The sequence below is a fragment of the Diceros bicornis genome, chromosome 19 (genome assembly GCF_020826845.1).
Source record: "Diceros bicornis minor isolate mBicDic1 chromosome 19, mDicBic1.mat.cur, whole genome shotgun sequence".
Taxonomy (NCBI): domain Eukaryota; kingdom Metazoa; phylum Chordata; class Mammalia; order Perissodactyla; family Rhinocerotidae; genus Diceros; species Diceros bicornis.
Window position 1 is genome coordinate 37,720,128 of NC_080758.1, and position 144,179 is coordinate 37,864,306.

The window sequence follows — 144,179 nt, forward strand, 5'->3', positions numbered from 1 at the left end:
TTTTTTAAGAACATGAATTTAACAGCTGTTTAATACTGCCTCCAAAGGTGTATGTCAGTTTTATTATTTTGAGACATTCAGGGTTTTCCCATTTTTTTCCTGTAGTAAATAATGCTCTAATAGTCCTGCAGGTTCCAAAGCACTATGATTTCTTTTTTTTTTCCTTTTTCTTTCTATATTAGATATGACAGTAAAATCAGAATTTTGGCACTGAAAGAGGCCTTGGAGAAAATAGCCTTCACTCTGTTTTAAGGAACTGTACTTTGAGATGTTTTTTAAAAGTATAGAAAATTAGAGGGAATGATGAAACAAACATTAATTATATCTCCTTCAGAACTTTTAATTAAAATAACTAGAACATTATAAATAAGCTAAAGTCTCATTTGTTCTATTTCCCTATCTCATCTTTTCCCCTCTCAAACTGATGAACTCATAAATTTAGTGCATATCCCCCAGTCCAGATTTTTATATTTTCGCCACATACATATGGGAAATACATAGAGTTGCTTTTTTATATGGATAACTGTTATCAGACTGAATGTAAAATTTTTCCATTTCTTTTTCCATTCAACATTTTTTAAAAACTATCTGTGTTGACTCATATGGCTCTTAGTTCATTCATTGTAACTGCTACACAGCATTCCATCATGTGAATATACACTCTCTTTACCCGTTCCGTTTTTTACAGCTCCTTAGGTTATTTCTGAATTTTCTCTAGTACAAACAGTGCTGCAGTTTATATATGACTTTGTTCATAACTTTAGTGGCCATGTGCCACGCCAGCATTCTTTTAGTATTTGCCTGATATATTAAATACTTTTTCCGTCTCTTTGTTTTCCACCTTTCTGAGTTTTGTTACTTTAAGTGCATCCCTGGAAAGTAGCAAATTGATGGATTTTTTTTTAACCAATTTGATTGTCTCTACCTTTTATACAATCTATTTGTATTCTTATAATTACTGATATATTTGGACTTATACCTGCCATCTTATTTTGTGCATTCCATTTGGGAGGTTTTTCTTTGCTGCTTCTCCCTGTCCCTGAATTTTGTTAGGTCCATTTCCTTCCGGCCTACTCCTTTGGTTTAGATGTCACATTTTATTTCTCCTATTTTAGTAGTTACCCTTCAATGTTTAACGTGTATACTTAAAAACTTTCAAGTTAATTTGCATCTCTCTCCTTCCAAGTACAAGACTTCAGAATGCACTAACTCTGATCTTCTTTCACTCGTGTTATTATTTTCCAGTATGTTTGTTCTGGCATTTCTAGGTGTTTGAAATGGAAGGAGAGATTTCCTAGGTCAGGTCGACCTTCAATTGGAAGTCCCAAAATAGAATTTCCAACGATTGAATGTTTGAAAAATTCTGGATACATACATACTGAAATATTGATAATAATTATCTCAGAGTGGTATGATTGGAAGTGCTTTTTTATTCTTTTCAATGTTTTAGTTTTTCTACATTTTCTCTTTTTTTTCAAAATGAAAAAGTGGGAAAAAAAGGAAGAAAGAGAGAGAGAAAAAGGAAAAGAAGGAAGAATAAAAGGCAAGTAACATTTACTGAGTAACTTATTTACTGTTTTGTTCTCATATTGCACTATAGTTTTCATTTTAACTAACAGCAGGATATAATTTTAAACTTGACAATTAAAGGTAGCTCAGTCTCTACCATGGATTAGTTATTGATTAGCACAACAATGCCATGTAACAAATGAGCTCAAAACCCCTGTGCTGCACAACAATGAACATTTATTTGTCACACATCTGTATCTGCTGATCTTGGTCTGGCTTGCTCATATATCTGGTATGGTAGGGAGACTAATGGTACCCAAAAGATGTCCATGTCCCAATCCCCAGAACCAGTGAATATATTACCTTACATGGCAGAAAGACCTTTGCAGGTGTGATGAGGTTATGGATCTTGAGATGAAGCGATTATTTGAGTGGGCCTGATACAATCACAAGTGTCCTTATAAGAGGTTGGCAGCAGGTCACACAGGAAAGAAGATGCTATGCTGCTGGCTTTGAAGATGGAGGAAGGGTCTATCAGTCAAGGAATATAGGCGGCCTCTAAAAGCTGGAAAAGGTAAGGAAATAGATTCTCACCTATAGCCTCCAGAAGGATTGTAGCTCTCTGTACCCATTTTAGACTTCTGACCTCCAGATCTGTAACAATAAATTTGTGTTGTTTTAAGCCACTAAAATTGTGATAATTTGTTACAGTGACAATAGAAAAGTAATACATTTGAAGATGTCTGGCTGTCAGTTATCTAAGATGACTTCGGCTGGGATGACTAGGGTGACTCAGCTGAGCTCCACTCTTAAGCCTGAGCATGTTTTCATGATGATGGCAGACATGATAGTACAAGCAAATGGAAACGCACAACAGCTTCTGAGACCCAGGCTTAGAACCGGGACACATCCCGTCGTCTTCATTGTATTCACTAAAGCAAGTCACGTGGCCAACCCCAGATCTGGGAGTGTAGAAATAGACTCTGCCCTAGACTCTACCTTGTTAGAAAGAGAAGTTACGAGGTCACATGATGAAGGACGTGGATACAGGATAGGCAAAGAATTAGGTCAAATGATGCAATCTACCACAATGAGTTTATCACAGTCTCTTTCAGAGTAACCCAGTTTCATTTGGGTAAATGATTAATCACTTCTAATTCCAGGTGCTCCATCAAGATTGTATCTCTTCTTTCTCAATGAGTCTCACAACCTGATCTTCTCTTCTAATATGGGCTTTGGATATAGGTTAGAAGTTTACATTTTTACCAAGATGTGGTTCTCTGCTGATTCCCAATGACTTCAAATTCAGATATATCTCACCTTACCTGGTAAAACTCTGATCTTGCTGCATCCAATGCTGGTGGGTCTTGTGTAATTCATGGTCTGCCCTTGATGAATTGTCCTTCTCTTTGGGTCTTGACACAGATACTCCTCTCTGGGACATGGCAATGATTCCCATCCAACCTTTACCTTGAGTGGCCCACCTGCTACCCTCTACTTCAAAATCACCACACCTTTTTCTGTGAGGAGTCCCCTGATGGGGTCAAAAGGCAGCTCCCTCAACTGTCTTACATGCCTCTCTGTTCCCCACCCCCTGGGGCATGCAGGAAATTCTGAGCGCCTTATAAAGCATTCTCAGGCTAAAGCAGGTGGCATAAGCTTTCTTGCTGATTAATCACGTCATGCCATGTGTCCATTTCTATTCTGCCTTCACCTCACCCTGTTGGCATAGGACTCTTCTAAATATCTTGAAATTTTCCTAGGATCTGCTCATAAAAATTAGAAATAATTCCCCCCACTCAGGCATTCCTCCAAAACAGTCTGGTTATTGCTCCCATTGTATTATCTCAGATGCTTTTGGCTCTAAATAATGGAAAGCCTAACTCAAACTAGATTGAACAAGAAGGAAAATTATTATATCACAAATGGGAATTCTAGCATTAGGGTTGTTTGATTCAAGACCTCAGCAATATCAGCTAGGATGTGGGTTCTTTCTGTCACTTCACACTGAGAGCCACACTGTTGGCCTCCTTCCAAAGCTGGTTTCTTGCTTGGTCAGAATTTGGCTATAAGTAGTACTGGGAGCCTGCCTCCTCCAATCACTAATGGGACAGAGAAAGATAAAACTTCCCTGTAACCTTGTATTAAAAGGGTTTTTCTTCAGTCAGATTGGACCAACTCAAAACAAATAAGAGGGGACAAAAAGTGCCATTTGCTGATTTGCTAAAGCCTGGGTTTCCAAACCAATTGCCATTAAGGGGGTTGAAATTAACATTATTTGCTTAGACTAAGCCTCACCCCTGTAACTGGAGGTGAGTTAAGTTTCCCTAGTTACACGGACTGTGTGAAGTAAAAATGGACAAATAACAAAATCTTCATTCTACCAATAAGGATGCAGGCAATTATGGATTCTTGCTGTTCAACAATAATATCCCCTAAAACCATATTTCAAAAAGATTTTTTATATCTACTAGAAAGAACCAGTACCTTCATAGCTGACCGCTTGTCCTTCAGTTTCTCTCTCTCCTTCTCTCTTTTAGTGGTGGGAAACTTTCTACTCCTTTTTGTCTCATTGAAACTTCTCTTTGAATGTAGACTAAAATTCCCTCTACATCTGGTTTATTGTGAAACCCTGTATTCAGACTCCAATTGCTCTTAATATGTAAAGGAAAGGTTTAAAATTTTAAAATTTATTTTTTCTTTGTCAACGAAAGCTAGCTTTCTAAACTTTTGTTTCACTAGACCTAAAAAAGCCCTCTGTGGGGCCGGCGCCCTGGCTTAGCGGTTAAGTGCACACGCTCCGCTACTGGCAGCCCGGGTTCGGATCCCGGGCGCGCACCGACACACTGCTTCTCTGGCCATGCTGAGGCCATGTCCCACATACAGCAACTAGAAGGATGTGCAACTATGACATACAACTATCTACTGGGGCTTTGGGGGGAAAAAAAAAGGGAGGAGGATTGGCAATAGATGTTAGCTCAGAGCCAGTCTTCCTCGGCAAAAAGAGGAGGATTAGCACGGATGTTAGCTCAGGGCTGATCTTCCTCACACACACACACACACACACACACACGCACACAAAAAAAAAGCCCTCTGTATAATTCAATGACACTCAACATTTGTCTAGGGGGCATCTGCCAACCCCATGAAGATATAAATACCAGTGATCCGATGAGTAGAGAGTAGCAAGGCAGCAAGACAAACAGATTTACAGGAAACTCAGAATACATTGTAAAGATATGGCAAAAAAAATGTTTATCCTCATCATACTTCTGCCTGCCTGATTTTTCCTCTAGGCATAGAGGATTGGAGCCTTCAAATCTTAAATGATGTCAACTCTGTCCATATCACTTAACATCTAGTCCAAATAGCTTTCCCCAGTTATCCTCTAGTTCACGTAAAAATTATTATAATTTGTAATTATTAATTTATTTGTATTTATGCCTATTTATTTTTTGCTAACTTATTGCCTATTTCCTGCACTAGAATGTAAAATCTATGAGGGTAGAGACCTCAACTATATTGCTCACTACTTTACCTTCAGCATCTAGCAGAGGACCTGACACAAAATAGGCTTCCAATAGTTACTGGTTGGATGAACACATGAATGAATTTTCTCTTTCTAAATTGAATAACCCTTACATAGTTTAGCACTTTCAGATCTATTATCTTAGCTGATTCTCAGAATGATGTTACTCTCTCTACTGGATAATAATGTTGTGGTACAGAGATGTTCAGATATTTGCTCAAAGACACACAGTAAATGTTAAATATGAATCTCAAACTCAGGTCTTTTGTCTCAAGGTCTGTGCTCTCTCCATAATGACCCATGCTTTCAAGTTCTCAAAGTTTAAGAATCACTTCAACAGGTAGAGATGATAGAAAGCGCTCTCTAGTCAAAGAAAACAGAGTGAGCAGTGTTAGGGAGGTGGGAGGCAACAGGGAGCATTGGGAGAGAAATCTGGTAGTGCATTCTGAGAGCACTTACATGTACCCAGCCCCATAAAATGCCTAGGGAGATGTGAGACTTCCCACAGGAAATGGGAGCCTTTCCCTGCCTGTGTTTTGCTGCAAAAACAACCACTACTGCTTCTAGTAATGCCCAGAACCAAGTTCCTTGCATAATAAAAGAGTCTGAATGGAGGACACAGTATAGAAAGCACAAGGTAAGCAAGATTAAATTTAGCCTCTGTCTTCCTGGAATGTTCCCGGAGCTAGAGCTACATGGGAGCAAGGCCAACAACCAAAGCTCAGGGCTTCTCCTCCAGCAAAGGGAACATCCCAGGCCCTGCAGGCTTGCAGGGATTGGTGGGAGCAGGTGTCTGTCAGGAGCCTGCGGAGCTGACCGCAAACCAGGAGGGAGGCTGACAGGATGACAAGTGATGCTGGCCTTTTCCCCCCTTGGAAACCCCAAGGCCTCTAAAATCAGAGATCTGAGGCAGCTCTGATGCTACAACAGCTGTACAACCTTATCCTTGCTTGAAGAGCTTCCTCCCAATATGGAATAGAATCGGCATTATTTCAGAATAACCATTTGCAGGGCTAGAGCCCACCCATCAGCAGTCACTGTTCTCATTGATCCTCCATAAAAGCTTTGCCAGAGGAGTTGGGCTCTATATTAGTTTGCTAAGGCTGCTGTAACGAAGTACTACAGACTGAGTGGCTTAAAACAACAGAAATGTATTGTCTCACAGTTCTGGAGACTAGAAGTCCAAAATCAAGGTGTTGGCAGGACCATGTGCCCTCTGAGACCCTGGGTAGAAGTATTCCTTGCCTTTTCCCAGCTCCTAGTGGTGGCTGTCAATCCTTGGCATTCGTGGGCTTAAAGCTCTGTCATACCAATATCTGCCTGCATCATTACATGGCGTTCTCCCTGTGCGTCTCTGTCTTCATATGGTGTCTCCTCCTATTGTAAGGATACCAGTCATATAGGATTAGGGCCCACCCTACTGAATTCATCTTAACTTGATTACATCTGGAAAGACCCTATTTCCAAATAAGGTCCCATTCACAGGTACTGGAGATTAGAATTTCAACATATCTTCTGGGGAGACACAATTCAATCTATAACAGGCTTGTATTACTATCTGCATTTTGAGGAGGAGGAAACTGAGGCTCAGAGAAATAAAGGGATTTGTGTGATGTCACTAAGGTGGATCAGTTGTACTAGTGGCCCCAATTTTTTCATACCTTTCTGTATCTCCATCTTTTGGTAGTGCCTTTCCACTCTGACTCTGGGCTTGGCCACGTGACTTGCTTCAGCCAATGGGATAAAGCAAACGTGATGTAAGCAGAGGCTTGAAAAGTGCTTTCACATTAGGACATGCCACTCTTACATACTCCTGGAGTTCTGTGACTATCATGTGAGTAAGCTCTGGCTAGCCTGCTGGATGATGAGTGATCATGTGGAGAGAGACCCTAGTCATCCTAGTGTCACTGTAATAAATCAGCTATCAGGAGCTAACCCTCCAGCTGACCACAAATGCATGATCAGGCATGATCCCACCAAGATCAGACAAGCTCAACCCAAATCAGCAGTACCCATAGCTGACCCACAGATTCATGAATAATCCTGAATAAATGGTGGTTGTTTTAAGCCAGAAAAATTGGGGGTGGTTTGTTACACAGAGAAAACTAACTGATCTAGTCATATAGATGGTAAATGGCAGAGCTGGTTGTGGTGTGGTGGTGGGGCAGGCAGGGAAGGAAGGGTGCAACTGAATCAAAGAGATATTGCTATGCAACAAACCACCTCAAAACTTAGTGGCAAGAACAACGACCATTTGTTATTTCTCATCAGCCTAATGGTTCTACTGGGAAGTTCTACAACTCTGGATCAGTCTTGACCAATCTTGGCAACGCTTACTCAGGCATCCACTATTGGCTGCCAGGTTGGCTGTCAGGGCTGGTGTAGGCTGGCCTCAGCTGGATGACTTGGCTCTGCTCCACGTATCTCTCACATCCCTCCAGCAGGCTGGCTCAGGCATGTTCCCTTGAAGGTGCAAAGATCCAAGAGAAAAAGCAAAAATGCACATGCACTTTTTTGAGCCTCTTCTTTGAAAAATATGGCGGCTGTATCATTAATCAAACATATCTCATGGCAGGGCCCAGAGTCAGTGTGGAAGGTCATGAACCAAAGCTGTGGATAAAGGGAGACATGGGAATCTGTGTCCATTAATGCAACTGATCTCTAATAACAAACCAATAACCATGAAGCTGGACAGAGAATGGGTGGTTAGGAGCGAGAGTAGCAAAATGCCTGACAGTAGAGGAATTGGGGTATTTCAGGAAGCTCAGAAAACAGCATGATAACAAAATAAAAGCGAGTTCATGCATAAGTACTTAGAATAAGTATTTGGGCAGAAGTCTGTGGAGATCCAGTCTACAAGTGACCCTAGCCTGGCCACGAATTCCTCCTACTGTTGCTGGGTAGCAACAACTCCCCCGTATTGACTAAGCGAAGAGAAGCTCCTAGAAGACACAGGGCAGATAAGAGTGTGGTCTTGGCTTGTGAATGCGTTCGGAGAGTGGCACAGCTGAAGATTTCTTGGTTTCTGTTACCTTCCACCAATCACTACTACTTCTTAAACATGGACATATTGTTATTTCCATTTCTTAAATTATAGAATAAGAAATACCCATTCTAAGGAAGAAACATCAAATAATTCAAAAGTATATAAGGTGAAAAAATTATAATGTGGCTTCTCCCCCACTCTCCAGGGATAACCATTGCTCTCAATTTGAGCACTTCCTTCCAGTCATTTTCCTACACGTGCACTTTTTGCATGGGTCTTTTGTACATTATTAATCAGGGGTGGGGTAATGAGGCCAACATTCTAGGCAGCACTTTCTGAGAGCAGAAAGCCAGCCTTTCACTCTTCCTGTGCCATCCTTTCCTAACCGGAAAAATACTTCCCCTGGTAATGAGTCCTGCTCTGCATCTCTGTGAAGAATATTGGAAAATCTGACGTATAAATGTTGAGCCAAAGAAGATAGGTGAGAGTAAAACAAAAGGGAAGAAAAAAATCAAGAAATAAATGTAGAAAACAATGGTAAAATGAAAACAATCTGGAGACTGCTGTGGAGATCCTCTGGTCCAATATTTAATCCAAGGACCTAATGGAAGTATCTTACATTCTGAATAAATATGAGTGATGGGCCTAGAGATTAGGTGCATCTTAAGACCAAGTGGGGCCTCACACCTCCCATTTAATTTTTAGTCTTATTCATTGGGCCATTTCAGTTGCAGAGGTCTCTCTTCCCTGGTGTCTTCTACTTGTAAAGTGTACGTATTTCAGTTAGGATTTGATTTGGGTGCAGATGTGTGTGACAGAAAATGCAAAATAATAGTGACTCAAGGAAGATAAAAGGTTATATCCCCCTCACATAAGGAGAATCTAGATTTAGATAGTCCAGCGTGGCACTCCATGATACCAAGGACCCAAGCTCCTTTTATCTTGTTGCTCCATTATCCTCATCACATGGCCTCTACCTCATAGTCCAATATGGCTACTGAAATTCCAGCCATTGATTCTGCATTCCAGCTTTCAAAGTGGAGGAAGGAAGTGAAGAAGGTAGAGACCCTTTTTTTAAGGAAACTTTCTATCAATCAGCCTCACACATTTCCTCTTACATTGCATAGGCCAAAATGCAGTCACATGACGACAGCTAGCTGCAAGGAAAGCTGAGAAATGTAGTCTTTGTTCTCAGGGAAGGGACGTGTTCCCAGCTAAAAATAAGGTGTTCTACCACTAAGGAAGAAAGGAAAAGGGAAATTGAGGGGCAACTAGTAATCTCAGACCTATAGAATCATCAAAATTCATTTTTCCCCCCTTAACCTAGGGACGTAAACCCAGATAATGAGTGGGCACCTCAGACTTGGTTTAAATATGCAATTTATCTTTTCCAAAGGAGGATAGAAGGAATGCTGTCCAAGTTAAAGGATGCAGAAGATTTTAAATGATTGCAGTCCGATTGGTCTCCACATCCACAGAAGCCACCCCAACCCAGACTCTTTCCCATAGAAGAGTGGGGAAAGGTCTCAGTTCTCTGGAGAGGCTTTGGCTCTGAGGTAAGGCAGTGCTCTCCTTACTTTCAAGGAGTAGTACTATCTCCAAGTTCCCTTCAAGGGGCGAGGCAGGAAGTTTGTTCTATCCTTTGGGCATAGGGCCTCACCTGCAACCAGGCTTCCCCAGGCTCTGCAAGGAGTGGGAAGCAGAAAGCCTGCCCTGTGTTGCCTACACATGAGCAGAAGAGGCTGAGTGTGCTCTCAGATGTTCGAGGTAGTGCATAGAAAGACACAGGGAGGACAGGATAGAAAGCTAACGGTGGTGCCCCTTTGCTTACTCTTTTCTCATTTGGAAACCACTGGAGAGAGAAAAAGACACCAGGTGCTTACAGCAAGTTCTCTCTCTCTCAGCTGTCAGTTTCCCAATGTATAAAATGGGGACAATGAAATTAGCTTCCTAGGCTTATTGGAACAGTTGTTTGGAAAATACTTGCCAAAGAACGGGGCATACAGCTCCACTTAGTATGTATAAGTTCCTTTCTCTTCCTCCTTTTGGAACAACACAATCTAACTGTAAGGATACATTTCCACAAGAAGAAATGATGAGAAAAGTTTGGCAAGATGTCTAGAGCTGCAACATGGTAGCCACTAGCCGCTTGTGGCTATTAAGTACTTAAAATGTATCTACCGTAATGAGGAACGGAATTTCTAATTTTATTTCATTTTAATTTATTTAAACTTACATTTAAAATCTGATACTTTATATTCAAGTAATGGAAAATGTTTAAGCAGATGTGGAACAAGTTGGGTATGTGACTCTCCTTTTTCAACTATAAATTTTATAAAATCAAAATACAGATGAAGGATTTCCTGTGAAAATCTAACATTCGAATTAAGATGTGCTGTAAGTATCAAATACTTACCAGATTTCAAAGACTTACTACAAAAAAAGAGAATGTAAACTATCCCATTAATAATTTTTACATTAGTAACTTTTCTATTGATTACACATTGAAATATGTTGGATATATTGGGTAAAATAGGACACATTATAAGATTAACTTCATCTGTTCCTTTTTGCTTCTTTAATGTGGCGACTAGAAAATTTAAAATTACATAAATGGCTTGTACTGTGTTTCTATTGGATAGTGCTTGGCAGAGGATAGTAAATGATCGATTGGATCGAGTTTTCTCACCAGACTAACTGGCGATTTTGGCCTTGCCCAGACATTTCATTAATTAATTCAGCACCTTTTCTGAGCTAGGGATAAAGTAACAATTGAATCATAAATAAGCACATAAACAATCCTTGTAAATAAGAGAGAATTACAAATAATTGTCATGAGTACAAAGAAGGAAATAAGTAGAATAATGGATAAGGGAATAATTGGCCGGAGATGGGGGCAGTTTCCTTAGATGAGGGAGCAGGCAGAGAAGGCCTCTGAGAGGAGGAGCATTGATGATTCTATAGGTCTAGTAATCTCAGACCTATAGAATCATCAAAATTCTTTTTTCACCCCTGAACCTAAGGACGTAAACCCAGATAATGAGTGGGCACCTCAGACTTGTTTTAAATATGCAATTTGTCTTTTCCAAAGGAGGAGTTAAGACTTGAAGGATAAAGATGAGCTGGAAGTGCAACAATCTAGATGAGAGGAACATTTTACAGAAATATTAAGTGACTGTGTTCAAGGTCAGAGCAGGATTATATGCTCAGATTGGTCTGTGATCTGAGCCTGTCTGTGATCTTAACCTTTTGTGAAAGATGCTGCTTTTCCCTCTGATAATAATATCGCCTTAGTCTTCTAAAGGGACAAAACTGTTGACACTGACTAACTGCCCTCCCCCTGCCCTGTCATATAGAACCTACTTCAATATGTTATCAGTGGGGCAGTTCCCACTTAGATTGCTAAGGGCAGGAATCCAGAACAACAGTTGATACATGTAGGTATGTGGCAAATGTTGGAGGAAAGCATCCTTTTCTATACCTTTTAGCATTTTGATTTTCTATGACAAGGACCAATTACAAAAGTTGTAGAAATGATGAAAATGATTTCTGAGGAAAGGAGTTAAACAGGTGTATCTTTCCAAAGGTATGACTTAATGGGGTCAGGCTAACAAGCTGGAGGAAATGGAATGGGAAAATAATGGTAACTCTGGGAGTAAGACAGTGTGGATTGGAGCAAGGGGCCAACCAGCACTACAGTCCCATGCGGAGTTATTAGATCTGGAAGGAGCAGCCATCTCTTGGGGCTTTTATAGACTGAAAAATGGATGTAATCTGCCACACTTGGTTACAGAATTTTACAGGCAAAACTGATGAAGGGCACCACCGTTTTCTCAGACTTCGGGTTTCCAGTATTTCTCTTGAACTTCTAGGGGCTGTTGTGAAATGACAAATGTATGTTGTGGAGCCATTTAAGCGACAGATCTTGATTTATTTTTAACTGATGCTGCAGCTAAGAGCCCAGAAATTTCATTAGCTTTTGCTCTACTTCGCAAGAGAGGAGAGTAGAAGAAAATCTTCACATGTACAAAAACAGAGATGGAGGAAAGATGACCCCAATGTTGCGCAAAGAAGCCTGGTGCTGAAGTGACTGGGAAGCCCAAGGGGACATTGAAATGCACAGGTTTGGAGAAAGGCCAATACAGCGGTGTCAAAAGAATAATTCAAGATTAAAAAACTCATTTTTGTGTAATAAGTGAAATTCTACATCTAGCCCAGATCTCTCCCCTAAGCTCCAGGCTTGTAGATGCAATTGCCCACTTGGCATCCAACCACCAATAGAACATGGCTAAAACAGAACGATTGGTTTCTAGGCCTAGTGTTTCCCATCTAGGGAAATTAGCACTATTCAATTGCTCAAGCCATACCTTCCCACATCCATTCTATCTTCAAGTCAGTTAATTCTACCTCCAAAATGTATTTAAAACTTCTTTACTTCTTTCCATCTCCAGAATCATCCCCCCAGTCCAAGCTGCCATCATTCGGTGTGGCAGCAACAGCCTCTGAACAGGTGTTCTGGCTTCTAATCTTGCTTCTCTACCCCCAGGCTGTTCTTCAGGCGGCAGTCTAAGGAGGGTGATATGGACCTCCAAGCCCTCAACGAAAGGAGTGTCAAAGAATTTGTGATTTTTTTTTAACTGCCACACTCACTCTTACAGTAATTGGTACCCATTGTAAATCACTTCCTTTGGCATTTCCACTGACTTTGGTCTCAGGCCTTGCCCAATGCAGAAAAAAAAAAAAAAAAATCCACACCAACTGCATCTTCTACAAAGGCAATTTTTGCATGGTGTGCCTACAAAAACATAGCAAGCTTCTCTGTTTAGACTTTGAGTTGATTGACTCAGACCAGCCTTACACTTCTTTGTTGTTAGCTCTTCACATGGCCTTCAGCAAATTATTTAATCTCTCTGGGCCTCAGTTTTCTCATCTCAGTTAGGGTCCTTGTATCTCATCATCTCTAAGTGCCTTGAGATTCAGCCAACTCTGTGAGAGTTCAGTCTCTGACCATGCTTACAGGCCATGGACATACAGTTAATAATAATTTTTTAGTTGCATTAGTTATAGGAGAACTGCCTCTATTTCAAATTTTCATAGAACATGATACAAGTCTGAGGATGTGAGCTGTCTTACCATCCCTCCTCCCCAGCATCCCTAAGTCATTTGAAACGACTTAGATGCTATGATTATTTCTTTTTGTGTGTGTGTGAGGAAGACCAGCCCTGAGCTAACATCTGATGCCAATCCTCCTCTATTTTTTTTTTTTTTTTTTTGCTGAGGAAGACTGGCCCTGGGCTAACATCTGTGCCCATCTTCCTCTACTTTATATGGGATGCCGCCAGAGCATGGCTTAACAAGCGGTGCGTCAGCGTGCACCCGGGATCTGAACCGGCGAACCCGGGCCGCCACGGTGGAGCGTGCGCACTTAACTGCTTATGCCACTGGGCCGGCCCCAGATGCTATGATTATTTCTATGGCCAATTTTCTAACAGCTATTTTCTCTTTTTTGACCCAGCCAATTTGTCTCCATTCCAGTTTTCCAAGCAAGCCCCTATCTGATTTGGCCTTTTTTTCAGTCCTGCAAGGTCTTCTTTTCTTGCTAACTGTTCCAATTTTTTTCTTCAATTGTCTTATTCAAAAGAGGCTTCTTACCTTTTGTTAGCATTTATAACGAGAAGCAATTTCTCCTCTGTTTGAATTTTCCTTTGCTCTCGCGTTAAAAGTACAATGCATGCTGAAGCAGAGAACTAAATTCCTTTTATGTGTTAGAGTTCATTTAAGCTGGAGGAGAAGACAAAGGTAATATATTTTTTTCAAAACTATTAAGATAAAAGTGAAAAATTCATCATGATTAAATTGCTTACAATGAGAAAGAATTTATTTTGTTTATTCTCAAGCCTCTTTTTCTAAATTTTGGTCCTGAAATATACATGAATATATCACATGTATGTAAATTCATGTAACAATAGTAAGTTCTTATGAAAAGACATTTAGTATTTTTAATCAAACTAATCACTTTCAGGTATCAGTAACATAGAGGGTTGACGTGGGTTTTTTAAAACTTTTTATTGCAATATAACATACACATGGAAGATTGCACAAATAATATATGTATGATTTGATGAATTTTTCACAAACTGAAATCATCCATGTAACTAGCCAAAGGTTGCCTTTTATCTTGCTGAAGGATTCTCTGTGATGGGCTCTTGAGAAACACCTGTATAATTGACTTACATTGTTATTAACTTGATGTAAGCATGAGGCTGTCCCTCCAACAAAATTATACATTCCACGTGGTTTCTACAGTAAGACTGTAGTTTATTTCTCATTTTTTCTACCACAGGGCTAACTAAGTGCCCGAAACTGAGGACACCCTCAATAAATGAATACGAACTATCTTCAGACTCAGTTTATTAAACATTAATATGTGCTCTACATACTTCTATCTCCTATTTTACCTTCTAAGTCTTTTACCCCAACCTCATTGGCCAAATGCTGAAGTTTCTTAAGACTCTTCTCTTCTTCATCAACATTTTCTCTCTACTTGAGCTCAGCTGTCCTCATGGCTTTCACTAATATCTATATGCTGAAGACTCTCAAATTATAACCTGTACAACAGTCAACTAATTGCATTGACAGCCCTAATTAATGGCCTCTCTGTATCCGTACCCCTTTGCAATGTGACTTTGCAACCACTCCCACCGTGAGGTAGAGTCTCTTTCTCCACCACTGAATCTGGGCTACCTTATAACTTTCTTTGGTCAATAGAATGCTGGGGAAGTGATGATGTACCAATTGCGAGCTTAAGGCTCTGCTTACTCTTAGAACCCTCACTCTATCATGTGAGCAAGCCCAAGGCAGCCCACTAATGAATGAAAAACCACATAGATCGTTACACCATCTGACAATCAACCAAATCCCAGAAGCAAAGCCACCTAGCCAAGTCATAGCTGACTATTGATGCTTTAGGGAACCCAGGCGAGACCAAATAAGACCCCCAGATTAACCCAGGGTAATTAACCAACCTGAAGAAATATAAGGTAGCAAAATAGTTCTTGTTTAAGCTGCTGATTTTTGGTGTGGTTTGTTACACAGTAATAGCTAACTGATACACCAGCTTAGACTTACATATAAATGTATATTCAACTACCAATTTGACATCTCTATGTAAATGACTCATAGCCATCTTAAAAAAAATCTACATCAGACTATTGATTTTCACTCCAAGTTCAAAACCTCCTTTCTCCACTCTTTTCCTCTCAGAAGCAGCCCCACCATCCATCCTGTTCTTCAAGCCAAAAATCTGGAAGATACCATTTAATTCTTCCTTTCCCTTACCTCCCACACACAATCCATCAGCAAATCCTATTACTCGACTTTATAAATTTGTCTTGAATCTATTCACTTCTTTCCAATGCTTCTACCATTACTTCTCCCAGTCTAAGTCTCTGCCATCGCTTCCATAAAGCACTACAGTAATCTCCTACCTGATCTCCCCACTCTACGTTCGAACATCTCCAAACCTGTTTCACACAGCAGCCAGAGTTTTAATTTTAAAATCCTACATCATGTCACTCCCCTGCTTACAACCCTTCAAAGACTTCCCATAGCAATTATAGTTAAATCCAAATTCCTTATTATGGCCCATAAACTCCTACATGACCTAGTCCCTGCCATTCTCTCCAATCTCACCTCCTGCCGCTCTCCCTTTAATCACTACATTCCAACCACGTTGACCTTCTCGCTTCTCCTAGAATAACCAAGCTCTTGTTTTTGCTGTTCATCTGCTACAAAATCTCTTCTCTTGCTCCCTGTTCTTTACCTGGTAGGCTCCATTACATCCTTCTCAGATTAAATCTCACCACCTCTTGGAGGTCTTCTCTGGACACTCTATCTAAAGTGGTATTTCTGCCCCACTCATTTTCCTTCATCATTCCATCCCATTCAACTCATTGAAATGATTACAATTTCTGATTCTTGGTATATTTACTTAACAATTTACTTTTTGTGCCTGTCTTCTTTACCAGATCAGAAGTTCCAGGAGGGCAGGAGGTCATGTTCACTTTGTTCGTTCAGTACCATCAGTGCTTACCAGAATTTCTGGTCTACAATAGGCACTCAGTAAATATTAGTTGAACAAATGAATTTAATACAGTCCCTCTAGTAACAATATCAGGTGGATTTTTATCATCTCAATTTTACAAATAAGAAACTTGAGGGCAACTATCATCTGTATCGCCCTTTTTCAGAGCAGATAGAAGGGAAGGAAACGTAATGACTAGGCTAATTTTTCAGAGAAGGAGTTGGGGACTGGAACCCAACAAACCAACTGTAAACCTGTAAAGGACCTAACCCTTAATCCCTCAATTCCAGTAAATTGAGAAACAAACAACTGTGCACTTGTGGCAAGGGAGTGTTGCAAAGGGATAAGAAAAACAAAATGCCCCAACTCACAGTAATTGTTTCCCACCCTTGAACTTCTGCTGCAGCTCCCAGCATCACATCCTCACACAACTAAATCCAGATGTAGGAAGGAAGGGGCAGACAACAATGGCCTTTGCTCAGTGCCTCCCTTATAGGAAAGAGGAAAATATTTCCCAGAAGCTTCCAGCAGATTTTTAGTTACATTTCATTGGCCAGAATTTGCTTCCACTACTATTTCTAGACAAATCATTTGCAAGGGAGACCAAGATTGCCACATCTGGTTTACATTCATCATCTGGGCTAGGCTGGTTGCCACACAAATGCATCAAGATTTGGCATCTGTGACAGACAGGAAGAATGGGTATTGATCTTGCAAGCAACAGCATCTGCCACTGCAATTCAATTACCCTGTGTTCTTTTGTTCCACTTTGCCCTAGAAGGTATAAATGCCATGGATTTAGTCCACAGACTAAGAAACTTAGAGTTCAGTCTGATGACCTTGAAGGTCAGCAAGGTTACAGCCTACTTTTCTCAGAAATTGATGAACCCATATATTGAACCCAAGAAATTTCAACCTCTCACCTCCCGGCAATGGATAAACTTAAATACCAGGCATGGTGTAGCAAAACCTAAGGCACTATCCTGATGATAAACCTAAAATTGTCCTCACAAATAAATCAAGCCACGTTTTAAATTCGGTACTTTAAAAACAATCTCAATATGCTAATATTAAAATATTCAGCTTGCCTTGCTTTTATTTTCCACAAAATTCAACCTGTGTGTTTCTGCTTCACTGGCAGTCATATAAGAGTCCTGAAAAGTATGTCTAGACTGGTGGAGACAGGTTTGGTCTGGTGGACCCAGCCTCCGACTGAGATTGGAAGACTAGATTCTGGTCCTGGTACTTTAAAAACCTGGCTGTGTGAACTTAGGCGAGTTACTTCATTTCTTCTTCTGTGAAATGAAGAGATTAAATAGACTGAGAACTTTCTAAATTCTAAAATTCTGTGATTATATCTGATATCCAAGTTGAAGCCAATTGGACAACATATTACTAAGGGTAATTAATGCTAGCAGTTATAACAAACAGCCCCCAAATTATAGTGGCTTAACACAAGAAAAGTTTACTTCTCACATAACAATCCAATTGGATTCGTGAGGCTTTCCTGATGTCTCCTCCACGCGGTATTTCAAGGACCCCGCTCCATTCACCTTACAGTGTTACCATCCTCCACATTTGGCTTTCGCGATTCCTGTAAGAGAAGAAAGAACATGAAGAAGAAAACAGGAGGTTTTATAGGAGGTATCTGGCCAAATACATTGGCCAGAACCTTGTCACATGGCCTCAGACTAAATACAAGTGAGGCTAGGTAATGTAGCCTATGACACCAGAAAGAAGCAACAGGATTGGTGAGTATTAAGCTGGTCTCTGCCATAAACATTTTTGGAAACATTTCTTTCTCTGAATTCCTAGTAACTGGGGAGATTGTTAATCTCACTTTGAATATTCCCATTGTGTCACTCCTTATCCTGTGTCCCCAGGCACCTCGTACTACTACTATATTTTATTATGAATTAACTGCTTATATGTCTCTCTCTCACTGTTGGCCGGGAGCTCCCTGAAAGAGGGACCCTGTGTAATTCATCTCTGTACCCTCAGCGTTTAGCACAGTGGATGGCACATATTAAGGACTGGAGATCCTGGACAATTCAGAAAAGAGGACGTATTCCCAACTGCTTTGTCCTGGTGATGGTGGTGGTCAGTGCCCACTCCCAAATATCTATATCAAGGAGAGGTTATCTATAGGGCGAGCATTTGACTTGTGTGTGTATTTGGGGGAGGGGTAACACTATGTTTGTTTAATGCTTTAGAAAAGTTTGAGGAAACAGCAATTGTCATTTCACAGAATGATGTAGAAGGTTTACTGAAATGGGGGTAGTGGAGGTAAAACTATCAACTTTGATCCTCACCAGTGATGGGGGATGATGATGGTGGGAGTAAGTTATGGGATGATTGTAGGTTTGTGAACCTCAGATCTTTTTCAGCATGAGCTTGCAAGGCCTTCTCCTTGACCACTTCAGGCCAACTCCCGGAGCCCCTGGGCCTTACCAGGAGAGGGTATCAGGGCCACTACACTGACTGACATAATAGTTCTGCTCTAGGACAGTCACTGACTTTCCTTCACCCCACTGAATAGTCCAACAGTGCCACCCAGCATGACTTAACCCAGAGTTCACTCCCAAAGAAATGATTCTGCAGGGTGCTAGAATTCCAAGATACCCATACCCCAGAATTAGAAAACATCCCCATGGCAGTGTCAGACTTTCAGCAGACAGACCAGGGATGCACACGTGAGCTTCCTTTATTTCAAGTTAAGAAATACATTTTAGTTTTCAAAAATTCAACAATAATAAACATTTATTGAAAGCCCAACTTCTAGAACTGTGCTGTTCAATACATAACCACTAGCCTCATGGTGGCTATTTATATTTAAATTTAAACTAATTAGAGTTAAAGAAAAATTAAAATGTAGTTCCTCAGGTGCACTAACCACATGTCAAGTGCTAAGTAGCCACGTGGCTAGTGGCTACCTTATTGGATAAGCCAGCTATAGAACATCTTCTGGCATCACAGAAGGTTCTGTGGACAGAACTGCTCTAGAAACTGCTTCCATATTAGTGTGTCCAGCTTTCTAGACCAAGTTATCAAAACTCTATTTCGTAGAAAATATAGGAAAGATAGGAAATCAAAAGAGGACCTGTATTTTGTTAAAATTTAGACATATGGATACAGTTTCTTAAAATATATTTTACAGGGCCGGCCCCATGGCTTAGTGGTTAAGTGCGCGCGCTCCGCTACTGGCGGCCCGGGTTTGGGTCCCCGGCGCGCACCGACAGACCGCTTGTCTGGCCATGCTGAGGCCGCGTCCCACATACAGCAACTAGAAGGATGTGCAACTATGACATACAACTATCTACTGGGGCTTTGGGGAGAAAAAGGAGGGGGTCAGCAATAGATGTTAGCTCAGAGCCGGTCCTTCTCAGCAAAAAGAGGAGGATTGGCGTGGATGTTAGCTCAGGGCTGATCTTCCTCACAAAAAAATTAATTAATTAATTAATTAATTAATTAATTTTACGTATTTGAAGGGTGAGTCCACCTTGGAAAGCTAAGTTTCACATCTCTAACATGAACAAGGTTTTAACTGCCTGGAGCTCAGTGATCCTTATAGATTAAAGGTTAAAAAAAATAAACCTAATATCTCCTGACATCTTCCAGAGAGAGAGAGAGAGAGAGACAGTGTACAAGCAATGTGAGCCCCTTTCCAAGTAACAATAGAAGCAAGAAAGAACTGAAAGAGAACCTTGACTATGTTTAAGGGCAGTATCTGCAGGTACATATCATTTTAAAGAGTCAAATTCTATGTTACCTTATTCGAAGCACTCAAACATGTCTATTCCTTATACATGTTAACCTCTAAGCTGTATAATAAGATATGGCATCAATTTTTTCCCAAGGGAAGAAGCTAGTCTGCCTAAGACGAAAGTGAATTGGTCAGGATCCTATTTCATCATTGTCCAGGAGAGGCAAGGACCCTACCTGACCATCAGGGAGGTTGTCTGGGCTAGCTATTAGAGCTGTTCATAAAACCTCTGGCTCTAGTTCTCCAGGAATATGGGGGAACTGCACTTCCCCACCCCTCAGAGTAAGAGAGGCCAGATAACTTGGTTTGCACAGTTAAATATGAGCAGGAGTGATATGTCTCTTCCTGTGGATGCATTTAAATTCCCGTGCTTGGCTGATTTCCCCTTTCTCCTCATGTTGACAGTCATGGAAGCCTGTATTGGATTCTTCATCAGCGGAAATCCATTAGTGATTATGATAAGAAAGGCCCTGCTGATCTGCATTAGATAAGTAGAGAGTAGAAGAATAAACTTCTGTCGTGTTAAGCCATTAGGAACAGGAGGGTGTTTATTACTGCAGTATAATCTAGCCTGTTCTGAAAAATGCATCATCCAAATCCAGGTCATATGGCTCAAAATGGAAACAATGGGTTCTGAGTTTTTTGTTTCTATGAATAAAAATAGAAAAGCTATATATGTGCAGATCAAGAATTAGATGGAGGTCAGGGATCAAATTTGACAAAGTCAATCCTAGGCCTGATTTCCTACAGGCATTAAACATAGGAAGAAAAAAATAGCTTGTTTGTGTGAGCATAAATGGTATGTAGATGTTTATTTAAAATTGGGTTTCTTTTCCTGCCTGGCTGAAGAAAAAAATACTATATAGGCTGTGTTTTTCTATGATGCGTTTCCTACAAGAGCCTTAAAATTTTCATTCCCTTCTTTCTAGATATGCTGTTAAGAGAATTTTTTTTCCTTTAAGAATAAATAAACCATTGAGATTAACGTCCAGCTTGCTGAGTCACTTGCCTTCTGCTTGAATTTTAACTACATGGATCTGAACACAGCAGGGAGAGAAGGAGATACACACTCACGCACACACACACACAGACATACACACACACAGACATAGAGACACAGATTTAGAGAGAAAAGGAGAAAAAGACTGATTCCAGAAATAAAGAAGAAAAATTTATAGATAGAAAAAGCAAAAATAATATTTGAAAGAGTTGGCTAAGATACCTATTTTCTTACTCTGTAATGGGAGCCCTGAATACAATATTTTAATAAAAACTATAATGTGATTAAGGTTTGTACTGGGTTTTTCACAGTGAAAAGAGCAAAGTCATTAGAGTGAAAAGACCTAAGTTTTTTTTATCCCAGGGCCTCCACTACTAGCTATCTGACTTTGACAAAGTCAGTTCGCTTTTCTGAGTCATGGTTTCATCATTTATAAAGAGGGAATAATAAAACTTATCATATAAGTTGCTAAAAAGCATAGAATGCTATAAAATATATTAAAGGACATAGGAAAGAGCCTGACACCAGGCAGAGATGACTAAATGTTTCTCTTTTCTGTCTCTCTCACACCATCTCTCTTAATTGTACCAGAACAATTCTTTCTCCATAAGGCTTCTTGAAGACTAGCCGTAGAAGAAAAAACTGTAGTTCTAATTCCGCCATTTATTAGAATAGCGTGTTAAGTTTTTCACCTCCCTTAATATTCACAGTAATTCTATATAAGTGTATCCTCATTTTAAAGAGGAAACAGAGTCTTAGAGAGAATTAAAAATTTGTCCAAGTTCATTCAGATGGTCTTTTAGTGATCTATTGCCACAATAATGCGGTATTGCAAACCTCCCCAAACTCATGGGCTCATGACAATAGCCATTTGGTGTGACTTGTCAACCTGTGGGTCAAGTGGGCAGTTCTACTGATTTGAGTTGGCCTCAGCAGGGCCCACTCATGCAACCGCAGTCGTCTGGGGTTTAGCAAATCTTTCTAGTCTATGGCTAAAGAATAATAAGTGAGCAGCAGGAAGCGGAGTAATCTTTGGCTCCTTTATTGAATAAAATACCGACCATGGACCAGCTAACTAACCTTCCCTGACACTTAAGTCAGGGATCTTCCTCAGTCCAATGCCTTAAAACTGTACAGGGCTGGTTCTGATTTTTCTCATGCTGATTTATCTTTGAAATAACTCTCCTCTCCCACTCCCAGTCCATGTGTTTTGGATGGGACCTAGCATGGTTCTGGGAATAGATATGTGACCCAGGGTAGCCAATTAGAGTACAACTCCCTTCCACCCACAGGGATTGGTTCTGGAAGGAGCACATGACCCAGGCTTGGCCAATGAAATGAAAAGTCAGGGATTTTGCTGGAACTCTTGGGAAACGGGCATGTTCTTTTCTGCTGTTGACCACAGCCGGTGGTGTCTATCTGAGTATGAAGTCAACACATAGATGACAAGAGATAAATTTTTGATGACATTGTTTGAGCACCTGAATTCAGTCTTGCTTGAAGCCAGACCTGACCCCAGACTTTTTAATTATGTGAGTCAATATATTCTCTTTTTTGCCTAAGTTATGATTATTTGGACTTCTATAACTTGCAAGCAAAACAGCCCTGATATAAAAAACCACCTCGTGTTCCAAGCTTGCTGACCCCACACAAGTCCTCAGCTCAGCTGCCAGTCTCTCTTCTATTCCCCATCACCTGTGATGTGGTCATTTTCCAATTTCCAAATTCTGAAGTATTTGTAATTGTACTAGCTGCCATGGTCACAAGCCAAATGGGGTTTCATGAGATAATATTGGGCATGTCCCTAGAGATTTGGGAGGAACATAATTCTTCCCAAGAGTAGCATGGACCAGCAGTGCTGAGTTCTATCTAGAGCATCACTACTCAAAGTGCGGACCAGCAGCATCAGCGTCACCTAATAGCTCATTAGAGATGCAGAATCTCAGATACCACCTCAGACCTGCTGACTCAGAATTCACATCCCAGGTAATTCATATACATAAGTTGAGAAGTGATGCTCTAAAACACGTATCATACAGTGGAAAAAAGTTACTGCCTGGGAGCTAGGAGACTGGTCCTCTAGTTATTCCTCTGTCTCAGTTTCCTCATCTACGAAATGAATAGACCAGACTATTTCAGAGATTTACTCTAGGCTGGACTTCCTAAGACACTCATGTTTTTGGGTCTCTGATTCAAACAGATTGTGACAGCCTAGTGACAGCAGATTAACAGGAAAGGCAGGGGCAAAAAAATAAAAAGTTGCCTCTATCAGTCAGAAAGTGATTGATTAGACCCTGTGTGTGGCATGACATCCACCTCCAACTAGAAGCAATTTTTTTTTTATTTTAACGATGAGAAAACAAGCCCAGAGAGATTAAGAGGTTTTCAAAAAGCCACAGAGTACAGACACAGCAGAGCAGGAATGAGAAGATACAGTAGAGCTGAGAAGGTACAAAAGAATAGAGGGTAGTTATTGGGCACTTGTGTTCTGGAGCTGGGCTGCCTGGGTCCTGGCACTTAATTCTGGCTGTCCGGACAAGATAATTAATTGCTCTGGGTCTCAATTTACTCTTCCATCCAATGGGCAATATGATAGTACAACCTTCATAAAGTTGTAGGGAGTTAAATCTGTAAAGTGTTTTAGAATTATGCCAGCAACATATAACATTTCACATACATTGTTAAATAAATAAAAATAAAGCCTGACTTCCTGCCTAGAGTGATTTCCATGGTACACTATGGCTCTCCTGTGCCAGAAATGTCCCCTCTTTTTCCACAAGATTTCTTTCACCATCAAGTAATGTGTTTGAAATCCCACCTTACTCAGATCTTTTTAAAACTACTTTGATTTTTTTAGCATGGTGAATAGGAATTAATTTAATATGAATTAATTACCTGATAATCTATTCTTAGTGGAAGCTACGTGAGGTAGCAGGTTAGCTCTACTAGGTCTTCTCAAAAAGAGAAGAGAATTGGATAAAAAGGATTGAGTGGATAGAAAGGACCAAAAAGAAAAAACAAGGTAACTCCTGTTCATCAGTTTATCTATGGCTTCCCACAGTGGTAGTTTGAAACACTGGATACACTTGGAAAGCTTTAAAAACATTATCAATGTCCAGGGCGCACTTCAAACCAATTAAATCAGAATTTCTGGAACTGGTACCCAAGCATTAGCATTTTTTAAAAGCTTCCTGTAGTAGGCTGAATAATGTCCCCCAATGATATCAGGTTCTAATCCCTGGAACCTGTAAACATTACTTTCTTTGGAAGAAAGTTCTTGCAGATGTGATTAAATTAAAGACCTTCAGATGAGGAGATTATCCTAGATTATCTAGGGTGAGGCCTAAACGAAATCAGGTTCCATGTATCTTTATAAAAGGGAGGCAGAGAGAGATTTGGACATATGTGCATGGAGCAGAAAGTGATATGTGTTTAAGAATGTGTATTCTGCTGTTGTTGGGTGGAATGTTCTACAGAAGTCTGTTAGGTCTAGTGTGTTTTAGTTGTTCAAGTCTTCAATCCTTACTGATCTTCTATTTAGGTCTTTCCATATTGAAAGTGGAGTAGTGAAGTTTCCAACTATTATTGCTGAATTGTGTATTTCTCCCTTCAATCTGTCAATTTGGGGCTCTGCTGTTAGGTGTATGTGTGTCTATAATTATCATGTCTTCTTGATCAATTGACTGATTTTTTTGATTATAAAATGTCCTTCTTTGTCTCTAGTAACAATTTTTGTCTGAAAATCTATTGTGTCTGTTATTAGTATAGTCACTGCAGTTCTCTTATGGTTGTTTGCATAGTTTAATGTTTTCCATCTTTTTTACTTTCAATCTATTTGTGTCTGACTATAAACTGGGTCTCTTGTAGGCAGCATATAGTTGGATCATGTTTTTTTTTTTTAAATCCATTTTACCCTTCTTTGCCTTTTGATTGGAGTGTTTCATCCATTTACAGTTAATATAACTGATAAGGTAGGATTTATGTCTGCCTTTTTGCTATTGTTTTCTATATGTTTTATGTCTTTTTCCTCTATTCCTCCATTACTGCCTTCTTTTGTGTTAAACAGATATTTTCTAGTGTACCATTTTAATTTCCTTGTCATTGTTTTCTTTTTACTGTAATTTTCTAGTTATTATCTTAGTGGTTGCCCTGGGAATTATAATTAACATATTACAAAATCTAGTTTTCATTAATATTAATTAATAATGGCAATTAATATTAATATTGAAACTTGATTTCAATAGTACACAAAAATTTTTCTCTGATATACCTCCATTCCTTCTCTCCACCTTTGTGCTATTATTGTTATACAAATTACATCTTTATACATTATAAACCCGTCAACACAGTTTCAGAATTATTGATTCATGCAGTTGCCTGCTCAATCAATAGAAGAAAAGAGCTACAAACAAAAAAGTACTATAATACTGACTTTTATATTTAGCTATGTATCTACTATTACTGATGCTCTATATTTCTCCATATGGATTTGATTCAATGTCTTGTGTCCCTCCATTTCAGCTGAGGCACTTCCTTTAGTATTTCTTGTAAGGCAGTTCTGCTAGCAACAAATTCTCTTAGTTGTTTTTGTTTTAATTTAGGAATGTCTTACTTTCTGCTTCTTTTTTGAAGGATAGTTTTGCTGAATATAGAATTCCTGGTTGAAAGTCTTTTTCTTTCATCACCTTAAATATGTCATCTCACTGCCTCCAGGGTTTCTGATAAGGAATCAGCTCTTAACCTTATTGAGGACCTCCTGTACATGATGAGTCACTTCTCTCTTACTGCTTTCATGATTCTTTCTTTGTCTGTGGCTTTGGCAGTTTGATTCTGATGCATGTAGGTGTGGATCTCCTCAGAGCTTTCCTACTTGGAGTTCGTTAGTTTAGATCAAGATTATTCCTCAAATTTGGGAAGTTTTATTCATTATTTTTTCAAATAGTCTTTCTATTTCTTTCTCTCCTCTTCTTCTTGGACTCCCTTTATGCATATTTGATATGCTTGATGGTGTCCCACAGGTCTCTGAGGCTCTGTTAATTTTTCTTCATTCTTTTTTCTTTCTGTTTCACAGGATGAAAATCTTAATTGACCTCTGTTTAAATTTGCTGGTTCTTTCTTCTGCCAGCTCAAATCTACTATTGTGCTTCTCTAGTGAATTTTTCATTTCAGTTATTATACTTTTAAACTCTAGAATTTCTATTTGGTTCTTTTTTTGTAGTATCTATCCCTTTATTGATATTCTCTATTTGATGAGTCATCTTTCTAATACTTTCCTTTAGTTCTTCAGACATGAGTTCTTTTAGTTCTTGAACGTACTTATAATCACTGATTTAAAATTTTTGTCCAGTTAGTCCAATGCTTAGGTGTCCTTAGGGGCAGTTTCTTATTGATGGTTTTTCTCCTGCGTATGGGCCATATGTCTTTGCATGCTTTAGTATTTAGCTACAAGCTGGACATTTTAAATAGTATAATGTGGCTATTCTGGAAATCAGATTCTGCCACACACACCTGCAGCATTTGTTGCTGCCATTGTTTGTTTGTTTGTTTAGTGACTTTCCTAAACTACTTCTGTAAAGTCTGTATTCTTTGTTGTGTGTGGCCTGAAGTCTCTGCTCAGTTAACTTAGTGATCAGCTAATGAATGGACAGACTTTCTTAAATGCCTTATACCAATAAGTCTCACGGTCTTTGCAGAGAAGCTCTGTCTGTGTGTTAGGGTAGTGTTTAGACACTCCAGCAGGCAGCTTACAACACTGCCTTAGCCTTTTCTTCCTGCTCATGCAGAGTCTAAAGGTCGTGCAGAGAATAGGGTCTTTTCAGATCTTTCCTGGGCATGCACACAGCCCTATGATATGCATGATCTTCTAGATCCCCAGGAATATATTGGAGCTTTTTGAAGCCACTATGGACATCTCATTTCTCAGCATTTCCTTTTAAGTTTTTTTGTCAGTGCCTTATTTGCCCCAACTGTTATCAGTGCCTCAGGTAGCTGCTATGGTAAACATTTGCTGCTGATTGTTTTTGACAAACGCCCTGGGGAAAACACTGTTCACTGATTGAGTTGTGAGTCATGTCAAATAAAGACAAGCCCTGAGAGTCGTAGTTTCCTGGGAACTTTCAGCAAGGTCAAGTAGTGACAATTTTCTCTGGATAGGGCTTTTGGGGAGCTCCAAACCAGTTATGCCTGCCGCCATTGGCTTCTAGGTCCCTGGTTTGCAAGGCTACTACAGAGAAGGGATGGGAATAGGAAAATTTCAATGCAACAAAGTTTGCTACTCTTACCTTGATTCAGCCATTTTTCTTGAATAAATGCTCCTCAGGTTGTTATAAACTTTTGGTTAATTTCTAGAGTTCTAAAAAAACTTGATTTTGACAATTTTTGCCAGTGCTCTCATTGCTTTTATGGAGGAGCAGATTTTTGAGGTCCTTACTGCACTATTCCAAAAGTGGCTCTCCCATAATCACAATTTTATTATTAAAATATTGGCTCCAACAGGCCTCCTGCCCAGATATCAGCTCTCACATCTCACTTTTCAATTTTAATCCAGACTCTCTTTTTAGCATTACCCAGAAAAGCAAAAGGGTTAAAACTGCATTTTAGGAAATCTTTTTTCTTCTCTACTTTTAAAAGTGGATGCCATTTTGATAGACTGAACAGGAAAGTTTTAAGAATTGCCAAGGCATATGAGATAGACATTGCCGGTAGAACATTGCAGTCCACCCAAACGAGGAGTGCCTGCTTAAAAACATTTTGAAATAATTTTGATATCTCCATTCTTTCTAAGAAGAGTAATACAGTAACAACAAAAAAAGAAAAATAAAAAAAAATAAAGTCATGCATTTTAGTTTTTATCCTTCCCCAATGTAACCATCTTTAAATATTTCAGTTTTAAGTTCTTCTAGATGCTTACAACTTTAATTGTAAGTGATATATTTCTATTTCTTGATTTATCAACTTTGAATAATATGTATTAACTCTCTCTTATTAAAGATTAGAACATGATTTAATTGGCTCTTTCTCCTTTATTCCATCAGCCAAATTTCATTACTTCTATTAATTTTTGGTTTTCTGTTGGTTTATTTTATAATTTTTATATAACTTTGTATATAATCATATAATATTATTAAACTTTATTTTTTCTTCTATCAACTTTACAGAAATTCTTTATCATATAAAATGAGTAAATTGGGGCTGTACATTAGATAACACCTCTCCACCTGTCCTCCTCAGCGCCCTCTTTTAACTACCACCTTCTGACAGTCCCACCACCACTTTTATTTGTTAGGTCTCAGAACATTTATATCCTGTTAGGTAAACATAATTAAGTCTCTTTTGCTTGATCTACAAGTTGACTATAAACTTTGAAAATCTATAAACAGCATTTACAGCATTATGATTATATAAATACTATTCACTGCAGAACAAGGTAGGGTAGTGAGTTTTTAAATATTCCTATAGAAATAAATCTTCACACAAAATAATCAAAGATTTTTCATTAAGCTCCATCAAAAATTGCTCAAAATTGTGTCATATTTGGACCAAAAATGTATGTTTTTCCTGGCATTTATAGGGGATTTTTATTTTTATTGCTATTAGAAGAGATCTATGCCATTGTCAGACTAATAATAGGATCATCTACCTTTTAAATTGTACTATTTGTTAAATCATCTAATTTTTTTTTAAATCATCTAATTTGCACTGATTTATTTCTATTCTTGCTTTCTAGCTTTAGTCCTAGGAATGAAATTCTACATTAGTTCTAATATTTTACTAAATCCCTGGTCTTCCTGTATTTTGTGGATCCCTTTGTAAGTTGTTGTTTTGCTGGGGTACAATCTTCAGAAAAATGTTTTTATTTGTGGACAGAGTGCATAGGAAGTAAACTTCTTGAATCTGTGTAGGTCTGGAAATGTCTTTATTTTTCCCTTCATTCTTTATTAACATTTTGGCTTGGTATAGACTGAAATTTATTTTTCTTCCAACATTTGAAAACTCATTCCATTGATTCCTACCATCTGGATTTGCTGACGAGAAGTCTGATGTTGATGTGATTCATGTTTCTTTGTAAGCAACCATCCTTTTCTCTTCTATAGAAGCTTTTAAAATCTTCCCCAAGGAAAGTGGAAAATTATTCAAAGGAGAAAGATTATTCATTGTGTGGTACTAACTTAGTGAATGACACTTACCTAGTCATATTAATGGCTGAGTGATTATTTAACAAAAACACATGGTACTGAGAGGATGGGAGAGTAAAAAGGGTGATATAAGAGAGCTTGATCATCATCAACTATAACAGGAAGTCAAATGACAATCTATTTTATAAATTAAGAATTAGCAATGTCTGCATGTTATTTAGAAACAAAAAAGAATTTACCCAAAGGAGAAGCTAATGTTATTGAAAATTGTTGCCTCTTGGAAATAGGATATAGGTAAAGATATAAACAAATATATAATATTAAGAGGAGAAAAGTGCCACGAAGAAAAATAATTCAGGTAAGAGAATAAAGAATGGTCGTGAATTGAAGGTTAGCAGGTTTAGCTAGTTTGGATTGTCAGAGAAACCTCCGTTGAAAAAGTAGCATTTGGGGAAGTGAGTCATGAGAGGATCTGGGGAAGAGTGTTTCAGGTAAAGAAAATAGCAAACGCAGAGGTCTTAAGATGGGAGTGAGCTTGATTGTACAATGAACAAGAAGGCGGCCAATGTGATTGTAATGGAAATAGGTAGAGGGACAGTGTTGGGAAATGAGTTTGGAGAGGTGCCAGAGCCTGATCTTGTAGGTTAAGACAAGGACTTGTAAGTGTGATAGGAGCCATTAAACATTTTTGAGAAAGATTTGTCTTGTAAAAGTATCATTGCGGCAGCTATGTGGAGAAACAGGGGCTAGGAGACAAATTAGGAGGCTACTGTACTAGCCCAAGTGAGAGATAATGATGGCTTAAACTAAGGTAAGATCTGCAAAAGGTTGAGAAGTGGTTGGATCTAGAAAATGTACTGAAAGTAGAGCAACATTTGCTCATGGGTTAAATGTGCATGTGAAAGAGATCAGTGAAATAAGACAAGATTTTCATCCTGAGGAACCAGGTGAATATAGTTGCCATTTACTAATATAGGGAACCCTAGGGAGGGGAGCCATTTCGGAGTTAAAAATCGCAAATTGCACTTCATACATGCTGGGTTATATATCTATATTTGCTTTATATTTAAGTGCAGGTATTGATTAGGAAGTTGGATACACAAGCTGGAGTTCAGGAGATAAATCAGGGCTGAATATATAAATATGAGGGCATGAATACATAAATATTACTCAAGATTCTAGAATTGGATAAAATGAAGAAATTGAGCGTATAGAGAGGAAAAAAAGTTCCATGATCTGAGTCCATAGAGTTGAGAAGATGAAGAAAAGCCAGAAAAGGAGAATGAAATTAAGGTGCTTCTGAGTGCTAGCTTAGTAAATGGGACACCTGGTGAGAATGTTAATTAAGAAAAGAAGAAGAGAAGAAGAGCAGAGGAAATCAACTGATGTGTATATACGTTCAGTTTGAGATGGCTTTGATCTTTCAGATGAGAGTAGTAAGAAGCTAGAGGAACAACAAAAGACCCTAAATAGCCAAAGGAATCCTGAGAAAAAAGAACAAAGCTGGAGGTATCACACTCCCTGATTTCAAAATATACTACAAAGCTATAGTAACCAAAACAGCATGGTACTGGCACAAAAACAGACACACAGATCAATGGAACAGAATCAAGAGTCCAGAAATAAACCCACATGTCTATGGACAGCTAATTTTTGACAAAGGAGCCAAGAACATACAATAGAGAAAGGAAAGTCTCTTCAACAAATGGTGTTGGGAAAACGGGACAGCCACATGCAAAAAAATGAAAGTAGACCATTATCTTATACCATACACAAAAATTAACTCAAAATGGATTAAAGACTTGAATGTAAGACCTGAAACTATGAAACTTCTAGAAGAAAACATAGGAAGTACACTCTTTGACATTGGAGTCAGCAACATATTTTCAAGGACCATGTCAGACCAGGCGAGAGAAACAATAGAAAAAATAAACAAATGGGACTACATCAAACTGAAAAGCTTTTGCACAGTGAGGGAGACCATCAACAAAATGAAAAGAAAACCTAACAATTGGGAGAAGATATTTGCAAACCATATATCTGATAAGGGCTTAATCTCCAAAATATATAAAGAACTCATGCATCTCAACAACAAAAAAACTAACAACCCAATTAAAAAATGGGCAAAAGACCTGAACAGACATTTCTCCAAAGAAGATATACAGATGGCCAACAGACACATGAAAAGATTTTCAACATCGTTAACTATCAGGGAAATGCAAATCAAAACTACAATGAGATATCACCTCACTCCCATCAGAATGGCTATAATTAACAAGACAGGAAACAACATGTGTTGGAGAGGATGTGGAGAGAAGGGAACTCACATACACTGCTGGTGGGAGTGCAAACTGGCACAGCCACTATGGAAAACAGTATGGAGATTCCTCAAAAAATTAAGAATAGAACTCCCATGTGATCCAACTGTTCCACTGCTGGGTATTTATCCAAAGAACATGAAAACACCAATGCATAAAGATACATGCACCCCTGTGTTCATTGCAGCGTTATTCACAATAGCCAAGACTTGGAAGCAACCTAAGTGCCCATCAAGGGACAATGCATGAAGAAGATGTGGTATATATACACAATGGACTACTACTCAGCCATAAGAAATGATGAAATCCAGCCATTTGTGACAACATGGATGGACATTGAGGGTATTATGCTAAGCGAAATAAGTCAGAGGGAGAAGGTCAAATATCGTATGATCTCACTCACAAGTAGAAGATAAAAACAACAACAAACCGACACATAGAGACAGAAATTGGATTGGTGGTTACCAGAGGGGAGGAGGGCAGGGAGGAGGGTAAAAGGGATGATTAGGCACATATGGTTGGTGATGGATTGTAATTAGTATTTGGGAGGTGAACATGATGTAATCAATGCAGAAATGGAAGTATAATGATGTATGTCTGAAATTTATACAATGTTACAAACCAATGTTACTGCAATAAAAAAGTAAATTAAAAAAAAGAAGCTAGAAATATGACTCTGAAGCTCATGAGAGAAGATGGAACTGGGAATATAAAATTAAAAGTCATACATATATAAATGATAGTTGAATTCAAGGGCATGGATAAGACTTTTTTAAGACAACATGTAAAGGAAGAAATAGGACATTGGGTTCTCTTGATGTACCATGGTTAGTACAGGAGTCTGGAAAACCAATCAGAATTCTCATGTGTTAACTGGGAATTAAAATACTAGTTACTTTTATACATACCTCAGAGGACAGCGAGAATATATTGAGATCGTGTGTGTGACAGTGCTTTATAATTTGTAGAGGACTATACAAAGGTGAGCTGTTCAATATTCTTCTCTTTGGCTTAGAGTACAGAAGTTTTCAGGATGGAGAGTCAGGACACACTCCATAGACATATGGAGCTCCCAGAGGGCTTGTGTGGGGCTCAGGGAAATGTCCAGCTTAACCTGCTGGGCACCACAATTTTGCTGATTCAAGCCATCTGCTATAGAAAATGAGCCAACAAAGAAGGGAGAGAAGCAGAGGTGAGTGCACCTGATAGAGCACTTTAGGAAATGGGATGAGTGGTACAGTGTCAGGTGAAGCCAGAGGTTAAGAAAGATGGGAAGTCCATTGGATATGACGAAGAGATCACTGATGCTATCTGCTGAGATATTAGAGTGTGCCTTGCCCAGCCTGGTGCCTGTTAGCCAGCAGAAATTCACTGCCCTTCATGGCCAACACTAATAGAATGGTCCCATATGTCCTTGCTGCATTCCTAGCCATATCCCGAATTATTCACCTCAACTCATCTCAACCTGATTTTCACTGCCAGAGTTACTGGCCCTTGGAATCAATTCCTTCTTAAGACTTCATATCATCCCCTCAAAACAAGTGGTCAATATTGCTGTTCTGATCTGACCACTGGCTAACTCTCTCAAGTATGTTGTGAGTAGATATTCTGACCCAATTCTTATTTATGCTCCTAATTAGGTATCGATCTCTGAATTCCCTCCTTGATTGTACTTGGTGCTCTTTTCCTTTCAATATGTTGCCTCTGTTTACTCCAGGTAAGCATCTTGCCAGCCTACTTGGCTCTCTTGGAATTCACCCCAGCCAAACCTTGTGATCCATAGATTCATCCCATTAGCAAATGCAACTCTGAAGCTGCTAAAGAAAAAAGTCATACACAAACCCCAAATGTTGCGGCAGAGAGGTTAACAGTAAAGGGAGGGTGTGATAGTTAATTTTGTGTGTTAATTTTATGATGCCCAGATATTTGGTCAAACATTACTCTGGGTGTTCCTGTGAGGGTGTCTTTGGATGAGATTAACATTCAAATCAGTAGACTGAGTAAAGCAGATTGCCCTCCCTAATGTGGTGGGCCTCATCCAATCAGCTAAAGGTCTGAATACAACAAGAAGGCTGCTTCTCCCCCACGTAAGAAAAAATTCCTCTGACTACCTTTAGACTGGGACACTGGCTTTTGCCTGCCTTTGGATTCAAACTGAAATAACAGCTCTTCCTGGGTCTCCAGTCCAGTGGCCTTTGGACTGGAACTACTTCCTTGGCTCTCCTGGGTCTCCAGCTTGCCAACTCACCCTGCAGATCTTCTGACTTGTCAGCCTCCATAATCATGGGAGCCAGTTCCTTATAATAAAACTCTTTGCATAAATATATAGAGGGGGTAGGGAAGAGAGAATGTGTATACACACACACACATTCATACTTGTATATTCTATTGGTTTTATTTCTCTGGAGAACCTGACTAATACAGAGGGAGGGAGTCCAATGGGGCTGGAAAAGTCTGTACTAAAGCATAGTGATTATGAGCTTGTGCCCTGGGGCTCAAATTCCAGCTGTACCATTGATTAGCTATGCCCTTGGTCAGGTTATTTAACCTCTCTAATCCTCAATTCCCTTCACTGTTTTACCTAAATCCCAATATATTCCAGGGCCAAGCATATGGCAAGTATTAGACACTGAGTAAATGAATGAATTAATACAGATGAAGAAACCAAGGTCCAGAGCCATTAAATGATACATAGCTAGTTAGTAGCTAATGAAAAAAAAATCAACCATCCATATTAAAGCAGAGTTATGTGTTATTCCATAGAGAAAGTTTAAAGTCTCATCAAACTGATAGATTTATTTTATTTAACCAAAACTTCACAGTGCCAGACATGATGATTCCAAGTGCTTCACAATTTCCTTGTGAGTTGGTTATAGTTATTGTTCCCATTTTACTGATGAGATAATTGAGGCACGGAGAGGTTACAGAGCTATGAGATTCTTAAAAGACTTACTGAAGGAATACTGTGATCCCATTCAAATAGCCCTTTTGAGGTTTGCTAATTTTGACCATTTTCTCCTCCCCTCTGTCCCTGATTGTCACAAGGTTCTTGATCCCTGCTTAACCACAGGCATGTCTCAGCATTGACAAAGGACCTAGGATGCATTCAGGTACAAAAGGGAGCCTATAATTGGGTGTGTTAGGGAGCGTAGAAGTGCCCAGCCTCCGGCTGCTGAGCATTCTCCTCCTTCCTTCCTCGAATGCCGTTCTTAGTAAAGAACAAAGTGTTATTTAAAATTCCGGGTGTGCAGTCTTATTTTTTCTCAACACGGCAAGCCCGAAACAGGAACCAGTATTTCTGGTTCTCTTTCTACCTCTCACAAGATATGTCTCTACTCAGAGACTTCAGGGAACAAGGACAGCCCGGGGAGTTTAGATCTAGAGCATTTAAGCTTTCGCTAGGTAGTCCTGGGTCACTATCTGTAAACAGGGTAAGGGCTGGGGTAAGGGCTGGGGTAAGGGCTAGAAGAACGTATAAAGAGAAAATATCCAACAAGCCATGTGGAAAGCAAACCAAGGAATCAAAACAGTTGATCTGTCAAATTGTACGTTCGTGTGCCCAAGCCTTGTGCCCTCACAGTGTTTTGAAATACTGTCACAGAGTGCCAGGCATGTCCCAAAGGAGGATCTTGGAGAAGGGGTTTCTGAGCTGGGCTAGTTATAAACTACTTGCAAATTGACTTTGGAAAGATAATGAGATATTTTATAAAAACTTCTATTACTATTCTTTATGAAGTTGTAATTATTGAGTCAACCATGCATCTTGTACCTTATGGGAGATACAACCTAAATACGTTGAATCTGGATTTTCTCATTACTCATCAAATGATTTCTTAAGCATTAGTTACTCTGCATGATGGTTCTTTGTAGAAATAACTCACAGGCAGCTGAATCATTTCAGAGCAAATTTTCCATCACCTTCCGTTTCTCTGTGGTTTAGGCCTTTAGTAACCCTCAATAACATGAATCTGCTGGTTCCCTACTGGCAAGGACAACTATGGATTTTTTCTTTTTAATCAAGCAATGAGAAAACCCTAGAGGAAAAATCTCATTATCATATTAAAGTACATGTAGGGCTACCCGGTCATCCTTAGTAGACATATTTATTCAGTGTTTATGTTTCTCAAATTAGACTCGGCTACCTTTCTCTGAGCAAGATGAAGAAGCTCTCAAACAGCATCATTTTCAACACAGGTAAAGGAGAAAGAAAATGCTACTGCTACCACAAGATAATCCTATAGGGGCTTGTGGTACTTTCTGTGATGCCTTGAATCAGTCTGACTCTCTCCTCTTATGTGTAATTTTTAAAGATGTCAGTGTGGGGCATCAGCAGTTGAAAACTCAGAATACCACACCAGTCCTCCCCTGTGACTGCCACATAGCTTTTGCCTGCAGGATGAGCCTACATTACTGACGTAGTTACCTTGTTTTTTTTATTAAATCTGGAAAATCCCCCACCTCCTCCATTCCTTCACAAAACTTTCTGCCTGAATGACTTTCAATCTGAGGACTATATACCTATGTCTTTTCTCCCCACTGCAGGCTTCCCCCCCACCAAACTTCCGTATGCTGAAAAAGTGTTACATTTTGGAAAAAATCCTGACTGTAAAGGATTTTGTAGTGACGTAGCATTTGTTGCCACTTCTCCCAGCCCATTCCAGCTTGCTTTATGATGAAAGTGACAACCATAACTGGGAGTTTACTGGCAATTATCTATGGACCATGCAGATTTTCTTCTTTATTGTATAAGAACTTTAAATATTTAGTGAAAATTTAAGTAAACAAATTTCAGCAACATGCCTTGTTTTAGGAATCCACTTTTAATACAAATCCAAACGCTGTTTGTTAATTATTATTGAAAACATTAATATTTCAAAATACCCTTTGGGTCAGGGAATCTGTAAGAAACAATGACTTCTCTTTATTTCAATTAAAGGCATCCTTTATTAAATTCTTACAGCTCTGCTTGCTCTCAACGCTGCCCCCTTTACAACTCTGCTTTCCTTCTTTCCTTTCCTGGGATTCCACCCCCCACCCCCGCCCTTCTCTCTCTCCCTCTCTTCCTTTCTCTCTCTCCAATAACACGCAATTAAAAACCCCAGCTTTCAGGCCAGCGAGCCTCTGTGTGTGCGTGAGTGCGCGCGTGTGTGTGTGTTGGGAGGTGGGGGTGGCGGTTGTGCATTGTTTCTCCCGACCCGAGACAAGGATTTTCCATTGCCTAAAAGAGGCCATCAAGTTTACCATTGCGAGGCACGACTTCTAATCGCATCCTTCCCGGAAAAGTACAAACAGTTCCTCGGTCGAGGTCCCCCACCTCCCACGCGCTCCCCAGCTCGCCCTCCCCGCAGAGAGCCCCGCGACAGCCTCCCTAACACCTGTGAATCATCCGAGAGGCTGCCACCGCGGAACCATTTGCATACCCCCTCCCCCGCCCTCCCTGGGCACCTAATGCACAACAAAGGAGGACAGTTAGGATTATTGCTTTTTGATTATTATTTTTAATCTCTCACATGACCATCAAAAGTAGCCTTTTTCGCCCACTCCCTGTTTGGAGCATCAGAGGGCCCCCAAGCCAGCCTTGACTGGTATCCAGGGTTTGTGCACTGAATGTACTACCAGAGTTTTGTAGCGTCCTGGCGATCCTTGAACCCACAGCCGTCCACATTCCCCCCGGAAGTCTGGACGGTTTTATAAGGCGTGTATGCGCCTCTGTGGACTATTCCTAAGAAATGCAACATAAAACCGCAGGCTCCGATTGCAAATTCAACTGAAGACAGCGTCCTCTACTTTGCCCTCCGCAAACAACTCTCAAACTCCAAGCCTTAACTCCCGCAAACCCACGCTAGTTGGGTTAACCACCCTTCCCCCCCCTCCCTCCAACTCTGATATTTCTCAGCGATAATTGCTCTGACGTAGTTTAAAATAACGTGTACCAGTCTCTCTCTCCAACTGACCACGTTAATGCGAACTGCAAGCTCTCGATGCTCCTTTGATAAAATGAAGAAATCACTCATAAAAATAGCAACCCACGTAGCCTGGCCATATATGGAGTTGGTGAGGGCTGACAGGGATGCCCCTTCGGACCCTCTTCTTTAGAAAAAATAAATTGCAGCTGAAATCCACCCCCCGCCCGGGCCTTCCCCTCCCCTTCCATGACTCAACCAAAGACTCAACTTAGCAGGGGAAAAAATTTTACATATGTAATCGCATATATATCACACATACACATATAGACACACAGACATACACATACGCACACATATACAAACAAAACAAAGAATATCAGAAAATCAGTCGCGAGATAAATGTGTTTGCCCGAGACTGGGTGTTAAAACGGAGTCATAAGAATCGTCCCGTTTGGGTGTTTGTAAAAGACTAAAATACAAAGGTTTGCAGTAAAGTGCACAGGGAGCTGACTCAAGCGCTCCGCATCTCGCGGCTCTTCCCCTCCCACCCCAAGCCTCCAGCCTCCATCCTCCCTCCGCCCTCCCCCAACACACTTCCTCTCCGCCCCTCCAGGAGATGGCTATTAAAAGCTGCTGACGTCAAAAGGGACGGCCATCTTTGATGAGGGCAGAGCTCACGTTGCATTGAAGACGAAACCTCGGGGAGGTCAGGCGCTGTCTTTCCTTCCTTCCCTGCTCGGCGGCTCCTCCACACTTGCAACCTGCAGGGGCCGGGCGAACACCACCCTCGAGAGAAGCCAAGGTAAGGAGCCCCCTCCCCAGGTCGTGTTTCTGGCTCTGGCTCTGGATGGCTGCATACCCAGAGGGGACCACAGCTGGAGAGGCCAAGTGAGCTTGGGTAAATCCAAGTATTTGTGCACCCAGGGTGCGGTATTCCATGTGTGCGCGTCTAGCTAGACTCCCGCCTGGGGCTTTATAAAGTATTTTCGAGGTGAGCTGCTTGGGGAAGGGATGAATGGGGACACTGCAGATGGAGCGATGGCGAGGAAGCGCGAGGATACGTACCGAATAACTTACTCTTTTGAAACAGTAGTGGGACTCTCTCTCTCTTCCATTTTGCGATGCAGTTTTCAGAGATGTTTAGGCTGCTGGTTTTTTTTTTTTTTCCCTCTAGACCAAAACAAACAAACCCTGTCGTTCTGACCCTATTATTATGACTGTTGTCGTTAGGGCGCTATTATCCAGGGAAGAATTAGGGAGAAGGCAGGGTACGGGCGCTGGGGAGGCGAAAGAAGGGGGAGTTCCCGGCCCGGGCAAGGTGAGCTGCAGCAGCGACAGCAGCCTCCAAGCCCCACAGACTTGATTTATGCCGCCTGCTCCACGTCAACTGCAGGCTGGCGGGAGGCGGGCGGGTCGTGCTGGGTGGGAGGGCTCTGCGGAGGGCTGGCGGGGGTTGGCTCTCCTCGGGGACTGCGGAGGCCCACACTCAGCACCCTGGACAGCAATACCGAGGGACCGCGCTGCAGCCTGCGACCTTTCAGGACCTCGGACAGCGGTCTGGCCGCGCACCGCATCTACCTACGGCAGAGATGCCTGGCCAGGGCTAGATGTTCCAGGCTTGGAGGCCAAATTGCCTGAGACCCCGGTCTTACAGAGACCCCTAATAGACCAGGCATAGTAGGTTTAAAAAAAAGAAAGAAAAAATAAATCCTGCCCACAGGGACTCCTTTGCAAGCAATTACCTGCTCCCATCCTCAGCTCCTGCATAGCTTCAAAAAATAATAGTCTACTTGTGGAAATTTGTATTGCCCTATTCCCTCTTTCAGGTAGGAAGTAAACACACTAAAAAGAAAATATGCATTCATCCTCCGGTTGGATATCAAGGGTTTTGTTTGTTTTTGTTTTTAACACAAAGTAGATCTATCTACGGATCTTGAGTGGACGTGAATGAGGTATATATGAAGATGCCAGCATGACCTGTTTATAGGAGTGATATATCTCCATATATATATTTCTATTTGATAAATATATGGGGATAGTTGAACTAAGCAGAATCAACTTTAAGAATGAACCCCTCTTCTTCTTCGTTCTCCCCCATCCTTGTAGTTAGGCATGAACACAAGCATATCCACAAAAATACATCTCTGAGAAATGTGACAGGTCATATAGGGTATAGATTTAACCTATTTGGCCATGGTTTCAGAGTGAGTGGGAGTATTTCCTATGGACATTGGTTATCCCAGGCCGATAGTTTCTGATTTTGACAACATTAAGACTGGTTTTCCTCAGGAGAATCCAACTGTGTCCTTCAAGATAACGCAGGTGAAAGGACCATGGTGTTAGACTGAAACTGGACTCTGACCTAGAGATCTACTGCAATTTCTATTACGGCACTGCAGGATTTTGCTGAGGTGGTAATAAGTACTTTAACTATTTTCTACTCTGAGGCTTGGAGCCTCTGAGAGAAAAAAAAATTGTCACAGGGATATTTCCAGCTGTTTGATATAGATAAAATTGGCATAAAATGACCAGGAGTAAAATTGTACTGTTTGAGTAGTTGTTAAATAAGGGGAACAGTGTCATATGTAAGAATATACACAATGCTTTAAAGAAAGGCTATCATGATCCCCTGAAAAGCCTCAAAATAAAATCTTGGATTGTATTTAGTTAGTCATAACTCCAGTCATTTATATACTAGAGGTACTGAAATGCCTTGTCCACAGAGAGAAGTTACTCTCATTCCCAGCTATTTATTTCCTAGTGTTTTTCATTTTTATGGATAACCATACGTTTCCATATAAGAATATATTGATGTTATTGTATATGGGTGTAAAATTATTATTCAAGAGTATGTAACTGCATGGAAGAATTTTATAACTCTGCAATCCGCAGAAGAAATAAACAACTGTGTTGTAGTGATGGTAGGAGGGGCGAAAAGATGGGTAGGAGTCTTTAAAAATGCTTTGACTTCATGCTGCATGTCCAGACATGTCTCTGCGTAGTTGCGTCAAATGAAAAAGCCTAACGCTGCCGGAATTACGTGCTTGGACATTAGTAATTACCGCTGGGCTTGTTTGCTAGTGGAACACTGGGATGGGGGTGCGGAGGTAGAGGGCTGCAGTGAAGCAAAGGGCACATATCTGGGAGGAAGTGGCAACGTGCAGAATTATGGGGCCAATTCTAGAATAGGTTGCTGAGAAATTAAAACAAAACACAATTGAAGCATGAAGCTAACATTTAAATTGTTGACAAGCTTCAGGAAAAAATCAAGAGATTTCCTATTTTAAGTTTTAAATTTTAAAAATCCAGGGCAATACGGCGAGAAGAAGCAGGAACAGATGGACATAAGGATGTGCTAGGAAACATTCATGCAGACCCTCTAATGCTACCTGCTCGTTTGGTCTTTGGCATTTTATGCATTATCACCTTGGCAGTCAGAATACAAAATAATTTATAATCTTCATAACCTTTCCATGGTAAAATCTCCCAAGAATTCACAATTTTATTTTTATTTTGTTAAACATGCAAATCACACATGCACAAATATAATACAAACTACTCCTGAATTAGCTTGTCTATAGACATTTTTAAGCTCTAAATGTTAATCCCAGAGTGATGGTTATTAACCAGAAGATTGATGTTTCTGCCGGTGGCACCTCGTCCCATAGCAGTTGGCCTTCAGCAGAACGTGTAGGTTTTGATGATTAGTAGAAACGAGAGATAATTTGAGAAAAAAGTTGGGAGAGGAGACTTGAAGGATAAAAATAGATAAATCTGCTTCTTATATGATGCACTATGAATAAACCATTTTCCTCACACTATGGAACTGCTTTACAATTCTATAAAGGTAAGGAAATTGGTGTTTTCAGCCTCAGCACTAGATACATTTCTGCAATGTCATCTCTTGTCAGCAGGGACCAACTTGTTAGGGAGATATTGATCAATCATTGAGCACCAGATACATAAATGAACCCCATGGAGGGTATAAAGTCTCATGCTTATGTAGTCTTTGACCTCAATAAGTTTAGCATCTAGTAATCTTTTTTTTTTTTTTTGAGGAAGAGTGGCTCTAAGCTAACATCTGTTGCCAATCTTCCTCTTTTTGCTGAGGAAGATTAGCCCTGAGCTAACATCCGTGCTCATCATCCTCTATTTTGTATATGGGACACCGCCACAGCATGGTTTAATGAGCAGTGTGTAGGTCTGCGCCTGGGATCCGAACCAGCGAACCACGGGCCGCCAAAGCAGAGTGCAGGAACATAACCACTGCGCCACTGGGCCGGCCCCCTAACATCTAGTAATCTTAATGAAAACAATAAAAATTACCAAATAATACCAGAAGGAAAATGTAATGATAGTTAAAGAAAAATCATGAGGGAGTATATAATTATTTGCCAAGCGAAAGTGACCAAAAATAAGGAATGTAAATTCTGAGGAGGACAATACTGCAGCAGACTAGAATGATCTCAGAGAGGAGACAGGACTTGAGCTGGCTTTTGGAGGTTGGAGAGAGGTGAGGGAGGTCTGCTAAGTAAAAGTTACAGCATAGGCAAAACTACGAGTTAGGCAAGCCCAGTGATGGTCAGCAAACCCTAAAAATGCCCATCCATTTGGGTGGAGTGGGAAGCTTGTATAGAGGAATTTGCTGGAAAAGAGTGTTGAAGCCTTCTAGGAAAGGCCTTGAATGCCATGCTGAGGATTTGGTGCTTTATCTTCTAAAGTTCATTTCTGAGCAGAAGCTGATATAACAAAGTAACCAGGTCCTTTTTAACATCTGAGAATTTCTCTTGGCAGAGTGGATTAAATTTGCATTCTTCCAGAAATAGAGGGAAGCAAATTGGTATCATAAAGGATGATTAATTTAAAAAAAATCAGTCCTCATTTAGGCATCTTTTAAGATCACTCTTCAGGAGACATATGGACTTATAAGTTCTGCCGAACAGTTAATTGTAAATTTCAAATTTTCACTATTGACTAGAACAAATTATTCAATTTGTTGAGCACCTAACGGAGAGACTGAAAAGTGGGTCAGGAATCTGGGGATGAGAGGTGCCCAGAAAGTACACTTGAATAATAAACACACAGAACACTGTCTTGCACCCTCTGAGTACTCTGCTTTGTCAAATACACTGACTGGATGGAAGAAAAAAGCGGCCGGTTTTTCTGTGCATGTTTCAGGCAGCATGACACACAGAACCAGCCCTAAGTGGCTAAAACTGGAAAAAAATAAAAATAAAAAGATTCTATGGTAAATTTTTGGAGGACCAAGGTGAGGTGGGCATCATATCATATTTTTTTCCCTAGCTGACTTTTGCTGATTAACCTCACTCCAGTGCTAGCTCAAGGTCTGAATTATACCCATTTCACTTTTAATGCTGTGGTTACTACTCTCACAGCAGACCTTCAAAATTCCAAATGCTGATAGAACTGCTGCACCGAAATAGTCAATGGCTTCCTGTGGAGGAATAAATGGCCGTTACAGACATAGATCTTATTGCTATTTCGATTCTCACTCTAAAGTGTCAAGGGACCATCCTCACCTGTTCTTCACCAAAACACTGGCAGGAGAGACATCCTTAGGATAACGTGTTGATTTCCAAGCTGACTCCCTGGGGGAGGTTTGGAGGTAGTGACATTTGATGCTTTAGGAAAAGGTCAGGCTGGTGGTTATTAAACTGAGTGCAGAGGGCCTTCCGAGTATCAAGTAAGAGGAAGGGAGGAGACATGACATAGCATTGAGGAAGCAGGACATGGTAAGGGGAGAGAATTTTTTAAAAATTGGTCTTACAAGAGGAAAGAGACTTCAGAGAAATTTCCAGAGAACCCTAGCTGCACTATGAATGCTTCAGAATTGTTATCATTGCTATAACCATAATAGCTACTCATTTCTACATGATTTTCTTCACAAGGATCTCAAAGCACTTCACCCAATATAAAAGTCCAAGCAGTTTCTGATTTCTAAAGGGATGATGCAAACCATAGTTGTGTGAGTTCATATATAATATTAGATAACATTTAGTAAGCCATAAATCTGATTTAGAAGGACAGAGATACCCATAACAGTGATTAATCGGAATAGGCCTATGGGGGAGAAGAGTGAGCCACTAATTCTAAAAGCTTTTACCTGTACTAGCTCACTGAATCCTCATAACAACCCTGTAATCAGGGTACTATTATTATTTCCATTTTACAGATGAGGAAACTGAGGCAGAGAAAGGCTAAGTAACTTGCCTCACATCAGAGTGCAGAGCCAGGATTTAAATGCAATCAGTCTGACTGCAGAGACTAAGCTCTTAACTATATACTGTGCTACCTCTTGCATCACCCACATTTTTCATGCTGGCCAAATGAGGCACAGAGTATTTACATGATTGTTTTGGCAATATCTTTCCGCACTCGGTTGTACAGCAAGGCATGATGGCAAGGATGCTGAGCAGGAGCCAGGGGACCTGGTTCTAGCCCTGAAGCAACTGCTTGTAATTTCCTGTTTTGGAATCACACTATCTTTAAATAAGTCATTCAACCACTAGTGAACTCAGTTTCTTCATCTGTGAAATGATAGAACTGGACTAATGTTTTCCAATATCCCTGCAATTCAGAAGTTAATGAAATCAGTGCTGAAAACTCTGAGTGATGGGTCTGGGTCCAGCGACCTGATGGTCTCAGCTGGCATTGCCTTAATACTGTTTCAGTAGCTGGCCTGACTCCCGCCTCTGTTGTAAGATTAATTACATCCACACCCTCCCTCCTCCTCCATTGCTTTTTTTCCTCAATAATTTCTTTGACATCATCTTTCTGAAGCCTTTCCGGTCAGACTTCAGAAACCCTGTCCTTTTCCCTTAAAGTCTTCATCTGAGTCATCACTGCTTTGGGGATCTCCTGTCCTTCTCAATCAGATTTATCGCTGTCTGGCACAGTCTGTTTCCTACAATTGACCTTAAATTTTATAATTCGTTTTTCAATCTAATAGCTGTTATTTTATTCCTTTCTGGATCGTCTTTTGATCATCTCCTATATCTGACTTAAAGCAATTTATTAGCTGCTATTCCTTGCTCTTTCTTCTTCTACCACTTAGAAAAGGGAAAACAGAAGCTTTTATAGAATCTGTGAGCTCTTAGGTATTTAACAAGTAACATTTCTGTATGACCTGAATCATATGATATTAGTAGCCAGCTCAAAAACTAATCAAATTTGGAGGATGCAGGTGGGGGTGGTAAAATAACATTTCAAAAAAGCTTTAAGGACAAGGGATAAAGAGAGGAGGAAGCTTTAAAACCTATGAGAATAAAAGTTCAGAGGCTACCAGCTGGCGGTATCATATTTATTAATTAAATTCATAGTCACATATGCATTAAATTCACATGTTCCAGACAAGCCATATTCTCCTTGTTGCTGTAACCCCATTTCCACTGCAGATTTCAGCATCTTTCCACCAAAGCATGATATCACAAGAGGAGATCCTAACTGATTTTCTTACTGCTGACTCACAGACGTTGGCCTCAGTACTGATTAACTGGTGATAAGAACAAATCTGTATCCCCAAAAAGAGATAGGGAAAATCCTGTTTAAGGATTAGTGTTTCCTTTTAAATGCTTAACAACCATTCCAGAGAAACACGAAGCAAATTACAATGCCTGCACCAGATTGGTGCTGAATGACGGATGCACTGGTTTATGGATTGCTTTCCGTGGTCATGGAAAAATATATTTGATCCTCTTAGCTAGTAAATAAAACCAAGTTCTGATCCCTGTGAAGGGAAAACTAAAATAACTCACTTATCTTTTCTTCTGCTTTTGGGTTTTTTTGTTGTTGTTGATCTGATTTGGTTCTTATTACTCAAAGACGGCTAATTCTCGTGTCTTAAATTGACAGTGTTTGCACTTTCTGCTGATTCACCTCATCTTCCAAGGTGGTCCACTTTATACTTGAAGAGCAAGGTTATTTTCCTCTTAAAATGGTAGGTTCTACAAAACGACCATCTGGCCCCAGCTTCCCCATCACTTCCTATATCCAAATGACTCTAGTCACAGATTTTGAACTTGGGAGAGGACTTTTCATGCCTGCAGGCTTCAGTGAGTGGTTTTGGTCCTTTACTGATGACAGCACGTAAGAGAATGAAAGCCTCTTAGGTGCCCCCCGGAGGCCAGAGTTGCCCTGCACTCCTGCCTCATTCCTGTTTTAGAGAAGTCTCTCAGCTGAGCTCTGAGAATCCTGCAAGTTGGACAGAATTCTCTTTCCGTGGAGAATCTCGGACCAGATTGCTGATCTCCTTTATTCATATTCATCTTTTGTACAGTTTCAAAGAATAATGACTGGCAAATTGCAAAACAGTTTATTTCCTAAATTTCCCTGCAGTTTGTCTGAGGGTGGTCTGAGAGCCAGCTATAGGTAAATCACACCGTGACTTCGCCGTTGATAAACAGAAAGGAGAGGGAAATAAATGCCAGTAAGCCTGCTAGGAAGAACACTTGCAAACGATTTCAATATGCAGTAGTCCCATTGAGTGAATTTTTTATTTTAATGGAAAGTCCGTTATAACTTTACTATAACACTAGAAATCAAGACAGTGTTTCTGATTTATGCCTGAGAAATTGCTGAGTGTCTCCACTTTTTCCAATTCCAAGATGACTATCCCTATATTCCTCAAACATAAATCAGCTGTCATTATGGCACTCTTCAGTAATTAATTAATTCAATAAATATTTATGAAGCATCTGTCATGTACCAGGAAAACACTGTACTGGTTACTGAAGATAGAGCAGTAAATAAAACATGCATGTTTCTGCCCTCAATGCATTTTTCTGGGTATCCCCTTTTGAGGTATTATTATTTTAGAAGACATATTTCACATAGAATCTCTTTTAGAATCTAAGACATTAACCCAACTTAGAAAAGAACTTGCCTTTCTATCCAAAATATGCAAGTGAGTGAAAGTTTCTACTGAGTGGCTGGTATCTACAGAGAGATCACTACCTCATAAACAGAGTACATGTTAGGAACCAGCCTCAGCCATCAAGGAACTCAGTAAATACCTCAAAAAATGCCCTTGTATAAATTTGTCTCTCTTCACACGGCAATCAACTAGTATGTCACTAAAATTTCCTTTAAGTATGTGTTTATATGCCAGTCTATTGGGACCTCTTCCTATATAGATTAGGTCAAGAATTGAGAAACATGGTACCCCCTAGGCCAGAAAACCTAGCCCCAAACACTTCAGAGATATTGCAGGTTTGATTCCAGACCACCCCAATAAAGCTAAAATTGCAATAAAGGGAGTCACACGAATTTTTTGGTTTCCCAGTGCATATAAAAGTTTCCCAGTGCATATATCATGTTTACACTATACTGTACTCTATTAAATGTGGAATAGCATTATGTCTAAAAAAATGTATATACCTTAATTAAAAGAATACTTTATTGCTAAAAAATGCTAACCATCATCTGAGCCTTCAGCAAGTTGGAATCTTTTTATTGGTGGAAGGTCTTGCCTTGATGTTGATGGCCGGTGACTGATCAGGGTGGTGGTTGCTAAAGGTTGGGGTGGCTGTGGCAATTTTTAAAAATAAGACAACAATGAAGTTTATCATGTCAATTGGCTCTTCTTTTCGTGAACGATTTCTCTGTAGCAGGCGATGCTGTTTGACAGCATTTTACCCACAGTAGAACTTCTTTCAAAATTGGAGTCAGTCCTCTCAAACCCTGCTGCTGCTTTATCAACTAAGTTTATGTGATATTCTAAATCCTTTGTTGTCATTTCAACAATCTTCACAGCATCTTCACCAGGAGTAGATTCCATCTCAAGAAACCACTTTCTTTGCTCATCCGTAAGAAGCAACTCCTCATCCGTTAAAGTTTTATCATTAGATTGTAGCAATTCAGTCAAATCTTCAGAATCCACTTCTAATACTAGTTCTCTTGCTATTTTCACCACATCTGCAGTTACTTCCTCCACTGAAGTCTTGAACCCCTCAAAGTCATCCATGAGGGTTGGAATCAACTTCTTCCAAACTGCTGTTATGTGGATATTTTGATCTCGTCCCATGAATCACAAATATTCTTAATGGTATCTGGAATGGCGAATCCTTTCCAGAAGGTTTTCAATTTGCTTTGCCCAGACGCATCAGAGGAATCACTATCTATGACAGCTAAAGCCTTATAAAATGTATTTAAATAATAAAACCTGAAAGTTGAAATTACTCCTTGATCCATGGGCTGCAGAATGGATGTTCTATTAGCAGGCATGAAAACAACATTAATCTCATTGTACATCTCCATCAAGAGCTCTCGGGTGACCAGGTGCATTGTCAATGAGAAATAATATTTTGAAAGGAATCTTTTTATCTGAGCAGCAGGTCTCAACAGGGGGCTTAAAATATTCAGTAAACCAGGTTGTAACAGATGTGCTGTCATCCAGGCTTTATTGTTCTATTTATAGAGCACAAGCAGAATAGATTAAGCATAATTTTTAAGGGCCCTAGAGTTTTCAGAATGGTAAATGAGCATTTGCTTCAACTTAAAGTCACCAGCTGCATTAGCCCCTAACAGGAGAGTCAGCCTGTCCTTTGAAGCTTTGGAGCCAGGCATTGACTTCTCCTCTCTAGCTATGAAAGTCCTAGATGGCATTTTCTTCCAACATAAGGCTGTTTTGTCTGCATTGAAAATCTGTTGTTTAGTGTAGCCACCTTCATTAATTATCTTAGCTAGATCTTCTGGATAACTTGCTGGAGCTTCTACACCAGCACTTGCTGCTTCACCCTGCACTTTTATGTTATGGAGATGGCTTCTTCCCTTAAACCACATGAACAACCTCTGTTAGCTTCAAACTTTTCTTTTGCAGCTTCCTCTCCTCTCTCAGCCTTCATAGAACTGAAGAGAGTTAGGGCCTTGCTCTGGATTAGGCTTTGGTTTAAGGGAATGTTGTGGCTGGTTTGATCTTCTATACAGACCACTAAAACTTCCTCCATATCAGCAATAAGGCTGTTTTGCTTTCTTATCATTTGTGTGTTCACTGGAGTGGCACTTTTAATTTCCTTCAAGAACTTTTCCTTTGCATTCACAACTTGACTAACTATTTGGCGCAAGAGGCCTAACTTTGGCTCTCAACATGCCTTCCTCTCTAGGCTTAAGCATTTCTAGCTTTTGATTTAAAGTGAGAGATGTGCAACCATTCCTTTTGCTTGAATACTTAGAGGCCATTGTAGGGTTCTTAATTGGCCTGATTTCAATACTATTGTGTCTCAGGGAATAGGGAGGCCTGAGGAGAGGGAGAGAGATGGGGAATGGCCGCTGGAACAGTCAGAACACACACAACATTCATCGATTAAGTTTGCCATCTCATATGGGCATAGTTGGTGGCTCCCCAAAACAATTACAATAGTAACATTCAAGATCACTGATCACAGATCACCATGACAAATATAATAATAATAAAAAAGTTTGGAATATTAAGAAAATTACCGAAATATGACACAGAGACACAAAGTGAGCAAATGCTGTTGGAAAAATGGCGCCAATAGACTTACTTGACGGGAGGTTGCTACAAACCTTCAATTTGTAAAAAACACAGTATCTTCGAAGTGCAATAAAGTGAAACACAATAAGATAAGGTATGCCTGTATAAAATTCACGGAGCAGTGCTGGAATAGGGTCACCAAGAGAGAAACAGCAGCACCTTTGGATGACAGTACCTCCCAAGCCAATCCAATTTCCTCTGAAAATTCCCCATCATTAAACAAGATTCGAAGATTCAGGATCAGGGAGAAGTATGTGTTAGTCCCTCAGCTCTTCCTTTTAGAAATTTACCTCTTCTTATCAATGAGCAGTGCTCCCATCTCCTTTGTAAGATTTATCACATTGCTTTGTGATTATGTACTTATGCATTCCTCTTGCTTAACAGACTATAAAAGTCTTTGAGAGCAAGGGCAGTATCTTAACCATCTTTGAATCCCCAGTACCTATAACAGTGCCTGTCAGATACCCAGGCATACAGGAAGTGAATGAGTGAACAGAGATACCAACTACCCCTTTGCAGAGAAAAGAATTCTACCACTGTAAGTAATTTCTCCTTTGATTGATCAAATGTTATGATAAGAACAACTCGGGAATGTAGATTTGCCCTAAATGTTGGAATAAAATTATGTTCCAAGGAAGCACTTTTGTTCACCCCAATTAGCTGCCAAACTTTGGCAAATAATTTATTTTTCTGACCTGCTGTTTTGTCACCTATGAGTCGGGGGTTAAAATGCTAGTGAAGAATCAGAAGATTCTCAAGAAAAGCATTGCTAAAAGCAGGTTTATATTCAGAGATGAAAAACCACGGCCTGTGAGTGATTTAAGTCAATTTGACATATAAAGCCAAGCTGTTTAACATATATAAAATACACGGTTAGAATTCTTTACTTTTCACTAAGATGGAAAGGATGTTTTTGATGCCGCTATCCACACATCCATTAAAACATATATTATAGTCACCAGGAGGATAGATTGGTGGCTTCAGCCAACTCTTGTCTTCAGGGTCACTTATTTGCTGCTTCTCTGTTAGAGCCGGTGGCATGGTGTATACAAGCTCTCCGTGTTGATTTGACTTCGAAGAAAACGTCTTCCAAACACATCAGTTTCTAACTTTTCCTTTCAGACATCCGGTGGCCCCTTGCTTAGGAAAGAAAAATAAACTGAGGCGTGATCTGATAAATCAGTCCCATTTATCTTTAAGTAAAAGCCATTACCAACTGAGCATTGAATTTTGCATTTCTTTTTTCCCCAGTCCTTCTCATGAAACAAGTCTAAAACCATTGGTCAGTTACTCTGCACCCTACTTTCTCCAGCTAAGGATGAAGATACTGCTTGATGACCATAAGAAAAAAGTAACTAACTTATTGAATGCCTATGGTATGCCTCCCTAGACGCTTGGCATACAGTATCTCACTTAATTTCCATGGCAATGGAAATTAAGAGTTCAGAATTCTTATCTCTCTGACTGCGAAGTCCATGTTTTTGCCCACCACCCCATGAGTTTTCCCATGAGTTGCGCACAATCCATTGAGATCCTCTAATAGAAGGCATGCCTGTCAGCAGAATTCAGAGAACTCAATCCTCTGGGATAACAAGTCAGGCGCGATATGGTGGCATGAGTGACCAGGAGAAACTAAGTATCCAGATAAGCTCATTGAGTACTGGCTTGAGAGTCAGATGGTTGCATTCTTAACCCGTCTCTGCACTTCAGTTGTATGACCCTGACCAACTTAGCTAACCTGAACTGAGCCTCAGTTTTCACATCTGTAAAAAGAAAGCAGTAGCTGCCATGCATGTCACGCAGTTGTGAGACCTAAAGGAGCTAATGCTTGTGAAGTATTTTGACCTCCACCGCTCTGGGAGAGAGGAAGGAACTGTTGTTATCATGTTGCATTATCCGACGTTTGCCGTGGCCGCTTTCCAATATTCTTTATTGCAGGTTATGTGAAGGCCGTATGCTTCTCCGCCTATTTATAATGTTAAGTTTGCTTAAAGAAACAACAGGTCTTGGTATTACATTATTTTTTAGCTTGACCAGCATGCGTGATAAAATGGGGAAATGTGTCAACAGTCTTTGATTTTTCTATTTGAGGGAGAATTTTAAAAATGCCTCTGAATAGCATGTCTGCTTGGGAAATGACCTTGTGAATCTCAGGATAATGTATGGAGACAAAGAGGCTGGGTCTAAACACTAACTAAACACTGGTCTCCTCTTGCTTAATGCCTTGGGTTTTAAGGCCCTTAAGGAGTTAAAAAGAGATGATATGCAAAATTTCCTGCTATTCTTTAGCTTACGAAAAGGAAATTTGCTGTAAGCTATTTAGCGAACCATTATTGAAGCTACATCTGTTGGCTTCATTTTGTATTCAGCTTTGTGTTAAGGCTTTTTGTTGAGGAGAGTTGGGTTCCTTATTAAATATTGTGTGTGTGCATGTGTATTTTTGTATGTGCAGGTAACATGCAGGCAGAGAGATACAAACACAGACTCTTCTTGCATCCAGCCTTGGGTACAAGATTCCTACATGCATCACCTCATTGTCAAAACCTTTAGCTTTATTCATAAACCAGTAAATATAAAACCTGCATAGGCAAGTTATACGAATGGCAAAATGTAGGCTCTTAAGCCGCATTCACAGAATGATTCCCCTTCAAAGTTGGAAAAGGTTTCCAAAGCAACCCTGCATGCAGCAATGACTACGAATTCTGCTTTTGGGAGGATTCCTGCAAATCTAGGCCTACAGAACAAGCGAGCTTGCTGGGAAAAGTTTTTGAAACCCACACTGTCTTTCGAGCATCTACTATATACTAGTTATTATATTACTGTCTATTGTAGCTAGTATTATATTTAATTTCTACAGCAACTTCCTAAGTGGTGGGTGTTATTTTCCATACTTGACTCAGAGAAGATACTGTTTGGTCAAGGTCCTACAAGGTGCTAATTGCCACCTTACCCCTTCCATGAACCAACTAATACATAGACAGAGGTTAGTGATGAAAATATCAGGCTTTTTGTTAAAGCCTGATTGGAAAAAAATGGTTGGGACCATCAGCCAGAATCAGACTAGTCCTACTCCTAGTCCTACTCCCAGTCTAGACATTGGGACCCACTGAAGGAGAAAGGGCTGCAGAGATATGTAGTCAGACAGGACAGCTAGAACACATTAGGTCCTATCTCCCTCCTCCACCCATCCCTTCCAAGGTGCAGAACCTGCCTCAGGAGGTTTGCAGCTTGGAGGAGCAGAAAATGCAGCCTTGCTCTGGGCAGGAAGATCCCAGAGAAAAACTCAAGTGGGGGCTTGAACTATGCTTGCTTACTGCCTATTTCCCATCTCACAGAACACTTAAGTTGTGGGGTGGAGGGGATGTTAGAAGCTATCTTCCCAATACTGGTCTTCCCAAAAAGTGGAGGTTCCCATTTTAAGGGACAAGGTAGCAATTGATGGGTCTTGGAGAGAGAGAAAATGGTTCCTCCTTCTTCCACATAGCTAATAAGAGAGAGAACTTGAGTTTGAATTTGAGATCCCAAGTCCACTGCTACTCACCCTCCACAATCAATGACTTATTACTCTAGGACATTGGTTCTCAAACTCTGGTCTTTGCACCAGCAACAACAGCATCACCCAAGAGTTTGTTAGAAGTGAATTCTCAGGCCCCACCCTACACTTACTGAATCTGAAAACTCTAGGGGTAGGGCCAGAGTTTTCTGTGTTTTCATCACCTCCAGGTGATTCTGATGCATGCTCAAGTTTGAGAACCAGTGTTCTGGAGATCTAAGTAGCTCCTTCAAATGTTCACATTGATCTTAAACTGGGTCTGATGAGGATGAGATGTTTCCAGTGTTCTCCAGCTTACAGAAGCTATGACTAGGTACTTGGAGAGAGAAGAGCTGTCCCGGGCCACTGGATAGAATCTGTACTCATCCTTCTGACTTAGTAATAAAGATGCTATTGTTCATCAGAATGAGTTTGAAGGATGAAGAAGGTGAGTGTCCACAGAATGAGGACAGGGGTCTTGGTTGGGGGACAGAAGTCTCCTTTGTTATGCTTTTTACCCTCTGCTACTATGGCTCAATCTCTGGCTCCCAGAATCTTCCCCCAAAAACTTACCAAAATTTAAAATCTCAGCAAATGACAAGACCCCTTTCTTCTCTCTGCAGTCCTGACCTATAGCCTCTGAAGGAAAAGGTACCCACTCTGCAAAAGATAAAGCAGTTCCCATTGTTCCTCCTTTGGGCTCTTCAATAAACTGTCACGGGTACAAGGAGGGCTCCTGGCTCTTTTCCACTCATCCCAGCAATTTCTTGTTTTCTGCTCTGGATCAGAGGACTAACTACCCTTGGGAAAAAGAGGCTGATGGCTCACATCATCCTTTTTTTTGGCCCTCCTGTTGTGTAGAATCATAGATTTGGGTTGCTGGCGTAGAGCTTACAAATGGCATTTTTAAGAAATGACAAATGACTAGGCCCAGAGATAAATTACTTACCAAAGTCACAGGGCGAGCATTGCAGCCAGGGCTCCTGACTCATGGTTCAGTGCTCTTTCTACTGCCCTGTGCTGCCTTGCCACTTCTGCCTCCATCTCTTCCAAATTTTCTCTCCAGCACAGGTCCACACTCCAATCAGGAAATCTCTCAGTCTGTTGTTACCCTCAGAGGTCTTTGGCCTCAAATGGTGACCCAACGTCTATAAAACCAGAGTAGGAACATTCCCATGATTCTGAGCTGCCAGGCAGAGCTTCCTGAAAAGGGTGGCTATGTTGCTTATGTCTATTTGGGTTTTTCGCATGACAGAAACCTAAATATAAGTGATTTAGGCAAAAATGGAGATTGATTGGCTCAAAAAATATGAGTAAAGGTTGAACAGTCAAACCATGGGAAGGGCAGAGAGGTAGCTGGCATTCAGGAACAACTCAAATCCAGTGTTCAAACACTACGGAGTCTTTCTCTCTGCCTCCCATTCCTGCTTCTTTGTACATTGACTTCACTTTCTCTTGTTAAAAAACTAGTTCTTCCCTCCACACACCAGAAACCTGGGCACCCAATTTGTACTTTCTGCACATCCACTATGGAAAAGGAACTGTCATTTGTTGTCTGTGCCCCACGTTCAAAAATCTCAAGGAAGGGCTCTGATTGGTCCATCTTGGGCCAGGTGCCCAGCTTACACCAATGAATTGTGTGTGTGGAGTGTTGTGAAAGAGTAGGATTTACATGCTGGAACCACATAATTCGATTGGGGGAAGAACCAGGTTCAAGGCAGACATAATAAGCCATGTTATGTGTCCTATATACACAGACTTAATTTTTATCCGGTCACTTACCAAACAATTGTATTGATTCATCCTGTATCTGTTTAATGACATTTGCTTCCTTTTTTCCAAATTGTTCTCCCCACTAAGATCTAATTTTTTAACTTCATGACAGCTCTGGAAAGGAAGATGATTTAAAAAAAACACAACAACTCATAAACCACTTTGCAGATATAAAAACTGGGGCATAACAAATTTGACTGCCCTGGAAAAGATCACCTACTTAGTCGATGGCAGAGCCAACTCAAGGATGAAGGTTGACCAGATATCCAGTTTTGCTCCTACTCCAATGGCCTTGAGGCTTAATACCATCTACAAACTTGTTTTATTTGGCCAGTGCTGGATTTGCAAATATCTTAAATCTGAATGCCTTAAGGCAGAGTGTTTCCTCTCCAATTTGCCACAGAGCCTAACACTACAAGTCTTTATATACCTGGTCAAATCCACACGTTTTTATTATCTTCCCAGCCTCCGTAGGCATTCGAGTTTGTTTCCACTGCCTACCAAAGTTATGGCATTCTCAGTGGTTCCGTGATCTCCCAAAATCAGATACAACTAGAAGTTTCCTGGCTTATTTTGCCACAACTTTTTCCTACAAATGTCTTCATAAGTTATGTCAACATTTTAAGAGACAAGACTGGGCAAATAAGTTGCAGTAACTAGACCAACAAGTTGGGTTTGTTTTTTATCTTGTGAGGAAGATCAGCCCTGAGCTAACATGCATGCCGATCCTCCTCTTTTTGCTGAGTAAGATTGGCCCTAGGCTAACATCTATGCCCAGCTTCATCTACTTTGTATGGGATGCCACCACAGCATGGCCTGACAAGCGGCGCCTCGGGTGCGCGCCCAGGATCCGGTGCGCGCGCACTTAACCGCTATGCCAGGGGGCTGGTCCCACAACGAGTATTTTTTTTTTTATCTGAATAGGATTAGCTTTTTGTTTTTCCCACTGACCCTACTGACAGTCTGGTGAAGCCTATGGATCCCTTTGCAGAGTGTTATTTTTTAATATGTAAAGCAAAATACATAGGATTTCATAAGAAACCAATTATATTAAAATATAGTTATCAAAATATTTTTAAAATTTGTGATATAGTAATGTATGATCTTTTTAAAGTTAAAGCATTAAATAACAATATCTGGTGGTGGGATTAATAACTACCATAATTTCAAAGTGGTGATGAGAATATATGATATTTTGAGATGTCTGCAGCAACTGTAAAGTGATGTGAAGACATCTGAGATTTCTACTGAGACGCATCAGGGTCTGAGCCCTCCTCCAGTCCTCCCAGTGATGGGGTGGGAGGAAGCCAGTGGAGAGGAGGGAGGAGAGCATCTACATGTCATCCAGGCACCAGTGACATAGCTGGGAGACCCTGCAGCTGTTATTTTTTTGTTGTGTGACAAATTACCCCAAAACCTGTGGCTTAAAACAGCAACCATTTCTTATTGTTCCCGGGCCTGCGGGTTAACCAGGTGGTTCCTCAGTCAGCCGCTAGATTGGCTGGGGTCTTGTTGGTCTATGATGCCCTCACTTCCATGACTGGTAATTGGCGCTGGGGTGACTAGACGACATCTCTCTCATCCAAAAAGAGCCAGAGATGGCGAGCACCAATGTGTAAGCACTTTTCAAATCTGTTCAGGCCGCGTTTGCTATTGTCCCATTGGCCAAAGTAAGATACTCGGCCAAGCACAGAGTCACTGTGGGAGGGAGCCACCACAGCCCCCACCAATCTTGGGAGTATAAGTCAGAGAATGCCCCTCCATGTGCCACAGGCTGGGCACTAGGCTCTGCCTGTCCAATCTGGGGCTACATAACTTCCATTAAATTCTACAGACCAGGGAACTTAGGCAGGGTTGTTACTACCCTGCCACCGTAGGCCTGCCAATTCCTTCCCCAGCCAAACTTGGAGCCCTGGGGTTTAAGTTTTGGATATCCTTGGGTCAAGGGGGCACCTGGAACATCTCACTGCATCTCTTCAAGGTAGCTAAGCAATCACAGACCCAGACATCTGGTAAATTCGGGGTGGGGGGCGTGGTGTGTCAAAGGGAAAATTTTCTCCTCTGAGCATTGAGAATGAGTAAGCCTTTCTGGGTTCAAACTGGAAAAAAAATCAGCTTCTTTTTGTTTTGTGATGATGTTTCCTTATCTGAAATTTCACTTGGGCTTGTCTTGGTGAGTGCAATTGTATTTGAAGTTTTGTTCTGTCCTTGCAGAAGTCCTCCCTGTTTAAGCAAACCCTACTTTCTCCTCTAATTGCAAGAGCTCCCGGTAATGGCAGAAACAATTCTCAGCCAACCTTCTGTCCAATGAGCGCCTTGGAAACGGGACCCCTGGGGAGGAGGCAGTGGAAAAACCCCTGAAGTCTTTTCAACTATGCTGCTGTGTCATGGAAAACGAGCCAGGCATCTGCACTGGGGCTCACAGCAGGCCCCGCCAGAGCTTCGTCTCTGTTCTTCCATAGATTAGCAGGGGATGCCTGACTCACCCAGCAGTCTAGTCAGGCACTTCCACAGGGCGTTCTGAGTCCAGGCTGTACATTTGCTCAATCACTTCAGACATCAGATGCGGACTCCTGAAGATCAGACCCTGGGCAGAAGAGCTGTCCACTCTTTCAGATCCTGCACCAGCTTCAGTCTGCTGAGCCCCTAAAGAAAAAAAAAGGGAATTTAAAAGTTTCTAAATTCTTTAGTGGGACTGCTGTCTTAGGTTGGGTCCTCCCAGAAGCAGACTCTGGGAGGAGGACGTAGAGCACGTATTTTATTTGGGAGGTGATCCTAGGTGAGCAGGGAAGCCAGATGGGATGGAGGGAAGCTCATACAGGGGGCATTAGTGAGCAGGTTACCACCTGCTGGGGTTCAGTCCTCTAGGAACCGCTCTCGGAGGGAGTGTACTATATACCTGAATTGCCCCTCCTGAGGGGCAAGGAATCTGGGGTATTTATGCACCAACTTATCAGTGGCTAAAGGCTCTTCCCAGGGTGTAAACTTGTTCCCTAGCCCTGTGGGAGGCCAAGCCTACTCAGAGACTGGAGAAGACCCTAAGGCAGTGAGTCATAGGTGCTGTGGTAGATGCCCTCAGAATATACAGGAAAGAGGAGTGCCAAGGAGACATGGGTGAAGCATCAAGAATGGCTGCTACAATTTTGCAAAGTGTGATCTCCAGACCCCCCAAACATCACAACAGCTGTCTCCAGCTTTGGTGCATTGATATTTCAGCCCCGCATTTATTCAACACGTATTCATTGGGCTCCTACCGGGTACCATTTATTTAGCACCCATGTAGTAGGCACTAAGCGAATGTTTTTGCATGCATCCTCTCATTTGATTCCCATGACAACCTGCAAGATATTGTTAGTTTTATTTTACAGCTGAGAAAACTGAGATGCAGAGAGGTTAAGTAAATTACCTAAAGTCCCTCAGCTTGAAAACGGCAGAGCTGAATTCCCATCCAGGTCCTCCTTCAAGACTAAGCTCCATCCACTGTAACGCCCACCCCAATTAGGGGGGGAGTCTATTCTCCTGCTGATGTGAGAGAAGGTCCAGCCACGCCCAGCCCCTGTACCACCGTTTCTCCAGGCTCCTTCCCCTCTCGCTTCTTTGTCTCTCCTGTTCCTTTGCCTCTTGTTCTCGCGTTGGCTCCAGGGAATTAACTCTGTCCCTTCAGTGTTCCAAACCCTCTCTCAGGACAGCAGGGGGCTGTGCCTCACATCCTCCAGACCCCTTACCCTGGGCACTGTGACTACCTACTCCAAGCTCATCACGTCTTTGGATCTCTGAGTCCTTAAACACCCTCCAACTCACACGCACCCTCAATCTGTGCTCCCTTCACCCAGCATCGGCCAGGTGCTTCGGCAGGTCCTGCTGCTTCCAGGGTCCAATTGAAGGAATCGGAGAATCATCTTTGTGGCATCTTGTGACTTTAGGACTGTTTCACCCGTGGGCCTCAAGCAAATGGAACCAAATGGTTTGTTTTTAAGCATCAGACCAAAATCTAAGTCCCAATTTGCTGTTGTTAATATTCTAAAAATAAAACGGCATGAGGTGAAGACCAAGAGAGGGAATAATTAACTCTAGCCTGCCAGCAGGGGTGTGGGAGGGAGGTGGCAGATCTCACGGTCTCAGGGAAGGGACCGCAGCAGTGAACACAGAACTTCAGCTTCCCGGGGGCAAAAGATATATAAAGGGGAGTGAGTGGGGTGCAAACGATGCTACGTGGCTCCATTTTAGAGCTAATGTATCCGACTTCCTGAGTATCATACTATTATTTTGAAAAACAATATCAATAGAGCATCGACACCAATGCCACCTCTGGTGCTCGGAAGCCCATATAAGTGAGCAGCTGATTCTCTCCACCATTGCAGGCCCAAAACAGAAAATAAAATTGGAACTGAAAGAACTATAATAAGGGGGCTGAGGTCTTTGATTGAAAATGCCGTGTTATAGACCAGTGAGTGTAAATTTTATACCATGGGTCCAAAGAGGCCATTTAAATGACAAAATCCAAAGTATTTTAGTGAAGAAGGAAGACTAGCGGTCCTTGGGTCATTCAGCTAGTTTTTTTTTTTTCTGGATCTTCCTCTTTTTGCTTGAGGAAGATAGGCCCTGAGCTAACATCTGTGCCAGTCTTCCTCTACTTTGTATGTGGGTTGCCACCACAGCATGGCCACCAACGAGTGGTGTAGGTCCGTGCTGGGAACCAAACCTGGGCTGCCGAAGGGAGGATGCCGAACTTAACCACCAGGCCACGGGGGCGGGCCCTCCTTCGGCTAGTTTTAAATCCCGTCTCAGATTCCAGCTCCAGGTGCTTGTGAACCACTCAGTGTGCCATGCCACCTCTGTGCTCCCACGTGTGGGGATGGGGGACTCGTGGAAGATTGAGCTGGAAGAAGTGTTGGGAAGCCACCAACTCAACCCCCTCACTCACAAGTAAGGACACTGTTGTGACTTTGTTAAATTAACGCTCATTAAGTAGAGCTCCCACGTTACGCCGCAATACTCACAGACCCTCCCTAAGTAGAGGAGCAGAGGGAGACAAGAGCAGGTAGAAGCCCTCTGATTTCGGGGAGGCAGCACTAGGAACCCACAGCGGCCGTTCTGGCACCCAGTGTATTCCTTATCTATTGCTGTGTAACGATATTACCACAAACCTAGTGGCTTAAAGCAACACACATTTATTATCTCAGTTTCCATGGGTCATGAGCCTGGGCTTGGTGTGCTCAGGGTCTCACGGCCTGCCCTCCAGGAGTCAGCCAGGGCTGCATTCTCATCTGGAGTCTGAGTCCACTTCCAAGCTCATCCAGGATGTTGGCAGAACTCACTTCTTTGCATTGTAGGCAGGACTGAGGGCCCAGTTTCCTGGCTGTCAGCCCGGGACTGTTCCCATTTTCTTGCCACATGGCCCCCTCACAGCCTCTCTCACAACACTGCAGTTTGCTTCTTCAAGGCCAGCAAGAGAATTTCTCCAGGAAGGGCCACGTCCCTCCTGTAAAATCTTTTCACCTGATTAGGTCAGGCCCACCCCAGATAATCTCACTTTTAATTATCTCAGAATCAACTGATTGGGGACTTTAATGACACATGCTGAATCCTGTACCTTTTCTGTATAACATAACCTAATCACAGAGTGACATCCCGTCATATTCACAAATGCAGCCCACACTCAACGAGAGGAGATGACACAGAGCTTGTGTACCAGGGGTGAGAATCTTGACAGCCGTCTTCAAATTCTGCCTCCCACAATGGGGAAAGCCCAATTCTGCTTCCTTCAGCCATCTGCACGCTGCTACCCTGGAGGGCACATTCCACAGTCAGAGGCCTCCCAAATGAACATTTCTCGGCAGCCAGCCCTCGTTCTGAACTGGGTAATTTTGATGTTTGCAGACCCACCTGCTGGCCTGAGTTGGGGCCCGCATGCATTTTTCTGACCTTGATTGCCTCGATCCACAATCATCATTCCAGAAGAGGCGAGGCCTGCGGAGCCTCGAAGAGCAGGCAGGGGGCTGAGAGGATTCGACTTGCAGTGTTTGCCGTTAGCGTCCCGGGAGTGATGCGAATGGCTTCAATGGCTCTGTGGAGCCAGCAGTCACTGCAGGCTTTGGGGGTCCCCGACATGAGCTACAGAAATGCCTCTGGGAAGCAGCTGCTGGGAGTAATGGGGATGCTCTCCGGCCTCGCTGAGCTTCCAGGGAGCTAAGCAGGAGATCTGGAGCTGCCCACCCCGCTCAAGGGAGGCCTGGGAGCTGTGGGGCCCTCGCACACTGAGCCCTGCCAAAGATGGGCTGCTTTGAGCCAAAAAGAGCAGCAGGGGCCTTGGCTAGAAAGACAGAGACTGGGGCAGATCTTGAGGGGGCAGACTGACAGAGGGGGTACCATCAGGGAACAAGGGTGTTATCTTTGTTCTGTGACTTATAGACAGCCTGGCAATGCCTCCTGGGCCTCAGAGGGCATCGAGTGGGTTCAACACTGCGGATCCTCATCATGCGGAGTTGGAGCCACAGCATCTGTCGATTCTCCCTCCCTCCTCTGTCATTCACCACGGATTTACTGAGCGTCTATTACAAGCCTGGTGCTGCTCTAGGCACTGGGAAAACAGGTGAACAGAACAGGCAAGATCTCTCGTGGAGATAACATTTGAGTGAGAGGAGACAGACAGCGAACAGACAGACAAGAACAATATCAGATGGGGATGGGAGCTAAGCAGGAGATTACAATAGGGCGAGGTGGTAACAAGAGGCGGGGCCGGGGAAGGCCTCTCTGAGGAGATGAGAGTTAATCTCTGGATGAGAAGGGCCCAGTCATGGTGGGGGAGAGTGTCTGAGACAGGTGGTGCGCAGCCCTGAGGCGGGAGCAGGGTGTGCGTGTCTGCGGAAGCGTGGTGGGCCGATGCTGTTGGAGGGAAGTGGGCAGAGAAGCCAGGTGGTGTGAAATGAGGCTGGAAAGTTAGGGGGACCACATCAGTCAGGGCCACAGAGCCTGGCGAGGAGTCTGGCTTTTGTTGGAAGAGCACTGGGAAGCCCCTGGAGGGTTTTAAGAAGGGGATTGACATGATCTGCTTTATCTTTTTACAAGATCATTCTGGATTGTGGTGAAGCAAGAGCAGAAATTGGGAGCCCAGTAGGAGGCATTTGCACTTCCAGAGTGTGGCTATGGATGAAGAAATTTAGACTCAGTGAGATGACGTGACTTACTGGGGGCTCCCAGCTAGGCAGGGATAGCCAGTGGACGAGCATCATCAGGCAGGGCCACCAGAGAACCCTAACTGCTGTCCCCTCAGTCACCACCTGGAGCGGAATGCAAGCTCACGTAAGTCGGGCTCCCTGGTTGCAGCGGAATCCACGTGCGAGTGATTTGGTGAGGAAGGGTTCTCAGGTCAGCCTATAAGAACGGAAGGGAAGCAGGATGGGGCAGGGAAAAGAGCCCAGCAAGGATGTGGTCTCCGCTGCGGACTAGCCTCAGTCTGGTCCCAAGTTCCGAGTGTGAATTGCATCCCAGTTCATCCTGCCTTGAGACCAGGAGGTAGCGCTATGTCGGTCAGTCACTGGGCAGCCTGGAAGGCGGGGGCGGTAAACTCCCAGGCATCTCAGGGGAGGTGGCCTCTGTCAGCCCAGGGCGGGGCTCGGGAGAAGTCACAGGTGTAAACTGTGAGGCGTGGCAAGCTCCGCATCTGGGGAACTGGTGCACCTGCCAATCAAGAGTGTCAGGGATCTGGGCAGGGCACCTCCAGCATCCATTATAGCAGCCCTGACTTCCCTGAATGTGGGAGGGGAGAGGACTAGGCTATGAAGTGCCCTGCTGCGCGAAAACATTGGGCCCAAATTTTAAAAAATAAATTAAATGAGCTAACATGGGAGGTCTGTTACAGGAGGAACTGTTCATTGCCCACAGGTTCTCTTCAAAAAACCTTTCCATAGTCAGCTGCCATTAGTCACTTAAAACAGGAATTGATTTACGGGTGTTCCATACACCAAGCTTGTTAGGAATAAATTCATTGCATGCTGGAAGATGTCAAAAACCAAACTCTGCATACTGAATAAAACAAAGCAGAAGGATGAGTTTATTGCAAGGTGGGAAACTCGAGGCCAGGGAGCAATGAGTTCCGAGTTCCTCATAGATTAAGGGACTTTTATGGGATAAATACAGAAGTTATTTGGCTTTTTCAGCTGATCGGTGCCTAGTGGTCTTCTCCCTTGTTTGGATCAGGGTAGATAAGTCAGGGGAACAAGGACGTCCAGAGATGGCGTGAACAGACTTGGAGTTTGGGGTTGCCTGTGTCCTCTGCTGATTTCTGAGAAGAGCTGTTGATTCCTGTAAGGTTGGGTTAAGTTTCCTCTGTGCACTTGCATTGACCATTCCATTTTGTCCCTGACATAAGTGACGCCATTTTAGTTTGGTTCTACAAAGGTTACTTCTGAATGTCCATTTAAGCAGCATAAAAGGAGAAGAAGATTAAGGTCCACCTAACCAATATGCCAGAATCTCCCACCAAAGAGATCTGATTTTGTTTCTGAGAGTAAATATGAGAGTAGATGTGGCTTATTCACAAGGAGTGCTGTTCTAGAAAGAACCACTGCAATGTAATCGCAGAGAAGGAACCAGTAACTCAGGAGTAGACCATCTTAACACAGCCGCTCTTTGTGACTTAGAGGAAACTGGCTCTACCGCTCAACTGTGTAGCTCTCAAGAATGCAAACCAGTGGTTTCCAAAACTGGTCTGCACATCAAGATCTCCTATGATCTTATAAAAATTCCAAAGCCCAGGTTACTTCCCAAACCAATCAAATCACAATTTCTGGGGGCATTTTTTAATGAACTTTTTACCTGGGAATAATTTTAGATTTGCAGAAAGAATTGCAAAGATAATGTACTCTCACTCAAAGATAGTATACCTCTCATCCGGTTTCCCCCATTGTTAACACCTTACATTATCATGGTACATTTGTCACAATTAGGAAGTCAACTAATAATAATTAGTCGGTTACTATTAACCAAGCCCCAGATTTTATTTGGGTTCCCCCAGCTTTTCCGTTAATGTTCTCTTCCTGTTCCAGGATCCAATCTAAGTACCACATTGCATTTAGTGATGTCTCCCCTGTCTCCTTTGGTCTATGACAGTTTCTCCTTCTTTGTTTTTCATAACCTTGAGAGTCCTGAGGAGTATTGGCCAGGTACCCTGTAGAATGTCCCGCAGTCTGGGTTTGTCTGCTTCTCACTGATTGGGGTTGTTGTTATCATTAGACTGGGGTTACAGGTTTTTGGAAAGAATACGGCAGAAGTCAAGTGCCGTATTGCTCACCTCATGTTGGGGGGACAGCAATTCCATATGACATCACTGGTGATGTTGTGCTTCATTACTTGCCCAAGGTGGTGTTTTCCAGGTCTCTCCACTGTCAAGTTACTATTTTTCCCTTTCCTTACTCTAATCTTTGGAAACCTGTCACTGAGTCCAGCCCACCATCAAGGTGAATGTGTGTGTGTGTGTGTGTGTGTGTGCGTGTGTGTGTGGAAGGAGGTGGTAATCAAGCCCCACCTACAGACAAAAATCTGAGGGGCACATTTTTGTGGCTACCATACTATCCCGATCTCTTTGACTTAGTTCCCAATCACTATCGTGCAAACTTTCTCAAATGATCCAGGACTTGGCATACTCCTCAGATCCTCTGGGATTGAACCAGCGTTCCAGGTTATGTTATCTTCGGCAGGTTATTTAGTCTCTTCTGAGCCTCAGTTTCCTCATCTGAGAAATGAGTATCAATGGAGTATTTCTAAGAGTTATTGCAAAGATTAAATTAGATAATGCCTATAAAGTTTTGACTACAGCACCAGACACAGAGCAAACATCCCATAATAGTAATAATGGTAGTAGCAATGCCTTCCTTACTCCAACCTCATGTATCAGAAACCTAGTGCCGCAATAATGCACCTCGATGACGTAAAACAATATGTCAGAACTTACATTTGAGAAAGACATATTAAACAACTCATTCCACAATGTCTGTTTATGAAATGAACACTTCATTAGCGCTAACTATATGCCAGGCACTATTCTAATCACTTTCATAAATATTAACTCCTTTAGTCTTCATAAACAACCTATGAGGTAGGAAGTATTATTATCCCCATTGTACTGATAAGGAAACTGAGGCACAGTGAGGTTAAGCAGCTTGCCTAAAGGCACGCAGCCAGTGAGTGGTGGAGCCAGGATTGAACTGAGGCAGTCTGACTTCCAAGTCCATGCTCGTGATCACTCCACTACACCAAATGGTACAAACAAGAAGTGTCGAGTGTTGTGAGACTGTTTAAAAGGAGAGCTTGGCCTGGTGAGGGGAGGGGAGCCAGTCAGGGAAAATATCTGGGATTCCTAGGTAAGGACAGAGCAGGCAAATGAGGGGTGGGGTGGGGGGAGGAGAGCAGAAGTGTTTGGTAAGATTAAGGAACCTCTGGGTTCCCCTCAAAAGCCAGCTGACGTTAATGTTTCCTCTCCATGGGAAGTCTACTTCTCTCTCTCACTTTCTCTCTTGCTTTCTCAATTTTTGAATGTGTACTTGGGAAAATTCAGCAGGCTTTTGATTTTAGGGAGATCGGAGTGGGTAGGCCACCTGTTTCAATAACTGAGACTGATGGTTGGCATAAAAGAATCCGCACAGGTCCGGCCTGGTGGCGCAAGCGGTTAAGTGCACGCGCTTCGCTGCGGCGGCCCGGGGTTAGCCGGTTCAGATCCCGGGCGCGCACCGACGCACTGCTTGTTAGACCATGTTGTGGCGGCGTCCCATATAAAGTGGAGGAAGACGGGCACAGATGTTGGCCCAGGGCTGGTCTTCCTCAGCAAAAAAAGAAGAGGATTGGCAGATGTTAGCACAGGGCTGATCTCCTCACACACACACACAAGAGAATCCGCACCATTCAAAACAGATCCTCCTGCTTTGTCTTCCACACCTAAGAAAGGCAATCGGCCCTCCATTTTTATGTCAGGAGTTGGTAGGCCAAAGAAAGTTTCTGATTGCGAGAACTTAGATTAGCTATCAAATTATGTTTCAGGAGAATGAATGTTCATTTGAATCTGGGAGTCTAAAATAGCACTGTTTCCCAAAGAGTGTGGGTTTCAAAGTATTGCATTTAGGTCCTTACCCTGGGTATGTCCCCAGATCCATATTCTTGCACCTGAACTCAGCTACAAACTTCTTGGTGACAGGAGTGCTGGCCTACCCAGCCTTTACATATACACACACTGAAAACTCCCCACAATAGGTGCTCAATATGTGTTTTCAAATGAATTTATAATTAGATACTCAGGAAAAGGTGCTGTGACTTTCCATTTATTCCATATTTGAAGCTGCACCCGTATTTGAAACCTCAAGAGCACATGTGAATCACAAGCTGTCCTTTCCTTTGTCCTATCTTGTCCCCAAATAAAATCATCTTTCTGCTTCCAAAATTGGCAAGGAGTAAAAGTATGTAAATTCACATCATGATAGAAATTTTAAATATACCTTTACAGACATCTGAGACTTCAAATCTGCATGCCCTTCAGCCCATGTAAAGAATGTCCTTGAGTGTTGGCGTTAATGGAGCTCATTGGAATTCATCTTATGCTTGAATATGTTGACTCAACTTCTGTCTGAAGTCTGCTGGGAAAACTCAGAATTCCAGGAGTTTCACTGGGGACATATTGATCCTGAGCTGATTCTGAGCCGTTATATTTCAAAGACAGAGTCTCATGTGAATTTTCCTGGTTTAGAGCAAAAGAAAGGATGGTGGGTGGATGTGTTCTGTGCACATCTGTAGTGTATGTGGGGTGGGGGTAGAAGACAGAAGGAAAGAGATAAAACGGGCTGACCTATTTATTGTCAGAGAGAGCCAATTGCACTTGCAAGATTCTCCTTATCAGTGAACATTGAATGATCAGCTGAGCCCAGGAAATTTTGATGTTTGGCTAAAATATCTTATAGAGAAGAAAGAAAAGAGGCAAGCCACCTTGACCATGCAGGTGGGACGGGGGTGCTTTTGCTAGCCACCATGCCCAGAATCTCCATCCCCAGATGTCATTCACACACAGAACCTGTGCGTGCTTGCTGGGAAAACTCCCTTTCCAGACAAGTCTCCTAAACCTCCTACCAAATTGCCACCTTTTAAGCTGTAAAGAATTTCATGGTCCCCTTGAAATCCAGAAAAAATAGATGTGCTAAGAGTCGCCCTTTAAATGAAAAGATAAGGATAAGAGGAGAATAAATTAATACTCATCACTACTATTCATTCTCCAAGAATGCTCACCAGCCCCTGGGTGCAACATCCCTGTTAGGGCTCATACAATTAGTCAGACACGGTATTCATTGAACATCTGCCGTGTCCTGGGCACTGTCCTGGCATCTGGTCGCGATCTAACATAAAAGTTAATGGCGAGTGCTCTGGCCTCAGACCTAGGGGAAAGCTATTTAACCTTCTTGTTCTTCAGTTTCTTCGTGTGTAAACAGGGGTGATGATAATAGAGTTGTTGTGAGGATTAGCACACACAAAGAGGTTAGACACTGCCTGGCGTGCAGGGAGTCAACTATGTGTCAACTCTGGTGCTTCTAGGAACTCAAGATGGACCAATTCATCTAATTAAAACCCGTATCACTCAAAAGTTAGAGGAGAACAGGCGATTTCTCAACAGCTAAGGCAAAGATCTTTGTTACTCCCTAAAGCTGCAGAGAACGCCCCAGTTCTGCCTGGGATGCTGCACCTGAGGTCTCATTAATTGATGGCCATAAGCAGAGTGCTAAAGAGCTGCCACCAATAATCCCCTGGGCAGATCATTGGTGATATCTGGGTCCAGCCCTGCATGGATTTTTTTCAGTCTCCTGAAATGAAATGGGATGACAGCACTTTATTTTACCAACTGCATTCTTCCTGCCCTGGCCCACAACTTCAGTATTCACTTTCAGACCAAGATAGACATTAAACTGGAAATAAATTTCAGCTTCAATAGAGGAAAAGGCTAAGAATAGAATCACTGTTTGTTCCTGAGATGCCATATGAAAATTTTATATAGTCATGCTTCTTTTTTTCCTCTTGGCCTATTTTCTTTTATTAAAGGATGTGAAGACAGCACCTTCCATTACTGACGTGCCTTCCAAGCATGCTTTATTTCTGCTCTACTTGCTGCCTACTGCTTACTCATACTGGTAGCTCAACTGTCTGTAAAACTTTTAACATAAAAGAGTGAAAAGAAATTTGACTGCTGGTTATAAAGGGCAGAACAGGATGATGACACTATAGCAAACTCTTGAGGTATACCCAATATATTGTTTAGTTTTTGCTGGGTAACAAATAACCCTGGAACATAGCAGCTTCAAACAACATTCATTTATTTAGCTCATGGTTCTACAAGTCAGCAATTTGGGCTGAGTTCAGCTGGGCAGTTTTTCCAGTCTTGGTGGGGCTCACTCTATGGTCAGTTGATGAGTCAGCTGGGGGCTGGTTGGTCTAGAGTGGCCTTAGCTAAGATGACTTATCTGTGCTACAGATGGTCTATCTGATGATCTACCAGGCTAGCCTGGGTTTGTTCACCTAGCGGTTGCATGGAGAACACCTCAATCCAATCAATCATCTTGAGCCCATGCCTATGGACAATGAGGCCCAAGAAGTTGTTCTTCCTGATTGATTGCATGAGAATGGTCAAACTCACACATGTATGTTTAGAAGCTATTAAAAGGTATGCTTGGCTTTACCGATAAGGGCATGAGGGCAGGGAGGCCCAAGAAGACCCAGAAAATATTCCATAGCCAACCCCAACACCTCATCTCACCTAGTTAATATTTTCCTCCTTCAATATAAATCATTTTTATAGTGTCTCTTCTGGTTATTAAAGCAATTCATGTTAATTGCAGGAAAAATCTGTAAAGAAAAGTATAAAAAAGAAAAGAATAATCAACCATGATCTCATGGTCCACAGGCAATAGTTACAAATAATTATTATATTATATATATGGCATAACATTGGCCTTGTTTCTATCTATATTTAAATAGCCAATAATACCATTTGTTGATCCCTATGTGTCAGGCCTTCTGCCAACTGCTTTACATATATTAACTCATTTAATCCTTATAATAAGAATCATTTTTGAGATGAGGAAAATAAGGCACAGAGAAGCCAAACATCTTGCCTGAGATCACACAGCAAGTAAGTAGTGGAAACAGCATTTGAAACACTGTAAACCATGAAATACCTTAAACCATTCTTGACCATTAGAATCTACTGTTGGTCCTCATATTCAGTGTTACAAAATTTTAGCGGGCATCAGAATCCCCTGGAGGGCTTGTTAAAATACAGATTACTGAGCTCCACCCCCAGATATTACGATTCACTTGGTCTGGGGTGGGGCCTAAGAATTTGCATTTCTAACAGACTCCCAGGTGATGTTGATCTGCTGTTCCATGAACCACACTGAGTAGCTCTGTTCACAGCACCATTTACGTCTATACTGTTAATTCTGCTTCACAGGTGGAAGGACAGAAGTTCAGAGAGGTTCAGTAAATAGGCCATGGACACACAGCTGGTCAACTCCATGTTATACCCCTTTTCCGGTTTACTCTCATGGGGGGCAATTTTCACCTCATTTTATAGCCTGTGCTTTTCGTCTGGTGAGGCTAGAGTGCTCAAGGAGATAGTTCAGAACTCAGATGCAGCCTCCCTGAGAACCAGGCATTACTGTGAGATGTGGAGATTGCAATCATTCATTCTTCATTCATCCATTCATTCATTCATTCATTCATTCATTTCCCTTGTGAGGGGCTCTAGCTGGGAAGCTTTGGGATGGGAAGAATGTTATGTGCCCTGCCCTCAGCAGCCTCCACATACTGATATTTAAGTAACTGTCCTCATCAAAAAAGTTCTGAAGGGAAAAAAATGCACAAAGATGTTGCCTTTTGAAGCTACAGAAAGGAACCTGCTCAAAGGCCTCTATGCTATTTTAAACAGCAAAGAGCCTGGTAATATTTCACCAGGTTTCTTATAAGGAAAAAATCCTGCTTGTGATCGCCAAGGCTTCATGATGTTCTGACTAGATGGAGTGTAGCTTTTGTAGCCAGGTAGGATTATCTCATAGCTTTCTGGGTGTCTGTCCTTGCTACTCAAAGTGTGGTCCAGGGACCAGCAGAATCACAATGCAGCTTGACAGAAATGCAAATTCATAAGCCCCACTCCATAACCTATTGGATTAGAATCTCTAGTGTTCAAGCCCAGGAATCTGTATTTTAAGAAGCTCTCCTGGTGATTTTTATGCAGCTAAATTTTTAGAAGCCCTGGTCTATGGAGACCTGCAGAACTAATTATTTTGCTTCCCCAAAAGGGCAGCTGATGCTCTGGAAAGTTTTAAGTCTGCACGTCTCAAACTAGTGGCCATCAGGATCACGTGGAGAGCTTGTGAAAGCACAAATTCCTCAGTTACGCTCTCAGAGACCAAGTCAGCAGATCTAGGTTGGGGCTCATGAATTTGTATTTCTAACAAGTTCCCTGGGGATGCCAAAGGATGCTGCCAGTCTCGGACCATACTCCAACTGGCGCTCCTTTAGCAAACATCTTTCTTAAAGGAAAAAAAACTGACTTCAACTTTCAAGAACTTATCAAGATCTCTGATTCTATAGTTACATTTAAAAATGATATTTTCGGGGCCGGCCCCATGGCTTAGCGGTTAAGTGCGTGTGCTCTGCTACTGGCGGCCCGGGTTCGGATCCCGGGCGTGCACCGATGCACCGCTTCTCCAGCCATGCTGAGGCTGTGTCCCACATACAGCAACTAGAAGGATGTGCAACTATGACATACAACTATCTACTGGGGCTTTGGGCAAAAAAAGGGAGGAGGATTGGCAATAGATGTTAGCTCAGAGCTGGTATCCCTCAGCAAAAAGAGGAGGATTAGCATGGATGTTAGCTCAGGGCTGATCTTCCTCACAAAAAAAAAAAAAAAGATATTTTCTTAATTAGGGAACTCATTTTCTTCGGAAAACTAGTGACTTTTAAAACTTATTTTTCAGCCAAAGTCCACAAACTATTTTGAAATAGAGCTGGTTCTGGTCTCCAAGGCACTTCTGAAAGTGCTAGTTGAGTCTAAATAAGTGGAAGAGTGTAAGGTATAGCTCCACGATTTCATGTTCAAGAGACTTTGATCACCTTCCATCTGCTTAGAACCACAGCCCCCTGATAAACATTACATGGGGCTCCATTTTCTGGGTGCATTAATCAGGCCCCACAAGAGAGACACCAACATGGCGAAGAGTGGTCTCCAAATTCTCTGACAGGGAAACCTTAATGTGTTTCTCCAACACTTGCCTCCACTCTTAAGCCCTCAGTACTTCACCTTCTATGATACTGAGGCCAGTAAGTAAATGTGTGTGTGTGTGTGTGTGTGTGTGTGATTTCTTAAATTGCTTATTGGATTCTCCAATAAATATTAACATGTTCAAATTAATTGAGAACGTATTGCCTTAAATGGTCAAAGGAAGATTGGTGCCAAAAAGCTGCAGGAAACTATTAAGCAACACATATGTGAGTGCCTGCTCCAGTTTGAGAGGCCAGCATCATGTCAAACAAAAAAATGTTATAAAGGAGTATGAGGGGCCGGCCTGGTGGCATAAGGTTGAGTTCGCATGCTCTGCTGCGGCGGCCCGGGGCTCACAGGTTTGGATTCCGGGCGCAGACCGACGCACCGCTTGTCAAGCCATGCTGTGGCGGCGTCCCATATAAAGTGGTGGAAGATGGACACGGATGTTAGCTCAGGGCTAATCTTCCTCAAAAAAAAGAAGTGTAGCTATGACCCCTGTCCTCAAAAATCTTGACTCAGAGTTTTCTGTGTGCTAGCCGCTAGGACTAAAAGCGTGCCATTTGAAGACCTGTCACGGGGTAGTGGGAGATGTAGATAACGTAAAGAGGCCAATGTAGGATGAGGTGAGAAATATGGAGACAGGACACCTGAGAGCACACGGGAGCCCAGACACGGGGCCTTGGCCCAGGTCACCAGCCTCCTCCAGGGGACGCCATTTGTGCTGAATTTTGAAGGCTGGGTAGAAGCTGGCCGGGTAAAGAAGGCCGGGCAGGGTTGAGGGGTGGTGTTATGGCAGGTGAAATAACAGGGATTTGGAGGATTACAGTAAAAGTAACTATGTAGGCATTTCCATCAGGTTTGCTCCTGAGGGAGCCATGATTAATAAGCATGAGCTCTGAATCCTTGGAAAATGTTAAACAAACCTGCTGCTACCTCCAAGAAGGAACATATAAATCTATTTGAAGGGAGCCTTGTTTGTACTTGTGATTAAAGCAGGCTAACCTTTCCTGGTGGCTTTTGTCTTTCCATTTTGTTATTCATGAAATCTTCCATTTCCATCACATCCCCTCAAGGTCCTAGCTAAGTGAACTGCAGGCCCAGAAAAGCCTATTTGCCTATAATACCTGCCTCCTAGAAAGCAAATTTATGGAAATTTTAGATATTTGTGCAGCTACAGAAAAAGAAGTCTCAAATCTGGGGGCATGGAAAGAACAGGAAGCTGGAGAGGTGCAAATTCTCTGTACACTTGTATTTGCCAGGTCACTCCACCAGTATGCCAAATAAGAATGAGTGAGAATCACAAGCTTGCTTTCTCCCATGGCTACCGCGACCTTCTAGAACCATCTAGAGTTCTACCATCCTTAGGTGGATAAGACAATATGTACCCTGATTTGCTCTCTGGAAGAGCTTGGGGACACAGGGATACGTCGACGCATTCTGAGACACACATGCAGACACAAACAGTGGTGGCAAAATATAATTTCCAGAATTAAAACCTGACTCTCCTAGAAAAGTATAGTGAGGATTTGTCAAAGGTTAATTTACATCGTTAGTGAGAGAACCAGAAGGCTGGTAAAGCTCATTCACAGAGCATCTGAGGAACAAAGATTTATATAGACAGTCAGGAAAGGAATGTTAAAATAAATTTGCTTAATGTCCTAGAGGGCAATAAAATTATAACACTTGGGATTATCTTTTCTACCAAAGAGAAATCATTTGCATCTCTACTGGACAAAAGTCATTTGCTCAATCTTCTATAAAGTAATGTCTAACTTGACAGTCTGGTCTCTAGTAAAAACCTTTGGAGGTGATGGATATATTTACTAACTTGATTGTGGTGATGGTTTCATGGCGATGTAATATGACAAAATGTATCAGATTGTACACTTTAAATATGTGCGTTTATTATATATCAATTATGCCTCAATAAAGCTGTTAGAAGAGCGAGAAAAAAATAGTAAGCCAAACAAAGGCATATTCTCCTAGAAAATTGGATAATCATTGAGTGAGCCTATTAGACAATGCTTTAGTGTGATATAAAAGGATGCTATCATCCTTTTGCTTTATTTCCAAGTTTTGGATAATTTTTCTTGACACTAATTAAAGCAATTGATTCTAAAATCAAAGAGATTTAGGTATTGGCCACTTGCTAATTGTATAACCTTGGGCAAAATATTTAAACTTCCCCAAGGCTCAGGTTCTCCATCTGAAAAAAATGAAGATAATAATAGACTCCTATGTCAGTGACATATAACTAGGATTAAATAAAATATTGCATGTGGATTGTTTAGCAAAGCACCTGGTACATGTTATATTAAGGACCTAGTAAATGTTAACTGTTCTTAAGTATAGTTTCTAAAGAAGATGGCTGAGGAGCCTGAATGAGACAATATGGTGGATAGAAAGACCATAGACCAAGAATGAGGCGCTAAGAATGCTGGGAACAGTGTGATCTTGACCAAGTCACTTCTCTTTACCTTATCTATCATTCCTCAGCTGTAAACTGTGAGAAGAGAATGTCATCATCATGTGGTAGGAGAGGATCCCTTTTTGCCTCCCCCAACTGTGAGAAGAATAAATGAGGGCCAAAGCAAGACATAACTTTTAAAGTAGAATTCACTCACCAAGCCTGAACCAAATCCTGATGGAATTCTAGCTTCTTCACGTCCAGAGTCCATTCATAAGCGCTTAGCGCTGTGTGTCCACCATACTGTAATTCAGTGTGGGTAGTGAAGACTCTGGGTTCAGGCCCTCTGGCTTCAAATCCCAGCTCTGCCACTTAGTAGCTGTGGAGCTCTGGGCCATTCACTTAACCCCTCTGTGCCCTGGTTTCCTATCTGTAAAATGGAGATAATAAAGGCGCCCACCTCAGAGTCACTGGGACTATTAGACTGAGTTCATGCCTACAAGAATCTAAACAAGGCTTGGCAGACCCTAAGCACTCGGTGCTCATTCCCTGTTATTATTAGGGCCTTTGAATGAGTGGCTGAGCAGCCAAGCGTCCTGGACATTTAACAAGACTGAGGAATGCTGTTGAACTTCTCAGAGTGATGAGGGTTGAAAATGTAATTTTTATATGAAAATGTAATTTTATATGTATCCCCTTTGGGGTGTCACTCAATAATAACTCTAAAGGTGTATTTTGAGTTCTAACACAGGCTGACAGCTGCGTGTATAGTTTAATGACACAAAAACATCCTATGATCTACATGTCACCCACACCCTGGGGCTGGAGAAAAGGTGTCGACACCTGCAAAGGGGCAAGTCAGGCAGGTTTCAGGGTGACCTGGCCAGGCCTTCCACCCTGCTGACTGGCAGGGTTCCCTAAGCAGGATGTGCCCTCATGTTCCCACAGAGCCCACAGATGGCTTACCACCTGCTTTTGGCAAGATGACTTCTCTTTAATTCTGGGTACTGCTCAGCCCAGAGCTGCAGGAAGATTTATCCCCAGAGGGTTCCTTCAGCAGGTACTGTGGGTCCCCCATGGATCCCTTTTACTAGCCCATTATACAGCTTCTGCAGGTTTTGCTGCTAAAGACAACCTATGACTCTACCTGTACAAAGGGTTGCCTGTGTGTGACAACCCCGTAGAGGATTGCCTCCCATACAGAGGGCCAGAAATGCCTGGGAGGGGTGTGCGCCTGCCCCAATCAGTGGCTTTCACCAATATCTGACTGGTGTGGGAGTCTAAAAGCCCAGTTCCCTGGCCTTGAGGGGGACATACTCTAGGCTGCGTCTAACACTCCAGAACTCCCTGCAGGATGAAGCTGAGGCTGGGATTTGCTTGGCTTCTTTCCCTTTATTGAGCTACTTTCTCTACTCCCTCCTAGTCTCCCCTGGGAGCATTCCCTCAATAAACACATAGATTCTTGGCTCAGCCTTGGTTCCTGGGAGAGGCCAGCCTAGAACCACCTTCTTTTCCCCTCACTCCCACCTCCAGTAGGGGAGTGATCCTCTTGGAGAACTTGTGGTACCCCAAAGGAGGAGGGTCCTGCTTTGAAGTTCCTACAAAGCCAGGGCTTTGTTTGAGCAATTGGCCCCATCCTGAGCTATTTGCTTCGTAAACACTTTGGGGGCAGGAGGAGAAGCAGAATAGGAAGCCTTGGGACTTGCAGTGGGTGGAGAAAGCAGCTATTCAGAATCCTCCAAGGAAAGAAATCATGTCCCCAAGGCAAGGTGTGATCTATTCAGGCCTGCCTTGAGTCTGGACCCTTTTTTCCTTGCACTGGGTGGTCCCAGAGCCTCAGGAACCTCTCCCAAAACAGATAGAGCCTGCTCTTGTGCCTCATTGACCTCAAGAAAGTTCCCCTAGCTTCCTCCTTCAGCTCTGCCATAGCGAGGCGTCTGAGCCTACCAACTCTTCTTCGTTTGAAGTAAAAAGGTTGCTGAGACAAAAGGGGACTCCTCAGCCCAGGCATCTGCTAGCTAAGGGTCCTTGAAATGACATCGAGGGATCCATCCCCTAAAAGGTGTGAGGGCAGCCCATAGTCTATCCTTTGGTAAGAGAAAGACTTGAAAGTTTGCCTGTTTGAGTTTACAAAGCCCAAATAGCCTCTTGGGTGAGTATAATGACCATGACTGCCAACCTGCCAGGTTTCCAAAAGTTGGGACGGTGGGTGTCACATGGACTCTTTGGTGCTGAAAACCCTGTCAAAGTTTGATCACTTAAAGGACCATCAAGCGATGCCTGCTCCCCTGGCCACATGTGACACCCTTAATTCTTGCCCACCATGTTGCATGTGTCCTTCAAATGAGCAAATAGCTCCTTGATCAAGACAGAGGCTGGGTGGGAGAGGGTAAATGCGTCAGGGTAAGCTCCTCCCAGTTTCTGGAACAGCAAAACACATGTGCACGTACATCTTCCTCTGCCTTCTCAGCTTGTGGGTGGAAATTCATGAGGTCAGCTGTTCCTCTCTGTAACACACAATCACTAGGGGTCTGTACAATGCCTGCCAACAGAAGATACACGATAAAGGTTTCTCAGACTCAACAAAACTAATAAAGAGTAATAGTGTTAATGAAGTATGACTCATTAAAAAACTTAGCAGGCAAGTCTACCTTTCCTGAGATTTAACAGATGAATCTTGTGGGTTAGGAGAGAGAAGATGTGTATCCTGTATTCACTGAAAATATTTCTGTTTTCTTGAGCATAATTAAAAGTTTTGCCCTCCTTTTCCTTTGTGTAGTGTGACTTTGATAACTTTGGGCTTTTTAATGATTTTAAATGGGGCTATTAAGCCCAGAACAATGAGACTATAATGATTATAGAAATAATATAATTAATAAATAAATATATAAGCAAAAATATATTAAAATAGATCCCACTAAATTCAAAATTGGTAACAAGTCAATCTGGGACATTCTGTAGAAAAATCTTTCTCCATAAACAATGCAAAGGTGTAGCCAATATTACAGAGGGAGAATATCTGAAGTACAGCAGATGGGTTTAGGCAAGCCTGTTATTGGCAAAGCTACAAGCTGCTTGCAGACAGATTAAAGCCATCTTAGAGAGGATAAGCTTTGAGTTGTTTTTCAACACCTGCGAGTTCTATAAGTGAGTGAGAGTTAAAACTGCAACTAGGTATCTCTAAGAAATAGTAATGGTTAAAACTGAGACAAGAATACACTCAAAATAGTTCGTTAGTTTAAACCTACCTCATGTGTTTCTGTGGGTCTATCCGCTATTAAGAAGTGCAGTTAACTAACCTACAGATTTTATTTTAACCTTCTTTGAATCATAAACTAATGGAGAAAGAATGAACTATTGCACAAATGATGTTGAGAAAAGGGGCTGCTTGGAAAAATATCAAATTAGAGCTTCGATTCTTTCCATATGCCTGCTAAAATAAATTTTAGCTGGATTAAAAAGTCAAATTAGGGGGCTGGCCCCGTGGCTTAGCGGTTAAGTGCGTGCGCTCCGCTGCTGGCGGCCCGGGTTCAGATCCTGGGCGTGCACCGACGCACCGCTTCTCCGGCCATGCTGAGGCCGCATCCCACATACAGCAACTAGATGGATGTGCAGCTATGACATACAACTATCTACTGGGGCTTTGGGGGGAAAAAATAAATAAATAAAATCTTTAAAAAAAAAAAAAAGTTAAAAATGACCATTGAGAAAGACTAAAAAAAATTAATTTTTAACTGTTCTCGGAATATGCAAATATTTTATGAATAAAAAATTGAGGAAATCATCAGTTAAAAAGTATACATGGATAAACTTTTGTAGAGAGCATTTTGGTAATATGTCTCAGATGTCTTTAAAACATTTATTTTCTTTGACCTGTAAATCCACTTCCAGAAATCCCTTGTAAGGAAATAATCCAAGATGTAGGTAAAGTTTTTATATAAATATATTCATGGCAGTCTAACTTACAATGGCAAAAAAAAACAAAACAGAGAGAAAGAGAAAAAATAAAAAGAAAACAGAATTAAACACCCAGGAATAGGAGATTAGCTAAATAAATCATAATATGTTTATATGATGAAACACAATACAGTTTTAAAAATGGCATTTGAGTAATGTTTAGTGATTAATGAAAAATACAATTAATAATTAAAAAACAATATAAATATGTACATATATCAGTATGATCCTAATTTAAAAATAAATTTATGCATACACATACACACATATACGCACATATATTTTATTGATTCTAAGTAGTACATTGGTTCTCAATCTTGATGCATATTAGAATCACCAGAACAGCTTTAAAACATACTGCTGCTTAGGACCCATTCTCAGAGATTCTCATTGAATTGGTCTGGGGTGTTGCCTGGGCATCTGGATTTTTTTCGAACTCCCCCCAAGAGATTTTAATGTGCCCTGCCTCCTCACCAGATTTGAGAACCATGAGCATAAGATATTTTTTTAACTCTTCTTCATTAAGTGCATTAGGAGAAAGATGAATATCCATTCAGCCTTCCAAAGCAAAAGAAGTTCACCTGGTGGCTGCTACCAAATTTCATGGCATGATACCTAAGGAAAAACTCACATATTTCCATTATTAAGAAAAATTATCCAAAACTTGGAAATAAGACAAAAGAATGAATGTATGTCTAATCCTTAACCCATCTAAGGATTATCAAATTCTCTCTGTTTTACTTACTATTAACTTTTGATGAGGCTTCAGACTCTGTGAAGTTGCATGTCCATTAACTCGGAGATCTTTGTGTGCTAAAAATTTAAATGATTTCTGTCTAGTAGAAAAGATAACTATAAAAGTTACAGTTTTTTTGCCCTATAAGATATTAACTAGCTTTTTATCTAATTTAGCAATTTCATTCTAGCATTATTATATATGAATTTTCTTTGAACCAGCTTTATCATGTTGTTGGTTCCCTCATTCATGGGTTAATTCTTTGACATGTATTCACCCTATATTTTTATGAAAGTCATGTTTTTAACTTTGTGAAATTGTACCTTGAAACTATCCATGATCAGATCCACATTCAATGATAGAAGTGAACATAGGAAACACATTGAGTGGAGCTTTATCCAATGTGAACATCTTACCATTTGGCCACAGAAGGCTTCCTTCCCTCTGATGTGCTCAGTACATGTTCTCTTATGTGGTTTGTAAAAATCCCCAGGCCCTCTGTGCACAAGGTCTAGTCCCAAGTGTTTTTTAAATCCACTCCATATTAATGATGGTGAATGCCAAATCGAGTAACTTGAAGAAGCCCAATTTATACCCTGGGGTAGTTACAGTCACACTAGTTACTTATCTTCCGCATCTGAAGATTTGGGTAAATCTAATTTTACAAATCAGTCTTCTGTTCCCGTTGACTTACACAATCACTTCAGAGACACTTTGTCATCATTTGGAGCTGTTCTGCCGTCAGCTGGGACTCCTGACACTTTGGCCAGACTGTTTTATTTTTTTGTTCCCACTCTCTCTGTCAAGTCCTCAATGATCTGAAAGATGCTAGACTATAAGCTAGGAGCTTTGCTATTTAAATAAACCTTGCAGTGAATTCATTTTTAAAGCAAATAATTTTCCATGAGTTTGTTTTTTTTGTTTTTTTGAGGAAAATTGGCCCTGAGCTAACATCTGTTGCCAATCTTCCTCTTTTTCTTTTTCCTCCCCAAAGCCCCAGTACATAGTTGTGTATCATAGTTGTAGAGTTGTAGCCCTTCCATGTGGGACGCTGCCTCAGCATGGCTTGATGAGCAGTGAGTATGTCTGCACCCAGAATCCAAACTGGTGAATCCTGGGCCGCCAAAGCGGAATGCGTGAACCCAACCACTACTACGCCACTGGGCCAGCCCCTCCATGAATTTCTTAGTTTAACTGCTTAGTAGGTTGGTGCATGATGAGTTTGTTTGGAGTGGGATTGTGTTTGTTGGTCCTAGTTGCTTCAAGGAGAGACATAGCAGAACTGTTATCTAAAGCAAAAAAAAATATTATCTCTATCGAAGGTGAAAATTATAAGGTCCATGGCAAATGCCTGTGTTGTTTGATATGAGATTGTCAGATTAGTCTGAGAAATAACCTTTAGGTTGGCATTTGCAGTTCTCTCAGATCCCTGAAGCAGACTTTGTAAATGAGTCAGCTCCTTCCTGGGTGCTTGTCCACTTAGGAAATGTCTTCCTAGTTCCAACCACAATGGATCCTTTAATACCAGGACGCTGATGGTGTTGCTTCCTGCATGGCAAACCTTTCCCAAAAGTAAAGTTAGCTCCATCAAAGTTCTCATCTCTATGACTGGAAAAAGTGGGTACTGAGCAGCCAGGTTAAAGGATTTGCTCCAGCTAATCAACAAATCCCAATTGCCACGGCTACAAAGAACCCAGTCTTACATGGGGACCTGGGCTTGTAGTATCAACACCATAAGTACAGCTTGACTTCCTTCAAAGAGCCAGAGACCTCAGGTTTGGAAAGGAATTTACATATCGCCTGATCCCTTCTCTTAACTGAATCTTGTCCACCATAGGCCACTAGCCTTTGCTTGTCTATTTCCAAGAACAGGAACTTACTTCATCTAAAGTCCAACCCAGTCCAACCCAGACTTTGGACAGATCTCTTCAAAGTTCTTTATTGAGCCAAACTCTATTTTCCTATAACTTCCTCCCGTTGCTGATGGTTTTATTCCTTGGAGTCTGTTGCAAATTGTCCTCTGCCAATTTGGTAATTCTCAGTAATTATTTAGTAGATATTTGCAGCCTCCAGTTGTTGAAGTGATAAAGTTTGTAGGTCTCCTCTCCCGTGACTTTGAAACGAGGTATTATGTTATGAGGAAAACAAGTCTCAGGATGAATTCTTTCCTTCATGCAAATATTTATTAGAAAGAAGACACAATTCTAGTTGGACAACCTGTTCTACCAACACAATGTCCTAGGTTTCTGTTCTTTTGGGCACTCCAGTAAGCACCTTGCATAAAAGGCTTACCCAGGGAAGATGCAACAATATTCCAGTGGCAGGATTCAGGTGACCTTGTAGTCAGATCAGTTAAGAGCAGTGGTTCTCAAAGTGTGTTCCCTGAACCATCAACAGTGGTATTACCTGAGAATTTCTTAGAAGTGTGGGTTATCAGACCCCACTCCAGAATCACTTACTACATCAGCAATCTGAGTTTTAACAAGCTCTCCACCAAGAGTCTTGCCCAAGAATCAGTGGGCAAGAGAATTCCCTAACCATTACAGGACCAAATTTAAGCCTTAGGCCAATGGCATAGATCTGGACTGGCTATACACACACACACAGACACACACTCATGCACACACACATACCCTATTTATATTATATGGGATGTTAGTGTCTGTACAGTATTCCTAGCTAATTCATATATTTCAAACCCTCATTTCACCAATGAAAAATCATTCCTAACATCCATTATGTTAACAAGCAAACCTCCCAATAGATCACGGATAAAGAGAGCTGAAGCTCTTGTGGTAGCTGTCTCAGGAATGTGGGCTTCTGATAAGAATCTTTCAGATGCTAACTGCCAAGCCCAGAAGTGTATATTCCTGATTTGAGTGCCTACAGTATTTACCAACCACCTCTAGTATACAGATTACAACTAACACAAATCCATGCCAAAGAATTTGAAGTTAAATCACAAATAATTTAAACTTCACATAGAACTCTTCCTTATGGTAACTATTGAGTCTATCTGCCTTCTTTTTTCCCAGCTACACACCCTCATGCCTTTATTCATCCTTAGTACAATGTGATTTCAAAGCCCTTGACCACTTTGTTCTCCTCCTAGCTTTAAGTTAACCACAAATCAATGAATATGAATATTTGGGCTTCCTGATTCCAGGAAATCAGTGGGCTCCCTGATTCCAGGAAAAGGTACTTACACAGACACACACACACATACACACACACAAATGTTCCACTGCTACGCCCCAGGGCACCACATCCTAGATTTTGCTCAAACTCAGAGCCCCTTTTTGCCAAACTTGTCTTGCCTATCTTTGTCCTCTCTACATGGGTCAGACATGTGGAAATGTAGACAAGAATGTGGGTAGGTGACCCTACCCCACATCTGTAAGCAATGAATGCCCAAGTATAACACACACACACACATATACACACACTTGATGGCTCACCAAATGAGTTTAAGAGGATGATAGATAAAGCTCGTTTTTAAAAAGTTTTAATAGTTGTGTCTATTTTAATGTATATTAAGAAAACATAATTAACATAAAACACCTGATTTTATAGATATTATTACTTAGAATGAGGTTAAGTTTGAAACATGAGTCCATAAAAATTAATTTTTAAATATGATTAAGTTAATAATCTGGTGTGCATTTATACTTAAATTGTGAAGAAGGCACAAGACACGTAGGGTTTTTGATAAACTATTCACAAGGATAAAGGGTCCAGGATATGGGGGACCTGGCCTTGGGTGTCTTCACCATGAGTACCTTTCCTAGGAAAACAAAGATCGTGGACTCAGCATCATTTACCTGTCAAGCTGTTCTATGTCTCCAGAAAGAAGTAAAAAATTACAGAAAATGCCAAAACTCAATTAGTTTAGCAACACAAACACTACTGATTCTTTGATAAGCCCCTTATAGCTCATATGCCTCCTTTTAATTTGGGAGAGAAAACACAGATCTAAGCCAGAAGAAACTAGAGTTTTGGTTTTGTTAGTGGAGAGATAATATCATGGCAGATAAAAAGAGCAATTGCCTAAAACAGGAGGAAAATAGCACAGGCCACATCAGCCTTGTCATGTTATTTTTTTTTTTTTGTGAGGAGGACCAGCCCTGAGCTAACATCCAATGCCAATCCTCCTCTTTTTTGCTGAGGAAGACTGGCCCTGGGCTAACATCCATGCCCATCTTCCTCTATTTTATATGGGACGCTGCCACAGCATGGCTTAACAAGCGGTGCGTCGGTGCGCACCCAGGATCCGAACCGGCGAACCCCGGGCCGCCGCAGCGGAACGTGCGCACTTAACCGCTTGCGCCACTGGGCCGGCCCCCTTGTCATGCTATTTTTATACATTCTGAAAACACTCAATGAGCAAAGACAAGCCAAGTCCTTCCTCCTGAGTTTTCTCGAAGTTTGCTATTTTGAGGATACCTTAAGATGAGCCCTAGATTGGGAGTTAAAAGATCTGGGTTCCAGATGATGATATAGCCTCCAAAAAACTACTCCATTTCTCTGAGCTTCCCTCCCTCCTGTGAGGATGCTCTGATAATCCTCAACTTCTCTCCACTCTGTGACATTTTGGATGTGGAGTCTTCAAACCCAAGTAAGTACAGCCAGGACTTACCATATTCTTTGGTATGGCTGGGAATACAGGGAATTTTTGTTCTCCCTATCCCCCCTTTCCTGATGCAATGATTTGTTAATTCCTTTCAGTATCTGATTTACAGTCATCCCTACTTGATAAAATATAGCTCACAAGCCAATGGAAGTTGTCTTGGGTTGAGTTCCTAAGCAGACTCTTAGATAAGGATTTGTGCAAGTGATTGATTAAGGAAGCACTGCCAGGAGAAACCAGAAAGGGAGAGGGAGAAGCAGAGATGGAGGGGAAGCCAGGCAGTGGAGCCGTTGCAGGCGAGCTCCTAGCTTTGGCATGACCCCCAGAGAATCTTTGGAGTGTCCATTACACCCTCCAGTGTGTCTTACTTTAAGGAAAAAAAAAACAAAACCTGGGCTTCTGTGCTCCTGTGCCAGTCGGTTGCCAGCTATCCATCTGCCCTGGGGAGACCCAGGCACTTGCAGCTCTCAGCGGATCGAGTGAAGCAGCCCTAGGGTGGTTTTACAGAGGATCACAGAAGTGAGGCAGGAGTGAAATATGCAGAAACTGGGGGATGACCACATGGAACCAGTGAGGGAGATCCCATGGGGCTGAGCAGAGCACCAACAACATCTACCATTGAAAGCAGGACTGTCACTGAGCTGGAACATACAGCAGCTTCCTTCTAACTGTTGATTTGGTCATGTGGGCACAGAAAGAGTTTGTTTTGATGAGGTTCTTTTGGCTTGGTCTTGGCTTCTGTGTCTTCATGCACTCCTGAGTGGAATCATTTTATATAGGTGTAACGAGACTTGTTTTTCATGTGGCCAAGTGTTAGTCCTACATGGATATCACCCTTCTCCTAAGAACCAAGCCAGATACCTTAGAATACAAATATTTTCATCAGTTCTCTCCCAGGCAAGTTGGAGGAGAACACCTGAAAGCAAAAGGCTTCCAGCCAGAACTTCTAGAACCATCCTTTAGAGGCAGCCGTTCCACTCCAGCTGCAAGCCAGATGTGTCTGCACTAACAGTAGCACTCAGTAAATATTGGCTAAATGGATGAACCAATTACTGTGGTTTGCTTTGACTATGATCAAAGTACATGAGACGGCGGTTAGTTCTTCCCTTCCCTCTCTCCTGGTCAGTGAGTCCTCAGTGCTTCGGCTCCCAAGTAAACAATCAGGAACTATTGCACAATACCAACCTCCGCGCTAAATACTCATTTGGCTGCAGTTGCAAAAAAGACAAAGGAAACATTGGCATTTTTGAAAAGGGGAGATTTGGGCATAATCAGTGTTGGTTGTGACTGGCTGCCCTGTTGCAATTGAGAGATGCCAAATCTGGCTGCATTGAAATGGCAGGCCACCCCAGACCAGGACCCTAAACAACAAAAACCAAACCAAAGCTGCCTGTCAGCCATGCTGTCATTAATCCTGGAACAGGCTAGGGAAGGAGTTCATCAGGGAAGTCAGACTTCCTTTCTCAAAAGAAACCAGATCAGGACTGTGTCTGTTTATATGTCCAAATGTGCAGATGTAGAGTCCCATTTAGGGATGGGGTGGGGTGCGGTGGTTTGGAAAATAAATAAGCCAAACTTGAAAGGAATTGGGCTCTAATGGTGGTCAGTGCTCCCCCTCAGAGACACAGAGGGAGACAGTGACACTTCTATGAGCTGGTTGAAATATCTGTCACTTGAGATGAGTCTTAAGCTGTACTCCTAGAAGGAATGTATTCATGGTGGTTAGCCTAGTACATACTATGTCATCAAATATTGAGAAGAACATGGTGGGGAGAAAAAGAGCCTCCACCTCAGATCAAGATGGCCTCCTAAATGCTGGGAACCATGTACTTGCATTTTCAGATGGTTTTATCATAGAGTTATCAGAGTTTCCCATTCAATACTTGCAAAGCCCTTCAGCCCTATGTGATGCTACACACGAATCCTACCATTCCACGGGCATAAGAAAGATCTGTGGTTGTTGTTGAAAATGCAAATTCCAGCCCCACCTTCATAGATCTCTTTCCATAGGTGGTGTGACTGGGAATCTGCATTTTACTAAGCAACTAAAAAGGTTTGGATGCAAGGAGACCTCAGATCATTCTACTGAGAAGCTCTGTTGTGAGCACTTGTGACTTATCTGTGAATCAGATAATGGACATAAAATGAATGTAAGATGGTAAATCAATTCATTCATGAGCCATTTATTCTTCATATTTGAAAGATAATCTTTTGCTTCAACTAAGAGATTTATTAAAACCAGTAGTGCCCACTATGAAAAGAGAAGGAGATTGAATTTCATGCACAAGAATATTCAAAATAGAAGAACAGGGAGCCAAATCCAGTTCACACTTGGAAGAACTTACACAACCATGGACACCACAGATTTAAGAAATGGCCATTTTTAGCGACAGAAGTGTAAACAGAACCTTGCTACCTGTTATCTGCTAAACTTATTCTTTGCTCTGGTCCTCAGTTTAGCATTAAGACATGTCCTTATCATCATTTTCAGAAGAAGAAGAATTTATCAGGACCTCCATAGAGTCTTCAATATTAAAAATCCTCAGTGTTTTCTCCCTTTTGAGCTGTAATGATCTTAAACAACAAATCTTAGACTTCACAGATGGTTATTTGGGGAAGATGGAAAGTCTCCAAGGTGTTTTTCCTGATAAGCATCTTCCCTTTGTTTTCTGAATGAAAGACTTTATCTCATGGAAATCAGCCAGTGCCTCCACCCTCTAAGTACGGGACACTGTTGTGAGACATTTAGAACCCATGGCCCTGTGGAGCTTTCAGTCTGCTTGGGAAGCAAGTGCTGCTGGAAGTCTGTGGGTCGTGTAGAATGGGCCACGTGAAATAATGGCGCATGGTGCAGCGGTGGAAGCACAGACAGAATCAGGCTCCCCAGTGTGGGTGCTCGACCTCTTCCACTGACCAGCTCTGTGATCTTGTTTGGTTATTGAGTCAACTTGTACTTCATTCTTTTCATGCTTAATATGGAGATAATGTGGTTTAGAGCAACTCTTCTCAAACTTCTGATGTTTGGTAATCTTGTTCATTAGGTGATCTGAGCCAGTAGATCTAGGGTGGAGCCTAAGATTCTGCATTTCTAACAAGCTCCCAGGTGAGGCTGATGCTGCTGGTTTGGGGACCACAATTGGAGTCGCAAAGGTTTGGGTGTTCTATATAACCCCCCTAGTTTTATATAAAGTTCCTGGTTTGATTCCTATCACATAGCAAGTTCTCACTAAATGACTATTACGCATAATATTTTGACAAGAGTTATATGACATATAATATTGGAATAAATGCAGTTGATTTTTCTTAATCGAGAAAGACTGCTTCAAACCTGAGGTGAATAAATACTGCTTAGAATAAAAAATGGTCCCAGTACACTTGAGGAATCTTAGGGACTTGTCTTAGCCATAGTCATTGTGCTTCACTATTCCCTTAGAGTGGGGACTTTGGATCTTACAGTTGCATTAACTTCAAGGAGAAATTTCATCCAGTGAAAATAATAGCACTAGGCCCATCCTTGATCACATTCTCATACCATTACAGTCAGGGAAAGAGATAATTAGCTTCTGTCTCCAAACACATTCAAGTACTGGCTCCTTCTAGAAGGGGAGGATGAAAACCCAGAGAAAAGAGGTGACCACCCCACTGTTAGATTCTGAGTCGTGAACCAAATGACAACTACCACAACTTGTGAAATACTGGTTTGTTGTTGTCGTTTGGGTTTGTTTTATGGATGAAAGGGATAGGGCTAAGACGTGTATTCCTGTCCCTCAAGATTGACTAACGTTGTGCCACATAAGTAACATATAAAATGGGGTATATGAGTGTAATATTAATCTTAATATTGATAAAAGCTACAATCCACCATGAAAAAGTAGCAACCAGGAGCCTATATATATGACAACACAGCTGCAAAATGTAAAAAGCAAAAATGGGTTGAAATATAAGAAGAAATTGATAAAGCTAGAGTTACTAAGGGAGACCTGAATACACTTGAGACTTGAGATCAAGTTGACTGAGGATTTCAGGGAGTTTGAATAACAAACCTTCCTTTTCAGTTTAATTTGATGTAGGTAGATAGCTAGATAGAGTCAAAGGTAGAATAGATTTCCATTTCAAATACAAATTAAACATTATCAGAACTTGGCCATGAGTAGGGCACAAGGGAAATCTCACCAAATTTCAAAAAGGAAAAATCATATGGGCCACCTTCATGGACCATGATGAAAATAAAATTAGAAATTACAAAAAAAACCTCTATTATTTAAATTTTAAAAATCCTACTTTCAAATAACTCTTGAGTTACAGGAAAAATTAAAACTTAAAACTGAAATTTAAGACTATTTAGAAATAAATAACAAAGGCCATACTATATGCCAAAACCTGTAGTATAGAGCCATAGTAACACCTAGAGGACAATTTATAGCAATAAGTATACTGTACCAAAAACAACAAAAATGTAAAATAAATGAATCTTTTATCAATTCAAGAAGTTATAAAAAGAACATAACACATCTTAGGAAGAATAGAGAAATAAAAAAAGATATAAAAAATTTTAAAAAATAAGAAATAAAATAAAGGCAGGGAAAAAAAGAACTGGAGATTAAAAACATAGGTAGAAATGATCAATAATATGAAAAGCTGGGATATACTGAGATTGATCTGTCAAACCACTCTGTATTATTTTTCAATATGTAAATGAAACTAAAAAGTTTCCAGTGTTAAATTAAAAGACAAAATAGCCACACAATGTGCTTTGAGAATAAATATGCTTTGAGAATATGTTTTTGAAAATGACCCAAATTCCCGATCTGAAGCTTATCTGTGTGTCAATAGAAGCTTGTTTCATCATCTACAAGGTGGGGATAGTAACAGTTTGCACACCATGTATCATTTAAGGTTTATGTAAGTTATCATATGAAAAGCCCTTACAACAGTGCCCAGCAAAGAGTGAGCCCTCAATAAGTGTTAGTGTGGTTTTTATTAATAATTAAGGAAAGTTGTCTGACTTGGTTTATAAAGTCCCTTTTTTCTTCTTTGGGCTTTTGTTGAATATAGTGAGTCTTTAATAAATTTTTGTTGAATTTGAAAGTGTATCTCCACCAGAAAGCAAGCAGGGTCTATGGGAGGAGAGGGATCTAGCCTGCAGAAGCTTCATTCAAATGATTAGCAGTGTGGGGAGACACCAAGGTGTAGGTTTCAGCTGTCTGTGATAATTCACCCAATAGGTGTTGATGTATATGGGTTTGTTGGTTTGTTTTATTAATTAAAAGGTGAAACATGGAGAGAAATAGATGTTAGCTCAAGGCACACTCTCCTTACACCTTCCCCAAGACGTTCCTGCCATATGGTCCTTTGACTAATGGCCAATGTCCCCAGCATAATAGCCATCCATGTCTCTGTTGACCTGGTATATCAAAACCGTACACCCCTTATATCCACACTCTTCTTCTCTGGTCCTAACCTCACATTTGAGTCCAGACTGTGAATCAAGAAATCAGTCTTAGCCTAATGCATGTAAATAAGTAAGCCCCTTGAAGAGGGAGAAAGGAATGTCTCTGGAGTCCATCCGCCCTGTGTCCAATGTGGGTCTCAAATAGACTTGGATGCAGAATGAGAATGAAGAGCTTTACGAATTACGTTTGACATCAAGGAATAACTGCAGCCTGCCCGCTTTGTACCATGTACCTTGACAGCAACAGACCCTCAGATGTTTCTGTCTCTCATGCGAACAGCCCAGTGCTGCTGCTGGGCCTGGGAACCTTGGTCTGCAGCTGGTTATGGAAATTAGCAATCTTTATGAGCGCTGTGCCGGCACCCCAGAACCTTGCAATTAATCACACGGGTTAAATCTGATTTGGGATCCTAAAACCCTGTAGGAATAGTCAATCAAAGGCAAATTCATTTTTATATTTTATTCTTTGCGTCATTTCTTATTTTAAAATATGGTCCAGAAAACACAAACCCCATCACAGGAGGCTCCATGCAAAGGGAATTCTACAGACAAATACAGACAAAAAAAACCACTTCACACTGTGTCTGTCTACAGGAAATGTACCATGCCTTATGGGTGTGAAAAACAGATGAGGAATGCTTTAAGGATTTCTGTTTAACTCTGTTTAGCCCAAGGATCAGCAAATGTTTTTCTGTATAGGACCAGATAGCAAACATTTTCAACTTTGCTGGCCCTGTGGTCTCCTGCAACCACTCAACTCTGCCATTGTCACCTGAAAGGAGCCATTGACAATAGAGAAGCGAATGGGCATGGGAGTGCTCTAATAAAAATTTACTTATGGACCCTGAAACTTGAATTTCATACACTTGTCACGTGTACAAAATATTCTTCTTCCTTGCGTCTTTTTAACCATTTTAAAATATAAAACCATCCTTTGCTCACAGCCGGTACAAAACAGGCAGTGGGCAGTATTTGGCCATAATTGTCAGAAGCCCCTGATTGAGCCCACTGTGTCCCTCCATACAACTAAGGAACTTGCCCCCATCCCACCTGGTGACACTTATGAACATTCCAGTAGAGAGTGTTCTATGGATCAGAGCTACTCGAAGTGCAGTCTGTGGAGCAACAGCATCAGCATCGCTTGGGGGTTTGTTTGTTAGAAATGCAGACTCTGGGACCTCATCTCAGACCAACTGACTCAGAATCTCTGAGACTGGGACCTAGCAATCTGTTTAAACAAGGTTTCCGGTGATTTTGATGCCCGTTGAAGTTTTAGAAGTGCTGCTCTAGACCATACCTGGAAAATTGCTGACTTGGGAACATTAAATGCCACCTGGGGGTGTCAGAACAGTTCATTCAGCTATTTATTCAACAAGCCAATTAATATGAATTGAACACCTACAAGGGGCTAGACCCTTCGATAAACACTGGTGATTTGAGATAATTAATAGGATACCGTTGGGCCCTTAATAGACTGGAAGATTGTCTTACATCAGAGCCCCAGGGAATAGTGTTGAGTGGCTCTGCTTCTAATTTCTTCACTTACTAAGCAGGCTTTGCTGGCTGGGGCCACACTCCCAGCTCAGGCAACACACAGGATGCAGGTTTAATGTGGTAATCTGTGTGAAGTATTACATGCCGCCTAGATAAGGAATGCCCTTTCACCAGTAACATCCTTTCATGTGCTGAAATTGCTGTTAATCGACAGCATTATGCCTCTTCAGGGGCTGTCTCTTAGAATCCTAACATGCTTGGGTTTGGGGTTTGTGGGAACGATTTATCAAACTCTAGCTTTAAACATCCCAACAGAGGACCTGGGGGTGCGCTCCATGCCTACTCTCCCTCTATTCTTTAGGAGAGTAGACATTGCTTTTTCAGCTTTGAAATGCTGTGCATTTGAGAATTGTCAGATTCATCAGCCCCCCTCCCAAATCACAGACATACCCCTATATTTTAGAGGAGGACACTGGGGGCTCCTGGGGGGGACTGTGAAAGTGATGAAAACAAAGGCATCCACCACATGGTTCCTCTGCCATCGTGCCAACTGTCCATCAGCCAGATTCTCATAGGGTGCTGTCAGCTCGAAACCAGGGGGCCCTACAGCTGTTCTTCAGATGCTGAGAATAGCAACTTTGGGAGGAGATTGCCAAGGAAACACATGAGACCTGAGAGTGTGTGTGTGTGTGTGTGTGAGAGAGAGAGAGAGAGAGAAAGCATCCATCAGCAAACAGACCTGAAGGAATGGAAAACAGCAACAGGACTACAGGTCTGAAAGTTCACAGACCCCTGCCTTCTCATAAACTGGCCTGTTCAAAAGAAAGGTCAGTTGCTTAGAATGAAGGAAGAAGTTCCCCCAAGGAACCCAGCAGCAAAATACAAAGATGGAGAACAGGGCAAGAAGGCGCTCTTGTTTATCTCCATGTGGTAATCCTGTGAGAGGTGCTGCTTAGAGACTGGAGGCTCGAGCACTCTGCTGGTTTCCGTGGTTTCCAGCTTCCACAGGTGCTCAGCACCGCAGCAACATGCCTTCTGCCCAGCCGTTAGTAAAGGAAAGCTAATTAACAAATATTGGATTTGTTCCACTCTTAGCCAAGGGTACAGGCTTATCACAAATGATCAAGGCTTTCTGAATATTAAGCCCCGACATCCTCACAAATAAGGTTGACCAGAACTTTTTCTATAATATAATCTCTTCAGCAAGCCTATGAGACTGGTGTTATTTGTACTGTTGAGAAAACTGAGGCTCAGAGACAGTGATAAACTTGCCCAGAGCCATCCAGCAACTGGGTGCCAGAGCCAACAGTCCAACTAGGTCTTTCTGACATCAAAACACTTATCCGCTCCACTAAGCTATGGCCTGCAATCTACTCAACGTTTCCATTGATCCACCATTTTATTCTGGAGGGTAGATCCCAGTCTCTCAGAGGAACACTGGAATTTTGTGTCTGCTCATCTGAAGGTTCAGGAGTGACTTGGTATAAATTCCTTCCAATTTTGGTTTCCTAGATCTCTAATTTCTAAAAATGGAGACCTGTATTTAAGTAAAACACAGAGCATTTAAAGCTCTACATCACATCATGAATACATATTCTAGTGGCAAGAATAGGTGTTCAAAAATTAAAAGGCTCATGGTATGATGCCCTGTGATTTTTTTACATAAATAAAACTAAAAAAAGCCAATAAATAAAACTAACCTAACATAAGCTATCTACCTTTTTTAAAAATACTGGTAGTAGAATGCAGCCCTGAAGCATTTTTTTCTTGTTTTTTACTCTGATTTCACATTTGATGCTTTGCCTAAGAATCACTAGATAGAAAAGAACCGTGGAATCTATTATCTCCAGAGAAGTTTCACTTTAGGACACCTCCTATCTAGGAACGCTGAATATTCTGAGTTACTTCACAGGAGCAATAAATGTGAAATATTCTAATAACATGGACTAAATTAAAATCCCAGAGGAATTCAACCTTAGCTGTTGAGACAGCAGTATGGCAGCTGGCCTGGAAGACAAGATCAGAGAGCCCACTCCCCCAGCCTTACTTTGAGGGCCTGCCTCTGTGAGCTTTGGTTCCCCTGCCTTCCAATGAGTATGTTCCTGATTTTTTTGATGAAGAGTTTTCATTTTATTTTTGCAAAAAGTGCTTCTCATATGAATAACAATAATAATAATAGTTAAACGGGGTAGTGCCCCAAGGCCCTAAGTCTAATTTCCTCTTCCAGCTTCAGTTTTCAATAGAAGGACAAACACAGATGTGTTTTTCAGTTGGGAAATTATGCTCCTATGTAATGTTTCTACTCCATTTTAAGTCTCTTCAGACCTTCATTAGTTAGTGTAACACCAGCTGCTATAACAAAACAAAACCCTCACATTTTCAGTAGTGTAGCACAATGGAAGTGCGTTGGCATCTCATATCAGGGTTTAGGTCTTTCTGGTCAACCATTGACTTTCCTCCATGGAGGGATTCGGAGGGCCCAAGTTCCTGCTGTCTTGTAGCCTGGCCATCCTCTCGGGCCCTGTTTTTCCTGGCAGAAGGACAAAGAGAGGGCATAGAAGGAATGCCTGCTTCCAAACTGCCTTAATCTGGCAGGGACACACATCATTTCCACTACAACTCATGAACCATCTCTAGCCACATGGTACCACCTCCTTGCAAGGGGAACTGGAAATGTAATTCCTGGCTGGGCAGCTATTTCCCAGAGACCGTGCCCTACCATGCAAGAGGAAGGAAAAATTCCGGTATATAGTTGGTCATCTCAGCCACAAGGCAAGAGCCCATGTCTTCTACAATTTTGCTATCTACAGGGAAGTTTTCATCATATCAAATACTTCTCATCTCAAACCCTTCCTCAGGCCCTTTACCTGATGGCCATTCCTAGGGACATGATTTCCTCAGGGAGGCCTGCTGTGACCTATGGGCACTCATGGTACGTCCTCAAATATAATTAACCCAGAACCATACCCCTCCATCGCATCATTCCGAACTCTTGAATGCTTTGTTTCTTAAAAAATACTTCATAGGTAGACAGGTATTTATGTCCAGGGTAAAGTTGGCAAGTATGCATTTGTGGTGCCTTTTGTAAAAACAGTGTAATTCTGTTGACCCCTGTTTGAGTATGGCTTCCAGCTCAGAAGATGACTGAGCCACGGAGACAGAATGTAGGCCATTTTGGTCTTCCCCTATTTGCGCACACCTACACACACGCACATATAAGCCCTCACATGTTCGAATATGCTTCTTCTCAGGTTCTGTGGCCAAACCCATCACTGACCCCCCAGCACAGGAGACCAGCCACCCCCCACCGCTACCATGGCCGAAGACGCGGACATGCGCAATGAGCTGGAGGAGATGCAGCGAAGGGCTGACCAGCTGGCTGATGAGGTGAGGGATGGAGACATGGGAAGGGAGCAAAAGATGGGGAGCTGGGTAGTTTGTCTTATTCAGGTTCAGGTCAGAAAAGGGCTTCTTCTAATGTCTCAATAAAAAAAAACGAAACAGGGTGAGTATGACTTTGATTTCCCGTACACCCAAGGCCTCTGCAGACAGGAATGGATTGATTATAAAACCTATATATAAATTAATGTCTTAGCCCAAACTCCCAATTTCTAGAAATCTAGAGTAGTCAAGATCCTCTAAGAAAAGCAATGTCTTTGGGTGTTTTACAGCCAGTGGTGTGTTGGAGCTGGCTGAATTCTGACAGCTGATTGTTAAATTTTCCCGAACTTCGCAAACTGGTATTAAAATTGAATTATATAGACTGACAATTAAACAGATTATATTAAAATCAAAGGTAATAAATACTCAAAACTCATTGATTCCTAATTATTTTACTCTATTTTATTACTATTCATGCTCTAAAAATTCTTGACATGTATGGGGATACCGTATAATGGCGTGTTACTGCAAATCTCCCCAAGTTCACCTCCAGAGATGCCATGAAGTATGTAGTCATAAATCAGACAGGGTAGGAGTATTTATACCACAGGAATCTGCAAACACTACAAATCAGGGCTTGACTCATGGTTTGGGTGATTGTCTAGAATTAAGAAAGTAGAGGAAATATTAATAATGTAGATTAAACTTAAAAGTGTGCGCATCTACAGCCATTATGCTATAAATAACACAAAAAATTGCGAAAGTCTTTCAGTATTTGAAAACTATGATTCTCTTCAGCAAAGAAGTCGCTTGCATCATTGACAAACTAGTAAGGTTTCAATGTAGGTCTTCGTTGTTGCACTTTCCTCTTACTCATTAATGTAAACAAAAATATCAACCAATGTTCATGCCAGAACTACACTTGTTCTACCCATACTTAGCTATGGATGTAAGAGTTCAGCAAAATTCACCAAAAGCTTTCTGTGAGCATCAACTGGCTATATGGAATTTACAATAAAAATTATTGTATGTTTTATTATTGTTTGTAAATGTTGTGCTATTCATCCTTTATATCAGTAAAATAACAAACTTAAATACATATATATATATTCATATATTTTTCCAGAGAGCTGGTTGTTAAACATTTACCAGCATACCACTGCTTACACAATTCTATTTCAAAAAGTAGCCTGCTGACAGCTCTTCCAGGAGAGTTAACATTCTTCATGTTCCTTCAGAATCTTGTTCAAAATAAGTTTGTCGCTCAAAAGCACAGCTTTGAGAAATCACACTGGTTGTTGGATTCTAGTAGTTTCAAAGGAACTGAGAAAAAAGTGACAACACTGTGCCCGAGGGACTAGCACTGAGTTCAGACTTTCCATCTCAATTTTTCTTATCTAAGGACAAAGGTAATTATTATAGCTGTCTTCTATAGGCTACTTATTTCAAACATGCTTGATTTTTTTTTCACCCTAAGGCAATAGCTTAATTTATATTGATAAGAGCTTCCAGTTGTGTTTCTAGGGGCTTTATAAGAAACTTGATGTTAGATTCATCTCAATTCATGAAAAATTATGTTTGTGTTTAAAATTCAATATTCCTGGTCCAGGGAGGCCAAATTAGTCCTCTGAGTATTTGAGATAATTTTTCATGCATCCTGCATAAGCAAAATTATCTTTTCCAGATTACTTTGTCTTTGATATCAAGATCAGCTTCATATGGTTTTGATTTTATGAAGATTAGCTTTAATTTAATTGCTTTAGGGAATTTTATTATGTAGAAAGCCTGATAGGAAAGAGATTGAAAATGAGAAGACCCATTTTTTGCGTTTCAGTTACAAACTTAGAATATATGATAGCGACTCTTTGTGTTTCTCAAGTGAAGAAAGTATTTCTGATTTTCCAAGACCTTCGGATCCTGTGCTCATAATATTTATGTTTTTTATCTTAGTCGCTGGAAAGCACCCGTCGTATGCTGCAACTGGTTGAAGAGGTAAGGAATGACCATATTTCAAGATAAACTAATCCCATTTGCTTACATATTCTTTGCCTAGACCCTACCATCTTTCCCTAGGCCATGATCCCATTGGTTCCTGTGTAAACGTAGCCTGCCAGGAAACCACATCAGAGGGAGATGCTGTATTTAAGTTGCCAGGTAGCCATCAAAACGTTCCCTCTCCCCCCAGCCTAGGCTACCTTTATAGTCTGGGAAGCAGAGAAAGATAATATTTCCAAGTAAATGCTCCCAAGAAATCACAAAAGATTGAATCACTTTAAGCAAATCAGACTGATTTTTAATACACAAAGGAATTATCTACATAAAAACTTAATTTGTAATGATTTTGATGCCTCTAAGTCATGTCTAATCTTGACATTTTGTTCTGACTTTAGCGACATAAATATCTTTTTAAAATATGTATCCATATAGGTATAACATTTTCACAAATTGGTATAGGGTCAGGCACTAAAATTCATGAAATAATAGGAAAATGCTTTAATAAAGGGAAATATCAAGTCTAATAATGTAAATGTAGAATCTCTTTTATATTCCTGACTCTGGATTGAACATCCATTTGCGAGGCATGGTTAATAAATCCTAAACTATTTTTAAATGGGTAAAATAGAGCAGATAGCAATAATGGAATCAAAAGGGCATTTGCAATAAGCCTCACTCATTCCAATTTGGGAGAGCAGCAGTCAACCAGGAAGAATAAATAGATTAATTGAACTTGTCGCCATTGGGAGAGATGAAGTGGAAAAAGAATGGAATGGGCTATATTTATCTTAACCGAATAAAACAAGCCTAATAGTTTTTATTCAGTGAGATGCAGTTTTAGCTATGCTTTTGAAACTGCTTATCAATGTATAAATTCGTGTGTGGTTATCATTCTTAGAGATCTTGGGCGTTCTCTAGCAGAATGATTAAATGAGCCTACCCGCTTCATGCTATTGTAAATTGCTCATGCAGTGACGTGCAAGGAAAAAAAGATAAATTTTATAAGGCTAGAAGGAAAGGCAGCTGCTCCTCACACTATAGGAACCAATATCTTCCCTTATTTCTGCAGCTTCGGCTTCTCAGCTAGGAATGAAATATGGCTAAATGTGAACTGCCACAGGAGGAGTGGGGAGAAGGTGGCAGCCATGACCTCCCCCAGGACGCTGGGGAAGGGTGGGGAGGGGCACTTAACAAGATCTGTTATCATGAAAAATGACAATTTGAGCCTGCAATGTAGCACTAATTGGCCCCCACAGGAAGGTAGCCAGTGAAGGGCCCTCGGCAGCAGAGGAAAGCAGCCTTCACCCTCTAAATGAAGAGATATGTTTTCGTTGCTCTATCCTGGGAACACTGCTCATGCAGATATACTTGAGGACCAAGAAGGAGGCAGGTGTTCTAAATCTAAGAGTGCTGGCGAAGCTTTCAGAGTAGACTTATTGTCCCTCAACTTGTCATGAGAACAAAGGAAAGAAACGGATCTTAGCAACATTCCTGTGCGAGCTCTGACGTTGACCTGAAGGGAGCCCAGAAGTCGGCTGACGTAATCATCTTGATACGTCTTTATGACCTTCAATCATAGCCTCCAAACTCATTTTTCATTTTCATTTATGTGTATGCACGTGTCAAGCAAATTTCTAAAATATCAGAACTGTGACCAATTTGCCTACTCATGCAATTTTGAAACACTGCCTAGAATATGGAAACCGGTGGAGCAAATGTGTCAAAATGCACCACTTGGAACTGGCCCCCCACCCATTGGAGTCTTTGGGCCACGGGCACTTCTTTTTTGTGTCTTCTTAAATTGCAGGCAGTGTCAGCCAGTCTTGAAAATGGAGTGTCTGCTTTAATTTATTCTGGGGAAAAAAATCTCAAAAGCTCTATTGCTTGAAGTGGGATTCTTGAATCATCCATTTTTGTTTCTCAATCAAGCATGAAGTTGCATCTTAGAACAAGGAGCGAAACAGATGGAAGCTATCTCCTACCTCTAACAAGTGAGAGGAGACTTTCCATCCTTAGGAAATGATGAGCAAGGCATTATTAGAGTAGATTGATTTGCTCTTCCTTCCTCCTGGGTTATTTTATATTTATGGTCAAACATCTCTTATGTCTAGGGCATTGGCTATTCAGAGGATATTCTGCTTTTCCATCAAAAAGGAAATTCTCTTTAAAGAGAATTAGCATTAAATATTCATCAAGGGCAGAAATCATTTGGAAAATCTGAGCATTGAAATACCAGGGTCTTGCCCACGATCCCAAAGTACATCAGTGCTATATAATTTGAATTGAGCTGAATTCTTATTGAAATTCAGTCTCAAAGACAGGAAAGGTTACTCAACTTGTGAAGTCTCCCTAAGGCAAACAATCCCACTTTCAGTGGAATATATGACTTTGTGCCATCCCTCATAGGCTTTAGGGTGTAACAGAGCGGCAGGCATAGAGGCTTGCTTTTTAACAGAAGCCATCCTCAGCATTTCAAGGATGATGTAAAGTTACACAGTGGTCAGTGGAGAAAGTTCAGAAAAGCTGAATGCCATACACGGGTAAAAAGGTTAGAAATCATATAGCATTTGCTTCCTAGCCTGGAGTTGGGAGCTGGCTCTTATGCTGGATGCATTACAAGAAATATTTATGGGATGCCTAACTCTGGGGGTGGGAAGGAAGATATAAATTGATATCTTGCATAAAAACAGATATGAAAAATCTCTCCAAATTCAAGGCCATACCTGCCTTAGGAGCAGAGGAGGGAACAATTCCTGGTAGGAGAGTCCAGCCAAAAAAGTTAACTTGGCCAATACTAAATGCAGGAAACAAAGTCTACACATTCATGCCTTGGGCTATGCAACCTCAAGCCACACTGCTTCAGGGCAGGCTGAGTTACAAGCACCACACAGAGCTCTCATGGAGTGGTGGTTATGGAGGGCTCCCCAACATTTCGTGAATATTTTAGCATCTTGTGTTTTCATTCCAACTTGTCTTTCAAGACACTTTGGCCACGAGAAGCAAATGAGCATTCTAAAGCTATGTCTGTGTTGTCCCAGACTTGCTGGTAAAAATGGAAAATTTGAGTTAGTTTGTTTTCAGATAGCACATGTGGGGTCTTTTGGACCTCTGGCAGTTAAGAGAGTGCCTGGATTGTCCTAGTGTAGCTCAGATGTATTGGACTTTGGGGAAAGCATCTCAGAATGACAAAAGAAAGACGTAAAAGTGTTCTATAAATGTGGTTCATCTGCAAGAAAGGAAAAATGAAAATAGAGAAATAAAAGGAAAGAAATGAAAAAAAAATCCCTCACATCTCCAACTCTCTTGTTTTTAGGTAGACAATTTTCCCAGCAATCTCAAAGAGAAACCAAGAATTGAGCTAAGATAAAAATAGAACCACCTCCTCTCACTCCTATATTAAAACGTAATATTCGTTAAAGAATAAGAAAAAGTAATATTCTGCTTCCCCCAAGATATTGTACCCATCCATGCCCTTCTCCCTTGTGCTTCTAGTTCTCCCAAAGAGTAATCCAATTATTTTGATAAAAGCTGTCAGCAAAACAGTGGAGCCAAATGTAAGTTCTAACATTTATTGAGAACCTACTATGTGCCAGGTACTGTGCTCTGAGCCATCAGCATCGAGCATATATTATCTAATTTATTCCTTGTAGCCACCTTTCGCTACTACTTTGATCTCCATTTCACCAAGAAGGAAATTGAAGTTCACCATGGTTAGGTAACTTGCTTGAGACACAGCTACAAATGGCAGAGATGAAATGAAAATCCAAGTCTAGCTGATTCCAGAGTGTGAATTCTTAAGCACAGCACTTAACTTCCCTTCCACCAACAACTCCTACAATACTTAATTTTTCTTTGAGAATGCCACAAAAAGCAAAAGGATCTAAGAAAACAAACACAGCAGCTCACTGTATACTGATTTGAGATTCCACACAAATTAAATTCTTTATCTTAATGTACTTCTTTTTCAACCAGTCTCCCATAGAGTTGAACTTGTAGAAGCCTTTGCATTCTGTAGCTCATTTTATCCTTGTAAATACTCTGCGAGTAAGGGAGCTGTTCCTGTCCCCATCTGACAGCTGGGAAAGCTGAAAAACAGAACAGGTGACTCTAGAGCAATAGAACTGCAAAGATAAGTCTAGAATTCAGAATTACTGACTCCCGGATCCCAGCTCTGCCCACCTGACCGAATTGTCTCTCACTCACTCTGTGAAGCATGGTTGAGAAGCCATGCCGTACCCTTAGTGCCTGGAGCAGAGTGGAGGCTCAATGAACATTTAGTGAATGAATGAATGAATAAAATAATGAATGAATGGATGAGTGTTGAGCAAGTGAGTGAATGAACCAACATACCAACCACCCAATCTTATTTGGCATCTCTACCCTTACCTTAAATATGGGGAAACCTCCTGAATGATCAGGTGACTCTTACACGATCTCATTGGCTGAGCTAAGAGCACAACCCAGCATTCCTGACTCCCCAGTGAATGCGCACTGCTTCTGTTCTCCCAAATTAAGGCAAAGTCTTGCTCCTTCAGTTAGTGCTGTGAATCGTTCCAGGGCTGAAACATTCAGCACCAAATTGGACAAATGAGACATTATATTTGCAAGGCTCCATAAAAAATAAATGGGTATAACAGAAATTATAAACAGATGAGAGAGCTGGACTGACAAACTGAAATCGCTAACCTCTTTCCCACTCACTGTCCCCAACAGAGTGGAACAGGGGTCTCACGTGTGGGCTTGAGTTGGGTTCGCAGAAGGGAAAATGCTCTGAGATGCCGTCGTCCTTAGCAGAACTTGCACTGTCACATCCACGAGCCTGAGTAAACCACCTGCTGTTTATAATTTCTTCTCATAAGCAATGGCTAAAATTTGCAGAAAATGGCACAGAAATTGTTAAAATAGAGGCTGTTGTAGATGAATGTCTATTTACAACACATTTAAGAAAAAGATTTTGAAATGTCTTCCTGGGTCTAGAATCTCACCACTCAGTATGTGTTGCTGCACCGGCGGCATCAGCAGCGTGGAAGATCTTCTTAGGAACGCAGCATCTCGGGCTCTACCCCAGTGCCACTGAATCAGGATCTACACTTCAACAAGATGTTTCCTACGTAGGGCATTCACATGCACGTTAAAGTTTGAGAAGTAGTGGTCTAGAAGCTTCTGATGGTAGTCAGTAATGCAGATATTTTTAATTTGCCTGGATATCCTACTATAAATGCATTTTCTGAAGGTATTTATTTTATAAACACTTATGTAATGCCACCGATAGGCCAGACACCATTCTAGCACGTGCCACGTATTATTCATTTAATTCACATAACAACTCAATGAGGTATTAACTAATATTATCGCTGTATTACAAATGAGAGAACTAAGGCATAGAGCAATTAAGACATTTGCCCAAGTTTGCACAGCTAGGAAAGGAAATCACCAGGATTCCAGGGCAGAGTCTGGCTCCAGAATCTGATGTCGATGACTCCTGAAGTCATCCTGAGCCATCACTCTCTACACTACATCCTGACTTTGCAACTAAAGCCTATTAAAATGTGTTCAAAAGCAAGGTAGGCTTTGAATCTGGGAGACTTAACTGCACACATTGCCCGAAAGGGTGAGTTTATAAAAGCTCACAAATCATTTTCAGTGTTTTATTTTATTTTTTAGAAACACAAGTGGAATTGAATTGTTAAAATACTGTTTTTAAAAAAACCTCTGTTGACCTCCACTAACACCTCTCTCTTTCTTTCTTAGTTTAAAATAAGTCAGTGAAGAATAAATGGGCTATGAGAGATGTCTTATTTTAGAATTTGTTCTAGGGGCCACCATGAGCTTTCCTCGGAAAACCAATTAATCCAAACTGTCAGCAATGCCATTTTATCCTTATTAACAGTCACCCTGTAAAATGGAAAGTCTTTACTTACTAGTTAGAATTCCTAGAAATGATGATTCTAGGTATGAACCATGCAAATATCTCTGCTCCTTCTCCCCTATCTACAAATTCTCACTCCACCACCACCCCCAAAATAGTTCAGGTGGTGTTTGGTTTATTTCCATCCTAAGGAGTGCGATGGGCACATTTTACAGACTTCTGCACAAGAGAACTGCAGTAAAGACTGTGGTGAATGATTTTCTCACACTATATTATTGTGTAGAATTTTAGATTTAGATTTAGATTAGAATAAAGAGCCCTTATTTCTCATCTGTCAATCCCTTTTCTAAATCTCGCAGGACTTTTCTCCATGGAGAGAAAATGGGAGGGTGGGTTTCCTCTTGAGTTGTATTTCTCCACCTTTGTGAAGCAATCATCTCTTTTGATAAATATAAGAATCTCACCCCCTAAGAGTCTAACATATGTTCCCAGTGGGGCATCCCTCCCTGATTCACTGATGGAAACTTTCTCATATATCTTATTGGAGAAGATTTAGTCTAGAAGATTTTGAAAGATTTGCTTTCTGTGGTTGGTGTCATGAAAATTATAGGCATTTTTATTTTCCAAATTACTATTCAGTGTGTGTATTACAATCCCATGCCAAGCCCATCCCCTGCCCTACCCCATGGAGACTGAACTGCATCCCGCTTTTCTACTGTGAGAATCACTGATGGAGCGAGTCCACAGGTGACCCCTCCTCTGAGCCCCTCCCCAGTCCGTAATCCTCTTGCCATATTTCCTCCCTCTTTTTCCTTTGGTCCATCTTCATTTTCCATTTCTAGGGCTAATTGTCCCCTTACTGATTTCTCTTTCTCTCTTTTCTCTCTAACTCTTTTTCAACTTTGCTACCATTATTGGAATGTAGAGTAAAGATGCTGGTATCAGGACTTTGGTTATGTTGGATGAACAAGGAGGTAAGTTGAGATTTCTTCAGTAGAATAATTCCTCATCTGAATAAAGTGCATTTTTTTATTACTTGCGCACACACAGGTGGTCATTTTGACATGTGTTACACACGTACATGAATATAAGGGTTCTAGAATTTTCATCATCTTGCTTTTTTTCCTTTCTCTGTTGAAAAGATTGGTAAATGTATGGAAATGTTGAGGCCTTCATGATTGAATGAATGCTACTACTCTTTCTATTATAGATGTTGGGGTAACAGAATTTTGAAGGCAAAAGTCGTTTGGTTGGTTGGTTTTTTAAATGATAGTATTTTGGACAGTGTGAGAATTCTCTTATTCCCCTTATCCTCAGTTTTTCCCATTAATTTGTTTTTTTCTAATAATTCCTAGATAGAATGAGAGAATAGTATATCATGTTATCCATTTCTTTGGACCATCCTAATTTAGTATCTGGAGTTTGGATTTCCAAGTCATTTTGAGGATTGCTTAAATAACTGGAAGCTATTTTTAACAGGATATAAGTAGAAGGGGATCATTGGAAAATGGAAAATTAAACCAACTGAAATATTTGACCTATTTTTTTAAAATTATTATGGAAATACTAGAAGCCATGAAAATCAGAGGGCCAGCATTTTAATATAGCATCTCTAACATGGAATCTAGAAGGGTAATACCAAAATTTTCTTTGTACCAATACCTCTAGTTGTATGGTGATTCTTTACTTAATTCTAGCCATAAGTTAGTTACCTGACTCCATGCTAAACTATTTTCATAATAAGCAGACTTTTGAGAATGTTTTTCTCTTTATTTATATTTTATGAAAACATTAGAAAATTCTTAGTAATCATAAGAGATTTTTTTTAAGGTCAAAGATAAAAATGTGACACTTATCCAAAACATGGGACACCATAGACAAACTCCAAGCATAAATCTCAAACCGAGGTAAAAACTGCCATACAGAAAACAGACATAAGGCATTTTCCTAAAATACAGAGAGACTTTGCATATCATCAAAGAAAAGTGCAACAACCTACAAGAAAGATGGACGTAGAATATAGATCATCAATTTACAACAGAGAGATGAAAGCATTCTTCAACTAACAACAATAGTGAGATACCACTCTTTGGCAGACTGGCACAAATTTTTTAAATTGATAATAACCAATGCTATGAATATTTTAGGAAAACACAAACTCTCATTCTGCGGGTGGGATCTGTAGATTGATGCAAATGTTTGAAGAGTAATTTGATAATATCTTCAAGTTTTGAAGTGCACCCATCTTTGATCAAGACATTCCACTCCTAGAATTTTACACTGTAGATATACATTGACAATTATATGAAGAAAAATGTTCATGCCTTACCTGTAATAGTGTAAAACTGGAAACGACCTATATGTCTGTCTGTGGGGAAACCAACCAAATGAATTATGGTGCAGCCATTAAAGAAATATTCTGCAACCATTACAACAAATGAGATAAATCTTTATTTACTGACTTCTGAGAAGTCAGGATGGGGGCAGGAAGGGACTGGAGGAAGGTATATCATTAGATCCTCTGGGAAGCAAATGCTAAGAATCAATTAGAAGTGTATGAGATTTATTAGGGAAATGTCTGTGATAGGTCAAGGAAAGGGGGCAGAAGTAAGGAGGAAGAGCCTTCATACTGTGATGTGGGTCTGGCGCTTGTAAGAGGAGGCGGGGAGGAAGGAGGATTGGATAGGAAGGGTTTCAGACTGCAGTGCTGCTCTGAGAATGTCTCACCCAGGCTGACGGGGAGCCCAGGAACAAAGACTACCCAATAGAATAGCCCATGATGGGCAGGAATGCCTCAGTTCTAGAACTCCATTGGGCTCAGCCGTTGGCTGGAAGCATTCCGGGGAAAGCATGGCTTCCATGTAAATACTGTGCCAGATCCCATAGGTGCAGCAGCTGGAGGTGTCAGCTAACTACACTCCCAGCAGGTTCCCTCCTGAAGGGAGATCTGACGGGCACACCTTCATGGCTGTCATATAAGGACTTGTGTTTTTATAATATTTCTTTGTATTGAACTTTTTCAATGAATATACACCAATCAAAAAAAATCAATTTAAAAACAATTGAACATCAACCGTAATGCTTTCCCCCCAATTTTTAACACACAAATTTCAAAATTTATATGCAAATAATGGAGTCTAGTGGAGTTGTATTTTGAAGAAATTACAATGGCTGCAGCATTTTTCAGAAAATGAAATTGCTATCATTGTAAGACTTGCTGGCTTGATCTGTGTAACAATGTTCCAGGCTTTGAAACTCAGGATGCAGCAAATCATTGCTTTTTAAAAATTAAACAGCAGGTGCCCATATAGAAGAGTGGTACCTCATTTCCAGAGCTAAATTGATACATATACACTCAGATAATTAGCAGTTCTACCTTATTAACTCTTTTAGTTAATAATTTCCATGTGAAGGGGGCGGAAAAGGAGCGTTGCAATAAGAGAGAGGTTTGGGAAAGGTTCAGGATAATGCCTTTTTCCCCCTAACTATAAAGCATTGACATAAAGATATGGAAAATAATATATGCAAATCTGGAATCAAGAAGAGAGAAAGTGAATACCTTGCTTACTTGAGTTGCAAATTTCATTGTATTTTGATGAAGAAAATCTAGAGGTAAAATTTGCCAAAATCTCCGTACAAATAAAAAAATACATTATTCTTAAGCACAAATGATTCCCAGGAACATCTATGTATTAATCTCGGAGAAACAAAGCAGAATAGCAGATTTCCCTCACAAGATAATTAATGTTCTCAGCTAAAACATTTTAATTGTATTCACACCACAGTAAATGCTGAATTCCTCGGTTTAACTTATTTCCTAGGATAGCCTAGGTTTTACCAGGTGCACGGTGAATAGATTGATACTGATGAGAACCAGACAATAGTAAAACCTCCAAAAGTGGGTGGCTTCTTCCTGGTCTTAAGTGGTCCGTGTACCATTTATACTATAATAGATTAGGACCTTTTAAACTGACTGATGAGCACAAGTCCACAACTATCTTCACTGTCATTGTAAATGCAATTTAATTCTGCATATGCTGTATTTAGTTGTTTAGATCAGTAACTGCTTTAACATTTCTCTTCAGTTATGCTCTACTAATTTTGTCTATGCCTGAACACCAAAAATGTTGACAGCTTCTATCCTGCAGCTGCACAGGAGTCTCAAGAAACAGCCATCCTGCTAAAGAACCATTCCAGGTGTCCAGCTAAATGGTTGCATTCGGAAATTCCGTATGGGATTCTTGTTTTATATCCAGGTAGCAGGAGACACCAAGGAGCAGTGGGCATGACAGACAGCCCTGGAAATGTACTGAGTCCTGGGACTTTTCTTATCTCCAAGAGAAATCCCCATGAAACAACCTTAGCTCTAACGTGGGATGACTTACTCCTTCACTTCCATGTCTCTTGTTTAATTTTTGGTCTTTGCTGGGTTATATGTTTGTTTTGATGCTGAAGACGTGGCTCTTGGGGGAATCCCGTAGGATCAACTCTAAACTAAACAGTGAAATCTGTAACCACTGCCTGGCAGAGTAAAGGCAAAGTAAAACCCTTATCCAGAGAGCCTGCCAACTTTCTTAAAAGGTTCATGGCACTACAAGGTAGCATTTGTGAAAACATCTCTCTTACTGAAGCCCACTCACCAACATCTGTTATGATATTGACTATTGAATGACTACAGCTGCACTGTCCAATATGGTGGCCACTAGCCACATGGCTATTTAAATGAATTTCCATATGTTCATCAATGCTAAGGAAAGTGAGAATCATGTAGGCAGCATCTTGTATCTGGATATACTCACGAAGGCTTGCACTCTGGGTCAATAGCGTTGATGTCTGGCTATTCCTCTACCGTTTTCTACCAGATAGAGGATTCTAAGGAGCCTATGTTGCCTTACTTAAGTAAGACTAGTAGAAAAAATGTAGAAAAGGTGGATCTATCATGAATAACCAGTCATTCCAAACATGGCAAAAGAAGGTTCAAGCTCTTGCCCCAACATATAGTGTTATCTACTGGAATACCTCTCCCAACCCAAAATGTTATTCTCCTCCCAGTTTCCAAGAATAGACAGAAAGCAAGCGTAGGGAGGGAAGGAGCAGTCAACCCTGGAGGGTGCCTCGCGTCAGCCTCCGAGATGCTGCTGTCCACCCCAGAATGGAACGAGGATATTGGTTACTTTCAAGCATTTCCTGAGAAATGTCTTCACAGAAATCACTGAAATGCTGTGAAGTCCCAATATGCCGAACATATTCACAAACATAACTCAGTACACTCTGAAAATGAATATTATTGGTAGAATATCTGTGACAAAATGGTTCCACAGTATTTTTTAAATTAAGGATTTGACTTATAATTGTATATAATGATACATTCAACCAATATCAGTAGCTATAAAATAGTTTTCTGAATCAACTTTTCTGAAAAGAGCTTTAGAATTCCTCTCGTAGCTACTGCCTTTGCCAAACAAGCTGGCAACCCATGGCAGAACCCAGCTCTCAGAAATATGGGTTTGGATCTGCCTGCTTGTTTTTATCTTTTAATTTGAATTCTCTGGTTCAGAAATACAACACTTGTGGACGGATTCACATTTTTATATTACCTCCTAATCCCTGGAGGCACAGTGGGTGGGGCTCCTGCAATGCTGTCAGTTGGCCAAAAATGTTAACTCCAGAGAAACTCCTCAGGAGGGGCAAATACCTGAATATGTCTCCCCATGCCACAATTGGTGTGTATTCAGCTGTCATTAATAAAGTCCAGCTTGCTTTCCCTCTGAGCTCAGACACTCCAATCCTGTCTCAACCCAGCACTCCAGGAAGCCATTAGCAATTATTCGACTGGGATTTGGCATCCCTATTTCTGTCTGTGCTTCACATTGTTCTTCTTTTGACGATATTGAGCTCCTCTCCCCACCACCAATCCCCTCATTCAATAGTTAATTTGATCTACACACTCGTTTATTGCATTCTTTAAAGGAAACTGGAATGAAATCTTCAGAAAAGCATAAAATCTTCTGGAACATCAAGAATTGCCATCCATTATTTTTTTTTTAGCCCTTTTAAGGATTTTCTTAAAGACATTACTATACTTATATTTATTCAGCCAAAGTTCACCAGCACTACGCTATTATTGTCCCTAGCTGTCCAGTGCTGGATAAACACTGAAATTTTGTTTTCGCCAGTCATTTGAAACACATCACAGAGATAGCAGATTGCTAATAAGCTGAATTCTGCTCTTCAGCCCCACAAAAGAGAACACAATAGATTCTTATTTTCCAAGTGGACAGTCTCCCCAGTTTGTGTCACCAATGAACCTATCTTAGTTTTTTGCGATGATAATTTCCACTGTACAATTTAATGTGAAATTGTTTTTAAGTGATTATTTATGCCTTTAGACTGGAAATGTATTTCTCAGTTTTATTCTAATCATGCCTTTATTGACAGAGGCATAGGCATGTGTGCATGAAAATATAGATGAAAAGAGGAATGGATGTGTAATTAGGTTTTGTAATTAGACTGCCAAGACATCTCATTGCTGCTTTCCTTTAATGGTCTTAAAAGGCTGTTTTTAAAATCCTTTCATTGAACTTGTAGTTTACTCAATTTGGTGACATAACTTTTGAAAAATTAATCAAGTTAGTGTATGTAACCCTGGCAACCTAGAAGTATGATTCATTTTTATGGCTATAGATCTATGCCTTAGATATACTGAGGTCAGCTTTGCTGGCAGCAATGACTCGATACTGCTCGCTGTTCCAATCCATTACCCCTCCTCCAGAGACACAGGCATTCATTTTCCCTGCTCTCTGCCTGAGGTTGGGATCCAGCATGCCCCTCATTGTAGAAACTGGGAAATCAGGGTGCAGAGAAGTGAAATGCCATCCAAAACTTGCATAGCAAGTAAGTCATAGGATGGAGGAATTGAAACGTTCCGGTACTTGTAACGTTGTTGTGCTGATGTTGCTTTTTTTTATGGCTTCTATGAATTAAGTATTCAAACCAACAACTGCCCATGAGCTTTGGCTAGACAGCCACTGCTAGAGGCAAAAGATCTGGCACCCATTGCTAATTATTGCTGTATTGTTATTTTCTCCAAAAAAGAAGATTGATTCTATTTTCTACTCTTACCTGGTCGAGGATGCTTAAAAACCAAAAGATATAGATATTTTAAAGTTGAAGCAGATACTTTCTCTAGTATCATTGAATCTGAATGCCTAAAACATAAACTAACACCCTGTTTTTCTTTCTCTTGGGTTTCACTGGTGTCTGAGTAAGTGAATATGCTGTGCTGTTTTCCTGGACACTCAGAATCAAACAGGCCTACCTACTTCATCCCATCATGTCTGAATTATAAACTATTTTGAGCATCGTTTCTGTTCATTTCCTTCCACCCATGCCTGTGTAGGGCAGCGGCAGCAGTCTACAGCAATGCATCCTCTTGGACAATGCATTGTAATATCTCTCTTTCTCTTTCAAATTCCATTTCACGTAGTCATTTCTCCTGTTCTGTTGGAAACCCAAAAAAAATTCATTCCACACTGTCATCCCTTTGTCCTAACCAGAACAACTCGATCGTGTCGAAGAAGGCATGAACCATATCAACCAAGACATGAAGGAGGCCGAGAAAAATTTAAAAGATTTAGGGAAATGCTGTGGCCTTTTCATATGTCCTTGTAACAAGTAGGTACTGGGTACCAGCTCTAATCTGTGGCGTCCAGTTTTCTTTCTTTTTTTTTTTTTTTCTTTTTTAATGTCAAAGTGAATGTCTGAAGTTTTGTCTTTTTTTCTTTGTCCTTTTCCATCTGCTTCATTCTGTGGGGATAAAATACTTGTGTTTAATCAGAACAACTGGAACGCATTGAGGAAGGGATGGACCAAATCAATAAGGACATGAAAGAAGCAGAAAAGAATTTGACGGACCTAGGAAAATTCTGCGGGCTTTGTGTGTGTCCCTGTAACAAGTAGGTGCTGCCTGCCTGCCTGAAGCTTTGGTTTCCCAAGGCCCGACTCCAAGCCTTGACAAGCTCATTCCTGCCGGGCACAAAGGCAGGATGAGCATGTGGCATGCAGAACAGATCAATACCGTCTCCAATGCATTCATCTCATAGCATAGATGATACTAGTGGGAGTTACTGTTGATGCATTAAAAATCAGGCATACTACAGTGAAAGCTTCACTGTCAGCAACTTTTATTGATGAACGTTTCAACATTTTCCAGAAAGTGTACCTCGAGACAGAGACTAGCCTCAAGAGAGAGGCACCTAACCCCCAAAGCCAAAATTGCAGATTTAGAAAAGACTGAGGGTAATAAGTTTGGAAGACGCGAAACACAAATAACAAGGTTTGATTTTTCAGAAGCAAAAGAGACAGGTAATTTGGCCTAAGCAAGCATTCCATAAGTTAGAGAATATGACAGAGATTTGCCCTTTCAACTGCCTGCCAGTTGCCAAATCTGGTTGGTAATTAGATTAACAGAGGCCGAACTGCACCCAATACAGAGGTGACGAGTCCTTCAGCAAGGCTCAAGCCTTACCCAAATTGGACCCATCCCCCTCTAATTCTTCCTCTTGGGAGATCTACCCGTACACTGGCCGAAATGTTGAAATGTGTAGATTTTGCATGCACGATATCACAAAACATTCAAATGTTCTCAAGGTTCTGCAACGCTTTTCTGGAATGTAGCAGAAATGTGACATGTGGTTATAAAGGTTTGCAACAGAAGGAACCTGAAAATGAGGGTTCTGGAAGACAGTGTCATTGGACTAGCAGTGAAGAAAAAAAATGCATGAGAGGATTGTCCAACATGCATTTGGATAATTAAACCCGTTACCCGATCTCCCTCACCCCTCCCACTTCCCTTTGAACAGAAGCCTTTTTCCTAAAAGCTCTCCTGATCCTAGCTTTTAGAATAGAGATTGATGTCATTTCTAGCTGATTATATGACCATTCACATCCTTTAAACTTTGAGGCTGATTTAAAATATCCCACTTCCTGTTTAGGAGGGGGAGGGGCTCAATTTAAAAATAAAGAAAAAAATTTTTTAAAAGAATGATCTACAGTAAAGCCTGATTAACTGGAATCTAGCTAACTGGAACCCTCAACTGCATTTATACTTTTCTCCCTTCCACTTTTAGCAAAAAGAGACAAATGAACTAAGGAAAAAAATTACATCGAGGATTTAAAATGGTTTTTCTTTGAAGGCAATCAAGGTAGTTTGTGTTCCGTCACTCAGCCTCCATCCTATAACTTCCACATCTAGGAGGACCAAACAGTAAGAGTCGATCTGCAGAGGAAAGGCCATCAGACACATCAAGAGAAACCATGACCAAGGAAAGATTCAATCATGATCACCACTCTAAGACTCGAAGGCAGGAAAGTGGCTCAAGAGTCTAACAGATAGTCGACAATGACCCCAAACCAGAATTTTCCTCCATGGCCCACTGTTAAGAAAGTCATATAATTCACCAAAATGACTCATTGTTAAGCATTCCAGTTAGTCAAGATTTAACTGTATATCCGCTTCAGCGGCCACTTGCCCCCAGGTGAGATTTCCACCTTTTTTGTGATGAATTCCAACAGATACACTTTCCCCATTCATCGACTGTATGTGGAGAAAGCGCAGAGACAGGCCCCCCGGGACGGATTCTAATGTTCAGATGAAATGATGGCCCCTACGAATTCCACATACTGGTTGGCACCAATTCCTTATTGCATAAGAGACCCTAACTGAGCTTCAAAGCTTGACCGAAGTGTTCCCTATTGTGTGTAAATAATGCTTTAAAAACCATGTGTCACAACGCAGTGGCTGGTGGTGCCCTGGACTCTCTGAGGGCTTCGCCCTGTCTCGGCATGTTTCGAAGGACTATGGTAGATGTCCGGCAGTTATGTGAGTCTATGTGCAGCATTGTGGGTGCAGTGATTCGCCTTCTTTCAGAAACGCAAACTTTCCCAGCCCTTGACTTTGCCAAAGATGGTATACCAGACATTTTACATAGCAGAAAACATCACAAGGTCCATATAACTTCTTTCAATGTGAGGAGGGAGGGGATGGGGAGTTGGAAAAACAGCCAGACTCTAAGCTCTATCAAATTAGTTTTGGGATCCTGTCTCACGGAGTGGGCCCACGACTCTTTAGCGCAGCAAATTCTGACTGCTCTAAGGGCTGTGGCATTGGACACCAAATTGTGGGAGTTGCTGAGATTCCGTCTATACAATTTTCTAATTTGCCTCCAGGGTTGTTTGGTCCCCAATCTGCAAGTATTAGTATTAGAGCCAATTTTAACGATGGCTGTGGTCCTCTAGTGAAAGAAAAAAAGGAGGGGGTGGTTAAATTCTGGTGTCTTATAAGAGAAAATGTGAAAATGGGACCAAAGGAAGTTCTCTTGGTTTTTGGACTAAAAAGTGTGTGGTTTCTACTATGCAAAGAACCTAAAAACATCTTTGATTGCCTTAAATTACAACACACCCACCAAAGTATGCTGCACATGTTTCTATTGGGCACAACAGGTATGCCTGGATTTTAAGTCTCTCTCCAAGGCAGCTCAGTGAAATATGGCCCATGGAGACAACACCAGTTCCAGACCACTCTCCCCTGCCACATCCTAGGATAGTTTGAAGTAGGAGTTTGTAATCACACCCACCCTGCCCCTCAGCCCGACAAAGAAGCTCTTGAACCTGCGTTTCAAATCCTCATGAAGGCTATTACTGTCCTGCTAGTGCCTTTTTCGAGAATGGTCAACTTCTGGAGTAGTTTGGCTTAAATGAGAATGCTTCACTTTCTACTCATGCCTGTAGCTGGTGCATGAAGAAGACGTAGAGGGATTTCCCTTTTTGGTGCTAGATGGCTTGTTCTCTCTTCTATTTTCCTGCATTCATTTCACTACGCCTCTTTTACTTTTTGTCTCTGTGGACAAAGGTTTGTACATCAACTCTGGATGTATGGTGACTGTTTGGAAGTACCGATATATTATCTAATTCAAGTCACTCTAAAGGCAACTCAAAGACCATCACCCTTGGCCAACCACCAATCCTTTATGTCCTTCATGCAGAGTTGGAATGGTTAGTTCCACACATGGGTTGGGGAAAAAAAATTAAACAAGGAATCTTTGCATGATGGTGTGTAAAAATGTGGTGGAGTATGTTTTTCTTGATAACGGTGTGTTGCTGTGGTGTGATGTACACACTGTACTTGGCAGTCTTGTTTTGTGTCTGTCTGCCAGTATGTTTTTCTGTGTGTTTTGTGTCTCAAAATATAACCGTGTCACTGAAATAGAACTGAATGTCCTCCAGCTGCCTTGATCCTTGTCTTAAATCCAACTAAACCACAAAAATAAACCAAAACAAGAACAACCTGTGAGCAAAGTTTGCGGTCTTGACAATCCCAATTGACTCAATTGGAAATGAAATGCTGAGTAGCTGAGGTATGGTGGTGGCCAACTGTTTGGGTCCAGATTATGATATATCGGTATTCTCTAATGCCCCAAATTAAAATTCATTCGCTTGGTTCGGTTCTTCGCTTGAAGAGGTAATGATTGTCGTGAGCTTAATGCTCCACCCCCTTGCCTTGTCACTCACCCTCTTTTTTGCATAGGCTTAAATCAAGTGATGCTTACAAAAAAGCCTGGGGCAATAATCAGGATGGAGTGGTGGCCAGCCAGCCTGCTCGTGTGGTGGACGAACGGGAGCAGATGGCCATCAGTGGTGGCTTCATCCGCAGGTGAGCCTTGTGCAGCCAACACTGTAGCAGTTGTCTATTTTTGAGTAACAAACCACCCCAAACTGAGTGGTTCTTAAAACAGCAACCATTTTACTGGTTACTTATGAATCTGTATGTTGGCTGGGCAGTTCTTCTGAGAGCCTCTCCTGGGCTCACTCATTACAGGCACCTGGGTTCAGGATGATCCAAGATGGCCTCACTTGTCTGGTGGTTGGCTGGGCCTGTTGGCAGGGTGCCTCTGTTCTCCTCCATGAGGCCTGTTCAGCAGGACAGCTCAGGTTTCTTACATGGCGGTGAAAGCATTCTGAGGGGCAGGCTCCAATGCACAAGCACTTATTAAGCCTTTGCTTGTGTCATGGTTGCCAAAGTTTTATTAGACAAAGCAAGTCACATGACCACATCCAGCATCAATGCCTGAGTAAACAGGAATCTCATTCCATGATTTTAATTGAACAAGAACTTATTAATGAAGTTGTTTACGTAGGTGTGGGCAGGGTTAATAACAAGAAACGGTGAAGCGCTTATGGCCTAGCAATGGCAGGAAGAGCCCTGAAGGGACGAGAGAGAGCTGCTACAGAACCCTACAGTCGTGATGGCTGTGGGCAGGGGCTATGGGTAAAGAAGTGCAGCTGCTGTCAAAACTAGCAGGGAATGAAAAAGGGAAATAAATGCCCCAACCCCTCACTCCTCTTGCCCTCCAATCGCATTGGCCATTGGCCAAAGCCTAGTGGAAGCCAGAGAGTACGAAAACCTGGGTATTGTCGCGAGGTCAGCATCTCAGGGCAGAGAGCATAGAAAGTCAGAGAATGGATCTGGGGGTACAAATAGAGAAAAATGAGCACACCTGGCTTCTTATTAATCATTTCCTTTGAGATCTCGAAGCAAAAACCAACTTAAATATCTATAAAAAAATCTCAAATTACACAGATCTACTGATTCAGAACTCAGCTTTCAGGAGACCAGAAAACAGAATAATAATACTAACAAATATTTCTGTTGTTAAAAAGAAAAAAAAAAAGATCCCTTTTTATAGGCAACTACACCAGGACTCAGCAGTGCCTAGGGTAGCCGTTTGTACAGCCATCTATACCCGGGCCATTGTAGCTGATGTTGCCAACCAATAAACCAGATTCAAGTGGATGGGTCGCTGTCACTTAGGCATAAGGTCTAGATACCTACCTAGAGCCTCGCAGATGACAATTCTATTCCTGTTTCTATCTGCTGCCAGGGAAACTAAACCAGGGGTTCTCAATCCTGGCTGCACATCAGAATGACCTGAGGAGATTTTTTTTTAAATACCAGTGCCTGGGCCTAATCCACACCAAGTGAATCTCTAGAAGGCATCTGTGGTTTTTTGAAGTTCCTTAGGTGATTCTAATATGCAATCAGGGCTGAGAACCATGGAACCAGAAGTATGTCTTAGCTGTTGATGATCATTTAAATAAGCTTCTTCTCTAGATAAGAAAGCTAGGAAGTTCCTCTTTGATTTTCTCCTGCCTGGGCTGCTTTAAAAACCTTAGTGCGCCAGTCTGCGTTGGGAGTTACCCTGGGGGAAGGATTTTAACCTCTCTGAACATTTTTAGCCCATCATCATCTATAATGGGAAACTGTTAATTAGCCAGAACATTCTGGTATAAGTTCTTACCATTTGCAACAAAGAGTTAGTACCTTCTTAATTTTCAAGCTGAGCTATGAAAAAAATGGCAAGATGGTAAGGCACTTAGAGAGCCAACTCCTTCCTCCCCACTCACACTGGAACAATCATCTTTTTTCACAGTTTTCTCCCCTGAAATCGCCCACTCACAGTGCCACCAAAAACCCCATAGCACTGAAATCGGAGCAAATGAAAATCATCTTGAACAAGTAGCTCCCTTTGGAGTTCTTGGGAGCAAGCAGGATTAAGGGACAGACTGTAATTATCATTATTCTTCCCATTGATGTTGGTCCCAAATGGGAAAGGAGATGCGCAGAGAAATGCTCTAACCCAGCACAATAAGCTTTTTCTTTCGTTCTGAATTTCACTCTTGGAGATTTTGGTCGACATTTCAGAAAGGAAAATACAGTTTCTAACTAGTTCCATCTTCATTCTCTGACCTGGAATCCTTCCAATGAAAATGATTTTATCCTTAAAAAATGAAGATTGGAATAAACATGTGAAGAGAGGAAATGAGGTGTGGTGGAAGGGAGAGAAGTAGACACATTAATTTATTTAATATGCCTTCTTGAAAAATAGAAATTCAAGGGTTCAAAAATGCATTTTTAAAAATTATTTTCTAATGTACAAAAGCTAAAAATGTGTTCCTGTATTGATGGAGATTACAGATGATAGGATTGATACCTAGTGGTCTACGAATTTTCCCTAAGCTTTGGGTCCTTGGTATTTGAGTTCTTTCTCAACCACTGTCCACTAAAAATTTCTCTTTGACTCCCAGGGTAACAAATGATGCCCGAGAAAATGAAATGGATGAAAACCTGGAGCAGGTGAGCGGCATCATTGGAAACCTCCGTCACATGGCCCTGGATATGGGCAACGAGATCGATACACAGAATCGCCAGATCGACAGGATCATGGAGAAGGTGAGCGTGTGGCAGTCAGCAAGTTTCCATTGCTTATCACTTCTTCTGAAATAACTACTGAACAAGTGTGAAGGGCATAATAAGACCCTCAAACCGTGGCACTGGATTCAGGCACACTGGTGGATGGAAATTTTCCAAAACAAAAATTCAGCAACGGATAAGTAGATAAAAGGATAAAATTTAATCTAGTAGATATTCCTCAGAAGCACATCTATTTCAGGCATTGTACTAGGCACCACGGGACATCTAAAGATGAGAAAGACACCGTCCCCACAGCCAAGGAACTCACAGCCTACAGGAGGCAGTGAGCCTCCAGATGAATTTACTACCACACAAAATATAATTTGCCAAGAGAGTCACGCATAAAACGCTAAGTAGGTTAGAAGAAGAAAGATTTCAAGGGTCAGGGGGTGGGAAAATCTCAAAAGAAACGTTGAATTTAAATTGAGACTTGAAGGATGGTTAGGAGCTTGTCAAGTGGAGATGATGTAGGAATAGAATCAGGAAATGGGGGAAAGAAGTTATTTTAGTTCAGCCAGAAGATGAATATGAGCTTTGATTTTATAAATGCCAAAGCTTTAATGATAGTTCAGAAAGGCCCAAATTCCATTTCCAGTCCAGCAGTGCACATGTCCAGATCTCAAAGTAGGGAACAACATCTGATGAAGCTGAGTTCACACAGGGACACCAGATGTGGCTCTAAGACTGAGCCCGGTAGTGTCAACGAGAGGCATAAGGAAGAGTGGAGAGAGTAGAATGGGAAAGGGTGGGTCTGGGGGCCCGAGATTAGAAGGGAACAGAAAGAAACACTGGAAAGCTTTTATGAAAAGATTTGGGGCACCAAAACCTGATATTCCACACTGACATAATTTCTGACATAATTTCTATGTCCTTGTATTCCACACCCTCCCCAATCAGTAGAGTCCTGAATATTGCTTGTAATCTCTTAAAATGTCCAAATGCCAAAAGAGAGAAATAGACATGTTATAGGTTTAATGGTAATTGCGCATCTATGATCTATTCTAGTTGGCTGATCTTATGTTGTGTGAGTTTATTCTTTGGGAGATATTTAAGTTTTGAGCCTGAAACCCCGAATTTCTTTTTAACAATTCATCCTACTTTGGTAAGCAGAGAAGGATGCTTTTGAGGCTCATAAGGCTCATAAGGCTAAGTACTCAGTTTCTTGATACCCAGTCAGTCTCCACTGACTTGAAAAAGGAATGAGTAGACAGAAAGGGAACACTATGCTCCATATTAAAAATATCTGATCGCATAATATTTTGCCTGATCAATATTGAGCTACACAGGTGTCAGTGTTGGTTGGCAAAAGCTTGTGCTTTGCTTACTTTTGCAAGTTGTAACATACTTCTCATTGTTAAGCAGCCTTTGATATGCGAAAGCTTTTAAAGCTGTGCAAATCAATATATTTTAGAACAATAATGAGATTTCAAAAAGCACCAGAGCCAACATAAACTGACCTAACCCATTATGGCCCAGAAAAATGAACTAAGAAGTAATTGCTCAGCTACCTTCCAACAGGAAAATGATTTGAGAAAAATGAGTATCCATTTTCTATCAATGGACTCAATTTACTCACAGATGTAGATAGATAATGTATCAAAGCCAATTAGAGTTCCAGAAGGAGACGTTTTACTAAGAGGGGGGTCAAACCTTTATTGATTGAGTTGGACTTTCAGCAAGAAAAAGTATTCTTGAAAAGGCAAGTGGCATCTTAATTCTGCCACTTTGCATTTCTAGTTCTCTTCTTTAGGGAAAACCTTTCATTCTGGGCCTAATTTACTACCAGGGCAAAGACATATGCAACTATAAGATTTAATCAAAAGTCAGGAAAGTAGATGAGAAATAGCCGTTATGGTTTGTATCATCCCTTGAATGCTGAATTGTTTAAGAAGTGGGGGAGGGGTCTAGTTGCCTTTGAATAACTAGCCTTTTTTCCCCCAAAATCACAATCTGAACATTATTTAGATAGAGCCTATTTCAACCCAGCATTGCCCAAATGATACATGGTATATGAGCTGCACAATTATTTATAGACTTCCGCCTTCTCATGTAAGTTCTCACTTCTGATACTAGGAAACGGTGTGCAAAAGTCTCCTGCACGTCTAAGATTAAATTAAAATCACATGGTAGGAGTAAAGAGAATCTTCTGATGTTTCTCCCATATTCTCTCACGACCCCAACAACCTTCACCCAACCCCATCGATCATGATTCTTTCTCATCACTTGGATTAAGAGTAAAGTTTTGGGAGCCCAAAACAATGCAATTTTCAATACAACCCCATGGACTGGCAAGAAATTACTTCGTCTATTCAAAAACTTTGCTTTCTGCTTTAGGGTATTTATGTGTATATATATATACACAATCTTCTAAGGTTAAGAAGGTACAATTCTTTCACAAAACTACTAAAATGGGGCAAGTTTATATCAGATGCTTTATGGGAACTGTTGCTAAAGAAACAGCTTAATGGTGTTCAAACTTCGATTTAAAGTCGTTAGTGGCTGATGGCACGCACGTGTTGAAATACGGTGAGACTGAAGCTTTAGCATTCCTTGAATTCTTCTATCAACGAGGAAACATGGCGTTTGAAAACTAAAAACTTGGGTTCCAATAGAGTTTTCCTGCTCACCAGCTTCATGACCTAGTTCCCGCATCTGAAAGATAATGAGACAGTTCAGACCTGGGATCAGAACGGTCTGCCATGTGAGGTAGTGAGTACCCACTTATGGAATTCTGAGCTGCGGCCTAAAATCTGCCTTCCGTGGTTTGAAGTTGAGTTGATTTCCAGAGTGTTCAGAAGGGTGGTCTAAACAGCGCCTTCTAACTCTCTTACTGGCTTTCCAGTGGTCATCCTGGCTTTCTCACAAGGGCAAGTCATGTAGCATATCTTGAGCGTGCCAGAAAGTTTAGGATTCTCTAAATAGAAATATGAAAACTGGGATGAGGTATAGTCCATAAATAGTAAGTCCTAAAGCATATAAATAGAATGAACACAGAGGCATTCTCCAGATATCAAGAAGACATCTAAAAGGAGATTATCTCAGGATTTTTTTCTAAAAGGCACTATTTCTGTTATATAATAAAGATGTGGGGCCTTTTTTTATCAGATGTTGTGTGGGCTAGAAATTTGATATGCCTCAGAAAGTATTTAGGTGGAAATCACCCATTGAACATAGGTCTGTTCCAGCTCCTTTCAGATTCTTTGAGGGTATCCAAAGAGTAACCTCATGCTCTACTTCAAAATATCCTCTTGTACCACCATGTGAAGGCTCATCAATGCATTATTAACGCAAGAGATCCTAGAACATTTGCCTCCATAAATGCCATTCATTTTTAAATGGATGATTTTTCTCATTTGAGCTTTCCTCAGAGTTCAGTCTGGAAAAATAGCCAGCATAATTCAAGCTCAGGAACATTTCATATTGTTCCGAGACTGTAATTTTCCTCTGCACCAAAGTGTCATTACTTCTGATAGGATTTGTAGCGGAAGAGGGAAGATTTAAGAGCCAAGTAAAACTGGAGAGAATACCCATTTTCCAAATTAGGAACGTAAGGTCAAAAATATGAGTCTGCATATCAAAACAATCAAGGAAAATTAATGCTCTATCTTACTTGTTCTGAAAGTCAAATCTTGATTATCCGAACAGATGGTAGGGAACCATTGCCAGGTAATTCTGAATTATGAATAATCTAGAAATATTCCTATTTGAACTTGGCAAATTTCTATTTGAATGTGGATAACTCTAGTTATCCATAACTCATATTCTATCCTGAAAATTCAAAATTAAACTGAATAAAGAAGGCCCAACTCAGTAGAGATTGGAAAGCACCAAGCACAGTAGTATATGTAAAATCAGTAATCATTGAATAAATACTGGTTGATAGAAAAATAGTTCAGTTTCCCTACACTGCCTCTCAGCTTCCTCTTCTCAGGCTGGAGAGGGACAGACAACATTACCAATCACGATAGGACAAAACAACAGCCTAAACAGAATCTTTGTCTTCACCTCTACTTGCTCACTGGTATCTTTCTCAGTGGTGTTGAGAATAATTCATTTTCTGGGGTTAAAAAGTCTATCCCAGTAGCAGCCTTGGGTTTCATGCTGCATCTACAGCAAAAGGTAACTCAAGCAGTGGGAGATCAACCAATGCCAAGATTATAGCAAAGGTGCCCCTGTTAAAACAAGCCAGTTATCAAACTCATAGGAGTGAGTCTTCAGAAATGGAGCTTAAAAATTATTAAACATTCCAAAAGCAAGCCAAGTTTTTGCTCAATAACAATAATTGCAAGATAAGATATATTGAGCACTTAAGTTTTGCAAAACATTATTCTAAGCACACTATGTATATAAACTCATTTCCTCCTCACAGCAAACCTAAGTAGTAGAATGATTAACATAGTGATTATCTGTGTGAACTCTGACTCCAGGCTACCTGCCTTCTGACTCTGGTTTCTCCATTTATTAGTACTATGACTTTAGAAAAACTTCCTAAATCCTCTCTGCCTGGTTTCCTCACTTGGGAAAAGGAGCTAATAATAGCATACAACTCATAGTTGATGTCAATCTTGATGTTGTCGAGGTTGAATGAGTGGAACATAGTAGACTCTCCTGCTCGTTAACAGTATTCTTTATTGTCTCCAGCTTATATATGAAAAAGCTGAGGCCCCAAGATTAACACATTCGCCAAAGTGACACTGCTAATAAGCCACCCATGATTTGAACCCAACTGTACAAGTGGTGGTAATTTAACTTAATCCAACAGATATTAATGTTTCTATATAAGTCATTGGGTGTCAATTCAGGACAGAAAAATAAATGATATAACTCTGTCCTCCAAAAGACACTCTTTGGTGGGGAAAACAATCCTGAGGACCAAGATCAAGCTTCTACGATCATGTCCAAGTACAACCATGAGCAATGGCTCTGGGAACATGAAAGAAAGGATGGTCAATTCTGATTGGGGAAGTTTTAATTAACTTCACCTGAGACAATGCCTTCGCCTAAGAGGGAGCATTTGAACTGGACCCAGAAAGATGAATGGAATGTCAATGGATAATCTGAGTTCTCTTTTCTTTCCCCTTTTTCTAGGCTGATTCCAACAAAACTAGAATTGATGAGGCCAACCAACGTGCAACAAAGATGCTGGGGAGTGGTTAAATGTGTCCCCCTGTGTTCTCTTCCAAATGCTGTCAGGCAAAATGGCACCTTCATGCTTTTCTCATGATATTACCTAGTAGGTCTGCACACATACACACACTGCCCCCATTGTGAATGTTGTCTTGTGTCATCCATCAGCTTCCCAACAATATTATGTGTTTTTTGTTCTTTCTTTGTCTCTTTCTTTGAAAGGTTGTATATAGTGGTCATTTGGTGGCTCTAAGTCCCTACATAAGATGTCTTGGGTTTCATTTTTCCTTTTCTCTCCTCAGTGGTGTTTGCTGAATGACAACAATTTAGGAATGCTCAATGTGCTGTTGATTCTTTCAATACACAGTATTGTTCTTGTAAAACTGTGACATTCCACAGAGCTACTGGCACGGTCCTTTCTTTGGGTGTCAGGCTCTGAAACTCTCCAAATTTGCTGTCTTTGGTTCCTCATGGCTGTCATCTGTCTTTATGATTTCATGATTCGACAATGTGGAATTACATAACAGGCATTGCACTAAAAGTGATGTGATTTATGCATTTATGCATGAGAACTAAATAGATTTTTAGATTCCTACTTAAACAAAATCTTTCCATGACAGTAGCACACTGATGAGAAAACACACACACACACATACCACAACAGCAACAACAACAATACAACAACAAAGCATGCTCAGTATTGAGACACTGTCAGGATTAAGTTATACCAGCAAAACTGCAGTAGTGCCACTTTCTTTCTGTCAATATATAGATTTATGAATCATAATCATCCTTTTTTTAAAAAAAAGAATTTTACAAAAAGATGGAGTTGACACATTCACCGTTTAATCATTTCCAGCAAAATATACTTTCGACTGCAACTATGTCGAATGGTTGTAATATAGGGTTTGTTTGCTGCTTTTGAAGGCTATGTTTTGGAGAAAGCAATCTTGCTGTGAAACAGTGTGGAGATGTAAATTTTTTAAGGTTGACTCTTAATAATCACCATTTCCCCTGTGGTTTGTTATCAGTTCAATTCTCTGTTGCTTACTCTAGAGCTATGCACACCAAATTGCTAAGATGTTTAGTAGCTGATAAAGAAACCTTTAAAAAAATAATATAAATGAATGAAATATAGATAAACTGTGAGATAAATATCATTACAGCATGTCATATTAAATTCCTCCTGTCTCCTCTGTCAGTTTGTGAAGTGATTGACATTTTGTAGCTAGTTCAAAATTATTAAAAATTATAGACGCCCGATGTCTGCTTTAATTTCTTCACGGACCCCCGTCTGAATTTGTACTCATACAAGAAGAAGAAGCCTGGCTACTCCATCTTAGCTCCTAAGAAGCTAGTTCTGTGTGCTGAGGACATGGTCTGGAAAAACCAAAGGTGTCCCTTTTAGACATGATTCCAATGGAAGCTGAAACTTGGCTTGATTTTCAGAATCTGTTTCAGAAATACTTGTGTGGGGATTCAGTGTTGGCTGTGGGAGGAAATAGAGTTTTCCAGAAGACATAGAAAAAAAACCCATGGAAAAAAACCTGTGGTACTCAGACTTGGCCCTACATATATTTAAGTATATCAAGTGTGAATCAACTCTTATCTTCCTTCCTCCCCCCTATATCCCCCTACCAAAATTGAGCCCTCCACAGCTGTCTCCACTTTTTTGTGTGTGTATGTGAGGAAGATCAGCCCTGAGCTAACATCCATGCCAATCCTCCTCTTTTTGCTGAGGAAGACTGGCCCTGGGCTAACATCTCTGCCCATCTTCCTCTACTTTATATGGGACGCGGCCCCAGCATGGCTTGATGAGCGGTGCGTTGGTGCATGCCCGGGATCCGCGCCCGGGATCCAAACCCGGGCCACCAGCAGCAGAGCGCGCGCCCTTAACCGCTGCGCCACAAGGCCAGACCCTGTCTCCACTTTTTTTAACAGCTTAATTGACATACTGTACAATTCACCCATTTAAAATATACAATTCAGTGGTTTTTGGTATATTCACAAACCCGTGCAATCTAATTTTAGAATATTTTTATCACCCCCAAAAGAAATCCCCTACCTATTAGCAGTTACTCCCATTCCACTTCCCCTAGCTGTAGGCAACCACTAATTTATGCTCTGTCTCTATAGATTTGCCTATTCTGAATATTTCATATAAATGGAATTATACAATATGTAGTTCTTTGTGACTCTCCTCTCCTTTTATTTAGCATAATATTTTCAAGGTTCATTCATGTTGTAGCATATAACAGAACTTCATTCCTTTTTATGGCCAAATAATATCCAATGGAAAACACATTTTGTTCATCTATTCATCTACTGATGGACATTTAGATTGTTTTCATTTTTTGGCTATTATGAGTTATGCTGCTATGAACATTCATGTACAAGTTTTTGTGCAGACATATGTTTTCAATGCTCTTGACATCACCACTTTCACCACCATCATTGCCTCTGCCACCAAGACTTCTACCAGCATCACCTCTGTCATCGCCTCTACCACCACCACCACTACTGCCTCAACTACCACCACCTTCACCTTTCCACCACCTCTGCCACCTCTCCACCACCTTAACTAGCCTTAACCAGCCATCTCCACCTTTATCACTGCTACCTTCCCAATCACCACCAGCACCTCCATCACCACTGCCCCCACCTCCATCTCCTCCACCACCTTCAACAACACCACCATCACCGTCATCGCCTCCCTCACCTCTATCACCTCCTCTGCCTCTCTCTCTCATCCCACAATAGAAATGCAGATGAATTTATCCTGGTTGCCTTGGTTGGCTGCCAGATAATTTCACCAGCAGTTCTGGAGGTTTGGTGAGAGCAGTTAAGAAGTGATACAGAACGGGGAGGCTTGGCAATAGATGTTAGCTCAGGGCCGGTCTTGCTCAGCAAAAAGAGGAGGATTGGCATGGATGTTAGCTCAGGGCTGATCTTCCTCAAAAATAAAAAAATTAAAAAAAAAAAGTGATACAGTAATGACGTTCTCGGTAAATGTTTGCAGTTCTTTACTCTCTTCTCAAGTCTCAGAACAGGTTCTAGAGACACCCACATGCTCAGTGAAGTCATTCTAAGGACCAACTGTAACAAGACATTTATTCCTTAAAATTAACATAGTAGAGGGGATGCTAGAACACAGAGAAATTGAATAAATTTACTGCATATATCAAAGCTCCTAAGGGGTCAATATAGGGGCCATGTTATAAAATTCTGTTCCAAACTCCATCTATTCTCAGTCAGGTGAGTGAGTATGTTTCCACACTGTTTGAGTAATTAAAACCCCACACTGGATACATGAAAAGTAAGATATGGGCATTTTGCTTTAATGTCCATCACATAATTCATTCTAAAACATATTTCTTTTGATAATTGAGTTTGTCCAGCCTCAGCTCTAATGCAGTCAGCTCCCTTTGGCTAAAGTAGGACATATTCCCCGGGATGAACCAGCTCTGGGTAATGTGCCAACTCAGGAGTACATTAGAAATATAATTATTGGGGCAAGTCAGTACACTGTGAAGGCTAAATCTTCTATGACCCTCATATGTGGCTCTGGCAAAAGGACCCTTCTACAAAAGACCAGAAGGTGACAGGTGGTCCCAGGTCCTAGGAACAAAGTCCACTCCTGTTGTCCACTCTCCATTTCTAGTTTCCGTTATCCTTCTTCTACATCCTCTCCCAGCGTCTGCTTTGACCAACTTCCCCCAATCTTTGTGTCACTGATTTGTCAGCAAAGTGTTGATTGCATAGGAAAGTAAGACAAAGGGAAGAAAATTCATACTTTGTGATCATCTAGTACATGCCAGGTGCAATGTTAAGTACCTTATTTATGTTGACTCATTTAAACCCTCTTAAAAACTCTGCAAAATTGGCAATATCAGCCCCATTTTGCAGAAGAAATTAATGGTTTATTTGAACAAGATCTATGAGCTAATAAGTGATGTGGACATGATTCAAACCAGATGCGTGTGACTCCAAATCTGTAGAGAGGCCTGGAAGATCAACCCAGGATTGTGCCTCTCTCAATTCCACCAGCCAGGAAACTCCAGGAGACCTTTGGCTTCACAAAGAACAGCACAGACAAATGTACTGGACTTCTTAGCAGAAGGTCTTGGTGAAGCTGCCTTTCATTCATTCATTCATTTATAAAATATTTATTTAGGGCCGGCCCCGTGGCTTAGCGGTTAAGTGCGTGCGCTCCGCTACTGGCGGCCGGCTTCGGATCCCGGGCACGCACTGACGCACTGCTTCTCCGGCCATGCTGAGGCCGCGTCCCACATACAGCAACTAGAAGGATGTGCAACTACAACATACCACTATCTACTGGGGCTTTGGGGGAAAAAAAGGAGGAGGATTGGCAATAGATGTTAGCTCAGAGCCGGTCTTCCTCAGCAAAAAGAGGAGGATTAGCACGGATGTTAGCTCAGGGCTGATCTTCCTCACACACACACACAAAAATATTTATTTAGCTTCTATGCCAGGCCCTGTTCTGAGTATCAGGAGAACAGCTGTGCAGGGAGAAATGTTCTGAGTATCAAGAGAACAGCTGTGCAGGGAGAAAAACAGGAAAAATTCTCTGCATTCACTGAACTTACACTCCAGCTGGGGGGAGATAGATAAACCAACAAGTAAAATATAAAGTAGATCAGATGGCAAGTGTCACAGAGTGAAGCAGTGAAGAGAGTAAAGAGAGTAGGAGGTGGGAGGGAGGGTAATATTTTAAAATAGAGCGATAGAGGAAGACCTCACAGATAAGGTGAGGTTTAAGCAGAGAATTCTTCAAGGTTGGGAGTAACTAAAATGATATGTCCAAAGTGAAGCCATTTGGGAAGCAGGGGCTGGGAAGGATGAAACAAACTACCTGTATGTTTTCATTTAGTAATACTGGAGCACTACAGTACCTCCTTTGAACTCAATCAGTACTGGTTTTAAGTATTTCCTACATTGTTAGAAGAAACTTGCAAAATCCTTGACCCAATGAGCAAGAAGGCAAGTTCAGAGGATGAAACAAGGGATACAACAGATGAGTATTAAGTCAAATTTTCTTAGAAGAGTAGAAAGTGTTGACTTCAGGGTCCAAGATTTAGGAATTCTTGCCCTGCCCACATCCTCTGAGGCTTACTCTACTCACAAAAGGCTGTTTGCAGTGAAGAACCCTGCAATTCTCTGCCCTAGGGCGGGGAACACCAGAAGTGCTGAAGTCTTAATGCCCCTGGAAGCAGTCCTTAGCCAAGGATGGATGGGGATGGGCAAGTGGCTCCCCCAGATTCCTTGGCCCCAGGTTGGAACAGCTCTGAGGTGGGTGTTCTACGTTGTCTTCCAGAGTTGTCCCACAGAATCAATCTCCAGTTCCTCACATGATAACTTGCCTGGTAATTATTGCTGTCTTTATTGGCTATCTTCTCATCTCTGTCTCTTTCCCACCTTTCTACTTGTGTTTCCTGGAATCTCTTCCCAAATAAATGACTTGCCCCAAAATCCTTCTCAGGGTCTGCTTCTGCGGAAGCCCTACGTAAGACAACACCTTCTTATGAGATTCATACCAGCTTCTGCTAAAACAGCGTCATAGAGAAATGCGCTGCCTCCACCTGCTTCCCAGCGTACTTTAGATCCATCCTTCTTCAGTGAAATGCCCTTTAATTCCTACTGCCTGCATTTAAAAACTGGCATTCCTTGATAGTGAGCCAGGAGCTGCCTGCAAAGCAATACCAATTACGGCCTGAGCCCATGGCTCTTCATTGTGAAATCAAGCTTCTGCCCCTCATGTACCACCACACCCTCCCCAAACAAGGATTGGGGACATGGAATTTTATAGTAAAAGACAATGTGCTGCCTCCCACAAAGTTATAACCTAAAGGGTAGCTTGGAGGTGCTATGGAAAGAGAATTCAACCAGGGATCTTAAGACTTCCCTGAGACTTAGTCTATGTATGTCTAAGCAAAATGGATATAATGATGCTTACCTTACCTATTTCATAGGATGGTTAAGAATATCAATTGGGATAATGTTTATGAAACCGCCTTATAAATCTTATGTGCCACCAAGATGAGAAATAAAGTGAAAGGAACATGATCAGCACCATCAGGGATAGAAATAGGCCTCCCTTGCCAATTTTCTTTTTTTCGGTGAGGAAGATTGGCCCTGCACTAATATCCGTGCCCATCTTCCTTCACTTTATATGTGGGACACCTGCCACAGCATGGCTTGATAAGCGGCGCGTAGGTCCGCGCCCAGGATCCCAGGATCCCGCGAACCCCGGGCCAGCCTCTCACTTGCCACTTTTAATTAGAGAATTCACTCATTGCATATATGCACGTATGATGTACTCACTGGACTTCATCTTAAATTTAAGTAAATTAATTTTCACATCAAAGATGTCCCACACCTTTGTTAAATCCACCAATAAACTATCCAAGTATCTCCATGATCCTAATTGAAGCAGTTAGTGTGCTAAAGTTTTCACTGTTGAAGTTTAATTATTCTCTCTGACCTTTATGCAGAGGTCATAAGAGTCAAGAGCATTGACACTGTTTTTGCCATTGTTCACATCCAAAATAGGAGTCATCCCCTAGATGGTATTGTGAGAACCAAATGAGTTCTATCCTAATATTACCTCTTATCATCACTGTTGCCAATACTATTAATGATAAGGGAAATCAGGCAAAGTATCCAAGGAATATCATAAGGCTGGGAACCTCTGTTAACAGTTAGCTATTGCTCCATAATAATATACCACCCCAAAACATGGTGACTTAAAACAATAAATGTGTATGTAGCTCACAGTTCTGCAGTTTGGCATTTTGGGCTAGGCTTGGCTGTCAGTTCTTCTGGTCTTGGCGAGGCTCCTCACGTGACTACAGTCAATTGCAGGTCAGCTAGGGAGCTCAGCTCCTGGGAATTGGCCAGCTGTTGGCTGAGGATCCTCACCTCTTCTCTATGTGGTCTCTCATTCTCCAGCAGGCCAACCAGGATTTGTTCTCATGGTGTAGTCGAAATCCAAGAAATAGAGTGGAAGCATGTAAAACCTCTTGAGGCCTAGGCTCATCACTTCTACCACATTCTATTGGCCAAAGCAAGTAACAGGACTAGTTCAGGTTCAACAGACAGGGAAATACACTCCACCTCTCATTGGGAAAAGCTTCAAGTTGTATTGCAAAGGCTGTGGATACAGAGAGGGGTGAATAATACGGCTATCTTTGCAATCAATCTCCCCAAACCTCAAAGAGGCCTATAGAATTCCCCTTCTTTCCTCTGTGTCCTTAGTCCTATGGAAGTAAAAGGTTAGGGGGAACCCTCTGTGTGTCTCAAAAGGGGCACATGCTAATATTCTTCCCCTTTAGTAATATTCAAAAGAAAAACTGTAGGGCTCAGCAGGCCAACAGCCCAAGGGAGGATTTGAGAACCATGAGCAGAGTGATCGTAGGACTGGGGACTGCTGACAGGATGTGGCAGCCTGTTGATAAGACTGACCTTAATCCTGAAATAACAAAACTAATCCCTCCTATTCCAAGCAATAGGGTTTCAGCACCATCATTAACCCCTAAACAACAGAACTTGAAAGAAAACATTTTAAAATGTTCAAAATAGAACTGGACCTCAACCAGCACTTAACAAATAACCTTATTCTAGAAACTTCTATGGTTTCCCCCTGCCCATCTTTTATTTGTTGCTATTTTGTGGGAATTTACACTTAAATTGGGGGGGAGGGTAGGGAAGGACTTTCTTTTCTTTTCCTTTCCTACCAATCTTTTCTGTACAAAAATATACTGTTCTCTTTGCTGAGAGGATAAAAAAGACTGATTACTCAGGGATGAAAAAGAAATTATGTGTGTCAGAGACAGCTTAAGTATACACAAGATGTATCCCGGGTGTCTGGGGGAGTGGGGGTGTGGGAGGTGACTGCTGTCTTCCAAGGCACTGTCTTATTTTTTTAAAGGAACTGTGACAACCGCCAGTTTAGGAAAGATGAGGCAAGTGCTAATGGTATGTGTTTTTAAACTTTCAGGGGCTTTGCAGATAGAAAGCCCTAGAGACCTAAATCCATACTCTCATTTGTTATTAAAGGCAAAACTCCAAACTAGGACAAATAGATTCTCTAAGGGGCTAGAGCTTTATACTTCTCCACTAAAAATCCGCTTTGTTTCTCACACTGATTTGCCCATGACAACGGCCCGTTGGAATGTCTGCCCTCCGAACTGTCATGTCTGCTCCTCGAACACAAAGAGCCAGCTCAGCTCTGGGGGTCCTGAGCGGGTCTTCAGTCCAGATACCCCTGCCAACTACCTCAACATAATTTTATTCCAGAGCAATGATTTCAAACCAAGAAGAACTTCGAGGTGCCTTGGAAGTGCTTTCTCCACCCCCCAGGGGCTGAATTAGGAGGTGTTAGAGGCTACTTCCTCAGAAAACAAAGCCTGAGATAGAGGCGTAAGGCTAAGTGGTTGATTTCGGAGTGTGATTGCAGGGAGCAGGGATGAGGGATGGGAGAGCGAAATAGCGAAGGAGGGGGCGCCAATGCAAGGATGCATTAAGGAGTTAGCCAGTGTTGCAGGCACCTGGGTGTTTGATACCCAGGGACAGCTGAGAAGACTTATGAAATCATATCAAAACCATCTTCCTGGGGCAAGAAAGGGAGATTTACCCATCCGCTTCCATCTCCCTTTGGTCAGGGCTAGCCACAGGGCAAGGCGTTAACTCCCCTGTACATCTGGGTTTCTCAGTTGTGCGCCTGAACGTCAAGGGGTTCTTTTCAAGGATGTCCTATACTAGAGGACCAAAGAAGCTCCAGGGCAGAAGTGAGAGGTGGGGCTGAGGTGGATACTGTTAGTTCTTACTCGTGTGAGGCTGGTCGAAGTCCGTGTGAAAACTGTTTCCACTGCTGTGGCTTGAAAAAGAGACAAGAACAAGAGAATTTGAACATGTTTAAGAAGCAACTGCATACAGTTGTTCAGGTTGCATACTGCTCAACCCTAGGGGGCACCATTTACATCATAATAGCAGCTCCACATTTCCCTGTTCCAAAATCTCAACTGAGATTTTGTTTGAAAGATCTTCCACTGCCAAAAAAGAAAATGCAAAAATAACAAAAAATGAAAGTTTTAAAAGCCACTGTTCTAGAGTAATTTGGAGGATGAATAGAAAGGACACACTGAAGAATAGATGGGAAAAATGAAGTTCTAAATATCGGTAGAGGATCAAAAGTTTTGGATGACAGCAGAAAAGTAACAAAGAAGGTTGTTTTTGTTTTTGTTTTTGAATCCTGAAGACCTAGAGACAAAGGGCTTAACAAAAGTTAAGCAAGAGGAGAAAGATAAGGAAAAGGAATACCAAAGAAGATAGGGTTGAATAATTCTGACAAAATGATAACACAAAAGAGAATAGAGGGAGTGATGACATAACTAGTTAAAAGAGAACAGGAAAGAAACATAAAAAGGAACTTTCAAATAAAAACAGTACCTGAAGGATTGGAGGACAAGGGCTGGTTATGGACTCAGTTCCCTGTTGCCACTTCCGGGCTATTTTTGTTTCATCTTCCTGAAATAACCCCACCTGTGTTCCTTGATCCCTCTCTCTACCTTTATTCTCACAGCCGTCATCAAAGTGACCTTGATTATGAGCTTCTACATCGCAAAGCCGCTCTCATCCTCCGACTCAGCCCATCCAACATTTCTCCCAAGTTCAGAGAACTTACTCATTCTCTGACCAAAATATTTCACATCTCCATTCTCTCATGTTCTTCCATCTCTGCACATGCCCTTCAAACTCATCTAAACTTCTAGTTCCTTTTCCTAAGTTTTCTCTCAATAAGTCCAACTTCCCAATGTCACCAAGAGCCCTGGTGCAGAATGCCCTCCATTCGTGTGTCAACGTCTTCAATTTTCTGCCCTTCAGCCCTAGACTATAAATCCCAAAAGTTAAACATATGCATACACTATGATTCAGCAATTCCATTCCTAGATGTCTACCCAACAGAAGTATGTACTGTTGTTCACCAAAAGACATATACTAGAATGTTCACAGCAGAAGTATTCATAATAGCCCCAAATTGGAATTTACCCAAATGCCCATCAACGATAGGATGGAGAAATCTATGACGGTTGTTTAAGCATGGAATAGTTACAGCAATGACAATGAGCAAACCACAACTATGTGCTGAAGCAACACGCCTAAACTTTCCTAATTCAACGCAGAATGGAAGAAAACAAATACAAAGAAAACATATTGTTTGATTCCATGTATGTAAAGTTCAAAAACAGGATAAATTAATCCATGGTGTTAGAAGTTAGGATTTTGATTACCCTTGGGGTGAGGGGTTAGTGACTTAACCAGGACACAAAGAAAGTTTCTGGGGTGTTGACAACATCCTGTTCTTGATATGGGTGCTGGTTATGTGGGTGTGTTCAGTTTGGGAAAACTCGCTGAGCTGTATAATACAGTACATGTGCACTGCTCTGGCTGTATGTTATACCTCAACAAGAAGTTTTGAAACAGTTATAAAAATGACAACAAAATACAGTCCCCAACTTCATCTGGCTCTCCCTTCAGTTCTAAGGGCCTTTCAAATACAAAGCAACCCCTCTTGCCTCGCCCTTTTGGTTCCCTCTCTCTTAGCGTGACTTCACCTTATATTTTAAGGGAAAAACTGAAGTTGTCAGCAGGAGCATAGTTCACACAATTCCATCCCAATGTGAAAAATGCCTGCCGGAGTAGTGCAACACTTGGCAGTCTGCAGTTACCAGGCACAAATTACTTGCATTTCTTGTCCCTCCAGTTTCAAGATTGTCTCTTTCCTCCTGTGTTGTACTGCCTTCCTACAACAGTCAGGCTCTTAAAGGGACTGAATAATGTAAGGAAAATTTAATAACAGGGACTATTTGTGAAGGTGTGGGCAGATTTAGGGAAACCAAGAAGGAGAGTGCAGTCCCCTGGGGCTAGCAACATTGCGGGGCCCTTCCATCCTTAGTCCCAAAGAGGCAAGGGAAAAGACCAGTTCCCTGAACCTGGAAAGAACGGTTATATTACTTGGAGAGGAAGGCCTGGCTGGAGCTGCGGCCTTTGGTGGGGAGATGGAGCCAACCTACCGCAACGAGGTAGATAGAGAGGAAGCTGGGAATAAACACCACAGTCTCCCTCCCCTCCTACCCTCTGATCTCTCCCCTTTCTGAGGGTTCCCACTTGCTGAACCCCACCAGGACGCAGGGGAAGGGAGTCCGTGATGGAATCCACACAAATTGGCCAGCCAAGATCCAGAACAGGGTGGAGAAAGGGACAGCTTTGGTTTAGAGGGGTTTAGAGCCATGGCATCAGCACATGCCCGCCACCCCCCTCTCCCCCCCAGGCATCTTCTTCTGGTCACTCTGCCTACGGAGGCTGTTGTGGCTGCAGGAAACCGTCTCTCAAAAGGTACCTCAGTTCCCTCAGACAAGAGAGGTGCGGGGGCTCGTGAAGAGTCACATGACTGGAATTGGAATTAGAAAGTCATGGAGAATACAGGGCTCTTCTCTTCCTCTTGTTTATGAGCCGCGGGGTAGCTTCTCTTCTATCTGTCTTGATATTCTTTTGCTAGCTCACTGCTTTTGCTTTTTCATAATGTTTGCTACAGGGGACCGACCATGTTTTTTCCACTCCCCCTGTCCATCTCAACCTTTCAGCTTCTACTCTCATTGCTGATTGTCTCATTCACTAGATATTTTCTAGTCAAATTCCAAAAAAAGGGAATCCAATCAGTTCCTCCTGTGTGTTTATAACAGGCAACATCATAGGGCGCTGACCAGTCTACATTTGGATTGGCTGAGCTCAGTCACGTGCTCACCCTTGGTCCAATTAGCTATTGCTGGAAATTGAGGTCATGTGACATGCAACATGTGACAAGCAGCAGGAGCTGTGAGGAGCGTGGGTATTGTGGGTGAGTGTCTATTAATATCTATATATTCACCTTAAACCTCTAGCATCTAAAAATTTCTTTTTTAATTTAGATTCTCCCAAAACAGAGCCTAAGATACAGACATGGGTTCAAGTATTTTATTTAGGAGGTGATCTCAGAGAGTAGGAGTAAGGGATCTAGTAAGGAAGAAATGCCAGCAGGCATTTGTTATCAAGATCAGCACTCTGGGTCACGGGGTTCCATTCCAGGGAACCTCTGAGAAGTTTACAGAATACCTCTCAGAATTGTCCACCCAAAAGATGGGAGGCAGGAGCATTTTTTTCTGTTTCCTCCCCCTCAGCTTTGTTGAGCTATAATTGACATATTGTGTAAGTTTAACATATACAATGTGATGATTTGATACATGTAAATATTGCAAAATGATTACCACAACAAGGTTAGTTACATCCATCACCTCATGTAATTACCATTTTTTCTGTGTGTGGTGAGAACATTTAAGATCTACTCTCTTACCAACTTTCACGTATATATTACAGTATGGTTAACTATAGTCACCACGCTGAATATTAGATCCCCAGAACTTATAACCGGAAGTTTGTACCTTTGACCAACATCTCTCCATTTCCGCCATCCACTAGCCCTTGGCAGCCACCATTCTATTCTCTGTGTCTATGAATTTGGCTTTTTTTTTTTTATTCCACATATAAGTGAGATCATACTGTATTTGTCTTTCTCTGTCTGACTTATTTCACTTAGCATAATGCCCTCAAGGTCTATCTATGTTGTCTCAAACGGCAGGATTTCCTTCTTTTTTAAGGCTGAATAATATTTCATTTTGTGTTTATTTATGTATACACACACATAAATATTTTTTCTTTATCCATGTCTTGCCTGTTGTGAATAATGCAAGGCAGAAGCACTTATTCATCAGCTCTCATCCTCATGGGTGGAGGGTTGTTAATTACCCCACAGAGGTCTTAATTCCCCTATACTTCCAAGCTTGCATGTACAGAGCTGATCAAGTTTCACTGGTCCCCATGGCATTGGAGGAGCTCTGGGATGGAAGGGAAAATGCAAGATACACACTGTAGGGGAGATGCTGCCTGCTTGAAGTGAGTCAAAGCCTGTACAGAAATATCTGCCCATCGGTGGCTGGTCAGAGCTGAGGCCAAGAGACCTTGGATGGTTCTTTTACTGAGTAGTTAATAACCATTTTTGTCTCTCTTCTCTTGTCTACTCTACAATGTATCCCTCACCCTTGACCTTTGATTCAACACTTGTTCATGTCACCATGAAACTCATCACAGTCTCTGGGTACAAAACAAACACAACACTTTTCAATCCTCCACACTCTGGCCTCTCCGGGATATTTAATACTGTTAACCTCCAACTTTAAAACCCCTTCCTTGTTTTATGTGAAACCACTTTTCTCTGGGTCTTCTCTTACTATCTGGTTTCTTTTTCTCAGTCTCTTTCAGTGTCTCTTCGTCTTCCCATCTTTTAGGTGCCAGTGTCTCCCTAAGGTACTAAATTTGGTTTGCTTCTCACTCTACGTAAACCCAACCTTGACTATAATAGGTTGCTATTATAGGCTCAGCTGCTGCCTCCATGAGGAGGATGCCCAAACCTAGACGCCTGCTACAGGCTCCTCTTCTGAGGCCCAAAACCACATTTCTGCCTGCCTACTAAACACCTCCTTCCAGCTCACCCACAGGCACTTCAGAGTCATCATAACCCACATTTAAATGCTTACCACCACCTCCTTCCACACTTTTCTGCCTCAAGACTGAAGCCAGGTACCACCCCCTCATTAAATCAGTTCCAAGCCTTGTCTGCACCAGCTCCTAATATCTCCCTCCTCTGCCCCCTTCCTTCCCATGGCCATATCTGGAAGAGCTCAGATTCAAGACTAGCCTCCCAATTCCTGCCTGGGTCCACACCACTCCTGGAGTGAGCTTAATAAACCATCAATCTGGTCATGTGATGCCTCTTCAATCCTTCAGTGGTTACCGTTAAGATAAAGAGCAAACTCTTTAGCAGGACATATGAAGCTGTTTATGATCCAGTGGCTGCCAACAGTTGGGACTCATCCATTGCTATTGCTCCCTGGCTTACTAAGATACTTGCAGTTATCTGAAAAGGATGTGCTTCCCCCACCCCCAACCTCAGTCTCCACCCCACTCTGGCAAATACTTGCTCATCCATGGGACTTCATTTAGGCATCAGCTGAAGTCTTTGACTTCCCTGATCACCCTGAGGTAGATTTAGGCACTCCCTTCTCATTCCTCTCAGAGCACTCTATTCAGTCTTTAAGTATGATCTGTATCATATTGCATTGCAAAATTTGCCTTTATGTTTGTCTCTTTCATGACACTGTAAACTTGTGTCAGTTACTACTGCCGTATAACAAACCATCACACAAGCTCAGTGGCATACAACAATAAATATTAATGTCTCACATTTCTACAGGGTTCAGCAGATCTGTGCTGGGTGGTTCTGCTGGTCTCTGCTGGGCTCACTTAACGCATCTATGGGTCAGACGGGGTTCTGTCTGGGCTGGGCTTGGCTGGGAGAGCTGGCTGGGATAGTTCTGCTCCATCTGTCTCTCAACCTTGAAGGCAGGGATTTTGTCTCATTCATCATGGTACCTGGTGTTTGTTGAATTGAAGAGCACAATGAGATAGCTAGTTAATATTGTATTTATTAAACAGAAAGTACTCAACTGAAGCCAATTGTATCTGCTACTCTTCCCAAATCTTTCCCCCATCCACACCTAAGAAAGCAGCATACTCTCTCACCCATCCTCATAAGTATTGTATTTCCACTATTATATGCTATTATTTTTTCACTATTCCAATGATTATGATGTAAGACTTTCATGTTTTTTGTAACCTCTCAGCAGGTGTAACCAAAAGCAGGTGGTATTTTGTCTGCAGGGTAACAGTGATTTGTTTGCCTTCCCTGGAGCTATTTGAAGGAAAACAACTCTGGTGGTTTAAAACATGCCTGCGAATTCTTTAACACTCCCTCCAACAGGTGAAGCCTAATTCTCTTCCCCTTAAGTGTGCACTTAGTGACTCACTTCTAAGGAACAGAATAAAGCAGAAGTGACAATGTGTAATTTCTGAGACTATGTTATCAAAGGCCTTGTGGCTTCTTCTTTTCTTTCTCTTGGACCACTTGCTCCGGGAGAAGCCAGGTACCATGTCATAAGGGCACTCAAGCAACCCTATAGAGACGTCTATGTGACAAGGAACTGAGGCCTCCAGCCAATAGGCATATGAATAAGCCTTCTTGGAAGGAGATTCTCCAGCACCTTCTGAAGACTGTAGTAGCCCCAACCAATATCTTGACTGCAATCTCATAAGAGACTCTGAGCCAGAATATGCTGCTCCAGTATCCTGATTCTCTGAAACTTTTTGAGATAACAAATGCTGGTTGTTTTAAGCTGCTAAGTTTTGGGATAGTTTGTTATGCAGCAATAGATAACTAACTCAGACACCTCATGAATACATTGTTAAACCCTCCCCCAGAGCCCAGGTTCCAAAATTACAACATTGCAGTAGCTTCTAAATAGTGTAAAGGGGAGAAAATGCACCACCCCCACCCCCACCTTGGAATGCTTCTTTAGTGTTAAATAAAAAGACAAGATAATTATCTACCTTCCTTGGAGGCTAATAGGAAACCATCAGGTTTTAGGAGGGAATGTTGAATTTGACTGCAAATGTTGTCTAGACAGCGTGAGTTGGGAAGCGAATTTGTAGACGAAGAATTGAAAAGACTCTGACATCACCCCTTTGACTGAAGGCCAATCCCTAATTTTCAAATTCCATGTTTAGCTGCTACCTCCTCAGAGCAACTAGATTACTAGAACACTAGCGTGACCCCCAGTTTATTGAACTGTCACTTGCTTTGCGCTCCCAGCTTCACCCTGAGAAAGAAAATGCTGCGGGCCAACTCCTGTTCTAGCTGAAGGCGATAATGAGGGAAATCATGCGGCTCCTAAAAATAATGAAAAAGGGAGCAGCGTTTGAGGGTGTGAGTCACTGTTGTTTGGGAGGCAGAAGAAAGAGAGTGGAGAGAGGAGGAGAATATAAGAAGAGCCGAGCAGAAAATAAACACAGGCTCTGTAGACACAAAGCCAAAGGGAGCCCCCAAGCCTGAGGCCTCAGGAAGCTTCGGAGCAGCCTGAGCTGAAGGGCTTGATGGGCAGAGTCACGGGGAGAAGCCTGCACGTGGCTGGCTCAGCCAGGGAGCTGCTACCCACCCACGCACAGTGGGTTGTGGCCAGTGATGTGAGGCCTTGTGGGCCCCCAAATCTCCCCTACAACAGCTGAGCAGCAACATCTACCTCTTCTTCTTGGCAAGAAACAAATACTCATCAAGAAGCCACTTTGCACTCAGCACTGTGCCAAGTCCAGGAAATACAAAAATGAATAAGGCCCTTGGGGATTAGAATTTCACAGGGAGATTGACCTAGGAACCATCATAGAAAAGAATGGGGCAAAAGCAGCAGTAGAGGATGGCTCAAGAAACTATGGGAGACAGAGAAAGGGTGTGTCCTTAGACTGGAGCCTGGAGGTGGGAGGAGAAGAGATCTAGGAGATTACCTGGAGGAGGTAGCATGTGAGCTACAGAGATTAGGAATCATCCTGATGAAGTATGTATCGTGGGAGAAAATAGGGAGCTCAGGTAATTCTTGAACGACGTAATATCACAACTGTATTAGTTTCCTATGGCTGCTGTAACAAATTACCACAACTGGGTGGTTTAATACAACAGAATTTTATTCTCTCACTGTTCTGGAGGATAGAAGTCTGAAATCAAGGTATTGACAGAGCCATGCCTCCTATGGAGGCTCTAGGGAAGAATCCGTTCTTGCCTCTTTCAACTTCTGGTGGCTGCCAGCATTCCTTGGTTTGTGGCCACATCACTTCAATCTCTGCCTCTGTCTTCACATCACTTTCTCCTCTGTGTGTGAAATTTCCTTCTGCCTCTGTCTTATAAAGACATTTGTGATTGCATTTGAGGCACATCTGGATAATCTAGGGTAATCTCTCCATCTCAAGATGCTTAACAATCACATCTGCAAAAACCCTTTTTCCTTATAATGTAAGATTAACAGTTTCCAGGGATTAGGACCAATATTTTTGAGTTGCCATTATTTAGCATACTAAAACCATCTAAGACCTGGATGTGCAGAGACCCTGGTGTGCAGACATTTCAGCATTCCTTGAGCTTAAGGAGAGGGGAAAGATGAGGTAGGCTGGCATCAGAGCAAGAAGGGTCTTACAGACCAGAACTGGGAATTTGGACTTTACTCTGAGGGCAAGAAGGCACCCTTAAAGATCTTACGTGAGAGTGAAGTGGTCAGACTTTCTTTACAGCAGATTCTCTGGGCTGCAGTTTGGAGTAGGGTAGGAGAGGGTTAGACTAAAGGCAGGCCATTACATCTTAACGCTGGGTAAATTACAGGTGTGTGTCCCTGGAGAGAGAGGACCAGGGTTCTCCCCATAGCCACCAGGTCAGAGTTCATCATCAAATGATGTCACTGTGGGGTTTGAAACAGAGAAGTTAAGGCCCTGACAGGACCTCACAAATATCTAATACCTAGAATATGTGAGTAACTTGCTAAATGAAATAAGAAAAATGAGTCTTTACAAAGATTATGGGAATCAGAGTGGAAAAGGGGAAAGTCAGGAGTCTAGTAAACCACAGCGGACGGGCCCCTGGGCCTGCAAGGTCCTGATGAAGGTGCCAGTGCTGATGGGAGCTGCTTCACCTGAGAGACGACACCACAGCACCCAAGGGCAGCCACCATCAATGACTGATATTGGGGTACTAAAGGGTGGCCCCCTGATTCAAGGTAGATAGCTCTTGGTGCCCTTCCCGCTCCAGAGCTCCCCATGGAGTCGGGTGAGGCCACAACTGAGACCACATCCTTGTTCTGCACCTGCCCTGCCGTGTCCTGCTTCCCTCACCCTGTCACAGGTTCCTCCCAAGAGCTCTCCGTAAATAAATCACTTGCACAAGAATCCTTATCTCAGGCTGAAGACGGCCTTCCCTTCTGATGGCGCGGCTCTTAGGACAGTCTTAGCTAAATGATGGGTCAGTAAGCAGAGGTTCAGACAAGTCATCGATGAGTTCTGGGAGAATGCCAATTCTGCACACACTAAAATGTAGAAGGAAAGTTTTATCAACAAAACTGATATTCAATAAGTAGATGCCAAAAATTCAACCGTCTGCACTAAGTAGAGATTTTTTTTCCCCAGAACTGCTTTCTAATTAAAGACTATTCCTTTGGCACTTATCTCACTCTTCCTTGCACTGAAAATTTATGTTTTTATGACATATGTTTTATTTTCACCGACTAAATTCTTAAATCTTCATAGATGAGTCCCCACATTGTGTTTCTTTTTTTCTCCATGAGCCTGCCTGCCACCATAGCTGGCATTCAGAAAGGGCTTAATAAAGACTTCCAGTTCACATTCTCCTGAGTTTGTGTGGGCTGTAGAGTCTACAGAGCACTTTGCGCACTCGAAGTGTGGTCCAGGCACTGGTAGCATCAGCATCGCCTGAGAACTTGTCAGAAATGCAGAATTTCAGCCCCCACCCCCTGACCTGCTGAGTGAGAGTCTCTGGGGGGGGTCCCAAGAATCTATGTTTTAATAAGACCTCCAGGTGATTTTATGAGCACTAATGTTTGAAAACCACTGACATACAGCTGCTCATTCAACTAGTTGGGAGGTGGATTTATTGGAGAGAAGATCATCAACAGAAAGCCACAAAGAAGTACAACAGCAACAGGAATTGAACCCACCCCCGACAAACATGCCTCCGCCTGTGACAAGCCATGGGCCTACTGGGTCAGGCCTGTGCTGCCCCACCCCACCACTGGGACACAGGCACCAGGTCCAACACTGGCTGGCTTGGGCAAACTATTTATCTCCCTCAGACTCTGTTTCCTCATCACTAAAATGGGAACAATCTTAGTACTAACTCATACTGCTAAATAAGTTATGGTATATCCACACAAAGGAACACTATGTGACCTTAAGGATGAAGTAGGGTTATATCTGCTGTTATAGAAAGATGTTCAATTTATATTTTTATATAATTCAAGATTCTGAAGAGTAAGTTGTATGTGGACTCATTACATATTTATATACATTATACACATACACATACATTGCACGTGTGTGTGTTCCACATATGCATTGCATATATGTGTGAAGTTAAAATTAAAGGACTCAGTAACATATACACACAAATACTTATTACGTGTATATTGTGTGTGTGTGTGTGTGTAAGAATCTTCTAGTTTTAACCTCACACACACATGCAGAGAGCACCAACTCTAGGTAGGGTGCTGGAAATATCAGTGAAAATAAGAAAATCAAGATCTTATCTAAGAGGAACTTACGTTCTAACGAGGAAGGCAGCCAACAAAGAAGCAAATAAATACATAGGATAATTACAGATTGTGATTAATGTTGTGAAAGAAATCAGCCAGATGGCATGGTTGCAACTTGGAAGGGGCCTATCAGATAGAGGACAGAGAGGACCTCCAGGAGGAGGTGGTGTTTAAGCAGAAACTGATGGAGGACAAAAAGCTGGTGATCGGCATTACTGGGTAAAGGGCGTTCCAGGCAGAGGGTGCAGCACAGGCTGAGGCTCTTAGATGAGAAGGGGCTTGGCTTCCTTGAGGACAAAAAAGAACAGACTAGTGGAATAGGAGGCCAGTAAGAGGATGGGACAGCATTTTATAAGTTCAGGCGAGGAAGAACAGTATGGGAATGTTGACAACTGTGTTAACATATTGGATTTTATTTGAAGGGTAAGGAGAACCCATCAAAGGGTTTATCCAGGAGACTAGCACCATCTGATTTAGGGTTTTTTTTTTTTTGTGAGGAAGATCTGCCCTGAGCTAACATCTGCCAATCCTCCTCTTTTTGCTGAGGAAGACTGGCCCTGGGCTAACATCCGTGTCCATCTTCCTCCACTTTATATGGGACACCGCCACAGCATGGCTTGACAAACGGTGCGTCAGTGCACGCCCAGGATCCGAACCAGCAAACCCCGGGCCGCCGCAGCAGAGCGCGCGCACTTAGCCACATGTGCCACCAGGTTGGCCCCCTGATTTAGGTTTTTAAAATATCTTTTGGCTACTGAGTGGGAACAGGCTTGCAGGGAAGTGTGAGGGAAAGCAGGGGGCCATTACAAAATCCAGGCAAAATATGGTGCAGATGGTTCAGACTGGGGTGGTGATAGTGGAGGTGAGGAGAAGTGAACAGACTTGAGAATTACATTGGACATAAAATGAGAATTGGACAATGGATTGAAAGGTGAAGGACTGGTACAAGAGTCAGTTGGCTGTTGGTTGATCTAGACTGTCTTTACCTGGGACAGATGTAACAGCTCAGCTTTGCTCCATATGTCACTCATTCTCCAGAAGGATAGCTTGGGCATGTGCTCATGGAGACAGCAGAGACACAAACCAAATGAGTGAGCTCTTTCACAATCCTCTGCTTGAGTCACATCTGCTAATATCCCATTGACCAAAGCAAGTCACATGGATGAGATCAGAATCAAAGGGCAGGGAAATAGGTTCAACTTCTTGATGGAGGAAGCTGCAAAGCCACGTGGCAAAGGGCATGGATACAGGAAGGGCTGAAGAGCGGGAAGACAGTGCTTTTCAAAGAATTGGCAGCTTACATTAACAGGCAGGGACAGGAGACAACAGAGGTTAATACACTTGTGAAAGGTTGAAAATAAGTGTCTATCATTGTCAGTGAAATTATTAAGCTTAGGAAGCCAAGAATTAAAGTGATAAATAAATGCTAGACTTTGAAATGCCTTAGAGCCCAAGGGTATGCCAAAATTAGGGATTCTCTGCTCCTTGGCCTGTTTTATCGCAGTGAAGCAGAAATTACAGGACAGCATGAGATAGACTGCAAACAATGTCATTCTCCCTTTAGTTTAATTATATGTGCTTCCCAGTTATTAGTTACCTGGTGCCTTCCCTGAGTGGGATTCTTCTGGGCCACCCGAGCTGGTATGTTGCCCCCAGAAGACCATAGTAATTTCCCTAGAGGAAGTAGAATTTCAGCTATTATCCCCAGGGAAACCATTCCAACAGTCAGATGGGGGTGATGGTGGTGGTAGTGGTGGTGGTGGTGCTGGTGGTGCTGGTGATGGTGGTGGTGTATTTTCACTATGTGTTTTTGGATTTTGTTTCTTTTTACTCAGGATATAAATTGTAGGCCCTTGATGACACCAATTGTAATTTTTAACCTTATTGGGATAAGAAGGGATAATAAGCATCTCCCTAATTTCTAGACACATAAATAGCAAGGAAACAGAATGTTTAAATAAATGAGCTTTTAACGGAAGGTCCACAGATGTTGCATGCTTCTCTCCATCACTGTAGATCTGTGGCCTGTCTCTGGGAAGGGGCAGGAAGCCTTGGGGTACCTTACTCAAGAACAGTAGATAAAAGTCATGGTCTGGCGATCCCATCTGCTTCCTTGAAGAAGGAAATATTATAAAATAGTAATATCTGGGCCCCAGGCAGTGCCGTTTCCCAAGGGTCCCTGAGTTAATTCAACCAATATGTCCTCTTACATGTAAACTTGGAATCATGATGCGGGTAGGGCAAACAGCTGAATACACTGACTATGTTGGCACGCAGTACAAATGAAAAGGTACCATCTGTGCCACTGCTGAAAAATGATGATGCATAGATGTGACTTTTTTAATGTTCCATCTGGGTATAATTAAATTGCCTCTTTAAAATAAAAAATATCCATATTTGATATACATCCTTTCTGGTAATGATCTCCATCTATCCTTCGTTATTTCTGTAGGATTTATTTCATGAGAAGTGTGACACGAAATATTAAAAGCTAAGAACAAAGTTCTTTGGGGCATAATTGTGATGTTTTTGTTTCTTTGGCTGACTCGCTCTTTATTTTCTTGTCATTTCAAAAATGGTTTCCATGTGCAAAATTTCCTCTGACCTGCATGAAAAAATGCCCTAACTGGATAACGGGGTAGACAGGAAGAAGGCAAATATCAGACTGTTATCTGCACACAGGAGGAAAACAGGACCTGAATTTGCCAGAATACCCAGTTGCCCACATTGCCAAACCAAGAAAAGCTGCAATTAATTTTCCCTCCTAAAAATTGTGTTGGTTCTAAAGAACATCCTGAGAATAACAATAAGGGTAATTATAAGCACAACTTGAATTCAAAGTGACTTGCTTCTGAAGCATTAAAAGCATAAGAGGGAACAAAAGTATGTGGAGGGGACTCTAACATGCCTCTCTCCAGGTACAATTAGAAATCTGAAATCTGTTGTTACCTCACCATGGCAACCTTCATACTTAATTTCCCAAATGTTGAACTTTTGTCATCCTTTTCCTTTGAGGAAGTCCCTCAATACTGCTTCCCCTGAATTCATGTCATGTCCTTGCCTTCAATACCTCACGTTCCTCCAAGCACATGCTATGAGCTCACTTCCCCAAACCAAGAAGAACAGCAAAGACCAGGAAGAATTTGGCAAAGCCCTCAGCAAAAGCACACTAGATGCATTCTTTCTGGTTGATGGAAACCAACAATTAAACATATCTCCAAAGGGTCAGTGCCAACTTCAAAAGCAGAAATTTAGCCTCTTGTTCTACTCAATTCCATTTTAATAAATACTTATTAAGTATCCACTGTATGCTGGGAGCCTCGCAGAAGGAAACGATTAGAATAAACCATATTGTCTGATCTCAAGAGGTTTACAATGTAGAGGGAGAATGAGATCCAAATAACTAGAAAGCAGTTCTCAACGTGTGATCCGAAGGCTAGCAGCATCAGCATCACCCAGGACTTTGTTAGAAATGCAGACTCTCAGACCCCACCCCAGACCTTCTCAATCAGGATCTCTGGGAGTTGGGCCCAGCAATCTGCATTTTCACAATTCTCCCAGGTGATTATGATGCTCCCTAAAATTTGAGAACCACTGCTGTAAAGCAATAGAGCACAAGCGCTGTAAGAGAGACATCAAGTGCCTCGAGCAAAGGGAAAATCCATCTGTTCTGGAAGAAGGGCTTCCAGGAATGACAGTATTTCCGTGAAGCTTTGAAGTTAGTTATTCCGTGAAGTTAGTTAAGATATTGAAATGGAGGGAGTGGAGTAGGAAGAAGACATTGTGGGTGAGTGAAACATGAGCCAAGAAACAGAATTGAGAAAACTGAAGGTAAATCAAAAAGTCTCGATTGATTAGCATGAAAGGAGACAGAGATGAGGGTCAGGAGATAGGTTGGGGTCTCTAGTGCCAGGCTGAGGAGTGTGTGCCTATATCATTGGGCAATGACAAGCCACTCAGATTTTTAATCAGAAAAGTAATAACATTGGAGCAGTGCTTTTGGAAAATTCATCTCAGAGTTTCCAGAGGATAACTTGGAGTAGGAAGATACATAGGGAATGGGAAAACTGCCAAGTTAACCATTGCAATAATTTGAGCAGGCGATAATGAAAGTTTCAGCTAGGGAGTTTGCAGGGGAGATATAAAAATGAGAGACTTAACTGAAGAAACTTTGACTAGATCAATAAGATTTAGTAACTGATTCAATCTTAGGAGGGAAAGAATGAGGAGAATCCAAATCTTGATTCACAACAAGGGATTAGTCACGTCAAAAACCAAAGAATAAGGCAATTAGGAGGAGTACTTGGTTTGGGGAGGGGTTTGTTTCTGACATAGTTGACGTTCTGTGGTCCGGTGCATCATGAAGTTGGAAACGCAGGCATAGAGTTTATAATAATAATATCTGTAATATTTTGACCGTATAGGCTATGCCTGGCATTGAGCTAGGCGCATGACCTATATATCATGTAAACCTTGCACTGACTTTGTGAGCAAGGCATTATTATACTCACTTTTATTATTTAGATTAATTCTGTTACATATAACAGAAAATCCAGGATAACAACGGCTTAATCACACGGAGATCATTCTAACATGTAGAAGAAATCAAGAGGTAGGTAGAGCAGAACAGATATGGCGTCTCCAACAATGTCATCAGGGAGCCAGATTCTTTATAATGTCCTGCTTCAGCATCCTCCACTGGGGAATTCCATCCTCAAGGGCACTTCATCATTCAAGATTGCTGCTGAAGCTCCAGCCGTCAGGGAATGATGGATGAAAATCTGGGAATGGATGCTTGTTGAAAGAATGAATATAAAGAATGGGAGGTTGAAAGAAAAAACCTTGGAGAATGACTACAAGGAAGGGCCAAGTGTATGCACAGGAAAGAGAGAAGAATCTTCCAGCACCATGTCAACAAAAGGCAAGAAAGCACAAGGCTTCAGAATGGAAGAAGTAGCTAGGTGGTGTCCAATGGTGGAGTTCATTGGAACTGAGAAATACCTATTGGAGGGGAGAAGGTGAGGTCTTGGGTGACCTTCAAAAGAACAGCATCATTCAAGTGTTCTGTAACAGCAGATCTTAGAATTAAGGAAATATTAGATGGTGAAGTAGCAGAGCACTAATTTCTCTTCCATGAAGATTGGCGATACAGAGAAAGAGAGAGATGGTGCTA

General features: G+C 41.5%; 1 protein-coding gene across 1 annotated transcript; it reads left to right on the forward strand.

The window, feature by feature from the left end:
- The first annotated feature begins 37,928 nt into the window (after positions 1-37,928).
- Positions 37,929-121,022, forward strand: SNAP25 (synaptosome associated protein 25). Its single transcript, XM_058563207.1, has 8 exons — positions 37,929-38,031; positions 92,268-92,403; positions 94,348-94,389; positions 101,187-101,235; positions 107,818-107,935; positions 111,846-111,971; positions 114,404-114,548; positions 119,658-121,022. Exons 2-8 carry the CDS (start codon positions 92,332-92,334, stop codon positions 119,724-119,726), a joined length of 621 nt encoding a protein of 206 aa, XP_058419190.1. The 5' UTR covers positions 37,929-38,031; positions 92,268-92,331; the 3' UTR covers positions 119,727-121,022.
- The last annotated feature ends 23,157 nt before the right edge of the window (positions 121,023-144,179 follow it).

What these genes read in the sequence shown, in the direction of transcription:
- SNAP25 (XM_058563207.1), top strand. Translation starts at nt 92,332, where the DNA reads ATGGCCGAAGACGCGGACATGCGCAATGAGCTGGAGGAGATGCAGCGA. An exon ending in TTCATATGTCCTTGTAACAA is followed by an intron (nt 107,936 to 111,845) that starts GTAGGTACTGGG and finishes TTTTTTGCATAG; the next exon opens with GCTTAAATCAAGTGATGCTT. An exon ending in TCGACAGGATCATGGAGAAG is followed by an intron (nt 114,549 to 119,657) that starts GTGAGCGTGTGG and finishes CCCTTTTTCTAG; the next exon opens with GCTGATTCCAACAAAACTAG.